At 46.7% G+C, this 144179-nt stretch overlaps 1 protein-coding gene and 1 long non-coding RNA gene across 2 annotated transcripts; both read left to right on the forward strand.

The window, feature by feature from the left end:
• Positions 1-23685: 23685 nt before the first annotated feature.
• On the forward strand, positions 23686-72610 carry MN1 (MN1 proto-oncogene, transcriptional regulator). The gene is made up of 2 exons (XM_067539402.1): positions 23686-27243; positions 67399-72610. The coding sequence occupies exons 1-2, from the start codon at positions 23814-23816 to the stop codon at positions 67581-67583; spliced, it is 3615 nt and encodes a 1204-aa protein (XP_067395503.1). The 5' UTR covers positions 23686-23813; the 3' UTR covers positions 67584-72610.
• A 64583-nt stretch (positions 72611-137193) lies between these two features.
• LOC137147338 (uncharacterized) lies at positions 137194-141341 on the forward strand. Its single transcript, XR_010918181.1, has 3 exons — positions 137194-137374; positions 138570-138786; positions 139615-141341. It is a non-coding gene; the product is annotated as an uncharacterized lncRNA (long non-coding RNA).
• The last annotated feature ends 2838 nt before the right edge of the window (positions 141342-144179 follow it).

Genomic DNA, 144179 nt, shown 5'->3' on the forward strand with positions numbered 1-144179 from the left:
TGCTGTACGTCTGGGCAGAGGGTGTACCCGGTATCCCCAAGTCGTGCTGCAGCCAAGGTTAGCTAGAGCTCCACCACTTTCCTAGTCCCTCCCTCCCGACAGGGTGTGGGGATGTGGGTGTTGTGGAGGGCTCCTCGCTACGGCTATGCCTGCACAACACAGCGCTTGTGGCAGTGTGTAGTGTGTGTGTCGCCACATGCCGCAATGGCTGCATAGCTGCATATGTCAGTGGAAGGCTCTGGAAGCAGGGAGACAGTGGGGAAAAGCTTCAGCAGCTCCCTTCTGCCGGAGCCTTCCACCGTGGCAAGGCAAGGCTCTGGAAGCAGCTGGGAAAGGCTTTACCCCCTGCCAGAGTCTTTCCCTGCGGTGACAGCGCACTGCCAAGCGTTGCAGTGTAGCTATGGAGGCAGGTTCGGGCAAGGGCTGTGTGTGTGTGTGTGGAGTCTCACATGTATGCACACCTTTCAGGCATGTTGTTACTTGCCTCAGGTGTGCCTCACCTGCTGCAATGCTATTTATACCTGTGCTGGGGGCGTTATGTGGGTAAGTCCACTACATGCCGCAGAAAGTGTGTTGTGTAGACCCAGCCTACGACCCCGCCTCTCTTGCACTCGTGCAGGTGCTGCCCATGAGCTGCAGGGCTGTGCTGTGTGGAGCCCTAGCTGGGGCATTGTGTGACTGTCCAGTGGAAGGAGTGCGAAGCGGTGTGTGTATGCCACCGTGTGGAGCAGAGTGTTCTTATTTTACAGGTAAGGTCTCCTTGAGCCATAGTCAAGTCATCCCGCTCTTTCTTCTGCTGCCGGTTGAGGGAAAAAACCCACACCTTCCAGTGTAATGGCACCGCTGTGCCTCCCAACACAGCTGCTTTTGTTTTATTTGTGGGATGCTTTACAAAGTCACCGATGGGGTGTAGGAACCTGTGCCTGATTTGTGGTTGGAGTGGTTGACGTTTCTATGTATCACTAAATCATAATTGCTAGGTCAGGAGTAATTGGGCATTAAAAATAAAATAACCATGTTGGTTACTTCCATAAACATCTTTATTTGCATGGCTCTTGGCCTCCCCTGAGACGGATGTGATGTGAATGCTGGGTTCCGGGGATGCATCAAAAGGTCAGATCATGTTAACATTGTTTATCAGGCAATTGCTTATTGGTGTTCCAGGGTTTAATAGCTAGTCTTTAATCTCCGGTCCCAGGAATTTGGTATGCGACTATTAATATCTTGCATGGAAATGCTGAGGTGAGAGCTACTGCCTCCCTTCTTATGTGCAAAGCTCCTGGAAGCAGAGCAGCCATCCTTATCAAGGAATAGCTTCGATAACCGCATCCATATTACTGGCTATCAGTTAACGTGAAGATACGGAAACCCTGGATGCCTCCTGTACAAAGTGATTGGTTAAGATGTCCACAGTGGGGTGAATGGAAAAAAGGTCTGTCTCACAAAGAGACAATAGAGTGGCAAGAATACTAATGACACTGTTCCTAGTCAATTGTGCTGTATTTGTGTGTCTTGCAAATATCAAAATTTAGACACTTGGAACATTCTCTACTATTTTAAATCAAGCCTTGGTTCTGAACTACAGCAGTCTCATAAAGAGGGAAAGAAAATGATTTATTGCACCAAATATCTATTGATCTAGATAATACTTGGTCCTGCTATAAGTGCAAGGGACTGGTCTCGATGACCTTTTGAGGTCCCTTCCAGGCCTATGATTCTAGGGTGCAATGTATTTGTATTTCTATTTGGGGCCTATGGCACTTGTAATACACAAGCCAACGTGTTCTCAAATAATAGAATATTAACACTAGAATAGTGCACTGAACAGGAAAAGCTAAGTATATGGTTCTGATCACCATAATTACCTCGTCATAACTTTTCTCATTAGATCATTGGTGAATTGCCAACTTCTTGAATAGATGTAACCTACTCTAATGGGAATGAAATATCTCCTAATTGCTTGTGTTTAAAATAAATAGCAATATGGCTGGTGAGGTAAAGGAGAACCTGCATGGTTCATTTGGATTAAATGCATTTTGTTAATTAAGCTAAGAGTTGGATACTTGTAACTGACAGAGCATCTATCTCACCCACTTCTCATTGGTCATACCAGTGGTTCACAGCCAAGCTGGAAGGGCATATCAACTGGGGCCCATCAGGGATCGCGTCTGGGTCTGGTTCTGTTCTAGATCTCTTCGATAATGATTTAGATAATGGCAAAGAAAGTACACCTATAAAATTTGTGGATGATACCAAGATAGGATTAAAATTCAGAATGATCTGGAGAAATGGCCTGAAGTAAACAAGATGAAATTCAATAAGGACAAATTCAAAGTGCAGCACTTAGGAACAATCAGTTGCACACGTACAAAATGGGAAGTGACTTCGTAGGAAGAAGTAGTGCAGAAAGGCATCAGGAGGTCACAGTGGAGCACAAGATAAATGAGTCGACGGTGTCACACTTGCAAAAAAAAAAAAAAAAAAAGACGCAAACATCGTTCTGGGGTGTGTTAGCAGGAGTGTTGTAAGCAAGACACAAGAGGTCATTCTTCCGCTCTACTCTGTGCTGATTAGACCGCAACGGGAGCATGGGCTAGTTCTGGGTGCCACGTTTGAGGAGAGATGTGGGTAAACTGGGGAAAGTCCAGAGAAGAGCAACAAAAGGATGAAAGGTCTAGACAACATGAGCTATGAGGGAAGGTTGACAAAATTGGATTTGTTTAGTCTGCAGAAGAGGAGACCATGAGGGAGCACGTGATAAAAGGTTGTTACAAGGAGGAGGGAGAAAAATTGTTCTCGTTAACCGTTCAGGATAGGGCAAGGAGCAATGGGCTGAAACTGCAGCCAGGGCGGTTGAGGTTGGATGTTAGGAAAAACTTCTTCACTGTCAATGTGGTTAAGCACTGGACCAAATTGCCTAAGGAAGTTGTGGAATCTCCATCATTGGAGATTTTTAAGAGCAGGTTAGACAAACACTTGATATTACTTAGTCCTGTCTTGAGTACAGGGGACTGGACTAGAAGACCTCTTGAAGTCAGTTTCAGTCTTGCACTCCTACGATACGTCAACAGATTTACATAAATGCACGTTTTGTTCACTTTCATTTTTCTAAGACCTCACAATATCAGTGTTCCTGACCTACTGCACACCCCATCTATCTAGGAAATGAAAACGATGCTTTAGTACCTGAGATGTTGATACGTGAGAGAGACGTGCCAAGACGGGTGCGGTTTACAGCTAATGTTAAAAAAAACAAACAAACAAAAAACAAACTTCAGCCATGTAAGAACCCTGAGGCTGAAGAATGTGTTTGAAACTCTGTGTCTCGGGGAGAATGTCCGTATCTCCCTGGTTGCCAGTCCTGACTTAATATGATCTTTTTATGTGATGTGCTATCCCCAGTGGTTTTGCTGCCGCTGTCTGTTGTTTGCATCCCTGTAGCACCTTTAGGCTACAAACCAGGTCAAGGCCCTTTTGTGCTGGGACTGTGTATGCACTTAGTAAGCGATGGTGCCTGTTCCAAAGAGTTGACAATCTTGCTAGACAGGGCAGGGATGGGAGTATTATCCCAATTCTACACATGGGACCTGGAGCACAGGGATTAAGGCCCAGATCCCCAAAGGCGGTTTTAGGCGCCCAAGTCACCTTGCAATCAGTGGGTGTTAGGTACCTAAATACCTTTGAGGATCTGGGTGTAAGTGGCTTGTCGCGGGTCATGTAGGCATCTGGCAGAGTCAGGGCTTGAACCCAGACATCTGGAGTCCCACAAGAACATCCTTTCATTGGATGACCTTTCATATTCACTATGAAAAAGGGAATCGTGAAAACACAAATTCAGAAAGATTGAAAGATTTACTGGTACCTCGAAACCACACTGGTGGCTGCGTTTGAAATGCCTTAAGAATGGTCTAATGTTCTGGTTTTACACAATGCCCATTACCAAATCCTTCTGGGGCCAGACTGACTGTGAGCTGAAACAGCAGGAGCGTGAAGAAGACCGAGTGAGTTGAAGGACGAGCCATTCAGTGTCAGGTGCATGGACCGTTCAGGTGCAACGTATGGGGCCCATTTACCTGAGACCCTGTGCATGTCAGCATGCCACAACATCAGGAACAAGCTGTAGTGCATTGAGACGAAGTGGAAGCCCTCAGCATGTACCTGAGAAGCAAGACTTGCCTGTTGTGTTCCGTGACAGTGGGTCTAACCTCGTCTTCGAGGAATATCATGATTAAAAGTGACAAGGGATGGGGAGCAGGAAGCTGATGAGTTCCCACAACTGGCTGTTGTCTAATATATTTCAGAGAGGCGGGGGAGAAGGAGAATATTTGTGTTGCTCCTGCTGTCAAAGTAACACAAATTACAAAAATGTAGGTGGGAAAAAACTTGTGTTACGGTTTATCTTTAACATTTCTGATTGTGAGTATTGATAAAACAGGAGATGAGACTGGGATTCAAAGTGCTTTCCAGTTAAAAATGGTCTTCTCTGTTCTTACAGTGGATACAGTGCGTTCTTAGCAAACATCGAACAGAACCACCACACAAAACAGGAGACGTGAATGTCCAAACGGTGCCGAGACAAGTTCATCCAAGGTGGAGCCCAGTGAAGTTTCTGGTTCCAACACACAAAGGTAATAAGCTGCAGTGATCACATTTCATGGCTGGTAATATCTTGGATTTTAGCTACGGGAAGTGGCTCCCTACGGTAGGTTTTTCTTTTAAATCAATTTTTTTCACTGCTACTTTATTTCTTCAGTCCCTGTCTATTCTTTCTGCAAAGAGGGAAATACTTAGTCTGCTACTACTCTGGTGGCCAGCAGGGGTCACTGAATATTGAGCATTTGCAGAAAACCAGGGTTCCTGTGTCGGAAGGGAGGTATAACACTTACTGAACTGCCGGGGGGGAGCCGTTTAGTTCAGCACAGAAAGGGAAACCCGTCTTTTTCCTGGCTTAAGTAAACATGAACGCCAAACGTGTAATACAAGGATCTGAATGCATTAACCGTGTCTTACCTAGTGTGGACCCGTTAACTAGACAAGATGATTTCACAGCACTCTTAGAACGTTTCGTTCCTATTCATACAAAGCTGAATTACGTTGAGTGTGAAAATAAAACTGCTGTAGCTTCACTGACTTGTTGGTCAGTGACTTTACTCCCACAGATCTAACCCTGGGTGTTTTTAAACGCCGGCTCGTTTAACATCTGGGGTGCCTATTTTGAGCTTTTGGCTGACAGTGAGTGTGTAATATTTTTATAAACCCCCAAACACAAGAATGTAAAAATTCTGTCCTGGCATTCAGGATTTGACCCCAAATGTTTCTGAGTTAGGCATGCTTTCCTCACTAGCCTTTTCTGAAACATAAAGATACGGTCTAACTGCAAAGCAAATATCTCAGTGGGACTTTATTTTACTATGTCTAGAATCAGTGCTGGTCTTAGAACAAACTCTGGGTGCATCTGACCCCAGCATCACACACACGTCCCACCCCCATTATTACAAGTTTCGTATTTCAGTGTGTGCCATCCATCTCCAGCTCTGGGCACCCAGGACAAGGTCTTTAAAAGTATACAAAGACTAACGGTTCGGTATAATGCTCATCTGCGTGCCGGATTCTCAGACCTGTTCTGGGATCTGTGCAATGGCAGTGCTTCTTTGACCTCCTAAACTATTGTAAGCTTAGGCCTAAACCATTTTATCCTTAGCTTAGGCAAAATTATTACCTTCCTTCCTTTATACTGTTACCTCACAGGCATTCACAGAGAATATCCCCTACTGCTTCGTCACCCTTTTGTGCAGGGGACTGGACTAGAAGATCTCTCAAAGCCCCTTCCAGTCCTGTGATTCTAAATTCTAATACGATCATTGATAATCCCAACCCCTTTGTCACCCAAGTTCTATACAAAGTGGCCGACACTGTTAACCTATTTACAGCCAGAAATTGGAAGACTTTGTAGGAAGCTGGTCCCCCTCTGGAAGCACACTTGACAAAATATGCCGAAAACCAGAGACGGAAGCACATGTACAGATCTCAGTTTTCTCTTGTTTATGCAAGGTGTCCTGTCCAGCCTTTGCCAGGGCTGCAGAATGAGTGAGTGAGTTATAACGCCAACAGATGCTCTTTACGTGCAGAGCAGTGGCTAGGGTGACCATCCGTCCTGGTTTGGCAGCGACAGTCCCTTTTTAAAGCCCTCTCCCGGCTGTCCTGCTGTTTTGGAATAGTGGGATGCGGAGGAACATGTGGGTGGAGGACACGGGGGATGAGCAGTGATGCCAGCCTGGTGCAGGGGGGGGCAGGCAAGGCTCAGGTGAGCAGCAACGCCAGCCCTGCATGGGGAGAAGGGGTCAGGCAGGGCTCGGGCTAGCCCCATGCAGCGTCCCATTTTTCCTTTGGGAAATATGGTCACCCGAAGCAGTGCAGCTGGCTTTGTACGTCAGCTGGAAAAACCCGTTCCAGATCACAGCACCCTCCTTCGCAGGCCTTCCGAACGCTCTTTCCCAAAAGGCTTTTCATGTGCCTGGGTGCCGGTGGGAGTCAGGCCTCAGATGACTGGAGGACATTGGTTATTCCTTGCTGGCACCCTTCTTGCTCGGGACACTCTGCAGCGGGGAAGCTCTCAGTGCATTGGACCAAGAACAGGTCTGGCATTTGCAATGATTTCACTGGCCAGTTTGTCAGAAGCGGTATTTGGAGCCCTGCCTCCAGCAACTCACATCTGAGGCCTTGGACCTCACTGGGACCCTTCATTCTCCTCCAGTTGTAGCAACTGTGGAAGCCCTTCTGTAGACCGAATGCTGTCACTTTACTGCCTTTCTGACATGCGGAATTATAGGTCTGAATTTTCCTAAGGTAGATGCACCTGAAGCTGTTGTTTGAATACATCTAGAACAGGCTGTAGGTGTAAGAGCACTGGCTTTGTGTATTTCAGTAGCAGTGCATAGGCCATGCATGATTTGCTTTGTAATGAATTTTTTGCATATAGAAACCAGGATTTGCTCCTAAATTTGTTCTTCTACCTTATCCTCCACTCCTTGTGTTCTGTTCTGTTGCTGTTCTTTACATTTTTTTCTAGATATTCTACATCTTTTCTGAAGAAAGAGCAGAACACACAACTGCAGGTTTATGGGGGGCTATGGAGTAACACTATTACACGCCTGAGACCAGAAAACTTTTCACTAGCAGTGTCCTTTGGTCCATGTGTACGTCCTCCTCCTTCTTGTGCTCCAAACCAAGGGCATATGGGGCAATGCCTCTCCAGTTCCTTCTCTACCACGAATAACCTTAGGATAACAATCTGAAGCACAGAAGGGGAAGGAGGGTGGGTCGTGGAATACACATTGTGAAGAACTTCAGTTATTGTGCAAGGTAAATCCTTTTTTCCTTCTTCAAGTGATGGTCCCTATGTGTATTCCATTGTGGGTGACTCACAAGCAGTACTAATTGAGGAGGCAGGTATGAGGACCCAGGCTGTACCACGGATTGGAGAATTGGTCTGCTGAAGGATGGGTCCACTGTAGACACTTGTACCAGGGCATGATGTCTTACCAAGGTATGCCCAGAGTACCACGTGGCTGCCCTACAAATCTCCAGGTGAGGGACGCCTCGAAGTGAAGTACCAGTGTAGCCTGGGCTCTGGTTGAGTGGGGAGGAGTCGCTGCCAACTCAGGAGGCAGCCTGAAATCCATTTAGAAAGTCTCTGAGGTGATTGCTTTTCCTCTCATATGTTCGGGGAAGGAGACCCATCGCTTAGGAGATTTCCTAAAGGATTTTGTCCTCTAGTTAGGAGGCCAAGGTTTGACAAACATCTGGAGCTGGAGCTTCCTGTCCTTGCTGGTGGCACAGGGCTTTGGACAGAAGACAGGTGAGTGGATGTCCTGGTTCAGATGGAATTCTGAGATGACTTTTGGAATGAATTTAGGATGTAACCTCCAGGAAGCCTTGTCCTTATGGAAGACCACATACAGTGGGTCTCCATAAGGGTCCCCAACTCACCTACTCCTCTGGCTGAAGTGACTAACTAGAAAGTCAACCGTTATAGACAGATGAGCCAAAGAATATAAAGCTAAAGGTTCAAATGTGGGGAACTTTTTAATGCTGATAGGAACAGATTAGGGTCCCATATCAGGGTAGGTTTCAGCACTGGAGGAAAGGTTCTGACATGTCCCTTCTGACACCTTACTGTAGTCAGATGGGTGAAGACTAAATAATTGTCCACCAGAGGGTAAAAGGTGCTAATAGGTGCCCAGGGCTTTTACCCAGCTGAGACAACCCCGTGTTTTCAGAGAGAGGAGGTAGTCTAGGAAAGGTTTCTGAACCCTCTGGAGGTGGTTGATGATGCTGACACCATATAGAGAATCTCTTCCATTTTACTGCATAGCATTTTCTTGTGGAGTCTTTGATGCTATTGCTAAGGATGGATTGTACAGCCTCCAAGCATGATCTCTGTACGTTTGTCATCCATCCACATGCCCAAGGTGCTAGATGGAGAGATACTGGACTGGGTCAACAGGTCTGGTAAAAGCTGAATGCAGATGTGCAGACATGAGGCTGAAGAATGCCACCTCAATTTCATGGGGATCATGGATGCTTTGTCTGGCCTGAGCTTCCTCAGGACTTGAGGTAAGAGAGAGAGGGGCAGGAACGTGTACATTAGCCATTCCAACCATTGTCCTGGAAATGTGTCCCCTCTGGAGCTGTGGCCTCGTCCCACTTGGGAACAGTAGACTGGGCACTTCTTGTTCTCATGAGACACGAAGATCCTACAATGGGAACTGCCATCGTTGAAAGATGCTCCATATCGCTAAGTCACGCAGCTCCCACTCATGGTCGGTCTCTGGAGACATGTTGGCTGAAGCATCCGCCAATGTTCTCCAGCCAGGAAGGTGCATGACTGAGGGGGTGATCTGATGGTGAATGCACCACTAGCAGAGATGGACAGTGTCTATGCAAAGAAGGGGAGGCCTTGCCCATCTCTGTTTGTGATAACAAGCTGTTGTTGTGCTCTCTACCATGACTTGAACATGCAGGGTGTGGATCAATGGTAGGGACTATTTGCAAACTTTATGCACTGCATGCAGTTCTAGTAGGCATAGGTGTAACTTGGATTCCTGAGGCTCCAAGTGCCTGGGCTATGGGATTGTCCAGATGGCTCCCCAGTCTAACAGGGAAGCGCCTGTGACTAGTGTTTTGTGGATGGGTGGATGAAAGGAAAGGACCTCCCCCCACAGTCTTCCTGTCTTCCCATTAGAGGAGTGAAGCCAGAACTCTTTGAAGGCGAGACTAGCTTGTCCACATTGCACTTGTGTGGTGCATACCGTCCACACTCGTGTCTGTAGACATCGCAGAGAGAGTTTGGAGAAGGGCATCACATGTTCAGTGATGCCGTGTGGTCTACGGAGGATGAGACATGATCGCACGGTCATCTGAGGACTCTGCCGAAGCCGAGTGATGAGATCATTCATCACTTGGAACCAACCGGTCCTGTGGTAGGTTCTCTTGGGCCATGGCAAGTGGGCTCCAACACAGTCTCTAGTCTGTGTGGGTGCTAAGTGGACATGTTTGTGTTTACTTGGAATCATAATTATTGTAGGAGTAGGGGTAGGACTCCTAGCTGCACTGCTGGGTCCGACTTCCCCAGGAGCACACGTGACTGCCTGTCCCTGAGGCAGGGGAACACATGCCCTGAAGATGCAGGTGAGCTGCCACTGCCAGTAACACCTGCATACCCTCAGCACTGCCGCGTGGCCACAGGGGAACACTGTGTATGGGTGACGGTCTAGACCTACAGCAAACCACATCAACCTACTGGCGGGGGTGGCGGGGACGATAGCGATATGGAAATAAACATCCTTGAAACAGAGCGCTGTGACCAGTCACCTTTGTTTAACAAGTGGGTTATAGAGGCCAGGCGTTCATTCTGAAATGCAAGCGGTGGATAAAGGCTGTTAGTTGCTGTTAGCTGTCTGAGACCCAGTATGGGTGCCCCAGATCTACTCTACAATTAACACTACCTTCGAATAAATTTATCGGAGGAGAGGTATAACTATTTACAATTGCTGGCACTAAACGAAGGGTGGCGAAAGCTGCGGACAGTCGAGAGGTTCCGGCTCAGACCACAAGCAGCAGAACGGAATTGGAGGGGCAGTCTGTCTGCACTGCCCTTTACACCATTGGTTGGAGCATAAGGAGGAGAAGGGTGCAGGGAAAAATCTGCCAGTCTCAGGCATAGAGTGCATGCCCACCCTCAAGCGACGTACACATGGGCCATCACACGAAGAATTAGTCCCTCTCTGTGTGGGCCTGAGCGCAGCAGTGACTGTTTTCATCCCAGTAAGCTCTAACAACGCATCCTTAATTTGCAGTCGTCTTGCAGGTTTCTTGTGTACAGCTGTCCTCAGTGGCTCTCTGATTTTCCTTAGCAGATGTGTCTGAGTTTGTTTCAGAACTGACTCTTTAAGTCGTGCTTGATGAGTTCCATGTACGCCACGTAGGGCTTGTCTACACAGAGCAGCAATATGCACTAAAGGCAGGGCCGTTTTAAGACCTTCGTAGGCCCTAGGCACACTTGCCTTCGTAGGCCCCCCCGACCGAAATAACTAATTTGATTTTAAGCTATTAATAAATAGTTTTTTAAATAAAAATAAAAATACATATATACAAATTTTTTTTGTAGGCCCTGAGAGTTTTGTAGGCCCTAGGCACTGTGCCTATTGTGCCTAGTGGATAATACGGCCCTGACTAAAGGGGTCTCGTTTCTGAAGTGCACCAGCGTGTCTCTCAGTAACTGGCCTGTACAGACCCTGCTGGTGTGAACTCAAAGTTCCCTGGTGCACATAACTGTGGTGCCGTTTCAAACCGCACTACATTAATGTGCACTAGAGAACTTTGAGTTCAGGCCAGTAGGGTCTGTACAGGCCAGTCAGTGTGTGACGCACTGGTGCGCTTCAGAACCAACACCCCTTTAGGGTGCATTGCTGCTCTTTGTAGACAAGCCCTAAATCTGAACTCCACAATGCTCCATATGGCCCAGGTACAACCTGGGCACATGAATTGGTTTGACTTTAAAAAAAAACAAAAACAAATACAAAACCCTAATGTTAAAAGCTCTGGTCTTTATACCACTAGAGAGAAGTAGTTAATACTGCTACTTTTAGCAGTGGGCTGTCCACCTCACGTGTCTTATATGGACAGACAGTGTAGTCTGAGACAAGTTAGGGAATGTGATTAAAAGGTTTCTGGAAAACCCAGTAGTCACGGACTAAATTCTCTTTTAAAAAAAAAAAAAAAAAGAGAGAGAGAGGCACTGACCTGTACCAACAGGGGGACCCTTGCAAAAGCCTAGAAGGAAAATGGCTATAATTAAAACCTGAAAACCACGACTTCCTAAAGAAGTAAACGAAGAGGCGGATTCTTTGTAAATGGTGATCTAGAAGTGTTCTGGGCTGTAAGACCTCATTTCAAATAAGTTCATTAAATAATATTTGAATCATTTAACAGTTTGAACTTTACTGCACTGTTAATATCTTCAGGGAATTATTTTTCTGTAACAAAGTCATCTTTGTTCCTAGTCTCTGCTGGGGCTGTGCTTTGGATGTTAGTGGGAAACCTGATAGCCTAACATTGCTAGAAGTCCATGAGCAAACTGTGAGTCGCCTGCACCTGGGATTGAAGCAGGCCTTTTCTACCAGGCTGGGGTAGGCTCATGTGATCTTGGAACAGTAATGGGTGGGGAGGGTGAGGGGTTTTTAACCCTTAGTGGTTGTGGCAGGGAGCCAAGGAGGTTTGATGCTGGAAAGCAGAAACACGGAGTGTCCTTGTCGGAGCGGGTGGTGAGTGCTGTAATCCCGACACAGCAGGCTGCAGGGGTCCGTGGGCACCGGGACATGCCGGTGCCGCTCTGCAGAGGCTTACACTAAAGATGGCATTTGAATTTTCAAAAATGAAAACTGCAAAGACTAAGAGCAGCCCCTCCCCCATGTCTCCTTCTGGCCCCTCCCCCAGCTTTTCTCACTCTGAGTCAGCAAAGCCGTAGGACTTTGGATCCAGGGAGGACTTTGGCGAGGTCCCTGCCCCTGCCAGGCTGCAGGAGGGATCGTCTGTGCAGGGCGAACGAACAGCACAAGGCCCCTGGCAGCTCTGCCTCGGGTTCCAGGGGAGGAGCCACGGCCACAATCAGTCTCCCCTCCCCGCTGAGAGCAGGGACTAGCCGCCCCTGGGCAGGGCAGGGGCGAGGGATAGAGCGGGGAGGCCCACTGTGGCGTACGAGGGGGATAGCGTGCCCAGAAGGATTGTGTGTTGCCTGAGAGCCTCCCCCCCAGCAGCTCGGTACCTGGGGATCCAACCCCAGCCCTTGTTCCTAGGGAGGAGGGTGAGGTCAACAGTGCTAACATGAGCAGAACAGTAAAACGTTGGGGGGATGCGTTCCTCATGGCTGCACCTGTGGCTCATAGTCAGGTAGGAGAGCCCCCAGAAAAAGAGCATCAACGTATGGTTAGACGTACCCTGGGACCGGAGTGACCAACAGCATGCGGGTGCTAGACAGGAGAGAGTTGCCAGCCACATCCATGGGGAGGTGCTCCAGTGGGGAGTCCACACTTCTACATGTGGTGTCGTCTTTCACACACAACCTATCCTAAAATACTTCGGAGAGTTAAATAATGACATGCATCATGTAAGAGAAATATTAAAAATAAGGAAATGTAAGGCTCATGCAACGACGTTAACTCTTCCATGTCACACATTTTAATATCTAATCCTATTTTTATGGTTAATTGTAATTGTTTGCTGTATATTTTATAAAGACAGGAATATATAAAGTGCCCAAGATGTGTGTTATGGCCAGAGTGTCAGTGCTGAGAAACTTTTGCTCTTACATTCTCCAACTTTAAATGTTAACAGTTCAAACTTTGCACTGCATTAACATAGTTACTTCCATTTAATTTCTTGTGTTTTAAACTGGTTTGCATTCAATGTTGTGACTACTCAAGAACCTCCTAAAGCCAGCTGGCACACGATGCAGAACTGTTCCGGGAATCGCCTGCGCTTGATACGTATGTTCTAGTTCACCAACAAATGTCATGCGAGGTCTTAAATGAAAGCTGGAGTCACGCTGGCCATCAATATCATTACAACATGCACGTCTGGATCTTGGGTAAGGAGTTATGTATATACACTGAAAATATGTTCTTGAAGTCTGTATCAAGGCACTGATCCACCAGCAAACAGATTTTCTGTTCGACTGTCTGTTTACCGAGTATTGTCTCACTAGTCTGAACTGAATGCAAATGAAGGCAGAAAGAAATGAACAGGAACGAAAAACAGTAGGAGGAGAGAACTTTATCTTGAGGTGCTCTTCAAAGGTGTGCTTGAGTATACTTGGAGAGAGACAGGTCCTTGGGCATCGCTCACATAGGAAGTAAATGGACAGTGGAAGTGCTTCATGACAGTGGGAGCTCAACCAAGGTTGGTTAAAAACACAGGAGAAAACTCTGGGCACTTTTTGTATGAGTCACGAGTCATGGTGTCCTGAGCAAATTTCAGTGTGTCTATCTTATGATTTGCAGTTATTGAAAAGAAATCCCTCTACAGTTTTAACCAGTGAACTTATTTTTCTCATCTCCTTAAGCTGTTCTGAAATGTTGTTGTATAGTGTGTCATGCCCTGCCCTAAAGGGGGCTGCATTTCCCAGTAGATTAACCTGTTAGTTTAGTCTCTAGAAAGCTTGCTATGATTTTGTTTTCTATGTAACCATTGGTTTCCATTGGTCTTACTATCACTTGAATCTCTTTTCTTTGATGATAACCTTATTCTTGTTTTCACTATAAATATCTCTCAGTGCTGTGGTGTTAAGCAACATGCTGGTCCTGAGTTGAATCTTACAAGCTGGGATGTCCTGTTCCGTTGGGAACAGCAGGCCAGGTAATTCTGTGAGCATTCAGTGGCTAAGGGGCTGGACGCTACAGGGAATGCTCAGCGGATTCGGGGGTTGGTGCGTGCCTATCACTAACCTGTGGGGGCCTGGGAGACAATGCTTGTGCTGCAAGAGACTGTTGATTTTTTGGGAGCCGATCCACAGCAGGCACAGACAAGAACGCTTCATGTAAGGGCAGGTGGTGGCAAGGTGCCTCCCAACCCTGCTACCCCTGGGGGGCGTCACACACACGTACATAAAATAAGCCAATTAGGCTTTGAAGTCTACCTCTGCCTGAGATGAATGGGGCAGAACGCCTATTTAACTGGGGCAAATCAGCCTTTTGCTGTGTAGATTTCCATGGGACATTTACAATCTTTCTTGTGAAAATTGTTCTAATAGTAACATCCTTAGTGCCTGTCAGGACCGTAGACATGCCAAATGTATATTGTGGTGTCACAAAAGTTGTAGACTTGTATTAGGGTTTGTTTAAAATCTTTGCAGGTCCCTACTGAGAATGGTCAGTACTTTCAGTCACTTAATTTTATTATCCAACCAGTTTTTCCATGTTTGATTAGGAATACTTACGAGCCAAGTTTCAAAGTTCAGCTGCTTCATCTAGCTATGTGTGTGTGGGGGGGAAATGTGGCAACTTGTTTGGTTTAAATGAGTTTTTTTTCAACCTTACAGAGCTCAAATGACTGAAGGATTTTGCACAAATTCTCAAAAATTATTGTAATTGGCTAAGACTAATCACGGAGTAGTTCAGTCTCTTAAAGGTGAAATTTTCAGAAAATTAGTACAAAATATGGGTTTAAAACCAAAATTATTTCAACCTCAGCTATAAAGCAGTCACTCCTCCCACCTGCTGAAACATGGAGACACAAAAACTAAAAAGAGTATTTGGGGGAGGGGTGTTCAGGTGAAACTTGCGGGGAAAAGGGATGAGTGCTATCTGTTGAGTGACATCCAAAGCTAAGGTCCTGAACACCTGTTCTGCTTCAGAAGTCCCAGGGCACTTTTTGTATGAGTCACAAGTCATGGTGTCCTGAGCAAATTTCAGTGTGTCTATCTTATGATTTGCAGTTATTGAAAAGAAATCCCTCTACAGTTTTAACCAGTGAACTTATTTTTCTCATCTCCTTAAGCTGTTCTGAAATGTTGTTGTATAGTGTGTCATGCCCTGCCCTAAAGGGGGCTGCATTTCCCTATAGTTTCACCTGAACCCCCGTCTGAGTACCCTTTTAGAGAGAGAGAGTCGTCTTGCTAATTCCACTGCCCTGTCAGCATTCTCTACTGATTCAGCACGTTTGCAGTAGATTTAAAAGGTCCATCCACCCAACATACGGGCTTTCATGTAAAGTGGGCTGGCTAATGCTGTCTTGGTTGAGGTGGAGGAGTTGTAACAGGTCCAGATTCCACCAGACAGAAATGCTAAAATTTTTCCTGCTACTCTTAATGTCAGCCACCAAACTTAGAAACCTCTTCTCAGAAGCATTCGTGTTTCTATTGCTTTGCAGGTTTACTAAAAGTGCAGACCATTGCCAGGAAAAATCCGTTTTTCAATGGGCACCTTTTATGGGGCCATGTTCTGACCCTTTGGCCAGTACAAGATGGGAAACACTAATTAAGTGGGTTTCTTTATGCTTTCAGATAGACAAATAATCAAAACTTTGTACTGGTGACGTAACAGTAAAAGATCTACGTGAGGCCCTGAGACATCTCCCTGAAATGGCATCTCTATAGAGAGTTGGAGGTATAAAAAGCAAGCAAAAGTAAGACTCTTTTGTTTGATGGAGTGATTTAAAAGGTGTTTTGCTTATGACTAGCCCAGCTGCGTGCTTGTTTTGTGCAGGTGATGTGGTAGCTTTTAGTCAGATTTTCAGTGGTAAGGACACCACAGAGCAGATTGCTGCAGGGAGGAAAGATCATTATGAATAAATTTGCTGAGTAATTATGAACTGAGCTGAACTCTTGCGTTTGCTCACTAATTGTACCAGTCATGATGTTTATATGTGATACACTCATTTTGCTAAAAAGGATGTTTTGTTTTTGTTTTTGTTTTTTGCTGAGCAGCGACTTTTCTTACTGCAAGCTGAATTGTCTCTTTCTAGTCCCCATTTATTGAGCCTGGTCATCTGAAGTGGTTTGAATTATTTTTAAAATAGTAACTCCTTCATTGGTTTTAATCCAATTTAGAGCTTGTAACCTGGAACCTTACCTCACAATATTGTCTTGAGAGTAAAAATAAATCAGTCCTCCAAACTTTAGATTTGGCAGCAGCAATTAACAGTCATTTTCAAAGAAAACAAAACAAATGAACACAAGGAACTCTATTTCTACTTTCAATCTTTGGATACAATATTCTATTCAGTACTGAGCACAGCTTAAGAGAAGCCTCCTCTGTACTTGCATGGGCAATCACTATGACCCTCTGACTGATTTGCTCCTGACTGGGTGGGTAATAGAGTGGACCTCCATCATTTGTGCAGTGGCAGTCTTCTATTGATGCTTTGAATTCATGTTGAGATGTACTTGTTACAGACCTCAACGCTCTGGGTGTATTATGGCCACAATACTCTGCCTATCAAGCACTGGAGCTGAGCCTGGTGATGGTGTTTAATTAATAATAATAAATGTATTGGTACTGGCCAGGAGCAGACAATTGCTTGATCATAAATTACTTTGCAATTCCAGTCACCTAAATCCTCTTCACAGTCGACACATTTAGGATCCTGTCAGTTGGCTCGTTGTCATTGTTTTGCATAGTCACTTCTGTCATTGTCACGGATTCTGAAACTCTGGCTGGAGCCATGGAACCTGCCCAGGTGCTCTGCAGATGTAAGCACTCTGAGACTTGTGGTGGGAGTTTGGGGTGTTGTAGCAAGAGGTGGATCCATGTATGGTCCAAAACATTAAAAAGCTGCAGAACCCTGGCTAGTGGGGTGTGTTGCTGAGCTCCCTGTAGTGTGCTGGCCCTGTCACATGGCGCCAGCTACCGACAGAGCCACACCCGACTAGTACTGAAACCATCCTGCTCCTCAGGTAGGAGCTCTTCCAGCTTGCCAGAAGGAAGCCTCCTGTTGGTCACACTGGTAGACATTTCTCATCAGGAAGTAACTGTCCATATATCATGTGCTTCCTACTTAACCAGTTATCTGAGGCTGACAACGCCTTCCCCTCTGGAAAAGAGAGATTACATTAAATGGAAGTGAGAATCTGCTAGACGCTGTTGTGCCTTTGCCATGCAAGTGCAGCTGACTGCTACTGTGAATGGGAGTTGGGTGTGTGCATGGTAGAGAAAAAGACAAATATTGATTCTACAGCAATGCATTTGAGATTTCCTGCCTAAGAATCGAGGAAATGTTCAGTTGCTTGATTTTATTCTTTCCATGTAATTCTGCATCTCAAGCAATATGGCTTTCACATCCACGTGGAGAATGAGTCTATGTTTTGATTCATCCAAGTAATTTGAGTGAGTGTTCCCTCTGCGTAGATGTCTGTCTCTCTGTAACATGTGGTTCCTAATTACCCTTCCTTGGAAGCTAGCTTGCATATTTTTCTTCAAGAGACAAATCTGAGAACATTAAAATATAAGCTGATTGTGATTCCATTTGTAGTTTGTGGGTTTTTTAATGAAATGACAAATAGTATTTAACATTTTTATATGTATAAAAAAAGATTTTTTTAAAGTAACCTTTGGATACTTTATACAGTAGAGACAGGAAAGAAATTGTAAAAGGCAACAGACGTACTAGCATTCTGCAATGAAGAATTTCTGAATCAGTCTTACTGAAGGTAAGTAGCCTCTTCACCCTGTTTATCAGAGAGGTGTCATCACTACCACCCGTGCAGAGAAGATACAGCATTCTCTCTCGGAACAATCTACAAACAGGATAATGGAAGGACAGTATGAAAGTAAAATGGGTTCCAGCTAATAACAAAAACTAAAGTATTGATGTTTTACAAGCAGGATAGAGTCCAACTATCTGAACTTTCCCTTCTCTGATTTAGCTTAAACTTGGCTACATAACCTTCCCCCCCACCCACCTGGGGGGCTCAGTTCAACAACCTCAGCCCTGTATGACCCCTGCCAAGATTGATATTGAGAATCTAGTATTGGTCTGGTTTGTGTTGATGTTTTTATTTACTTTATTGTAAGTGCACTTACAGTTTAGGCACATTTTTAAAAACGTACACAGCTAACTAACTAGATGGCCTTTTGGTCACTTGTATCACCAATAAGTACATTAGTAAAGATCAAACAACATCCATAACATATCCATACCAACCCAGTTCAGCAGTCTTACTGTTGGTAAAGGTAAAGGTGTCTTCAAAAGAGCAGAAAACAAAATATAGTGGGCCTGAGCTTTGTGGGGAATATAACCAGGAAGCTTAATCTTCATCTCTTGGAACAGTTGCTTGGTAGTAACAAATGTCTTTCTCTTGGACACCAGTACTGAGATCTGGCCAAGGCTTTGTGGTCTCGTTGATGAAAGTGGAATTTTCTTCTAGAGTTAAGAAAACAGAACATGTCCACACCTGACTTAGTATTAACAAATGCAGATCGCTTCCTTTTAGAAACCATTACCGAAGACTGCCTGGGAACGCAGAGCTGCCATGTACAGTACAATTTCTAACGACGTTTTAAGAAGTTCCCTGGCTTGGTTATAGAACTCGCGTAGACAGAGCCATAGTGATGGTACACACCAATTGGCCTTCCTGTGAGAATAATGTAGCAGGAGACCTTGCTTGCTGCAAGATATAGTTTCTCAGCTGGGCCATGATCCAAGTCCCACTGGTGTCAACAGGAGCCACTCCCATGTAAAAAGAATCGTTCTGGGAGAGATTTGAGCTCGCAGCTGGAGTAAAGCGGCGGCCTGGTTCTCCCAGCCGCCGCTGGGGCAGTGGCGTTGCTTTGGAGCAGAGGGACTGCTGGGAACTAGCACTCAGCCCGTGAGTCCAGTGAGATTTCGATGCCCTGGAAGGGGGACACAACATAGCCAAGCCCTGAAAAGGGAGCTCTCCACATCACAAAGAGGAGGCACTGAAACTGCTGGAGCACGAGAGGAGCTGCAGCCCGATTGAGAGATGGAAAGGGGTATCAGACCATGCAGAGCTATTCCCCAGATGCAGCCACAAAGAGGAACCCCAGGGGTGAGTAGAGAACCTCATGACACCAGTCAAGAAAGAGATCGTAGAGTCAATGGGGACAGTTCCCTGACAGTATCCACGGGGTGGGAACCTTTAGGAAAAGGATGGGTAACCAGACAGGCCAGCCCATAATGCCTCTGTGTCAACCATGGTATGCCCCTCTTGAATACTGCATGAAATACTCACAAGAGTGTATTGGAATTGGGAGAGGTGCAAAGAAGGGCAATAACAATGACTCCGAGTGTAGAACAGCTTCCATGCAAGGAGAACTTAACACGATTGGGACTGTTCAGCCTGTAAGGAGATGACGGAGGGAATATTATAGAGCTCTAGAAGATGATGAATGGTGTGGAAAAAGTGAAGGGGCAGCAGTATTAACTCTGTCACATGACAAAAGAACTGTCACCTGATGAAATGAATCGGCAACAGGTTTAAAATAAAAGGAAATAAGTATTTCATGCAAGGCCCAGTCAGCCTGGGGAACGTGGTGCCAGGGGATGGTGTGAAAGCCAAAACTCTACCTGAGTTTAAAAAAGGTTTCGTTAAGTTCATAGCCGAGATTGTCAGGGATACACCCCTCTGCGCTGAGTGTGCCTGAACCTCTCACTAGCAGTGGGGCAGGGGCTGGATCACTCCCCAGTGCCCTGTTCTGGCCCTTGTCCGCCAGGCTCCTGCCTCCATGGACCATGGGTTTGACGCAGGGTGGCTGGTCTCAGATTCTTAGCAGGATCTTTCACTAATATTTTGGTTCAATATTTTGGCTTCAGCTTGTACCGCTAACTCCGACCTCCTGCTGCCCCCTCGGTGCAGTGACGTGCAAATACCCGGGGCTGCAGAGGGGGACAACTCTGCCCTGTGACAACCCGGCTCCTCGGGCCAGGGAAGAGCTGGTCCGGCGGGTCGCTGCTGAGAGAACCGGGCCGGGCGCGGTAAGAGCTGGGCCCGGATCGGCCTCTGCCGCTGAGCGCAGGTGGGGTACAGGAGGCGGGGCGGACACGGCAGCAGACACGGGGCCGGTTCTCGCCTGGGCCCGAGTCCTAAAGCTGCGCCCATCGGCACGGGGGGCGGGCGGGGAGCCCCGGCCTGTGCGCACCGCCCCGCCCCGCCCCGCGCATCCGGCCGGCCGCTCCCTCCCCCGCCTGTGGCGCATCGCTTATTTCGGAGCAGCGCCGTTCCCACTGTAACCGCCCCCCGCAGCTGCGCCCTGATCCCGTGTAAACGGCGGCGCCAGCCGGGAAGTGGCGCCGGGACGGGACCCGCTGCTCGTGCGTCAGAGCAGGGCAGGAGACCGGGACCGGACCGGCCCGCCCAGAAGCCGCCGCTTGTTGCCGGACAGATTCGGGCCGCTGCCCGCGGGGCAGGCCCGGCCCGGCCCGGCCCGGCTCTGAGCCGGGCTGTAATCCTGCGGCCGCGGGGCCTGGACCCCCCGCGCCGGCGACAGTCCCGGGTGCTGGCGTCTAATCGCCGCGCCGCGCCGCAGGCCGGGCGGGGGGAACCCCCCGGGGTCCGCTGGCATTTCTTGCAACGTATTACAAAACGGTGCATGGGGTGCCGTGTAAACGGAGCCCGCTGCCGCTCCGAAGTGGCCGCGGGCGAGGACGAGGGTTGGGCGGCGGGGCGCCCCACTCGCAGGTGAATAGCGGCCGAGCACCCCGCGGTCGGCAGCGGCCCGGGCCCGCCTGCGAGGCTGAGACCGAGACCGCCGGGCTCGGCGCAGCGGCTTGGAGCGTCCCCGCGCCTGGCCGAGCTGCCGGACCTGCCCCGGGGCGGGGCGGGGCGGGGCGGGCGTCACCAGAGCCGCCCCCGCCGGGCTGTGTGTGTGTGTGTGAGTGAGTGTGCGCTGTGGGTGTGCGTGCACGAGCGGGCAGTGTGTGTGCGCGTGCACCAGGGGGCGCTGTGTCTGTTCCCAAGAACCCATCCCCGCCCCGCGTGCGAAGCCAGGCTCGCCCAGACCGGCGTTAGCGCTGCACGGCCCCGCTTCCACACTCACTCACACTCACCACACACACGCTGCCCTGCACTGCGTGTGCGCAGGAGCCCAGCCCCGCGGCCGTGCCTGCCCCAAACCCGGTGAGCAGCGGGCGGTTGTGGGGAAGTTTAAAAAGCGGCCGACGCCGGCCGTGCGCTGAGCTCTGTTGGGCTGTATCCGCTCCCGTGTAAACGGGAATGCGAACCAGGCAAGCGCCGCGCCGTGTAAAACAGCGCCGCCCTCGGACACTCCGGGGGCGGCTCCGGGGCCCTGCTGAAGATCAGAATCGCACCCTTGATTCAGATAGAAACGCTGGGTCTGGTGCGGTGTAAACGGGGTCAAGTGGTGCCGGGGCTGGGAGCTGCGCTTGCTGCTCTCACCGCTCCCCTGGACCCGGCTCAGCACCACCGTCTGCCGTTCCTCGGTCTGCCCGTGCCCTGCCTGGCTGTGTTTTCTGCCCGGCGCCTGGGATAACCGCGCGCCCGGCCCGGCCCGGCCCAGTCATAATTTCCATCTCCAATTCCATTTCTGCTCCGCTGCAATCTCGGCGCCATCAGCCAGGAGGATGGTTCGCATGAAAACTAATTACACAAAATCAATATTTAATCACAGCCCAGCATCCTGATCCTGCAGAAAACCTTCCCCGCTCCAGGGCCCTGGACACACACTGCGGCGGGCGGGGCGCTGCGTTACAGACCGCACCGCTCTGCTCGCTGGTTTTAGTCTGTGACAGCCCGAGCGGTGCACACCTGCCCTGCCTGCACCGTGCACTGTCTGTAAATCCCCGGGTGTTTACAGCGCTGCCCTGCCTGCACCGTGCACTGTCTGTAAATCCCCGGCTGTTTACAGCGCTGTCCCTCGCCCGCGGCGCAGCCGTGCAGCAGGGCGCAGTTTCTCCCGCTATTTTCAAGCCTTTGGCTGCGGCGCAGGGTGCGAGGGGAGGCCTGGCTCACGGCACGATCCCGCCCGGCTGTCGGCGCAGGCCCCTGGGGAGCAATGGCGGGTGTGCGGCTCCTTCTGCAGCGCGGTCACGGGCTGGATCCGGCCTGCGCCGCCCCTGCGCGCAGCAGCCGCGCAGCGGTTTATGGCTATTTTAATGGGATTGTCCATGGCTGCTAGCCCGTGCCAAGGTCTCCTTGGCCGAGCCGCTTCCCAGCAGCTCCGGGTTGGACCCGGCGACGTGCAGGGCAGGTTCCGCCCCGCGCAGAGCGGACCGCGCGCAAGGCTGTCACTCGGGCACTGGATGAACATTGCACAGGGCGCCCGGCCGCTGTTAACCTGCACGTGTGGGGGGCGGTGTCCGCCCCTCCGCTCCGTGCCCGCGGGGCTAGCCGGGCCGGGCCGGGCCTGCACACGAGTGACCGTCACCCAACACCGCCAGCCTTGCACGGGGCGCAGCGCGGCGCAGCGCTCCCCGCGGGGGACAGACAGACAGACGGGCCGGGACCACGCCGCGCTGCGCCCTGGGGGCTGCAGAGCCGAGCGCGGGTCTGCCCGGCCCGGCCCGGCCCCGCACGCACAACAGCCCGCACCCTGCCGGGCTCTCGCTGCCCCGTGCGCGCCGCACGGCCGGGAGACGGGCGGGAGACAGGCGGGCGGGCGCGGCTCTGCAGCGGGGCTAAGCCGGGCGCTGCGAGCGGCTGTCCAGGCGCAGCCGGGAACGTACCCGGAGCAGCGCTCGGGGCGGCGGGGCCGGCTGCGGCCAGCCCGGCTCAGAGCCGGGAGCTGCCCGAGCGCCCCGGCGGGCACGGTTCCGCCCCGGCCGGCAGCCGGGGTTCGCGGCTAGCGCCGGCCCGCACAGCTCAGGCCCGCCCCGCCCCGCTCCCCGCACGGCTGACCCGGGCCCGGGCGCACACGGCGGCCCGAGGGGCGGCGGGCGGAGGCGGGGGTGGCCCGCGGCCGGGCCGGGCCGGGCCGGGCCGGGCAGCGCAGGCGGAGCGCGGCGGCGGGAGCGGGCCGGAGCCACCTTAAGTGCGAGCCCCGCCCCGGGCCGCAGCGGCGCCGCTGATTGGCGCAGCGCTGACGGCTGGCCGCGGTCGCTGAAATGCAAAACTTGTTGCTGTTGCTCCAGCGCCGGGTGAGAGCGCGAGCGGAGCGAGGGGAGCGGAGACCTGCGCCGCCCGCACCGGCACCGGGACCCGCACCGGGACCGGCACCGGCACCGGGACCCGCGCCCGCCGGCAGGGGGGAGCCGCGACCTGCAGCGCCCCGAGCCGGGGCCGACCGCAGCCGCCGCCCGGGCAGAGACTAGCAGCGCCCGGTCCCGAGCCGGCCGCTGCCGGAGGCGGCCGAGCCGCGAAGCAGAGACTGAGCCGCCATGCGGAGCCGCGCTCCCGGGGACTGGGGCCGATGAGCGGCGCCGCCCAGCCCCGCCAGGTGTGAGGAGCGGAGCGGAGCGGAGCGGAGCGCTGCGCCGGGAGAGCCCCGGGCTGCGGGGGCGGCGAGCGGCGGCTCGGAGCGCGCCGGACTCGGGGGAGCGGCTGCATTTCCGTGAACTTTGCTGGCGGCCCGGGGCCGACGCCGCCTGCTGCTCCGTGCGGGGCGGCTCCATGCCCGGCCCCCCGCCGCGCATCGCCGCTAGGCGCCCCCACCGCCCGGCCACCTGCCCCTGCAGGATGTGAGCGCGGGGACAGCTCCCTGGGGACCCCGGCCCGGCCCGGCCCGGCCCGCCGCTGCTGCTCGCCTGTGCCCACCTCCGTGCCGCCGCGGGAGCGCAGGCAGGGTGCCCGGCCGCAGGGTGCCCCGCCGCCGCGGGCCATGCCCCAGTGAGCGCCGGCCGGCAGCATGTTCGGGCTGGAGCAGTTCGAGTCTCCGCTCGGCAGCAGGAACGCCGGCCCGGCAGAGAGGAACTTCAGCCAGCCCGGCCTGACCATGAGCTCGCACTTCAAGTCGCCGGCCTTCCACGCCGGGGGCGCGGCCGATCCGGCCCTGGGCGCGCTGAGCGAGCCGCCGCTGCTGGGCATGAACATGAGCCTGGCCGGGGAGGCGTACGGCTTCCACGCGCGGGGCCACGCCGAGCTGCAGGCGGGCGGCATGCAGGCGCAGCCGGTGCACGGCTTCTTCGGCACGCAGCCGCCGCACCACGGCCACGCCGGCAGCCACCACCCGCACCAGCACCACCCGCACTTCGGCGGCAACTTCGGCGCCGAGCCCGGCGCCTCCTGCCTGCACGGCGGGCGGCTGATGGGCTACGGCGGCAGCATGGGCGGCCCGCAGGCCTTCGCGGAGGGCTACGAACACATGGCCGAGAGCGCCGGGCCCGAGGGCTTCGCGCAGCAGCGGGCGGGGACCATGCCCGACTTCCAGCACCACAACGCCGGCGCCGCCACCCACGCCGTGCCCGCGCCCTGCCTGCCGCTCGACCAGTCCCCCAACCGCGCCGCCTCCTTCCACGGGCTGCCCGCCGCCGGCTCCTCCGAGTCCCACGGCCTGGAGCAGCGGCGGCTCCCCCCGCAGGGCGGCGTGGACTCCTTGGAATACAATTACCCCAGCGAGGGCCCGGCCGGACACTTCGACCTGCCCGTCTTCTCTCCCTCCGAGGCGGACGGGCAGCTGCCGCACTACGCGGCCGGCCGGCCGGCGCCTGCGGGGGGCAGTTTCCCGGGCCCGTCCGTCTTGCCCAGAGCCCCAGGCCTGGTGGCGATGTCCAAAGTCCAGCCGCCGCCGCCCCAGCCGCAGCACGGCGTGTTCTTCGAGCGGTTCGGCGGGGCCCGTAAGATGCCCGTGGGCATGGAGCCGGCGGTGAACGCCAGACACCCGCTCATGCAGCCGCAGCAGCCGCCGCCGCCGGCTCTGCTGGGCAGACAGAACTCCTGCCCGCCGGCCATGCCTCGGCAGCAGCCGCCCGAGGCCAGCGCTGCCGCCGCCAGCCTGCCGGACAGCGGGCCGCTGCTGCCGCCGCAGCACGCGCAGTTCGAGTACCCCATCCACCGGCTGGAGAACCGGAGCATGCAGCCCTACCCCGAGCCGGTCTTCAGCATGCAGCCCCCGCCGCAGCCCCAGCCGCAGCCCCCGCCGCAGCCGCCCAACCAGAGACTGCAGCACTTCGACGCGCCCTACATGAACGTGGCCAAGCGGCCCCGCTTCGACTTCCCCGGCGCCGACAGGTGCGCCTCCTGGGGCACCGCCGTGCACGGCGCCGGCCTGGACAACCACCTCTCGCCCTCGGCCTACCCGGGCCTGCCCGGCGACTTCACGCCGCCCGGCCCCGAGAGCTTCGCCGCCGGGCCGCCGCTGCAGCACCCGGGCCCGGGCCCCGACCCGCAGGCCCTGCAGCAGCAGCAGCGGCAGAACGCGGCGCTGATGATCAAGCAGATGGCCTCCCGCAGCCAGCAGCAGCAGCAGCAGCAGAGACTCAGGCCGCCCGGCCTGCAGCCGCTGGCCCACCACGGCGACGTCGGCCAGAGCGGCCTGGGGCACGGCGGCAACATGGCGCAGGCCGGCTTCGAGCGCGAGAGCGGCGGCCGGGGGCCCAGCTTCGAGCCGCAGACCCCGCACCTGGCCCCGGACAGCGGCTGGTTCCCGGGCCCCGGCCCGCACCCGCACCCGCCGGGGGAGCTGCTGCCGCGGCGGCTGGGCGGGCCCGGGCTGCCGGCCGAGAGCAGCCCGCACGACATGAGCCTGCCGCAGACCGGGCCCGGCCTGCTCTTCCGGCCGGCCGTGGGCGGGCTGGGGCTGGCGGCCGACGGGCACGGCCCGGCCCTGCACTCCCCGGGCGTGCACCCGCCCTTCGGCGCCGGCCTGGCCCCGCTGCCTTCCCCCGGCGGCGCCGGCGGCGGTGGTGGGGGCGGCCTGGGGGCGGCCGCGCGCCGGCCGCCGGCCGACTTCGCCGCGCCCCCGCTGGGCGGCCAGGCGGGCTTCGCCTTCGGCGCCTCAGGCCGGCCGCCCCTCCCCCACCCGCACCCGCACGGCGCGAGCGCCTCGCCCGGCGCCTTCCCGCCGCCGCCGCCCGACTTCCCGCCCGCGCCGCGCGCCGCCGCCAGCAAGCTGGGCGGCCTGTCGCTGGGCTCCTTCGCCAAGCCGGCCAAGGAGAACGTGTTCGGGCAGAGCTGCCTGGCCGCGCTCTCCACCGCCTGCCAGAACATGATCGCCAGCCTGGGCGCGCCCAACCTGCACGTCACCTTCGCCAAGAAGAGCCCGCCCGAGGGCAAGCGCAAGCTGGGCCCGCCCGAGCCCGACGGCGGCGGCGCCCCGCCCGGCGGCCCGGACTTCTTCCCCGGCGGGGCCGCCTCAGCCGCCGCCGCCAAGGCCGCGCCCGGCCCGGCCGAGACCAGCCTGTCGCCCGGCTACCCGCCCGAGGCCGCGCCGGGCGGCGAGGGCAAGGCGGCGCCGGGCGGGCGGGGGCGGGGCCGGCGGAAGCGGGACAGCGGGCACGTCAGCCCGGGCGGCTTCTTCGACAAGTTCCCGCCGGCCGAGGGCGGCGGCGGCGCGGGCAGCCCGGCCCCAGGCCCGCCCCCAGGCCCGCTCCCGCTCCCAGGCCCCGGCCCCGCCGCGCACGACAAGCCGCTGACCTCGCCCTCCTGGGCCAAGGGCGGCGAGCTGCTGCTGGCCGAGCAGCCCGACCTCCTGGCCTCGCTGGACAGCGGCATCCAGAGCGCCGGCAAGTCGGACGGCGGCTCCCCGCGCGCGGACTTCCCAGACGAGCCCAGCCCCGCCTACGGCCACGAGGACGAGGTCTCCTCCAGCTCCGACGGCGCCCCGGCCAAGCCCACGCGCAGCCCGCTGCTGGGCGGCTCCCCCAAGCTGCCGCGGGCCGAGCACCCGCTGCTGGGCGGCCAGAAGCCGCTGGCCCTGGGCCTGCTCGGCCCCTCGACCTCGGGCCCGGACAGCTACGGCGCCCACCCGGGCACGCCGGGCCTGGAGCAGGTGCGCACCCCCACCAGCAGCTCGGCCCAGGAGGAGATCCACCCGCTGGAGATCCTGCAGGCGCAGATCCAGCTCCAGCGGCAGCAGTTCAGCATCTCGGAAGACCAGCCGCTGGGCATGAAGAGCAAAAAGGCCGAGTGCCCCGGCCAGAACGGGGACAGCGAGTTGAACGGTTGTTGCTCGGAGAGCATCAAAGGGGCGATGAGCACGATAGACCTGGACTCTCTGATGGCAGAGCACAACTCTACCTGGTACATGCCCAGCGAGAAGGCCTTGCTGGAGGGGCAGGACGAGGACAAAGCCGTGGCACCGTGGGAGAAGTCAAAGCCTCAGAATCCCAGCAAAGAAGGTATCTCTTTCCAATCCCTTTATGAGCATGCATTTAGGCGGGTGGCACGCACGCGTTCCTGGCTTACAAAGTTTGCATCACCGCGGCGCCCGGTGCGAACCTCCCTCCCAGCACAGGCCGCTCAGGTTGCATGACTCGGTGTCATGCCAGGTGAAGGGGTGCCTGGGGGTTCCCTGCTCCCGGTAGAATTCCTTAGGTGGTGCGTTTAAGGGTGAGTCAGATGGGCCATCTGTCCTTTTGTTCTGCGGTTTTTAACCCTCCCGAGCAGAGATCAGTGTCTAATTAAAACAAACAGGCTTTAGGCACCCATCGTTTCCCGAGGCCCTGTTGAATATGGAAATGTAATTACTTAATTGGGGTTGGTAAAAGGAGGCGTTAGGATTGTCACCTCTCTATGCCTACAACGCCCTATGCAAACTTCCTCTCTTGCACAGAGACCTGCTAATAGGAAATGTGTTGCTAACAGCAGTCTGCTTGGATTGTTGGTTTCCAAGACGAAGTTGGCATCTCTTCATACACAAAGGCACAGTTGTCCCTCCCTGAACTCAAAAGAGGACAGTATGACCAGTTGGGAGTTTAACAGGGGAGTTACCTGTAGATTAGGTAGCTGATCAATGATTTAGGAGCCTTTGCAGGTTTGTGTGAAAAGAATCCACAGCTCAGGTTAGGAACAAAACACCATCCTTCCTCTATCGAACCTACACAGGTAGAACTTCATTTGCTAAATGAATAGTGGCTCTTTTGCTACTTAAACCAAACCAAACCAAATCAAACTCTTACTGTAGAAGAAGCAGAAAATCGGTTTCTTTCCAGCTTTTAGGATGATGACTTTAAAATCATAACTTATTTGTGCCCATAAAACATTAATTCTAATTCCAATTACTCCGTATTCTAAACCATGTAATTTCTGTATTAACATAGGTGAACTAGACTAAGTTTATCATATTGGGTTAATTAAGTAGGGAAAACTGAAAAAGACATGGCAGGTGTTCAGATGGGGGCTCTCTGAGTTCAGTTTACAGAAGAGAGTAAGAGCTTCCTGCTGTGGAAATGTTTACTTTTGAATATATATCTTTTCTGTGTTATACAGGTATTGGTGAATCCAACAAAAATGTGTGTGGTGTCAATTTGCATAGTCTCTGTTTTTCCAAGTATTTTCCTGTTTATCTTTTAAAGATGTGATGCTGAGCTCAGATGCTTCTACCATTGTTAACCCAAAGAAAATATAGAATCAGACTCGGTGTTTGTCACTATAAAACATGCTTAGTTGACAGATGCTTAATTTCAACATTAGTTTTTCTTTTTGGTTTTATTATCTAGAGGGCATTATAATTCGAAGATGAGAAAAATACATGGGAGGAAAACAGTTTTAGTTATAAAAGGTCTTGAACAAAGATGATTTCAGATCTAATAGATTTCCATTTTATCAAAGTCATTTTTTCTAAACTCATTGATTTAAGGTGTGTGTTTACACGCTTCTCCCACATACCACAGATGTAAAATGGTCTATGTATGCACATGTGTGTATTTTATATCATGTACACACATACATGTATTGTGTTATGTTGATAAATTGATGTTTCATTTTCCTCATCTTAGGCTGTTTCACATCTATTTTCACTGGCTCCTTCTAAGAGCTACTTCTTGTTGTACCCTTTATTGACTTTGGGATTTAGGTAAAAAGAGGTGTTATGAAAATGGAGTTTGGGTGGTTTGAAAACTCCATAACTTCCTAATCCCAGTTCTGGTTGGCTTTCCAGCTTTCGTTTTCTGAAGCGTGAACGCTAGCTCCCACTGTTTGTCTCTTTGTTCATGTTTAATGCCCAGCTCCGGAGACCCTCATTTGAAGCCGGAGTGCTTAGCATGCACAGCAGACTCTAGGAAGCCCATCAGCATTCTCCATGCTTCACCCAGGCAAGGACATAAATTGGTTTGTTTGGGGCCCTTCTTTTCCATTTTTAAATGGAGTTGCACACAGCATCCTTCCTGGCCCCTTCTCTTTTATTGTTTCTTGTACACAACATCTAGATCTGACTGGATCAATAGCTAGTTAGCACAAATCACAGTTCCTGTCAGTTCTACCTTGTCAGACATACACACACGCATGCACACTCTAATTAAAAGCAGATTGGGAAAAAAATTAAACCAAGTTTTTTAGATTTTAATTTATTGGATTAAAAAAACCCCTAAGTGAAATATTTTTGGACTTTTTGTTGCAGCTTGGCTTGATATTATAAGTTTTTCTTATGAACATGTGAGTTTGTGGCAGTGGGTTTTTTGTTTGTTTTAGACAAGTCCCCTACACACAGTTTGATGTTTGAAAAAAAAATTGTCCAGTTTGATAGTCCCCAGTACTTTTAAGGAAATAACTCTTTCTTCTCGTATAGTGATAATCATAAATATTATTAGAAGAATAGTTCATTATTCATGTGCTGGCGTTCCTGGAAGGAAAGCTAGATATCTTGTATTCCTATATAAGGATAAGTTTTAGAACTTAAACCTCTTAACATAAAATAAGATATTGATCTAACTCTGTAACCGTGGATAGATACATTCATTTTGCTTTCCACTTCTACCACTTGGAAGGTTTAAATGGACCAATTCTTCAAATGAGACAAGTAATGTAGAAAATTCCCTTTAATTGTTGTTTGAAATAATAGGAGACAAAGTAGAGAAGTTCTTTTTCCTAAATGTCACAAAATAAGAAGTATTACATTTTTAATTAAGCCATATCCTGAAGTGTTGAAGTTGCGTTTAAGAAAGGGATTTTGTTTATCATGTGCCTGAAGTTCAAACCATTTTTAGTCAACTGGAATTTGCCTAAAACGATGTAGATTTCTAAGAATTTCCAGTTGTGCATATATAGAAAATATATTTAGGTTTCAAACATCACTACTCTAGATTTAAGCATTAATAATGCTTAATACAGTACAGTGTGAAAGGATATAAGTTTATGAAAGCATTTAATTTTGTTATACTATTAAAATACTCATATTTCTGAAGTATAACTTAACCTCCTTACAAATATTTTGAATTTTTTAAAATTATACTCAGTGGAGTCAGAAAGAATCTCTTCTGTTCTGTACATAACACACAACTACTGGGACCTGCATTGATTCTTCTCTGGACTTCTTCTGAAGGCTATAAATTGGGTGAATGGAGAAGTTCTAACTCATGGAGTTTTGAAGTCAGCATTCCATGTTCTTGTGGCCGTTATCTGACGTGTGTTTTGTGTTTTTAAAGCTAGTTAGTTTTACTGAGATTACAGGAGCTTTGTAATTGAGATATTTTCTAACTGTCCGTAGAAGGGTAACTCTTTACATATTTAGTTAATACTCCACATTAATGGAAGAAACAACTTGTGTGAATAATTGTTACAAGGGCTATACAGACTCTTCCTTGCTGATGCGCTGTAGTGTTTTGGTAGTGGTACTAGAATGAGTGTTTGTCATGTCTATTCGTGTTTGTGTGAGCAGTGAATATAAGGGTACATGACAATAGGTAGTATATGCATGCATGCATGCATACACACACACACACGCGGCCTGTTTGACATTCGGTGTATATGTATTTTTGAAAGTTTAATATATTTGAATGTTTCATCCTATTAAGATATTATCTTTATTAAAACTGTCCCCTTCAGTTAGGAAATTTCCACTATTAAGTTCTTTATACTAAAATAACCTTTGTGAGGTGAATAGTAGGATTTTCCAAAAAGCTTAATAGGATTTATACCTTTTCTGTGCTATCCACCAACGGCCTAGTATTGAGGAACATTAAAACTGTGTCTGTAAAAATACTGACGATTCTTAAAACGATAGACAACTGTAATTAGGAAGAGCCAGACCAAGGTCACTTGTAAAGCCCATGATGAATTGAGTATGTTTTAATTTTATCGACTTTGACTAAAGTAGGAAAAGCTTTTACTCCAACCGAGTTTTGATTAGTGCATTCTGGGAAGCCAATAGTTAAGTTCTTGGTTTTTGTGTTTTCCCCTCCCATTGAAATTTCTAAGGTCCATATTGATGCCTTCACTTGACATTTGCACCACAGGAATATGTAACCTAAAACCACACCGGTGTTAATCAGGGAAAATGAAAATAGATGTGGTTACCCTTTGTGGCTATTACATTGGTGTTTGCCCATTTTCATTTCCAAGTCCAGCTCAGTATGTTTAAGTTCTGATCTTTGGTTCTTTAATATTTCATAGCAGTAATAAACCTGTCTTTGGAATAAGCCCACAGACATAAAATGCTAACCAGGCAAACTATTAAAACTGTACATTTATACCAAACATTAACAGAGGACTTAGATTCTCTCTAGATACGGCTGTTAGTCCTAGTCAAATTTTCTTTCATCTCCCAATACATTCTTTTGTGGGTTTTATTTTAATAAGCTGCTGAATCATTTGAGAGGTTTTACCAAGGGAATAGATTTGTTTTCTAAGACCGAATTTGTCAAATTTCCTGTGAGGTATTTCAGCATTTGAAATACCATTAAAAGCAATATATGATTTGAAATTGATTTATGCTGTAATCAGGACTATAGGAATTGAAATGAGTTAATACTGACTTAAACTTACTTTACAGCAGTGAAACTGTGAATCCTGTTGCTGTGTTGTTTGCTTGATAGAGGCATTTTAACTTCCACAATGAATTTTAAGTTACCAGAAATGCAATTACCCTTGCCAAAAAGTTATGTGATATACTCTGCAGATATGAAATATACATCTTTAATAAATGATCTAGGTTAACAGGCTGATTTATGAGGAGAATACTCCCACTGCAGATTGCAATGTGAAGATTTCATTGTGCATTTAGATTTGGATTTAATATGATCTCTTAAACTCTTCTGACCTGTAAAAATATAGCAAGGTTGCTCCTGACTGATTTGGCTTCATTTGAATGACAGTGGCACCATTTCATATACTCTGACCAACCATTGGCTTTTCAGTATCATTTTATAGAAAAATGTTCCTTTTCAGAAACATTTGCTTCTATTTCACATACTGTTAGAGAGAAAGTATTTGCAGCTTTATATGCCAAATATCAAACAACAGACAGGGAATAAGGGTACAATTTTCAGAATCAATTGCTATAACTATTATAAAATATTGAAATATTTAATATGGGAAGTATGTGGATTTATTGGCCTTTCAGTAACTGTTGTACTTGTCTGTATTTTTTCTTAGTCTTGCATTTCTTTTTCTTTACATTTTTCTGTCCAGGGTAATAGATGAATTCAGATTTGGCTTGCAGTATTAGTAGGCTAATTTTTTGATAACAGATGCTGTTATTTTCTAGTGACCTGTTTGGTTGTGGGGTTATTTTAGCAGGAATAGTGTGTGTGTGTGTGTGTGTGTGTGTGTGTGTGTGTGTGTGTGTGTGTGTGTAATCAATATATTTAGAATACCCTTGGCCTGTTCAAATTGTCAGATACAGTGTTAAAGGAACTAAGTGAAACTAGATGTATACGGCAAAGTAGAGATTTATTCTGATCTGTGATTCTGTTGCACTATTGTCCTTTTTAATTTTGTATGTGCACTGCGTGTCTGTCTAACAAATGATCTAGTAGTGTTTGAACAATTTATTATAAAATAGTAATTCAGTTTTTTTGTAAGACTCAAGATATTCTTGCTCTGTTACTCCCAGCCAACAAATTCTGATTTTTATAAAGCATTGAACAAAGGAGTGATTAAAAATAAACAGACTTCTGATGATTGTAACTATTAAATCCCAGCCTCTGCAGTCTTCTGGACCAATGTGAGGGTTTTGATACAACAAAATGCTTTTTAAAAAAAAATTCATATATAATTCTAGTGCTAGGCAAATGACTGTACATTATTTCATGTGTATTTTATATATATAATATGAAGTGTGTATGTGCATTTGTATGTGTGTATGAAACATGTATGTATATAAAGCTTAGTCAGAACCTGATTATATCAAAGAACCTGATTTATATGAATTTCTGCATATCCTGTAGGCTGGCTTTATTGTTTTTTAAAAAGAAGCTTCACGTTGTTCAGTATTTTCTTTTTTTAATGCAAAATTTATTTGAAATCCCCAAAACAGTTGTTACTTGATTCTAACATTTAAAATATCTAAAGTAAGAGGTTAATTCTTGGGCGGTGGAATTGTTGTCGGTCTTATAACTACTGTAAAGTTATATCCTCTTTTCCATATTTTCTGGCTGGAATGCTTTGAATGCATAATGACATAGATTATCTATGTCAATTTCACAATACCAATCTGTAGTGGGCCTTTAATGCAACCAGTAGCAATCATTCCATCAGTTTGTTCTGGCTTTTTTTCTTTTTAAAGGAAACCCTTGAAAAGCCTTCACTGTGTATTTGAAAGAGAGGGAATGCCTTACGTAAGATTTTTTTTGTTTTTGTTTTTGTTTTAAAAGTAACATAGGTTGAGATTCACTTACTTCAGGGAGACTTTTAAACGATACACCTTTGATTAGGGATTTACTTAGAACATCATGACTTGGTAGCCCCCCTTTTCTTAGTGTGTATTTTTTACTGAGACTCTTAATTTGGAGATAAATGGCTCAGAAGAGGATATCTTATCAGACATACACTTGAAGATGCTATCACTTTATCTAAGAAATATGAAATTCAAGATGACTCTTTTTGCCATAGTAATATAGTCCAATTCTTAGTTTTGATTTAAAATGGATGTTAAACAGGATTTTCCTCAATATCTTGTAGCTGGATCCCACATTTGGACCATAGTGATAATACTAATAATTTAGACAAAAACATTAATGTCTTTTCTAGTTGGCTGCTTTATCTTTCAGAAACATTTAAGCCACCTTTTCTGTTAAAATGTTGATAACTAATAATGTTATAACAACTGTTTTCTTTATTTTTGCGGAAGAACACCACAAAGAGAAGTTTCTTACAATGTGACGTATGTTTAAGGATTATATACCAGAGATTTAAAGTTAAATACATTTTAAATTTAAGGCGGTGAATTTAACAGCTGGAGGGCTAATCCATTAATTTTAACAAGATGACTTTCTTAATACTTCAAAGAGAACATCTTAGATGATATTGGATTGCCCCCCCCCCCCCCCCCCAAAATCCACAAAATGTTCCGTCTTTTTTCACTCTTCTGCTTTCAAATGACAAAAGCCCACATATGCGAGGAAGGCATTAAGTTTTCCTTAACTGGTGTAATCAGTTGTGTGACTTTTTTAACCACACTTGGTCAGTATTGCACTAAGTGTATATATTTTTTAAAAGGAAGCCATTTGTTTTATTAGTGTTTTTCTGACACTTATTTCATTTATCTGTAATAGTGCAGGGGTTGTTGGCTAAGGAGACCTAGAATTTGTGTGGTGTTCAACAGCAAAGGGTAATAAGTTTGTATCTCTTCAGGACACCCTGAAATGTAGTCCTTTTAAATCGGAGCTGTGCTATCATTTCCAAAGAAAGTTTTCTCTTGACTATATTAATAACAGGTTTAGTATAAACGGATCTTCTTTAAAAATATTTCATTACCAAAGGTGCATACATGCATCAGTCATTAGCAGTTACTGAAAATCCTGAAAACAAAACATGTCTTGTCTTTGCGTTTTTAACTTTTACTGGAAGCATCATTCATGTATGCTAATAACATTTTTGCAAATTTGTATTTATTTCTGTATAGTATTTTAATGTAAAAAATGCAGTGCAGGAAGTTGCAGTGTCTAGATTTCTATTAGATTTTGAGGTTTGTCTGAAGAAGCCTACTCTGGCTGGGTATGCAGAAATCTGGTCATGTTTAAGTGCTTCAGTGATAGATTTTGCATTAAAGTAAACAGAGTTCATTTGAGATTAAATGCAAAAATAACAACTGTACAAGCCCTAAAGAATTCTGCTAGTACCTCACTGCAGAATGCTTTATTAGACATTGCACTTACCATCTTTCCCCTAGAAGCTAGTTTACTTGAACTTCCGTGCATGTGATGGATTTTATCTTGCTTATGTACAGTGTTTGGAGCACCTGAAGAATTAGATGATGTGAAATGAGTTACAAGCTAATTCCCCCCCTTGTTTTGATACTGGTATGGTAGGCCTTTGGTCATGCTCACAGGAAAGCATTTCATCATTCGGTTGTTATGAAATGGCATTTTTATATGGTAAAATACATGTTTAAAAATTAAGGCCGGTAGTCATGAAATATTTTAGCGAGTTTGTATTGCTAATGAAAAGATTATCCTAAGGTTGAGGAAGGACAGATAACTGAAAAAGCAGCAGCCGCACGCAGCATGTTTTTTGGTAAAAATGAAACAAATGTAAAACAACTTTTTAGAATCCAGATGTTTAATTCACTGAATGAAGCAAGTGCCCTCCTCCCCCCCCAAAAACATGTGATTGGGGAGGATTTAATACCTTTTACTACTTTATATTTTCTCTTGCAACAAGTTTATTTGGTGAAAGTGCAACACGAGGAAGTTGATCCATTAACTCATGTAAATGGGAAGTGAACTACGGATTATAATTATCTGGCTAGAATCTTAGGGGTTTGCATTTTTTCCCTAGAAATGCTCTCATTCGCATTTTTACATAATCTCCTATTCAGTGACATTTTTGTGCCTTTTGCTCTTGTATGTGAGAAATGACAGAAAGGGGAAGGAAAGGAATAGTTTGAAGGAAATTCTAAAAAGTAAAATGAAAATGCACTATAACCACTTAACTGTTGCTGGAGAGACTATGCTGCATGTGTTCTGCTATGCACTGTTACGGATACAGCTTTCAATTGTAACAGCCAGAGAGAACAGAAAATATGTATGTGAGTAGTCAGTCTCTTGGCTAGGTGGCACAGTTGGTCAATTCATTACCATTTGGCTTGTGGTGACTTAGGTTTATATTTGCTTTTGATCACAGTGGAATTTATTTTTAAAAGGTTTCCACTCTATTATTATTATTTAAAGTAATTTTTATAGTGCTATAAATTGACATGGCACTTGATAATGCTCTTTACATACTTAAGAGCTGTTCCCTGCCCTGAATGCTGTACAGCCCAAGTAAAAGAAGATAGTTAAACCCAACACTAGAGAAGATACTGGGCAGTACTTTTTGTCACATGTCTGCATGCACAATATGACCACAGCATTGAGCACAACCAGTTAAGAGTTGGCAGTCTCTGTTGAGGAGAAGCTTAGGCCTGGAAGAGCAGGGCATGCTTGCAGATCGGGATTGAGGTGCGCTGGCAAATGTGTGTGTGGGATCCGGGGTTGGAATAGCAGAAGATTAGAATTGAGGTGCTTTTGTAGAGTTGCATCTTTGTAAACTTGCGAACTGTATTCTCACACCATTCCTAGTTCGGATCCATTAGGCAGAGTCTTTAACTTTCATGATGACAAAATACAGTTAAACCTCTCTGCAATCACAGAGAGGGACTGTGAAAAGGCTGAGGATCTTGTCTCACTTTAATTTAATTTCTGTCAATTACCTTTCCTTTTATTGTGTTTAGTGGGGAAAAAGTAGTCACACACTGCCCTCCTTAAAGGACTCTCTCAGTTTCTATAGAAAAAGGGAAAGCAAACAACTGCCAGCAGTTTGGAAACAGAGTATCCTACATCCCTTTGTCAAACCTGAGTAATACACAAGGAAACTGAAATTAAGTGAAAACTCTTTGGCATGAGGTGTCCCGCACATCCCTCACCCTTAGGATCCCGAGTGGGGGAGCTATGGTTTTTCTTTTTTATGGTTTTTCTTGAGCTGACTTTCAAATAGCAATTGTAAGTTTAAACATCTTGTATAGTTTTTTATTAACATAGTATATTAGCACCAAGATATTGCAGTGGTGAGAACATTATAAAGGAGGAAGATAGATGGGTAACTTAATATATTAATGCAAACCAAAGTTACCTATTAATTTATCTGTTTCGTTAAACCATTTTTTGTTAGTTCCAGTATGACTTTTTAAAAAAGTTTCTCAATGTATCTGAAGAATGAGAGACTTTAACTCAATTACTGGTTTTAAAAGCAGGGCCGATTCAGATGATCCTTTTATGTTGTGGAATATTGTATAGTATCTGCACTAATCTTATTTTTGATTAATCCTGACAAAAATAATCAGTATAAACTAGACAATCCTTAGAAGCTTGCAGAATAGTAAAAACACCGAAAGTGCATGGTGGCTGGTGTACAGAACCAATTTAATTATTGCAGGGTACGAGCCAAACATCTTTCACTTGGGTGAAACATTACCAGCCTTGTACTCCCATTTTAAAAACAAAACGAAAGCAATTTTCTGGAGAGCAAAATAGTTCCAATCAGTATGATTTCTTCCACGCTGTAATTCCCCTCCCCACCCTTAAATATAGACACATGATGCTCTTTTTATGATCACTGGAGCAGCCAGCACACCATCTTTCTGCACTCTGCTTTTATAATTCCTTAGCTTTAGCAGTACAGGAAAAATAGGACCACTTCAAATACAGTTAAGTCTGCTATGGCTGTTTTGAGATAGTAAAGATTACAGAAGAACATGCAGAAACAAAATCCTTCATTTTTTTTTTGTTCCAGTCAAGAGAGAGCGTTTCAGAGCATCATTTTTTAGTTAATTCTAGCTGTTTACAAAATGCGTATGAGTTTAGCCAGATCTCTGACTGTGCTGGGGGAAGGAGGCAATGGGTATGTAAAAAGTTACAAAATTGAACCCTAAAGTAACCCCCCAAACCTTGGAGGGGAGTTAATAACAGTTTTAACTTCTGTGTGTACATAATTGTACCAAATGTTCTAGATAAAGAAAAGTGTCTAGTGGACACATCATTCTAATACACTTCATTGGTTTTACTTGCTTGGACTGATGCACATCCAAGAAATGACACATGCACGTTTTCAGAAATGAAGAGTGTAGCATGCTGCTCTTATTTGCACTGGGTCTCAGATATCCACTACTGGAGGAAAGATTTGTTGTTGTTCTAGTTCTGAATTCTTTGTCATTGGCAAATGAAAATAGTTTGACCTTGACTAGTTACCAGTATAGTGCTGTGAATCTTTGCTTCTATCTGCTGACAGATCTGTTGCTTTTAAAATTTGTTTGTGTTTTTTGGAGAGAGTGATTACTTGGTTCAAGTAATGACCCAAAGCCTCTCGCATTTGGGTAATTTATTTTAAACCTCTTTATACAAATGCCTTCTAAATATTTTCCATCACAGGAAAAGTAGGCTGAAAATCACTTCCTTGAATCAGACAGATATGAACTTCAAGAGCTGGAAAAACATGCCATTGGAGACAGGGTGATACAATGACATTTTTATGTCTACCTATTAAGCGTAATGGAGGGTTGGTTGCTGGCCCTAAATTTGGAACAGTCTTTATCTAAACCCCTAAAACAGAAGTAGTTTCCTGTAATTACTGCATTGCAGGGAGGACTACAGCTAGGTGAAAGGGATAAAAACTGTTACCTGTCCAATTGTATCATCCATAATTACTGTATTTCTGAATTCCTGTTTTCAGAGAGAAAATTTATTTCTATGATGATTGTCAAAAATAAGTAGATTAAAAGAACACACAGAAGAAAATCAGAGATGAGGAATATAAAATGAATAATGCTTAGAAAATGGGTTAGTCTTAACCTCTTTTTGGTGGTTATTAATATTTTATCTCAAACGTTTATGAACAGAATGTGGTGATATTTAAACACGTGCTCACTGAATTGTTTTTATGTTGCTCAAATTTAGGATACTGAATTATAAAATGTAGAACGGAGGATATTTTGTCAGTTTTATATTAATATCCAATCCTGCCTAATTAAACAGACCTGTTCTGTTCTGGGTTCTGTTTTTATTTTTTGATGGAGCATATTTCAGCTGCTTGTTGTAAGCGGATAAGGCTGCAACATCTGAAAAGTGTCATTTGTTTGAATTTATTGTTTAGATTATATTCAATTTCAGATTGAAGGAAAGTAATTTTAATGGGAGAGGAGCAATTGTTTATAATTAAAATAGTTTTTCATATCCTCTATTTTGTTTTGTCTTTGTACCTAGTGGTAACTTTGGATTTCTAACCTACCACAGCAAGAAAAATTATTGTATAATTTTCAACGTTGTAGTGGCACTAGATTGTGGTATTTGATCATATTGGGCCCATATCTTCAATCAAACAATAACTGTGTCTACTTCAGGTCTGAAAAAAGAACCAGAAAAAATTGCTGAAAAAATTTGTAAAAACCGGTTTGGCTTATTTCTCCTTTCCCCTCCCTGCCACCTTTCAAAATGTACTTTGCTTTCTCCCCCATTTAGTGTGAAGCTTCTCTTGGAATAGATTTTAAAGGGTTATTTTTTAATGGTTTTTGATGACTTCTCCTGCTTTCAGTAGTGATCTGGCCCAAATAATAATGGCAAAGAGTGCCCATTACTGAGCTGTAAAAGAATGGGTTATGCAGAAAAACCATTTAGATAAAAATGCAATTTTCCCTTTCACATACGGTGCTAAGAATTAATAGTACATTTTTCCTAAATGGGCACTTTTATATTATATTTTTACTTTAATGCAATTCTTCCCTAAACTGGAGTGTTTCATTTAAAACTTTAGAACAAAATTGATCTGTCTTTATCCCTTCAGAACTGGTGCCCCAGTTTTCAGCAGTTTTTTCTCTAGTTAAATCTTGCTGAAAAGGCTGTTACTGTAGCATATCCTGGAATTTTGTTGAAACTCTTTTTACGTTGGGTCCAAAGATGTATGATTCAAATATTAGTTTGATTCTCCCTTGCTTCCTCAGGAACGAAGTTACTGTGCGTTTCTTGTATATGAAATTTCACATCTTCATTTGTGCATTTTGATTGATCTCAATGTCAGTTTTATTCTTAGTAGCTTTGTTATGAGCACTCAGTGCATCGTTAGAAAGCAATGAAGACACCAATATGTCACTTAGTCATTTTTGCAAGAAATACTACAAAAGAGGGAACTACCAAAGTCCAAGGTTAGATGGTTACTTTGTGGTCACTACCTAGCTTATCCCTGTGTGTGTGTGCTGGGTAATAATAATCCATCATTCTAATAAACGTTGAGCACAGATGGTTCACTTAAATGCATTATTATACGATGAGTGCGTTGTTTTATGAAAACAATACCCAGAACAATTTCTTTAAATGTCTTCAGCATCTTCAAAATTATTTTAACAAACAACTTTTCTCTTGAAATAAAGAAACTCTTAATGGAAAAAAAGGAAATAATTGGCTACAGTAATGGGAGAAACAGTGTGGAAAGCCGTATTGAAAGAATCCCTCTGACAAAGAAGGCTTCTAAGGAGTTTGTCTGTCTCTGCTTTTATATTGGTTACTGTTTGGCTATTCTGTTGTTGCTCTTGTTTTCTCATTATTACAGTAGCACAAGGCCAGTGTTCCCCATGAAGGATTGTTGTAGTGACTTTTGTGCCAAGTATATCAGTGCAACACATCCCTCCCACTAGTATTTTTGGTCACTAGCCTGAGAGGCATGGCTGAGAGCAGTAAATCTGTTCTGGATTAGTCTCAGTGGGACCCGATGATGGGAGATTTTACGCAGTTTGGAGATGCACATGTGCGCTAGCGTGCGTGCGCACACCCACACCAATTTTGGGTGACAGTAATTTTTTTTCCTCTGCTAGCATTATCTTGATGATTTCTTTTTAGGGCATTTATGCCACAACCAGACCCTGATGTGCTGATGTCATTGACTCTGACTTCATGTGGTCATGGGTCATTAGCCAGTGTATGTGAAAGCCAAGGTATTTTTTCTTCCCTGTGACAGCTTTTCCTTGGATTAGAAGGAACAGTTCCCTGATATGAGTGAGTAATGGTCATTCTTCCATTGATGTAGGTATGCATAAGACAAGCAAGCACATTTGGGTTATAATAGCCTTACCGGCAACCATAAATAACCAGTCTCAGGCAATAGAAAATTAAACCTTCTATTAATGTTTTGAACATTTGCTTTTTTAAATAAAGGGGTTTGAATATAACAATAGAGAACAAAATTATATTTTAGGAGTGGAACTAATGGAAAAAGCTCCCTGCTTCAAGCAGATTTTCACTGCTTATGCTTATAGAGAAAAAGGTATTTCATTAAAAACTTGTTTGGCCATGTTCTGATGAGTATTATTTACACACGGTCTATATTTAACGTACATTCTTGATGATTAAAAATGAACAGGAGTAAATATACCTCAAAGCCCCAGACTTCTCACAAAATAAAAATCTACATAAGTAATATCCTTTAGGCAGTCTCTCGGAATATCTGTTGGGAGACGCTTGTCTTCAGGTGTCTTTTTCTTTACTGCAAATTGTTTTTCTTATGATACATTAAATACAGCAAAAGAGACATCCTTATTTTTCAAAGCACTGCCCTTTGAAATATTTCAGTTCAAGGCTTATAAACCAACAGGGGACTTAATGCCCATAATACTGCTTAGAAAATACGTCTGTCTGTAACTGTTACAAGAACTAGCAGCTCTGTTGCAGAGGCCCTGCCATCGGGGTCTGTATTACCTTCCCAGCCCTTGCTCAGAAGTGGGCCTCAATTGAGTTTTTGCTCCTCCAATGGTCTGATCCTGTTCCCATTTAGGTCAATGGAAGAATTCCCACTGCCTCGAATATTCTATTATTATAGGATCAGATGTGAAGAGAAGAGGAGGTGGGGGTCCTGTTTGTTCAAATGTATTAGTCTCTTACACTTTTTATGTTAATTTACAGTTATTCCCCAATTACTTAAACGTATTCAGAATATTCTTAGTCTTGAGCATTTGTTCTCTGATTAATTTCAGTGCCTTAATAGTAAAAGTGTGTATAGTCTCCAGCTGGGCACATCACACAGACGAAAGAATAAAATGGCACAGTTTGGGGACAACTGAAGAGCCCTATGCAGAAGCAACTGCCAAAGCTTGACAAAATGTAATGTTTCTTTCTCAAGGTGACAACAGTGCTTTATTCAAACCTTATATCTGTCTTCAGACCCTGTGGGGAAGGAAATTGTACATTCACTAAACATAAATAAATTTAAAAAAACCCCTCCCTGTTATAGAACAGTATATTCCAACGGTCTCCTCCCCAGCAAGACCCTTGCTTCACCAGCTGAAAAAGGTAGACATGGGAATACTGTGGGTTCATCTCTTTGACAGAGTACTATTTGGTAGAGCTGATTTGCAAAGAATAAACTATTTGATAAATAGTTCCCTCCCTCCCCCCCACTTGCAAATTACTGATAAAAAGAGAAATCTCTTGAATTAAATATTAAAAATTCCTTCACAAATTTCTTCAGTAAATAAGTATTGACTTGCAGATTGTGAACCGGCAAATATTTGTGATTTTTAATTAGTGTTCTGTCTTGGTTTGTTACGTAAATCACTTAGCATTTGTTCTCTGACTGGAGACTTAGGTACCTAACTGACACCACGCTGGTTGCAAATTATATTTTAGTGTGTAATATATGCAGCTTGCAAATCGTGCTGTTGACTAATTAGATAAGTCTTCCAATCAGTGAAAAGAAAAATACACATAACTTAGGTAATTTACCAATACAACTTGAGGTACAGATTGTATGTTAGATTGTATAATTTCCAGTTTCATTCACTTTGTGTGATTCATGTAGCCAGTACAGCGCAAATGGCAAATCATGGATTTTACAATCAAATATACAATTCACTAAAAGCAAAATTTTAAGAATTTAAGCATTTTAGTTTAACATTTGCTCTTTGCAAGTATTGTGACAATGAAGCATGAGCTCTTCTGTGCAGTGGGGAATGAAAAAAAAAAAAAAAAGTCTGAGGTATTGGTATGGGAATCCCATTGCGCTAGCTAGCATATAAACAAACACGAATACACAGTTCCTTAGTATGCAGACTCTCAACATGCAGTAAATATCATTGCACAGCTTTGTTCTTCCCCTTCCATTCCCAAAACCAGTGGTTCTAGAACTTTTGCAGTCACCTTGCTCTTTGGAAATCTAAAACATGACATTTGGCAAGAAAAGCCAAACAGCACTTATCTTCTGGAATGCAGTCAAACTATTGGGCTGTCATTGGACTTGCATTGGCTCATAATAGATGGACCCCCATCACAGGAAATGTTCCTTACTCTTATCTAGGAGGAGTAAGCTGAAGAGCCGTTTGGAAGCTGAATAACCACATTCTACAACTGTTCATCTTCAAAGGCTTGTGTGTCTGTAACCAGGCTTTAATATTATTGCAGGTTGTACCTAGTGGGGATACCAAACTGTAAGTTGTTCAATTGAATATCAGTTGTTAGGGTAAAAATCTTTTCAATCCCTTACTACTCTTAAAAATATTCTTACTTTCAAAACTGGTAGTTCTACAGTAGCTTTCTTTTTGTACACATCAGACACTGTGTCTCAAAGAGACAGAAGAGGCCTGTCTTTTGTCCCAGATGCCCTATTCTTAAGTCCCTTATTTCTCTTCATTCCCACCCACCAGGAAAATATTGCATTTTTTACCAGTTTTTTTCATTGGAATTTTTGAAACAATTTGTTTTGGTTTTTGGACACAGAAAATGTTTCCAAATTTTGGATTTTTATTTCACCCCCTTTTTTTTTGCTACTGATCGCAGCAAAAAAATATATCTACGGTCCTTCCCTACTTTTTCCATTCTGTTACTTTTCAAAACTTCTCTAACTTTGGAAACACACAGTGGCAGAATTAGAGGTTCATTTTGCCTTTTGCTACACTGTAATCTTTTCCAAATTTGGAGAAGTTTTGAAAATTTGCATTGGAAAAAGGAAAAATAAAAGTGATATAAAACACAAACAACCACAGCTAAACCCTGGAGATACTTATTCTATTGCACTCAATTAACAAAAGGAAAAAAGAGAGATGAAAAACAAAAATTTCCCAAAATTATGAAAAAATATTTTGTGAAAAATAAAAAATTTCAAATTTCAAAACTTTTTGTGAATTTCCCCCCCACTTTTTGCCCATCTCTGATTCTTAGAACTGATGTGCTTTGGAGTCCTGTGAGTCATCTGCTTGCCATTTGAGAACAGTGCGTGGACGCGCACACCTTCCAGGAATTATAGTCTGTGTTCAAATTAGATTTTTTTTTTTTTTAAAGGGTAACTGTATGGCTCAAAGGATGGGGTATGAGATATAGGACCTTTCCCCTTTAGATCACCAGTTCAAATCCAGCCCTGGTCAGTAGTGACCAAAGTCATTTCCATTTGAATCACGTTTGTTGACTTATGTGAAATGTGTTGGTGGTCTGTCCACTTCTTGATGGACAAATGTGCACATCACAAAGCCACTACTGTGACTGGCATTCATTGATACTCTTGTTGGCAGTCTCAGCAGAGACACCAAAGACTGCGTGAGCCAAGGAGCCTGAACTCCCTTCTCCCCCCTACTAGCTGCCCCTCCAGGTCAGAGGTGAGGGAAACTAGTGGGGGATGGTTTCGAGAAGTTTGTCTATTGTGTGATGTCCCCTGTTCCATGGCTTGAAATCTGGCCTCCTGTACCAGCATGAAATTTATATTAAAAATAAACAGCAATGCTTTAAAGTTAGGGTTGGAAAGATTACATTTTTACCATAAATCTTGATAAATATCAATTTCAACACACACACTGAAAAATTTCTGTCGATGACCATCCAAAATTTACAGATAAGCAAAGTAAAAAAACTGCTGCTTGAGAAATTCAGAGTTTGATTTAAGGCTATTTGCTCTGTGTGTTTTGGCACATGAGGACATTTTGTATTTTAATGGTTATAAAGCTAACATTTTGAATCTCCAATATCATCCGTCATTAATTACTTTGACCCTCTCATTGTTTGATTCCCCATAATTTCCTGCAAATGGGAAATTTTAAAAAATAAAAGTAGAAAAAACTCTTAAAACTCATAACTTTGAACAACTGTGAAAAATCACATCACTTGAAAATAAAGCTTAAAAATAAACATTGATATTATATGTTGAAATTATAAATAAATAAATAGGTCAAAATCAAATTCTGTCAAGCCTATTTAAAGTCAAGGTAGGGGCAACAAATGATCTGAAGCCATAAGAAAACTCTAAGAATATTCTGTTAAGATTAAAAGAAAAACAAAAACCATCAGGCAGGAACTGGTGTATGAAGTTTCAGCTTAATGTAAATGAAAATTGCCAGGGACTGTGATTGCTCCACGTCTGTGGGCTCCATGAATGAGGGTGGAGCCACTTGGGTGATGGTATGGGTAACCAGAGCAGTGAAAACTGGAAGGTACTGGGAGTGCATTAGGGCTAGATCCACTAGTGCCTGAACTATAAATTCTTTAGAAACAGGTTTTCTTATAAAAATGGCAAGGGACCCAGAGCCTGAGTGACGCCTGTGGCACCATAACATGTCTGATGACAATTCTGTATTTGCATATTTTTATTAAGTCAGAGTAAAAATGCATCTGCTTAATATGAATATTTCTGCAGTGGTTTAAATACAATTACATCTGAAAATAATCCTTTAATTAGGGTTTGCCCATTAAATCTCATTCGATAAATTCTTTATCTTATAGTCTCTAAATCCTGGTAAGGTTTTTGAGCAGGGATTTTTCTTCCCGGGGGTTCGCTAAGCGAAACACTAAAAAAGAACCCACTGTGTCTTTAAACTCGTATATCGTCAAAACCTCCCTTACGAAGGAGAACAGGGAAAGGGGCCCTTTCAGGATTAATTAAACAAACGTCTAGCCAGGCAGACTTCAGGTTTTTACTGCTAAACGTCTGCCCCTCACCCAAGTCAGTTACTGATTATTATTATTATTTAATCACAGCCATTAAAGGAAATTTGAGAGAGATCCCTGTTCTCCTCCTCCTGTTCTCCTCTATCTATCTTCCCAGCCTGTTTGTTTGTATATGGTTAAGGTTTGTATGCCAGTGAGAAGCAGAGTGAAAATGTCAGGGGTCAGGCTGCAGGCAGGCAGGGGAGCATTCAGGGCGGCTTCAACTGCAGTCTCCGACTTTCTGAGAAATCCGAGATGTGTTCCAGAGAAGGTTAACTCTTTCCAGCACAGTTGCCTTTCTACTGAAGGAGAACTGAAGAAAGTGTATAGGAGCAATAATCTGACTCAAACTAGGTTATCATCAGATTCTGAGTTGGTTTTATGTCTTTCATTGATATCAACACAGGATAAACAAACGTTTTTACCGACTTGCCATCTAATTGATGCTGGGTACATCAGCTTTTTTTCAGGCCTCTTGCCTCAGTCAGTAGGCCTAAGAATTCGCCTACCTTGACAGCATTGTATCTGGAGGATATGACTGCATGGATCCTGGCATTTAAGAGGAAACTGCAAAAAACTTCACTGTGCTGTCCTTCTAAATGAGAGCCAATGGACATGCAACTTACTGCACAAATCCGGCAGTAAACAAAGCAGTATAGGTGCCATAAAAGACATAATTGCCTTTTTAAAAGTTTTTTTTGAGAAGAAGCATGGTTCACTCACAACGTACCCTTCAGAAAGACCACTGTCCAGTGCCAATTTAACAGGCTACCAGCCTTCTTTCCCACTAACGTTGTCTTGGAGTTGTGTATATTGCACTGGCTTTAGCAGTACAGTGATTAGTAAATAGCTGACAGTTACTCAGTGGGGTCCTTCAAACATTCTGAATGGATGAGCCAGTGTCCCGCCTTTGCACCATCCCGCTTGCAGGGAAAGGAATATTTTGGCACCACTATGCTCTTGTTATGCTGAGTCAACATCATGTTTTACACAGCACAGGTTGTCTATAAATTCCCTTGAGTGAAATCCTAGCTGTACTGAAGTCAGTGGGAGTTCTGCCTTAGATTAGTGGGGGCAGGATTTTGCCCCCATATTTAATAGCCTTCCCAATTTCATTTAGACCCATGTGATGGTCTTGTAGTGGCTTGGCTGTAATAATATTGGCAGCCCTGGGTGACCAGATAGTCATAGAATATTAGGGTTGGAAGGGACCTCAGGAGATCATCTAGTCCAACACCAACTAGATCTATAAGATCAACTGGGTCTATTAGATCTTTCTTCTTACGCTGCTCTGATGAAGTGAGAAGCCATAAACAATAAACTGCAAGAGCAACTCAAAATGGTGGCACGGTGGGGTTTGACATGCTCCTCCTAGTGGATTTTAGGCAGAGAGCTCTTTATATATAGGTTTCTTTTCTGAGAGTTATTTTGGCACATAGCAGGTCAATAGCTGTTTTAAAAACGGAAGTGAAGTAACCTACGAATCTGTTGAGGCCTAAGCGTTGGAGGCACATTTGTCAATTAGGGTCCTTTGCAAAGGCTAGGAATCTCCTTCATATAACCATTTCTCTACTGATTTTGATGATGTTGGCCCTAGGCTTTGAACTTCGTGTACACGTGGTTGAGTGCGCTTGTTTGCACGTGCATATTTTGCTGACCAGGAAGGCTGTTAAGCTGTTGTCAAATGTTAGCATAGAACTACAAATTGCATTCACAAGGGTAGGCTGTTTCCTGTACTCTAAAATACACAATTATTCTTAAAAGTGGTTATGAATATGCCAAAACAATACACTCCACTGTAGCTTTTCAGAGTTAATTGCAGCATTCAGACCCACAACAGCTAGGACAGTCATGCGACAGCTCCACTGCTAATGGCTCCCTGCTATGCCTAGACTGGGTGTGATGAATTGGGAATATGTTTGTACAACTTGTGAATTTTATGTGAGTTATGAACTCCGTGTGCCTGCCAGGCTGCACATTCCATTTTGAATGTGCAGCCTGTTGCCTTCTCTGTGTCTGTTTGCCTCTGTGTCGGGCTGGAACTCCAAAGGCTGGTGGCAAAATTGTGATTGAGGATGATGGTTGATGCACTGTACCCCGTTATAGGAAATCTGTTCACTCAAGACAAAAGCCTGGTCCTTGTCCAGAAGAACTGGTTTAGCAGGGGGGGAGGTCGCCTTGGCAACAGTCACCTGACAGGGATCTGTGCTCAAAGGGGAAGCTGGCAAGAGTGCACATCACTTGACACAGGCTGGTTTTAAAAGTGCAGAGTCTGCTCGGGGCCTTCTCTCTGGGCACTCACCACGTGCCAGCCTTCATGAGGTAGGGAGTTGCTGACTGCTGGGATTGAGGGGGTCCCTGCGGACTTGCACGGCAAGGGTGAGCGAGTGAGCCGCATTATTGTGTGAGGTTGGTTTTGTATGGTCCGTACTCTCCTGTGATTTTACATGAGTTCGACTCTGTGCCAAGCGTGCTGACTGCATCACAGCGACTGCATGCCCTGGAAGAGTTAAAACCGCAAACCAGCCGCTTCTGACCTTTGGGGTGCTTGACTAACTGGAGTATTGTGGGGGTCATTGCTGGTCTGGGGGGCTAGGGCAGGTGGCTGAGGAGCTCCATGTCTCAGAAGAGGTGACAGACTGAGGGTCAGTGCCCAGGGAAGGGGCTGGAGAGGCCCAGGGAGGACTCAGGGCTGCAGCCTGCTGAGGCTCCAGAAGGTTAACGCATCCCAGGGGAATAGAGCGCAGTGTCTTGGATTCTCCTCACCGCCATCCTAGTGGGTGGCCAGCTGGGACCCCTCCCTAGGATCTGTGGCACTGGGGCGTAGCAGCTGTGGGGATGCGGTACCCTTCCCCAGGCTGTGTTTGGAGGCCTGGGCATGCTGAGGTGGGTTGAAAAAGTGATCTCTGCTCTCTGTATTTCCAGCCTTCTCTGCCTCGGTCTTTTAATGTTATTTACATAGTATTTGCCTTAAAATTTCCCCTCCCCTTTTGTTGTTTTGTTTAAAGAAAGTTGTGCCGCTCGGCTAAGCCTTGGGGAATGCATATCAGAAGAGTGCAGGAAATGAGGTGGGGTTCAACCCTTGGAAGCAGGGTGCTCATAGCAGAAACCCAAACCTTCAGTTGCCGTGGCGTGGTCTGTGTAGGGTTATTATTGCAGATTCCCAAAAAGAGGACACTGCATCAGGAGGGGCACTCACTAGAGGTGGGGGGCGGTGTTGCTCCCTGTCATGGTGGCGGGGCAGCTGGTGCAAGCCAGGGATGCAGCGACAGCCGTCAGTCAGCGTCTCCATTTGGGACTTCCTCTCCAGGGCTGAGAGCGGGGGCTTGCTGGCAGCTGCAGCGGGAATGGACCCACCAATCAGCTGTGGATGCAGGGGAGGGACCCATTGGGGATCCTTTTTGAGCTGCAGCCTCTGTTCTGCAAACACCCTGGGCTCCCCCCAGACAGAGGACGGAGGCTCAAAAAGGCAATGTCTGGGAAAACCTGGATGTAAGCAAATGTCTGCAGCCCTTCTAATGCGTGGGCTGAGTAGCTGGGTAGATCTGCTTCCTAAATATAGGCATTTAATGCCTACGTAGATTGAGGAGACTGAATCCCGCACATTACATATTGAAATCTCTACTTTCCTTAAGTGAATTGAAGTGAAAGGTGAGAGACTCCTTTCAAAAGGGACTTCTTTGTGGCTGCCTAGTTTTAGGGTACAAATTAAATGAGCTCATGTTAACTTAGTGTAAAAATTATTCACATTATTACCCAATCTTCTTTTTCTGTGGTACTGCACGTCTCTCAGGCCTGGATGGGTTGGACACAATGTCTATTCTAATCACTACAGCAGGTGTCTCTAGAGTTCACGGGCTACTGAAGAAAAGTTTTCCGTGTATATCTGGGTTTCCTTTCAGGCCTTCCCACACCTCTCAATGTTTCCCCCAATTCTGCCTGCAAATCCTGTAGGTGCCTCTGCAATCCCGATAATTCACAGTTACAAGAGACTGCAGTACACGACTGCCATAGGCCAAGTCACTCTATCGCTCCCATGGGCCTTCACAACTCAGGACTTCTCGCGTGCCAGGAGGTGGTGGTGATGTGTGTGAAGGCTCTGGGTTAAGCTGCACAGGCACAAGAGTATTTGTGAAAATATACCTATAGTTCACAACAGGCTTACAAACAAACTAAAGAAAAGTGTCCAGTATCTTCAGCTATTTTAGTCCCATTTATTTTTTAGTATTACCTTGAAATATCTCCCAATCCTCTTTAGGGGGCTTCACTGTAATTTGTTTTCTCAGAAGAAGCAGGTTATACAATGAGTCCCTAGCAAAACAGTCTGCCCTAAAATCAAAAGGAGTTCTGTCAATTTCACCACTCAACACTGCAGTGGAAAAAAAACCAGACCAGACACATAAATAGAAAGGCTAGGAATCTCCCACAACACAGATTGCATGGATGTATTGTACTGATATACACCCTTCAAGCAGGTGGAACGTGATAGGATGGCAGAGCACAGAGCTGGTCTTTGTTGTAAGACATGTTTTTAGGTGTGTTATTGTTAGTAATTTTCCAGCTTTTAAGTAGCTAAAAATCCCAAATTCAACATGCACAGCTTGACTGCAACACAGGAAAGGAGATGGAGACGACATCACCAAGCACTGGTCAGTCTAGTCCATCTGGAAATAGCTAGGTGAAATAGATAGGAAGGTCTGGTGGGCCAGGTAGCCGGAGCTCTGAAACTGATGTGGTTGAAGGTTTGTTTGTATTACACATTTTTATATGAAATCTCTTCATCTCTTCATCAATTAATACGAAGGGAGAATGAAAAATGATCAGACAGAGGTATGCAGTTATGTGAAGGAGCACGGGTGACAGAAATTAACCATTTAAAAAAAAAGGAATTTGGTAACCAGGTATGAGGGTTTCACTGCTGAGTAAGGTGAAGAACATAAGCCTGTTTTTTCTCCAATAGCCATATCACTGAGGAGTCCACATGTTTAGCTCTCAGAGTAGTAACAGGGCTGGAGCAGGCAGCTGTTAAAGAGAGCAAGCTCAGCAAATACAAACTCAGAGATTTATTATGGTTTTTTCTCCTCGTCAAGCACTCACCACTTGAACCAAAATCAACCATGTACAAGGTTTCCAGGGCCAGCAAATCAGGGAATTTTACCAGTAGATTGTAGCTGGGACACAGTCCCATCTACCTGCAAATCAGAAAGTAAGACGATCCAGCTCTCCTTCCATTCCTTCCAACCATGTGGCCTTTGACTTCTGTGAAAACATCCCCAAAATAATTGCAAATATTTTTTAGGGTTTCTTTAATCAGTGATAACTAAATGCAACTAATTTGGCATTTCCCTGGCAGCACTACAGATTTCTGCTTTAAAGTAATCGGGTGACATGGATCCCTAGAATTGCAATGTCAGCTGTTAAACATACGTATGCCAGGTTGAACCAAGCATAAATGGAATGCCATAGCATTGAAACATCAGATCACACAGTATTTCTGGCAGTCTCGCATGTGATGGGTATTAAGATTTCCTTTATGACCCAGGTGCAATTTTGGCTCTCACAGATGAGTTCCTTTTTATCATGACTCTTCCAGGGCTTGAATTTGGATACAGTCCCTGCTTTTCTTAGTCTGGCTCTGACCATTCCACACACAGCTGAGATTTGGGGAGCTCTGTAATATGCACAGCCTACTCCGCAAGACAGAAAGATGTAGAACTGTTTGGGTTAAGTGTAGTTTGATAATTTAAATACTGAAATCAAACAAGCGTTGCCATTTCTGTGCATTTCCAGCTATTAGAAGCTGCTGTATGACTCTGGAGAGAGAATAAGCTGGAATTTACGCGTTTCACTCTGTGCATAATGACCATCTATTTGTTGCCGTTACAAACTCCATTGATACACTCACTTCCCTTGCCAGTGTGAGTGGGCATTTCAGTGCTGTTTTTGGAAGCTAGTTCTGTATGCTGAAGCCCACATTAGACTGAAGGTAATGTTAGTACTTTTGACCTGTGTGTCCTCAAGATGAAATGAGCTGCAGCAAAGCTTCCCAAAATGATGTGGCTGGTTATAGAATGAACTGACTGTTAATGTAAATATTGCACTTTCAGTTACCATGTTCTGGCTAATGCTAATGTTTACAGCCACGCGCTAGCCTGCAGACCAGCATTCACAAGCCAGGACTGGGCCTATTTTTAATTTCACACACATTCAAGTAATTTAATAAAAAAAGCACATGAATTGATAAAATCTGTTTTCAGGGCGTTTCATTCACAGGACGCCCTCTTAGAGTTGTTTAAAGCTTTCCGTGACTAATAACTTGCTTTTAGAAATGTTGTGCTATTGGTGGCCGGTTGGTAGGTGGCTCCTGGGGGAGTGCAGGGGGCTGTGAAGTAGAGTCAAGTGCATGGAAATTGCATGCATTAGTCATCATTAATAGGCTTAGCTTCTTGTTAAATGTCAAGGTGGCAATTTCAAGCAGTAAGTTTAAGCATAGTTTCTCTCAATTTCAGTCTGTCCTGAAATAATGCTAAACAGAAACTGGGAACTGGTTTCAGTTAAATGAACCAATATTGAACAATTTTTTTATGGCTTTGGTGGGGTCTGAAAATTCCACCTTGAATTTTATGAAAATCTGTTGATTGGTTCTGAGTTCTGGGATATCATGAGATGGAATTCACTGGGTTTGGAGTTGGTGTGGAAAGTTGCTATGTGATGATTTTTTGGAAGCCATCCAGGAATACAAGGCAAAGTTTAAAAATATTGGGTGCAAAAGTCAGCAGCCCATCCATTCTGGATACGCAGGTGGTTGGTTGCAGTATCAAAATTAGGCTCAAAATACTTAAATGAAGTAAACTAACAGCATGGGAAACATCTTTCCAGACAGCCAATATTCATTCTAACCGTGGTTCTCCTGTGTGCCTTGAATATAGGGGGGATAGGTTACAGACTCCCCATAAACATAGTTGTCCTGATCTGCGTGCGCAGCCAATAACCCCAGGTCAGGATTCAAGCACAACAGGGTTGGGAACTGTGTGATGGATTTCCTGCCAAGCTGATGTAAGACGCTGGGTTTAATTTCCTTTTCTCTGTCCCTAAATGAGAATATTTGGAGAACTTGAAATGTGAGAGAATGAATTAGAGAGAATTTTTTCTTCACTCTTGTCCAATCCTGGTCCCCTTTCAGAACAGAAGCAGTTTTGGAGCTCCTTCCAGGGCAGCATGGGGAGTAGTGCTTTGTGTGAAAGATTGCTTCCCAAAACTTGGAGCTATTAGGGAAGGTGGCAGTGTTTCACCAGAGGGGCTGTGCAACTCATAAACACCCATGTATTCTTTAAAAATGGCACCAGCCTCTTCTGTGACTTGCAGAAATGTTATTGGCGTAGACAGTGACATCCATTCTCATCAATAACACGTTTGCACAATGTATTTCATATCTCCCCAAAGTGAGTCGTAAAAAGGTCTTTATTATCTGATCTTTGGCACTTTCAGTTCTGTGGTGAAGAGAGGTGTTGGGAAATAACTCAGAGCTCCTTATGGATTTAGTGCTTCCAGTTGGTACGACATAAATGGCAGTGTACAATTGAATCAACTGTAATGGGGCATATTCTAATTTCTAGACTGTCGCTTTCTGCTAGAACTGTACAGAAGTGATTTGGTCTCTGTGGGTGTTCTTTTGAGCAGGATGTCATAACTTGGGCCCGCAGGAAGATTCTGACTCTCTATGAAATTCTTTTCCAAATTCAAGCCTGTATTGATGAAATGTGTGGAATGTCTCCAAGGGTCTGGTCTGTTAGCGTGTGGGAGCGGATAAATGCTTGGCCTCTTGTTCAGGAAACCTACAGTGAGGGTCTGACTAGATCAAGTGAAATGAATTTTTTCTAAGTTGCTCAGATTTTAGTGAACATTAGTTAGCCACAATTTGCTGGTTCAGGAGAAGGCCAGGACTAGAAACAGTGTATGTTAGCAGAGGTGTATTGTCAGAGCTGTGAAGCAGGTTTGTCTGAATTCTCTCTGGCTTTGCCAGTATAAACTTCTATTCCATTAGCACTAAAATCCTCCAAATCATCCCTAAAAAGAGAGCAGAAAGAGCTTTTCTGTGTGAGTTGCATATGATGCAGTAAAACCCTGCCTGAAAGTTTGTGTTAAGTTGAAAAGAGGAACTGGAGGCAGTCAGAAAAGAGGAAGGATATCAGTTAAAAACTGTCCATTGTCCCCTGCCATTGCAGAAGCTCATCCTGTCAGAAGGAATAAAACTGAATTTTCTCCAGAATTTCAGACCTTTCAAACCTGACATAGTGGATGTGCTGCTTCTCAGAGAGCCATGTAATTGCGGGAGAAATAATGTAAGAATTTCCATGGAAATAAATAGGTGGAAGCTTTCACCCTTATCTGCCAGCACCCTTCCCCTCCTGGCGGTAGGGAGTGTGGTGGGATGACGAGGAGCCTTTCACTCCACCACACCCTTCTCTCTGCAAACTCAAGGTCATGCTGCCCTGTAAGCTTACTGCCACCTCCATCACTAACAGCGTAAGTCATTTTCCACTTTAGGCATTCACTACCAGGCATTGCAAACATTGTATCTGAGCATAACATGAGTGAACTAAGCTTACAACCAAGAGACATGCACCCTTACCTGAACATTGGGGCTTTAAAGCGGGAGATTGTGAAATGACTTCAGACCGTGGCCAGGGAGGTAATGACTTGCTGTTAATCCTACCACACCCGCGCAGGGTGTCTGTCTTCTTCTGCACTCCTCCTCCTGCCATTCCTTGTGTAAGGACAAACAAAAGGAGTTAAGAATAAAATGAAAACCCATATTTGCACCAGGCGTTTCAGTGTCGTCTATTACCTAGCTTCTGGGCAGGCAGCAAGGATTAGCAGAGCCACTTGCCAGCTCTGACCACTTAAAGCAAAATAAACATCTTTTCAACATGGCCTGATACTTGCTCCCTTTAGAACTGCGGGCACCTCCAGTTAATCATCCTGCCCACAGAGGGAGAAGTTGGTAAAGATTAGAGGATGCTTGCCAGACTTGAGGAGCTGACGAGGAAGTGGGGCACTGAGACAGCATTAAGGGTAAAGACTGGGGAGCAGTGGTGACTCCTGCTTTTTTCTCTCTCCTAGGTAAGCAATGTCTCTTGGGTGAGGCAAAGTCTAGTGTTTAATGAGCAAAGCTTTTAGTTCTGTGTTGTGGGATATATTAGTAGTCTAGGACAATGGTCTGTTTTAAGCACACAACTTTGTCTAAAGATCCTTGCTTAGTTTGTGAGAAAAGGCTTCTATAGTGTCACTCAGCTGGTTATTAAAATTCTTAGGTTAGATCTCTAATAACCCCATAGGCCGGCCAAGCCAAACGAGTTCTTGAAAAGTTAATGAGGAAGGTATGGCCCATACCCTGCAGTTGAGGAGTTCTGTCCATGTCATTCCTGGTCAACAAAAAGGGAAATCTCCTAATACTTATTTAAAGTGGGCAAATAACTGTGAGTCATAGGCTTTTTATCTGCTCATCTGAGCAACCACATAAACCTCATCGTTTTCTTTAATTGTATTCATATGTAGATTAAGTAGTAAGTAAAAAGAATGTTCCACATATAAGTGTCTTATTGGCTTTAAATAAGAAGCATAGATTGCACAAATTACAAAAAAGAAAGGAAGGAAAAAACCGCAGCAGGAGGAATAGGTCAGTGATGGAACAGATTACATTTTTTATTAGGTTCCAGCAGAGTGCTTGGTGCTGTACAGAGTCCAGAGCAAAACACATTTCCTGCTCCAAGGTATTGACAGTCAAAATAGACAGACAGTCCAATACATGAACACAGTGTGGTGGGAGACAGGAAGATGGAGTTATCACAGTAGTGTAGGTTTTCTAAAATATCTGATGATATATTTCATTGTATTTATAGATGAGAGTGAAAAAATAGCAGGTACTTCTACTCTTAAGTCTCGACTTGTCCAGCACTTTATAAGCATGCAAGTAGCGAGGAGTGAAGGAGCTCGTCTGTTTACAAACATGAACATACTGATTCTGTTTTACATTTCAGTTCTACGGGTAAATTGATCTAGAGAGACTAAATCCAATGTGTAGATAAACATGAAATGTTTTCAGATGTTGTTTTTCTTGAAAACTGAAGAAGATTATTCTGTGTTGTGCACAGATGCAGAGCCATGTGCCCGAACCAATATGTCAAACTGTCATGTGGGAGATTTGGTGAAAAATATCTTGTCCTAAGGAAATATTTTAAACACTATGTGTAGGTTTGTAGCCTATAAGAGATGATTACTCAAATCTGTTCCCTCTTCTGGTAGTTTGGTCCTTACTTAACAGGCTAAAAATTAACAGAAGCTGTTAATGCAGCCTTTACGAGTTACGGAATAGTGAGCGGAAACGGATCTCTGGTCAGGGAGTACAGGATTTACACCTGAGTACCTTGAAAGATCAGTAGCAATATGAGAGCTGCATGCTTAGCTAGTCATTGAGGGCGTGCTGCCGTACACTGGGCCCGCACTGTGCGTGTAGACGGACTCGGGGGCAGCCAAGAAGCAGTCTCAGAGGCTTTGTCACAGCCTTTGAAGCAGTGTAAGGGACAAGCCCTGAGGCAAGTAGCCATTCCAGGGATCATCACCTCCTGTTTGTCACTTTAATCTTATGGAGCTGCTGCAGTGTAGAGTGGAACCCATTCCAAACCAGACCCTTACCAGACTGACTTTACGCTCTCACTCCCTCCTTGTCTGCATCTCTCTTCCCCTCCTTTTTGTTGTTAGCAAAATTAGAGAAATGACACAGGCCAGGCACCATAACCTGAGGAGCATACATGCTCACTGCTTTCATGCAGCCCCTCATATTGCTTTAGCCATCCTCTCCCCTAATGAATCTCACCCCTAGTGTGGTGACATGTAATATGCATGCTACTAGAACAGAGGAAGATGTGTTTTAATGGGATTAGAGTGTCTGGAAATGAAGCCAGGGCACAACTTGGCTGGAGTGGTACCATCCAACTGAATAAAAAAGGTTTTTATTTTTTAAATGTCTTATGAAGCATCTTCATGTGGAGAAGGCTTCAGGGTGAAGTTAGTTGTGGGTTAAAGGGAAGAGGGAAGCTTTAAAGAAAGGATGTGGTTCAGTGCTTCAAAGAGATGGGGGAATACTATGTTCAGTCTTCATTAGGAAAAAAGGTGTGTTTTTTCCTAAGTGTGGACGAGGCAGTTTGTCATTTTCACACCAGGCGTGTGTAGTGAGTTCGCTGGTTGAGATGAACCCTAGGCTTCTCCATAATATATGCATTAACTTGACCTGCTCACACATGTGAAAGTTACTGCCTTGTCCACACTAGGATTTTACCATGCGTTAGTAATGCGTGGTTTAAAAAAAAAAATCACCTCCTTTTTTTAGTATGGATGCAACGCTAGACAGTGCAGCAGAAGCAAAAGAGCAATCTCCTAAATGGGTAGGGTCCTGGGGAGTGGGTGTATCTGCAGTGTGAGAGAGGCTGCATGAAGTGAGCCATTGTGAACCCGGGTTTTTTGAGACTTTATAACTTGGCCATGAAGAGTCAGTCTGGGCTGAAGCTTGGTGGATAGTAGCACGTTTTTTGATACAAAGTGAAGTCTCTCTCAGCCCTTGGCTGGCGATGCTGTGTGTATACATTCTTTTCTGCATTCATTTGGTTGTCTGTTCTGAAAATGCCGTTTTGTTAGTTGGAGAATAAAAACGTGGGAAAGGATGGGAGAGAGAGACGTGGCATTTCTGTTCCCTCATTGATTGAGCATAATTTTTAAGCTATGCCTTTGCTGCACCGCAGTGCAGACTACGGGGGCATGAACTGCAGCGCGCGCCAAAGAGTTGCGCTCTAAGTGCTCTGTATTGACACTGCTAACACAAACTAAAAGGTACCTACTTCGCATTAATGCAGTCCTTTTTCCGACAGTGTAGACAAGCCCTTAGAATGTGTGTAAATACTCATGACTTCATAAAAAGAGTCTCTTCAGTGAATGTTCTGAAATATTTGCTTAAAATTTGCAGTTGGGACAAATATCCCTTTCAGTAACAAGTTAACTAGAATGTTTGTTGAAAACAAGCACGCGGGGGTGTGAACATGGTCAGGCTTCATTCACTTAAACGATTGCAAATAAATTTTTGTAGTGTTCATCCAGCTCTTCCAGATGTTGTGGCTGGCTTTTAAAAAGACCTCTGTGCAAGTTGAGGGTCATAATTGTAATCATGCCTCTTGTTAGCTTTCAGGGCATTTAATAATTGGTGTGGGAATTTTCTCCGTCGTGGTCTGGCACTGTTGGCCAGGGTACATGTTTTTGTTTTCATTTTCCTCTGAAGCAGCAGGTGCTCAGTGCTGTTATGTGGGATAATGGGTTTGATGGGACACTTCTCAGGGATCGTTTGGGACAAATATTTTCCAGTGTTAGAAACTTTTAAACTTGGGATTTGCAATAACTCAGCACATTAGGTTGAATTGTCAGAGCTTTTCCCCATTCCCCCCTCAGGGGAGAGCCAGAGGAACCTAGCGGCAGCCAGAGGCAAACGATCACCTCACCGTAGCCCTGCAGTTGTCTCTCCCAGACTTACAGGGGTAGAGATGTGGTGAATATGCTTGGAAGTGCTTGTTTGAAAGGGTGAATGCAAGCTGAGATTCAGCCAGCGGTTAGGAAGCAGGTAGCTCTTAGGTTCAGGCTGAATGCCCACTGTGGATCGGGATGGAAGAGAGCTAGACATTTCTAGAAAGGGAGTTTGTGTGCTATTGACTTGAGCTTTTCTTTTGTTTTGCTATGATGTTATGCTGATGCAGAACATATCCAGATGCCTTTTGGACACACATTGCTCCATTTGCATGAGAGATACCACCTTGCTCTGTACACACTATTTATCTCAAACATTTCATCTGTTGTTGGCTGATGTTCACTTACAGGTAGAGATGACCATTTTCAAGTGGCATGTCTGACAAACCAAATATTTTTCTTTCGTACCCATCCCTAGGTCTGATACACTAAACATTTTGCTTTTGAACAGGGATCCAACAGGCAGCACAGCTCTGTTACTGCCAGGGTAATTGCTTTCACTAATAACTTTAATAGCTTTCTTGCACTAGTTACTCATATGAGCAGTTTTATATTTTAAATATGACTCCTGTCTGAAAAGCATTTTTAAAATTCTTTGCTTACCAAAAGTTAGGTGTACAGTGTAATTGACGAGTGTTTATTCTAAAATTGGCTGCTCTGAGGCAGTGAAAGGCTGATGACGCCATATTGCTTTATCTGATTAATTTTAACCTGCTGAGTCCCATCAGTCTCTGCTAACAGTACCCCTCAGGACTGAGCGTGTTTTGCATAAAGCAGGTGGAGGGGCATTGTTAGTTTTAGTGAGGCAATGAAATGCTGAGGCAGGCCTAGTGAAACAGATCTGCTGAGACTGCATTATTGTTTTTGGACAAGTGTCATAGCAGAGTTTGTGATGTTGCTCATCAAGTGGAACAGAATCCCTTCCATTTTAAACACAGAGCAGGATTCCCCCAGGAAAATGTTTGTTTGTTGACTTTTTGTTTGTTTGCTGCTTTGTCAAGGCAAAAATCTATATTAAGAAACCCCCAAACACACAGAAAACCCCATGCGTGAACTCACCCCCTTAAAGTTGCTGTTGAACTGGTTGTTGCTACCTGAGGCCTCCTGCAGCACTCATCGTCTTCCCTGCCAACCCCAGTATACGATCCATAACATGTTCTTTGTCTAACAAAAGAGCAGCCATTGCCAGCTAGTGCTTCCTGCAGCTGAGATTACTGCCCATCCAGGTGATGCCTGGAAATGATACTTCACCAGTTTAGGGCCAAATCCTGCTTTACTTCCTTAAATAGCCACACTGCGGTCAATGGGTTGTGTGTCCCTGATGTAACTCCATTGAAGTTAATGGGACTGCTCACGTGAGGGAGGGGAGCAGGATTTTGCTTGGATTGCTTTGTCGGGCTGACTTTGACACACTCAAAGTGAAAAAGTATATTTGTTTCCTTCGAAATCAAGATAGAACTTTGTATTTTTGAAAACACTTCTGATACAGAAACATGCTCCACTGATGATTAATTACATCACCAGCTTTGCACTGGAAAAGCGGTGCCTCTTTTTATGATTTGTATGATGGTGGTACCAGCATGAGACTTAATTGCTGCCTGCACACCGAGGGCCCATCTACACTGAACATGTTCTAGTGGTGCAGTTAAACCAGCACAGCTTTGCTGCTGTAGGGCGCTTCAGAGGAGACGCTAATACACTGACGGGAGAGCTTCTCCTATGGGTGTAGTTAACCCACCTCCACAAGGAGTGGTAGCTGTGTCGATGTGAGAAGCTCTCCCATCGACATAGAGCTGTCTACACCGGGGTTAGGTTGGTATAAGTGGGTTGCTCAGGGGGTGTGGATTTTTCACACCCTTGAGCAACGTAGTTGTGCCGATGTAAGTTTATAGTGTAGACCTGGCCTAAGCAAAGCACACGCCCAGCCCTGAAAGGCCACAGGCTTGCACAGCCCTCAAGCAGGTTATTTTTTAAAGCCAACATTGCAGAAGTGTTTATAATTAGGGCAAATCATTAAATAATAAAATTTCATTTTTTTATGTCACTGAAAGAAACCTGAGTCCTTGCCTTGCAGTTTTCTTGGAGAGCTGACATGTTAGTAACGTGGCTTCCAGCTGGTAGGCTTTGCTATTGGTGTAGTTAATGATAAATCTTGAAGCTGCTGTTTGCTATTCCTCGGCTTGGACAGAGCGTGGCTCTGGTGTGGCTCATGCTGCAGGATGACTGAGGTGGGCCAACTTGACGACAGATGACGAGGGGCAGGGGTGGAATGCCCAGCATGAGGTAACACATCTTGTAGTAATTCTTCAGGGAAGCAATGTTTTGGGAGAGGGTTGGAGAAGTCTAGAAATGGGGTGATGAGGCAGTATTCAAACCAGGAGGGATGTGATAGTTTAATCTTTGCTCGCTGCAATTGTGCATTTGGTCATCTGGAAAATCCTGCTCTGTGCGTTTGGCTCTGCTGATCCAAACTGTTACTCGTAGTTGCATTTATCTAAGCAATACAAAATGCCAACCAACTGGGGAAAAACCCTAAGTTGGCTCTCCCGGTCTTCTGGCCTTGAAAGGAGGGTGGTATGCTTTGTCTCTCTTCTTTTAACCAAATTGACTCCAGGGTGATTTCGGTATAAAAGTTTCTATTGGGGCGGAGAAGCAGGGGGTACATCAATGAAAGGAGGTGATGTAAAACACCGGTCAGTGACCATTGTTTAAAAACAGCGTTGGTCTTCCAATGCCCTTTATGCCCTGTTTATCTCCTGCTCTCAGCAGTCCCTGCTATTTCCCTATACTTTTCCCTCTTTGTAGCCATTCATCCCTCATTCAGCTCCTCGTAAGACTTGTCTTTACTGTGACACCTACAAATCAACCAAACATATAGTTTCCCTGGTCACAGTCACTTTACCTGCACCTTCACTTCCCCGGCTTGATGCCAGTTTGAATTTTATGCCATTTAGATTTTAAAATCTGTGGGGCGGACCATGTCTCTTATGATGGGGAAGGGGGAGGGGAGAACCGGCACAACTCGGGGTGCTCAGTGAATAAATAATTTTCACAGCTCTGAGTTACCAGGCACTCTCACACACATTGGTGTTTAGAAAACCTCAGCATCTTTGGCCTCATGATACTTTCGGTTTATCATCACAGCAGTGAGTGAGCATGTCTCATCTCAGTTTAGAAATTCAAACTGAAAACAGCAATATGGTAGGCAGGCAGGCAGGCAGGTCTGTAATATTGTTTTATATTGCCTTTACAAATGATCTTACTGATATAGCATGTTGCTAAGTAGATATTTAAGTCACTAATCCAAAACAGAGCTTGCATTCTTTTCTTTATAAGGGCGCTGTGTAGCGTCACCGTTTCCAGTTCTGACCTAATTCTGCATGCTGTGTAGTGATCCTGTAAGAATTAAAACATTTCTGACATCCTGAAATCATCCAGCATTAAAAGCATTTTCAGTTTTAAACCAAGTACTGTCAGATTGTTTGGGGATTTTTTTTATGAGTAATGTAAAATGGATATCATCATGATTTCGTAACAATTCAGGGCCTTTTTGTATTTGATTTAGCAACAGGTTAAATGAGGCAAATATAACTTGCTTCATGAAGTGTAATAAGCTAACACTACTTAAGTTTATGTAATACTAGTGAGATATAGTGGGGAAGAGTCTTAACAGGGTTGAACATTCACACCAGCTTTCTGACAGTGTCATCACTACTCCTGCAGAGAGGATAGCGTGGGATTTCATCTGGGAATTTGCTCTGAGTTCTATGCAAAGGTTTTATAGAGCCCTACTTCCTAAAGGAAGAGGCTTTCCTGTCTGCTGTTGATATTTATGCTTTGTTTTGGAGAATGGGTGCAGAGTGGACATTGATTCAATCTGTGTGGTTGACCCTGAGTGATTGGTTGGCCTTGGGTAGTGAGTGGGTTGTTGTGGGTAGGACAAAAAACCAGAGAGAGTTCTTGCTGTAACTAATGTAAAGGATAATGAAAGCAGTGAAATTCCATGTTGATGCTGAAGGTCCAGCGATCTCTGCTGGCACTCTGTTCGTGTGTGTTAACTCGTGTTGCTGTATGCATGTGTAAAAGTTGGGTGAAATTGTGAAGTGTGAGAGAAAATGAAGACTGCCTGCCTAGATTTGTTTTTTAGCCAGCATTTACAATGTTAATGTAAAGTACAGGGTGCGGCAAGGCATCCTTGCAGGGGCTGGAAAGGACCCTCAGGTCAACTAGTTCATTTTTCCATTCTTAGCTCTCAAGTAAATGTAATGCTGCGGTGATGCCAGGACTGACCTTTTCTTAAGGACCTGGTATGCCTGTGAGGGAAGGTGAAACTGAATGAAATTAGCCTGACCTCTTCCCACTCCCCAGGTCTGGCTGGCAATTGAATTTTAACCTAGGTGTGAATATGTAATTTATTTTCTTTTCAACGAGTGTCTGTTGAATTTTAGAAAGTTTGTCATTTAATAGGTGTGCTGGGATATCTCCAGGTAGGATCAAATGAATAAACCACTCTTCCATTTCTGCACCCCTGAGACCACATTCATTATAAACTCTGTCTGCTGGGTCAGCCTGGCTGTTGTAGTCTAAATCTCAGAGTTAGTGCTTTGTTTCTTTGATGGCAGGGCTCAGCAAATAAGGATACGAGGCAGTGCAGTCTGGCTGTTGGGCACCTTGTGTTACTCTGAGTCAGCCTCATATGGTGCTTTCTGGGGGCTGCCTTCAGGGGAGAGTTAAAGGGGCTAGTATCTTGGGATGGGAATAAAAAAGTGGATTGCAGGATTATCTGTGATTTTTTTCCAGAAAACAGAATCTTTGGCTTTCACGCTTCAGACCCCACATAAGCTGGGGAAGTTTTGGAAGGGATGGAAGTCTAAGTGCAACTGAATCTTCTAAATTAAAGTGTAACTGATAGTGTGCAGTGTCCTGGGTTTTGCAGGCCAGTGATCTGAATTTCCCTACGAGGCACATTGTTTTAAATAATAGAGAGTTCAAAGATACCTGACTGAACATAATATGGGGGGGAGAGGGGTGTGAACCAGCATGGCTTTTCTAAAGGAAAATTGTGCCTGTTAGTATTCACTGAACATTTCAACACAATAAAGGATTATTGGTTACATAATTGGCTGAATTAAATGAGACCAAACACAGGTCCAGTATTGCCCTCTTGGTAATGTGATAACTTTTGGAGACCATATGCAATCTGTTCCAGAACTTCAGGGAATGGTCCTGGCATCAGCGGAAGGAATCTTTTACTGATTTTTGGTGACGATCAGAAAACTAGAAAAGCCTGATTTCACCTAAAAGCAGGTGTAATTGTGACCTCAAAAGCAAATCAGCCAATCACACTCGTGAGCTAGGTGCTGAGAAGAGGGGAAATGGGGGCGGGGAGCTAGAGCATTAGGGGGATAGAAGGGTGTGACACAAAGCTAGGGGCTGAGCTGGTTGGAAACTTTCCTATAGAGTGTTTTCTGTCAGAAAAAAATCGACACGTTCTTCAACATCTTCATTAATGATCTGGACGATGGAGTGGATTGTACCCTCAGAAAGTTTGTGGATGACACTAAGCTGTGGGGAATGGCAGATACGCTGGAGGGTAGGGAGAGGATACAGTGTGACCTAGACAAATTGGAGGATTGGGCCAAAAGAAATCTGATGAGGTTCAACAAGGACAAGTGCAGAGTCCTGCACCTAGGATGGAAGAATCCCATGCACAGCTACAGACTGGGGACCGACGAGCTAGGCAGCAGTTTTGCAGAAAAGGACCTGGGGGTTACAGTGGATAAAAAGATGGATATGAGTCAGCAGTGTGCCCTGGTTGTCAAGAAGGCTAACAGCATATTGGGCTGCATTGGTGGGAGCATTGCCAGCAGATGGAGGGAAGTGATTATTCCCCTCTATTCAGCACTGGTGAGGCTGCATTTGGAGTATTGTGTCCAGTTTTGGGCCCCCCCACTACAAAAAGGATGTGGACAAGATGGAGAGAGTCCAGCGGAGGGCAACAAAAATTATTAGGGGGCTGGAGCACATTACTTATGAGGAGAGGCTGAGGGAACTGGGCTTGTTTAGTCTGCAGAAGAGAAGAATGAGGGGGGATTTGATAGCAGCCTTTAACTACCTGAAAGGGGGTTTCAGGGAGGATGGAGCTAGGCTGTTCTCAGTGGTGGCAGATGACAGAACAAGGAGCAATAGTCTCAAATTGCAGTGGGGGACGTCTAGGTTGGATATTAGGAAAAACTTTTTCATTAGGAGGGTGGTGAAGCACTGGAATGGGTTACCTAGGGAGGTGGTGGAATCTCCATCCTTAGAGGTTTTTAAGGCCTCGCTTGACAAAGCCCTGGCTGGGATGGTTTAGTTGGGGTTGGTCCTGCTTTGAGCAGAGGGTTAGACTAGATACCTCCTGAGGTCCCTTCTAACCCTAATCTTCTATGATTCTATATGCCGATTTCAACAACATTTCACTTGGAAAACTGTAGGTTGGCTGGTCCTGCCTGTCAGCCAACCCGGCAGCCAGGTACTGTTGATATGTGCCATTGGTTTGGCTTACAGAAGCAGCGAAGTGTGTAATCCTCTAGTTTATTTAGACTTTCAAAAAGTGTTTGACAGAGTCCTGGGCAAATGGCTACTAAGGAAACTAAGTAGTCACAGGGTCAGAGAGAAAAGTCTGTTGTGAATTGACTAAGAAACAAAGAGTAGAAATAATTGGCTAGATTTCAGCATGGAAAAAGGTTAACGGGCCAGAAATATCCACATTTAATGTAAGTATCAATGGTCTATAACAGCGGGAGGTGCAAGCAATGAGGAGGCAAAATGTGAAGAGGTCATAAAATTATTTAGAATAGCCAATGCTAGAGAAGGTCCAAGACCAAAGCTTGGTAAATTGAAAGCACAATGGCAGATGAAATGCATTCATGACAAATGCAAGGTAACATGCATTGGAAAGAATAATTTGTACTATCATATTACTGGGAGCTAAATTAGCAGTAAGATCTCAGGAGGAAAAAGATGTGGGCAGCATTGTGGACAGCTCTTTAAAATTCTCTTTCTTGTGTAGTGGTGATTAAAAAGAGAACAGACTTACAGTGAATAAAGCATAGGATAGAAAATATTATAATGCCATTATAATATATGCAAACCTATTTATTAAAAAATCTAGAGGGTGCACTCACCTGCAATACCAGAGACAGGTGGTGAAAAAGATTCAAGGACTCTGGTATGAGGAAAGATCCTGAAAAGATAAAGACTGTTTTTTTGCTGGAGAGGATGAGATAGAGGTATTTAAAATAATGAATGGTGCAGAGGAGATGCATCGGGCACCTCTAGTCACCATTCTTATACAAGAGCAAAAGGTTATTCAGTCAAATTGAAAATCAACACATTTAAAACCAATAAATGGAAATACCTTTTTGAACAATGTACAATTAACCAAAGGAACGCACTGCCACAAGATATTAAGTCCAAAAAGTAGCAGGATTTAATAAATCCATTAAATGAATAAATAACACGAACCTTTACAATCATAGAAATGTAGATCTGGAAGGGACCTCAAGAGGTCATCTATCCATTCCCCCACACTGAGGCAGGGCCAGGTGTACTGAGGCTGGTTCACACTGACCGCGCCATTCGGCGGCAGTCGATGGGAGTTACGCAAACTACGCAGAGTAGTTTGCATAACTAACGGTGACTGTTCAGCTTCCCTTCTGCGCGCTGTTCTCAATGCGCTGAGCTGACGGGAACAGCGTTCCCCTCGACGCAGCGCTACGCTACTTGGGGGGGTGGACTTACTCAGTCGACTGACTTCCTGATCAATTGAGCGGGTCTCACTGACTGCTGAATTAATCCTGAAAGATCGATCTGGTGGCGGTGGTTTTGCCGCCATCAGTCTGAACATAGCCTTAGACGATTTCTGACGGTGTATGTCTAACCTGTTCTTAAAAGCCTCCACTGTTGGAGATTCCATCGCCTCTCTTTGTAGCCTGTTCCAGTGCTTAACTATACTTACCATTTGAGAGTTTTTCCTGATATCTAACCAAAATCTCCTTTGGTGCAAACTGAACCAATTACTACTTGCCCTACCTTCTGTTCACATGGAGGACAGCTGATCACCATCCTCATTATATACAGCCCTTAATGTCTTTGAAGACTGTTACCATCTCTGCCTTCAGTCTTCTCTAGTCTAAACATGCCCAATTCTTTCACCCTTTCCTCCAAGGTCAGGTTTTCTAAATCTTGGAGCATTTTTGTAGCTCTCCTCGGGACTCTCTCCAGTGTCATGATTTCCTTTCTTAAAATGTGCTGCCTGAAACTGGACACAGTACTCCAGCTGAGGCCCCATTAGTGCTGTGTAGAACAAGAACAATTACCTCCTGTGTCTGACACTGGACACGCCTGTTAATACACAACGTGACATACAGGTACGTCCGATAAGACAAATAATACAAGGGTTATAAACCCTCATGACCGAAGGGCGTAAGTCAAACGTTGATGAAAGTTAGAAAGAAACGTCCTTTGTGGGCAGCTTATTATGTAAGTATCCATGATGGGGTTGCTAGCTCCTTCCCAGCTGGCTGCTGCTGCTGGCCGTATATGCGACTAGCAGTGTGTATCTTTCCTTTGGGCAGAGCTCCAATGTAAAGTCCTACAAACAGAGCACTCCTGAGTAATGGAGCTTCTGTGGAGTTACTGGGAGAAGCAACATTTTCATCTTCAGTAGGCGAGGCATGTCCCCTCCTTTCATGGTCAATGCTGCTTTTGATTCCAGGTCTCTCTGTCTCCTTACTTCAGATGGTCACAGAAGTATTCATTGAACTGTGCTCCTTTTCCTTTGCTGCTGTTTTAAGTTTGTAAGTGGTTATGTTGCACACACCTTATAATAATAATAATCATCATCTCTCTGTTAACCCTTTCCAGCCCACGACCTTCCTCAGAACAAGACCTCAGCTGCGGCGCAGACTGGCAGCCATTTGCAATGCCTCTCAGTCCACTGCACGGATGACATGGGCGAGTCGAAGGGCCGGACTGCGGTGCCGACATGGAGATCCCTGCACTCGGACATCTCCAACAGATTTGGGACTTTTGTGGCTGCCCTGACTTGAACAAAAGGAAATTATTTTTTTTCTCTTTTTAATTTTAAAGGGCCGCTATTGCTAGGTGGACTATTTTTCTAGGTTGGTACCTGCTTAGTGGCATATGGACTGGAAAGGGTTAATTTAAAGTAAACCTCAATTTTTTTAATCTTCTGCCACAGTATGTTACCAGTGTTAACCCTTCTGCAGTTAGCACACCTTTGCTTAAGATTTTCCTGCTAGATCATTTCCCCCATTATTCTGTAATCTTGGCATACATTTATAGATGAGGCCTTTTCCTTTTTCATCTTAACGTATGTCCAAGTTTTGTATGTCGTAATAAGACAAAGATACTACTTCTTTCTCTCTTTTTCTTTCTTTGCTTTGTTCAGTGTTTATTAAAATGGAAATCCTGAAGAATAGCAGTTCAGGAATAAATGCCGGTTGAAGTGAAATTGTCATCATAATATTATATATTGACACTAAGCTTTCGTCAGTCACATACAAACCAAACAATTAATGCTCTATTAAGTATTCAGCCTGTGATTTTTGTTTTTCCTGAGAGAATTTTTTTGTTATCAAGAATACATTCAGCCTTCATTTCTCGCTGTTCGGTGGAAACAACTTTTCAGTTTATTTGCTGACTTGAAGCCCAGTTGTAGAGTGCTGTCCGGAACAGTAGGGCCTAGGTCAGACACAGCACTGTAGTACTAAAGGCTGGTTGACCAAACACATTTAACTGGCAGTTTCAATTTTTTTAAAGCATTTTAATCCCTTCTCCACTGAGGGCCACGGTTCTAGTGGAATTTCTCATCCCTTCTCTTTCTCACTGGGAAGGAAGGGGGAGTGCAGACAGCCTCTAGGACTCAATATGTATCTAAAGTCTCCCACATCTTTAATTTTGCTGCCAGAAGAAGGGAAGTTGAAATTTCACTTTATCTCTATAACTGTTAAAGCAGCGGCTTCTTTTAAGGAAAATCAAATACCAAAGCCCCTTTGTACTGTGCTTATCCTGTGAAACAACTTCTTGGTTATGTGAATGTAAGAACGCTCTGATTCCTTTATCTGAGGTCTGTGCTAGGCCATTTAAATCAGCCATCCAGCTATTACTTAAAATTACCAAAGTAGTCACAAGTCAGCACTGAAGCAAAGGCCTTTTTTGGGGGGGGGGGCTTAAGAAAAAGGTTCCTCTGATTGCAGGTAAAGTTTTTAGTATAGCTGCGTGTGTTCTTTCTCCACAGCAGGGCTTTGGTGCCATTGCCAGAAGTGGCGCTGGATGTCACTGAGAACGCCGAATGGGTGAAATCAGGCCTTTTCAGGAGTGGTACCAAAGCATGAAACTAGGAAATTTTGCACCTTTCAGAACATGCTGGGGGGTATCGTGTTCATTCTAGCCAGTTCCCACGTGTGTGTATGTCAGAGATGAGCGTTCTCTAAACTGCCAGGGTGGTGTGGGGCCTAAGGTTGATCCCACAATTCCTGCTGGTAAAGACAGTTTCTATTTGCCATTTGTGTCATGTGTTTGAAGGACAGTATTATTAGACACACACAATACAAGGAAACTATTCTTTACTGCCCTTCACAGATAATACTCATCGGGGCAGAAAGCTGGAAACAAATGAGCTAAAAACAAAAATGAAAGGATGATCTGACACTGATGTGGTTTTACATAACGCTGTCTCTAATTTGTGTAGCCTTGGTCTAGGGTCAGACTAAACGGTCCCACCCTTGTTCAGACTAGCCCAGTCTCCTCCACTCCCTTGAGGTTACTCAGAGCACTGGAGGATTAGATAGTAGCTGCGAAATAAGGGACTGAAACGCCATAGTTATTTATCCCTTGTTCCATGGAGTCACAAAATGTGTCCCTTTTTGAGAGCTGGCGTGTACAGGGCTATCTTGGATGGTCGCATTGAACCGTTGGTTTTTAAGCAGAGTTCTGAACTGACGCCAGTGAGGAGGGAATATGGGCTTAAACCCTCATGGCACAATGTGGTCCTGAAATTCTCACTTTCAAACTCTCACCATTTGAATGAGGTTACCGATGGGATTTAGCTGGGCAGATTCTCCCCCCTTTCTTATTTGGAACAAGCTCTCATTCGCCTGGCGTGGATTTGTTTTCTTGTTGTCTGACTGCTCACTGACTTGACTTGGGTTAATTTTTTTTTTAAATCAGGAAATTATGATAAGGATCATTGACTTTTAGTTGCTCTTTTGATGCAGAATTTAAAAAACACCCCTGATTTTGAGAAGGTTTTAATATTTTTTTAAAGATGATTTTATGGAAGCTGGAATTTTTACTGGAATATGGAGTTTGCCCCTTTCTGTAATTGGTGAATATGGAGTTAGGTTGTACGCATGAGTCTGGAACAAAGAGGCACGACACTTGGCTGCCTCCTGATGGAAAGGCTCAAAGCTTCCTCCCTTCACCTACTATAAATAACATTGTCTGTCTGAGGTAAATATCTCCTGAGGTAACAATCATTAGCCAGCCTCACTTTGGAGAACACACCCCTACTCAAGAAAGCGGGTTTCTTAGGTCCCAGTTTAGCAGAGCACTTACGCATGTGCTTAATTTTAAATCTAAGTAATCCCATCTCTAGTCGTCATAGCATTTGCACATGTGCTTTCCTTGAGGCACGTGTTTCTCCCATTAGCTTTTAATGGAATTAAATCCAAGGTTTTAAATTTGATCCAAGTTTAAAAAAAAAAAAATAGTTTGAGGAGGGGAGGAAACTTGGCTTCATCTCTGGAACTGCCTGTTTATCACAACTATTTGGAAAATGCTACAGATCTCTTTAACCCGTTTGCCAGCTTTGTTCCATTCACCGGGTATCCCCAATTTGTAAATGGCTTTATTCTCACCTTAACTGAGGGAGAGAATGCCGGTTGCATAAATAATAATTACTGAGGTGATACCAACACATTGCAGTGGGATTTCAGGGTATTTACTTGCAAAATTCTGATGAGATAAAGTGTATGCAATGACTGATCAGGTCAGTGTAGCTTTGGCTGGTCGTGGTGCTTTTTGGTGCTGAGGACATATACAGTGGCTATATGTTTATTACCAAGCTTTTGTTACCTGTGATACATTTTCCTGCCCAAGTTCTCCATTGATTTGATGATAAATGCACTGATTTTTTAAAACATATATGAAATATCAGCAAAGCACTAGCTTGTAAAAAAGATTTAATTTCTGGAATAACGATATTTGTCTTCGTTTGCAGAATGCTTTGAGCGCTATAGAGGAAAATGTTGTGTAAGAGCTAAGTATTGCTATGTTCCCATTTTACAGCTCGGGAAATGAAGTGACTTGAGATGGGTCACAGAGATGGGGATATAACACTGTTCTCCTGACTCTAGTGGCCTACCCATTGGACCATCCGTTTCCTCAGTATAGTTTTAAAACTCCTGCCTTTGAGGACAGTCTAGTCTAATAAGTAATGAAATTCAGAGCATTAAAAATGCTGCAAAAGTGACTGCATGCATAAAGCCAAAATAAGTTTAAAGTGCAGTTGCATATCTTACAGGACTTCATGGCAGTGAAAACACAGCACTAAAAAAGCCAGTCATTTTATGGTAAATACGCATTTGACGTGTACGAGATTCATTTTCTGTTGCAAACAGCAGCTTAAAATAATATAGCTTCATACTTGTACTGCAGAGTCCACTTTGACCTGCCTGACATTTTCAGTTGCTGTACACAGGCACACAGTCTAGGCAGCAGTTTAGGAAGCATTTTAGAAATTAAATCTTTTAGTTCCTATCCCTTGAGAGTAAATTTCTTCCTGCCCGGTGCTTGCTGATTTTTTTTGGTATGTGTTACACGAAATTTCATACTTATACTTTGAGTTTAAGCATACTAGCATATTGAGCAAAATATCTTTTTTTTTGTTTTTGTTTAAGTTATGGGGAGTGATGAGTCATCTTTGTTGAGAGAGAATGAATAGGCCTTATTTATTAAATGCTCTTTGGGAGTTTTCCCTAGGTCACGTTCTCATCGGGTTAATATTTCTCCATTTCTGTAGTTCAATTGTCAGATGATCAGTGACACAAGTTTAGATTCATTTTAATTTAATTATGGAGAATTTAAGCAAATGTGCAATGATTTCAGGATTAATGTGGCATGGTGGGTGGAAGGAAATAAAACGAAAATTACATCATCTACTTCATGTAGAGAACTCCTTTTGATACCGTATTTAGAGATGGCCATTCTAAGATTAGTTAACCTTGCCAACCAGGAAATCCGTTTGAAGGCTTTCTGGCACAACTGTAAGGCTAAATGTTGATTAAACTCCTTAATGAGGAGCTGTATAATATGACCACACGTCTTCTAAATGTTGTAGAGCAAGTCAGGTTTGCTCTAATACGAAGAAGAAATAGAATTGGTACATTTGATTTTTTTTTTTTTTCCCTTTTAAAGCTGCAGTGTGCCCTTTCTTGAATTCTAGATTCACAGCTGTTCAGTGGATGGGATATAAGAGCTTAATCCATTTTTATAGAATTGTTTCTCCTTTATTGCTTAAGGCTAATGGAGGAAATAGTCTAATTTTGTCTTAGAATTTCTCTATTAAAATTGTTGGTTTGAGACCATCCGTTCATAGATTCTGACTGATGAAACTGCAGGCTGTGAATTCCGGCAGTTACAACTTTATCACTATTCACTACCCAAGAATATTACAGCTTTAAAACAGCCCTAAGCAAAAGGATGTTATTTCTTTGTACTCAATTTGGTTCATGAAAAAGAAAAAAAGATCGTAACACTGGTAATCCGTACTGCATAGCAAACTCTTCTGAAAAATGTTATTGCACATGTAAAATATGAAAACTTGACTCTGCTGTGTGTTAGGCAATCCTGTAATCTTTTTTTTTCCTCTCTTGTTAAATTCATTTCTTAAATGCTTGGTTGGAAGACTGTGACAATAGCTCATGAAATTGAGTGTTATTTTTCTTTCTTTTTTAAATATGTAAAGTGCAGTCTTCTGTATTCATGCATATTGTATATATCTGTATATGTTTTACTGAGCAACTAAATAACAATAAATATGATGTTAATGGTGGCTATTGTATATTTCATGCTATGTTTTAAAATTATTTTAAGAGTCTTTCTTGAGATTCTTAGGAAATGATGCGGTTCAGACACTGAGTGAGTGAAATCTTGGCCTCGTTGAAGTCAGTACTAGTTTTGCCATTGACTTCATTAGAGGTAGGATCTCACCCTGCCTGCCTGATACCTCTTTGCTTTTCTAGGGTGAGAATTGCTCCTAAAAGGAGGCAGGACCAGATGGTGCTGAGGCCAGGTGCTGCTCCCTGTACAGGGGTGAATTTCACCCTTGTTGAGTCTTGCTGCACGTTACAAAATGCACTGCAAGGTTCCTTTTGTTCACATACTAAAGTTACCTTCTTTTATTCTTCAGCAAGATGTCAGTGCAATCAATGTTTGTTACAGTTCCTTAGCCAAACCTTGTGCTTCTACTGCGGTTCTTAAGATCTTTAATTCTTTTTTTTCCCCTGATCTATGTCATACTGGACTTACAGTTTAGCACAGGTTAGGACTAAATTGGAAGATTATATCTTAGGAAAGTGTTTTAACCTTTCCTGATGTCTCAGAGAGCACATTTTTGGCTGGAGCACACTGACAGACATGGCCTAGACTGCAAAATCCATGGGTAAGGTGGCTTGCACAAGAAAAAATATAAATTCTAGTAATATCAGGATGATTAAGCCTTCCCTGTTTTCCAAGGACATCCTTGGAGCACCAAAGAACTGAAGCTTTGCTAGTCCTCATTAGGAAGGCAGGAGTGTTGAATCTTTCAGAAAGAACTTTTTTTCCCAAGTGTTTGTCATGATTTTGAGTGAAATTGCTGTAAACAAAAAGCAAGACAGACCAAAATTGTAAACATATGATTACAAATCTCTTCCCCTCTCAGTTGTTCAGGTTTCAAACTCTTTTATGCTACCACATTCCTATTTATTTTCCCAAAAAACCTCCAGCAAAAACAGAGAAATGAATACCTGCTATGTTCTAATGTGGAAAAACAAGCAAAAACCCAAGCAACCCCCATATACATATATTTGGGGTGGGTAACAACTTTTCACATCCGTTTTATACTCTAAGCAAAGCAAAAAAAGATCATGGCCAAATTTTTTCGCTTTGGAAGTACCTTTAAGAGTGAACTTTGGATGATGGTGGAGACAACTCCACAATTTTCCCCAGTTAGCAGCTTCAAAACTCAGAATTGCATTTTTCGATGAGCAAGTGTGATAGGAGGAACCATTGCAGCTCCTACATTGTTAGTGAGCTACTATGCCTATGTCTTACCAGCATCTCTATGTTTCATTACGTAACTAGTAACTCATAATGCATCAAGTATAAGTAAACTACCAATATAGTGTGTCCCATGGGAGGCCCTCTGTATTTTTCATGATCATCTCTGTAGGATTTTCTTTAAATCAAAGTCCAGTTGAAAGTGCAAGACCTCAGCTCAAGTAAAATAGAAAAATCAAAAATTGTTTTGAGACCCTCTTCAAGCCAGGATCGTGCTTGAGTCGCTAAGTAGGTGAAGAACAGTGTATCATAAATAAACGTAATTTACCTGCACAGAGAGGAGATCTCTCATTAAATTGGTTAGCTACAGGGAGGGCAGTTTTTTAATCTGATCTGTGAAGACCGCACAACACTGTGTCTTGTTAAATCTGGTAATTGTGCTTGAGATTGTTTATAACTCTGATCTCTTAAAAATCTTGTTACTTTTTATTTTTTTGAAACTCTTTTGAAGTGTGAATTTTTATACTCTTCATGATTCCATGCAATCATACTTCTTGCCATGAAAAGTACAGTCTGGTGCAAATGATAAGACAAAAAATGCACCTTTTTATTTTCATGGTTTTATTAAAATTTCAATTAACATGGCTTTAAATTTCTGGTTAGCTTGCAATCTTGAGAGAACTCTAGGCAAAGTTCCTGGATTCCCAGGAGTTCTTCCCTTAAAGATGAAATGAACGTAGAATGAAATACATCTTCTTGTTCTACCTACGTTTTCTCCACAGAACCAGATTAAAAACGTGGAGCTGCCGAGCTGCTCCTACAAGCTTGTCTGCTCCTTTTTTCTCTGCGAAGTCCTTGCTCTACATAGTCATAGGTTTTAAGACGGTCTAAGAAGGGTTTTGTCTGTATGGGGGGTTTAATCTGCAGCTTTTCGGGTTAATCTGCTTTGAAAACGTTTGCTTACACTTGAGGCAGTTCTTCGTAGTGCTGACTGCACTTATCGCAAATTCCGAAGTCCTCTTTCAGGTGAGCTACCTGCTGTGAAGTGAGTGACTTCGGTCTAATTGTGTCCTTAATGCTACTGCGCGCCGCTTTGGCAGTCTTCCAGAGGCTATCCCGCACTGCTTTGTGGGCAACTGTTATGGACCTGTCTTTTCACCTGGGTGACCTCACCTGCTCTGGGGTCCAGTTGACTGGATGGCCTCTCCCCATTTATAAGCTGGCGCACACCCAGATTTTGTCCATATGCTCCTGGATTCCAGTTTCTCGCTGTACCTGTGATAATACTCCAGAAGCCCTGCAACATGCCTCGATCAGCTACGCAGAGACCCTGCATCTCATTGCCATCTGGGGAGGAGAAGCATCATTGTAGGAGGCTCTTGTGATCAGCTACACGCACAAAGGCTTTGTGTGGCCCCTACTCGGCAGATGTCTGACCGGTGCCAGGTAAAGAGCAAACCGCTCAAGAGTTAAAATGAGGGGTGGTAAAAACAATTTGGCGAGGGCCATGTAACCTGCTCATTTCCTCAGGAGCTGGCCAAGATTTTACAAACTACGTGACCACCAACCCCAGGTAGCTTGTAGCGCTTGCTGGCTGCGGAGCAGGGGCTGGCGCCAGGAGGCCAATGAAGAGATCTCGGAAAGCCGGGACTTCTGATCCTGATGCCAGTCAGGCTGAAGGCAAGCCGGATTCCCAGGCAGCAACACAGGCCAGGACGGGGGAGACTGAGCCTCTGGAGTTTAACTTACTCCACTCCACGGTCACGCTAGCTTCTCTTCCGGGTGCCCATGGCCAAAGCCAGAGTAGTCGGATGTCAGCTAGAAGCATGTCCAAGTCTGAGGGGCTTGCCTCCATCTGTCAGCCCATGCTATCTGTGTGCTGCTCCCCTCCCCTCCCCTGGGCATCTTTCCAAAATGGTGGCTACTGCAGCCGGGCAAATGGCCTCCACCTCACGCTAGAGGCCTGGCCACTGACTCTTTTCAAGCCCACGCTGCAGAAGTAGGCGAGCCGTCCATCCGGTTTTAAGCTGGACACTCTAGTTTTTGCATGGTTTGTCCCCTGTCCGATATGGAGAGAACGCCAGACGTGGTTTTGTCTGGGACCGTGCATGGAGGGCACCATTTTGCCGAGTGCTCTGCTCGCCCCCCCTCCCCCCCCAGTGTCACCTCACACACTCAAAGTCATGCTGGCTGGGGTCGGATAGCACACGCTGCAAAATGGTGTCCTGCGTGCGGCATGACCACAGCCCGGATCACACCTGTGGGAGGTGGGGCCATGCAGGCGGGGGCAGGAACAAGCAAGGGGGGGATGTTCTGGCTTCTGGGGATGTCAGTGGCCACCCTACACAGAAGGCAGGTAGGTGCCCATCTACCTATTTGCCTTTCCTCTCCCCTCAGCTATCCTGCCTGGTGAATGGACCATCCTGCCGTAAACTCACAACGCCCTGCCACTCCTGCAGCACTTCTGGAGACCGTCTTGGTGAATGACTTCACAGCATAGCTCCCTGCTCTGCCTTTTACCTTTTTCAATAAGGGCCACCCTCAACCTCCTAGTCCTGTCTCACTGTAAACCTCATCTGGATTCAGGCTGGCCTAAAGGGGAGATGGACAGGATAGTAATCCTGTCTATCTCCAATTCACTCAGCCAACCCTTGCAACACCATGTAAGCACCTCCAAGGCACAGGAAAACACTGCAGAGCCAGACCAGGAAAGGTAATTCCCAACCCCTTCCCTCCACAGCCACCGGTGCCAACAGCAAAGCCAGCCGGCATGTACCCTGAAGTCAGAAACCCCAACGTGCACACCACTTACCATCTCCAGGTTCCCCCAAGATGGGAAAAATCCCATGCAGGTAAAGCCGGAAATTCACATTTAAAAAAATGGCTATTGCAGACTCCTGGGCATATGAACAAGCAGCACCTGTCGTTTTTCGAATACGCCCCAGTTATGGCGCTTGCACTGGTCAGTTCCTGAAGGACGGGGCCCTTAACAGCTGAGCACGTGGAACACCCGCAAGAGAGAAAATGGAAAAATCCCGCTGAAATGTTCATGGCCATCGTTAGTGCCAACCCCCCGGCCTTGCCCTCCAAGAAAAAAATACCGCGAGGTGGAGGAAGTATCTGGGGTCTGAGAAGGAAATCTGAGAAGGTGCTTCGTAGGGAGATTGCTGCTGTGGCTGAAGACGTCCTGGCAGTTGCCAGGGTCAGTATTGCCAGGGCCAAGGACAATATGGAAAAAGACTGGGAGATGCAGAGGCAGCTACTGGAGGCAATATAAAGCCAAAATGCCCTTCTGCAGCGCATGCTGCTTCTACGGCATCAGGCAGTGCCGTGGTGCGAACCCGCACCATCATGTTCTGCAGCCTCTGGCCAATTCAGGCTACTAGGAACTCTTCTTCCTCGTAGTAGCCCTGCAGCACGGCAGATAGAGACAACTCCCTTCCCAGGGCTCAGCTCAGAGAACTGAGAACAGTGATACCAGGCACCCCAGCTCTTGGGCACCTGCTATTGCCCCAGTAACATAGAGCCTCGGTACTCCTCACCAGAAGTCCTGTGAACCAGAAGAGGCAGAGCCAAGACATATACTCATCTGTGACTTTAAGCCCCCCTCCCCTGGTGTCATGCCCTTCATGGAACTGTTGAACATCACTGTTTTGTTTCACTGCTGGTTAGAGGCTCCATGTAGTTTGTTTGTTTAATATATTGTGTCATAATTAAAAGCCATTTCTTCATTTCTGTTTCAGTGGAAGGTCCATTTCTGGTGATTACATAATAGATTGTTTAATAATAAAATCCTTTTAAAATTTCATTCGTAAGGAGCCCACAGTTCATTTTACACAGAAAATAATTGTGCTAGTTCCTGAGGTTTTTTACAAACACAGGTGGGCAAAGACATGGTGCACCAGGGATGACTGCAACATTACGTTTTCGCCCCCAGTAATGCTGAACTGCACGGAAATCTTCCAACCCCCTGTAGGGGTTAACAACGGGATGTGTATCTGCACCAGTTCAGGCCTGAGACGCAAAATGTTGCCCGGCTGTTCGCATTTTGTGTTGGATGCCTTGCTGGCTGCTGAAACTGCTGAGCAAGTCTCTGCACCCCCTTCCCGCCTCCCCCAAGACTTTCTCATGCTCAAAAATATTGTGCAAAATACAACATGCTGCTATAATTTGCCATTGTTTTCTCACTACTTCCAACCTAGTCTACAGCCAGCGCCGCCTCCATTTTCAAATGGCCAAACGCACACTCCGCTCTCACTGTGCCTCTACTGGGGCAGTCGTTACAGTTCCTGTCCTCTGTGAATGGCTTCATTAGCCAGGGAAGCAGAGGGTCAGGCAGGTCTCCCAGGAGAACTGCCGTGATGTCCATGCCATTCATGGCCATAGTATTCCTGGGTACAAACAGTCCTTTCTTCCTTCATTTAAATGCAGCCGAGTGCTGAAAGATCCTAACATCAGAGGCCCTTCCAAACCACCCAGCACGTGCGTCTGTAACCCTGCCATGATGGTCTCGGCCAGGCCTTGGAGCACATGGAGAAATACCTCACTCTGAGCCCGGATTGGAGGAGGGGGGCAAATAACAGGCACATGGGTCCCATCAATTGCCTCAGCATTGTTTATGAATCCAATGGGTGCAAAATCATCAACTTGACCGGACTTGGTAATGTGGAGCAATTGTACCTTTTCCCATAGCGTCACACACCTGCATGACGACAGCCCCAGAGCTCTCGCAATTCACTGTGCACCTGTAGCATTTGGGGGTGGCCAACTTCCAGATGGCCCTTGCAGCCTGCTTGTGCATGGGTATAGGCACCACGTGCTGCTGTAGGTCTGGAGCTCAGCATGCATTTCCAGACAGATTGCCTTCCTTGTGCTGAAATTCTTTTGCCACTGCTGGTCATCCCTGTCTGCAGAACAAGCCTTTCCCACGTCTCTGCGCTGGTTTCCTGAGCGCAGAAACAAGCCCCTTTGCATGCTGTGAAGCGGCTCCAGGCACTGATCCTCTCCTGTAACTTGCTCAGTGTCTTCTGCTTCTGCCATGTCCTGGTTCCACTGCTGCTGGAGGAGCTGCTGCCGCCACATCGTCTGCTTAGTGGTGCGGCAGGTGATGTCTCAAGCTAAATCCATCCCGGTTTGGTGCTGAAATACAGTCCAAGCAGCCTCTGTGCATTCACAGCTGCCAGCATGGTGTCCCGGAGCGCTGCTGGGTTCAGACTGGCTGACAGCAACTAGAAAATGGTGCTTGCATGCCCATGAAAGGGGTATGATGTGGAGATGTGTGACTCATTGGAGTTTGAATTAGCTTGGCTTCAGCATCTGCAATACACAGTAAGAAAAAAAAGCCAGCAGCAAAGCAAAGGAGTTTGGGGCATCCTCCAAGACGGCCACGCCCTTAGTTTGCAACGAACTGCTGCTGTGTGCACATGGTGCACATCATCCTGTACACAGGCTGTTATTGCAGCTTGTTTAATGTGTGTTACCTGATGTCCAGGTTACCTCCCCCCAAGGATTTTACACTGCTGCCCAGCACTACAGTATCTGAGTGCCTGCCACACACTGGAAATCAGTAGCAATAGTAAAGTCCCCAGCGGGTTTCAGTAAGTCTGCAACTTCTGCCTTAGACTGAACAGATCCGCTCTGGTAGAGTGGTTGGTAGCGTTTCTGCATCTCGCTAATCTGGTGAGATCCTACTTTTGAGACTGCATCTAAAAATCCATAACTTCAAGTAATGGCCAGTGATTTCTGAAAGGTTCCTGAGTCCGTGTTTCTAAGGCCATTTTCTCGAGTTCTGCATAGTGGGAAAGACAACCCAGTTAACATCAGGCCTCGGTCACGTTTGAGTGTTTGTCAGCTCAGCTGAGGAAAAGCAGAATCTCACTAACATCAGATGCTGTAGCTTAAACTTAGTTGTCCTGAGTGAATAAATTGCAGCAGGATTCTAGCCCACAGGTGCCCTCCGGAACAGTTCAGGGAGAACACCCCACAGCAGCTCTCTAAGCTTTAAGAGCTTCTCTTTTAGTCCCTGAATTAGGTTTGCATACATTTTTGGTATGTTTTATAATGTGGGAAACAACTGCTCTCTGTGTGGTACTTCCATTTTGTATTGGGATATTTGTTGGAATCGGACTGGCCATGAGTCTGGCAATAGCCCATTCAAAATAAACTCTGTGTTTTGTAGCTGACAAATCCCAGCTTCCCTCATTTCAACTGGTAGCTTCCAGCTCCTTTCCAGTCCTCCGTTTCTGGGGCAGATGTCTGCATGATGGCAACTGATTGCCACCAGGTTCGTTCTTACTTTGCCAGTCATACGGATATCTGAGAGTTACTGGTCTAGATTTTTAACATGGGCTACCTCAGTCCGTGCCCTGCCATCTGTCTTCGTGATTTGCTGCAGCTTTCAGCGGGAAAGGGGCATCTCTTCATTCTTACTGGGTCTTTCTACTGCGTTTGTTACCAAGGCGGTGGCGCTCCTGTGCGGAATGTTGACGTCTTTACGGCTCCATCTAGTGCCGCGGTTGACTGGCTAGGCAGCAAATACAACCTCCTCCTTGCCAAGAGGGTGGATTTAGGGTGCTGTGGGCTCAGTCACATTTATCTTCTTCCTCTTTGTCTAGACCATGCTCTTTATATTCTGTGCTGAGACAGACCCAGATTCACACGACTCCTCCAGCAGGCCCCTGCAATGGCTGGTGCAGGGTAGCTAGAGCTGCTTGTATCCAAAGGCTTCTTTTTTACTGGTTCCAAATATAAACTCTCAACAGCTGCTCCTCTGCCTCTAATTGTTCAGGGTGATCGTCTCCTTCCTATTCTGGGGCTGAGAAGCTGGGAGTTGCGTTTCCTCCCAAGGCAAAGTTAACAGTTGAAAATGAGCTGACAAGATCTCCGTGATTCACTAGCCTTTATGCTGGATGTACCTGCAGCTTCTGATAGATTCATTTTTCCCCAGTTATTGCTGTGCTTAGCCAGCTCCCTAGACATGTGCCTGCCCATTCTGCCATGCTGCAGTGTGATCTGTGGGTCCTTGTTTCCACTTTGGCTGGAGTTTAATGAATAAATCATATCCCTGTTTAGGAAAAGCCAAGAGCTCGGGTTCTAGAGCTTTTGTCAGTCTTGCCTCCTGCTTATTGTTCCCTCTGGTTTGATTCTGTGCTGAGGTTTGAAATCTGGCTGTAGACATGCCTGTTTTCCCAAGCCATTTAACTGATTTAATTACGTCCTTTGAATTACTTTCTGCACAAGGCTTTGGAATGCTTGTCACGAAAGGGACTCTATAAATATGTATTGCACATCTAACACTCAGAGAGCCATCCACATCACAGTGGGGTCCACTGCAGAGCATCTGCAGGGCCCCTCCGTAGTCACCTGATGGTGCACTAACAGCCTGTAAAATGGGGGTAGCAGTTTACATAACACACGCCCCTTGGCAGAGGCTACAGTGAGCATGGCAAACAACCTTGGTATTGTTAATGTTATTCTGGGGTAGTAGGAGTTTTGGTCTGATATTCCAGGGGACCCTTAATGTCTTTGAGCTTTGAAACATGCACATCTGAGCCAGCACAGCAGAAGGAAGAACAGTCGAGTCTAATACTGTTTATTACCCCGTCACACATGACTTCTCAAAGGGTCTTTTCAGTTTCCCAGGCTCCTGTGCGTGGTGGTGGATATTTGAGACTAGTACGGATGGTAGGTATCAGTGTGGATGTCACTAGCAAATTAAAGAAAATAAACACAGGAATGGAAAGGCACCAGTCTGGCAGCGCTACTTGTAAACGTGTTAGACGCTGGAATCGTGGGTATAGTCCATTATTTTTAATAAAAGAGCAGGTGTTTCAGATTCTTCAGGGGTGTCGCTTGGACGCAGCCAGCTCTTCACTGAGAGAACATGGCTCATGGTCTCCAGCGATCATTGCTGTATGGCTAATGCACATGGCATATGTTTTGTTTTGTTTATGAAGTGTGTGAGCACTGTGATGTGTCTGCTAGGCCTCCAGGTGCAGGGTAACTTTGCGGTGTCTGATCGATCTATTCTGCACCTTGCTTGTGTTGACGGGATGGTGCCAGAGTTAACTAGTTATGTTGTAGAAATTAGAGATGGAAAAGACCCAAAGCAATGGATTTAGTCCATCCCCTGGTGACTAGTGCAGGATCGTTCCCTGTAGTCGCATTCTCCATCACTCTGTCCAGCATAGTTAAAAACTACTCTGAGCCCGTGGGGTTCCACCACTTCGCTGCTAGACGCTCTGTCACCACAGTACATTTAGGCACAATTTTTAAACATGAGGAATGTGAAAAGGTTTTATATTCTCATCAGCTTTCATGGCGCATCCTGGCCAGATTAGCCTCTGTGGAGTTCGGCAGCATTTTTCCTAACTCTGACTGTGACATACATATTTAAGACAGCGTTAGTTTGGCTATCTGAAGGGGCCGTGTTCGGTAACCCTAAGGGACTCCTCCTTTTCCTGAGGGCAGTAGAACAATTTTGTGGGGGAAAATATCCCCGGATCCTCGCTTTGCCTTGGGAGTCAGTGTGTTCTACTGACCTGAAGGTAGGATTGGGACTCAAGAATTCCTGAGTTATAAACCCTCCTTTGACACGTACTTGCTACCTGGTTGGTAGCCAACCATTTAACCTGTGTGTCTCTTAGTGTGTGCAACTATAAAGCAGGGATGTTGTGAGACTTAGCTAATGTTTGCAAAGCACTTTACTACATGGCAAATATTGTTATTAACCCCTAGACAAAGATTCTATTTAAACCTGATGTAAAGATTTCAAACAATAAAACCTGCATTTTTCTTTCTGAGTAAGGGTAGACTCAGTTTCCTGAAGTGTAACTCTGCTGATAGAGGGACCCCTTCTTCTGGTGAAAAGTCCTTGGAGTTTTTTAATACATTGGCGTTAACTGGCAGGGAGGTGGGAACTTTTCTCAATTTCCTTTTATCTTCTGTAAAATGCCCCCCATCCACTCCCCTTTTCTCAGTATAAAGCTGGAATTCTTCCAGACTCTTGCAAGAAAACTTTACTGTGTAAATTTGCTCTTTGTGTTGGGAGTCCTTTGTTTAAACAGCATTGTGAGTTTGCTGGGGAGGGATGGAAAGAGGGGGAGCTGGCAGGGAAGAATTTGAAAAGCCCTGACCCCTGATGAATAAAATCCAGCACATTAACACATTCTTCAATAAATTCATGATTGCAGATAAGGTGGGAGTCCCCAGGGTTGGGCTTTTCATTAACCCCCTGCTGACTAACCCAAACACATGGCAGTGTTTTGTTAGTTCACTAGGACAAGCAGAGCCCTTTTGTGGCTGAGGGGGTTGAGTGTGCATGGAGAGATCTCCTATAGGAAGCCAGGTTACAAAATGGGACTCTCTGCTTCAGAACAAACTCCTTTTGGTTAGTTTGATGAGATTACAAAAGGGAAAAAGCTTTAACAAGGGGCTTATTGAAGCTAAGTAACTGTTTCTGAATACAGTAGGAGCCAGGGTGGGAAAACGTATGACTGAGTCTCTGAAGTATGGCTCAAACACGAAGGCTGGACATGTTCAGATCGGTTACTGTGCTGCTCGCTGGGAAGGTTTGCGATGAAGTGAATGCAATTTGGAGCTTCTGTCAATAACTCAAGGATGGCATTAGGAGAGGATCCCAGATGTGCAATCCTTTGTCACGCAGCTGGGTTCATTTATTTTGTAATGTAATCTTTATCCCTGGTAGGAGGTATCCGAATTCTAGCGTGTGAGAGAGACGCTGTCTGAGGAAGAAGCTGAGATATTTACACTTCGTATTGAATATAATTGAATGTACGAAATGCATCATATCATGTCGTGACGAAATGTCATTTTATTGGTTTGAACTCTTGCTGTTTCTTATTTTGATTAGCTGGTATTCCACGCCACTGCCCGGTTCTCAGAAGAAAGGCTTTTGTTGAACTGTTGTGCTGCTATAGAACTTCCATCTAAATGGCGTCAACCTCATACTATGGCGTTCTGGCTGGGCTTTGTATTCTAGAACCCTTTGAATTGCAAAATGCTCTCAGTGCTCCCTGCTCCTCCTGGGTGCTCTGGGAACACAAATAATAATCAGACAGTGTTTGAATACCCTTTGGCTTAACTGAGAACTGGGAGATCATGAGTTCGTCTCACTTTTTCTAATTCTCTCTCATAGGGCAGAGCCTAGCATTAGCCACGCTATTCCCCCGAATGAGTCTAGTACTTGGCTATGCTCCATGTAAACCGGGTCTACTTATGTGAATACAACCCACTGTTTCAGTGTATCATGAGTCCTTTGCTAGTGGCTGATTCACTGAGGATAACAGCTCATTCCTGCTGCCAGCTATTGTAATTCACATGGCAGAGATCTGTGCTGCAGTGTTGAAGGTCCAAGGTTGCTTGGGTAGCCTTAATTATGGCATTTCCTAACTTTGCAGAGCTTGACTTTCCAACCTTAGCATTTGTTTAACACAGTGTGTAAATCAATGTACATCCAGTATATATAATTCCTCATGATTCCTTGGATGTCCATGATCAACTCTCTGGTGGGTGGCAGAGAACCATCTCCCACTCCGAAGAGGGGACGTGAAAGTTCGATATGGAGACCCTGCCAGGTCATAGACATTCCCCTGTTTGATCAGCCTGGCAGTGAGAAAATACTGCCCATTTTGTTGAGCCTCCTGAGGGGAGGGGCTGTGAAGTGAGCTCCCGGCCTCCTGGGCTCAGTTAACTCTGACCAGGTCCTTCCTCCCCACCATCCATGGCTGGACAGAACCAAAGCTATTTCTCTCTCAGCTCATTGGAGCTAACCCACTCCTAGACAGGAGTGACACGGGATTGTGGGGCAGGAGAACTTGGGGGACATCCTCTGGTTGGGGTCATGAGTACTGAGGGTCTGTATCACAGTAGGGCTCCGGGTGGGGCTTCTCTACAATCATCCCCTTGGCGGAGGGAGGGGGAGAGGTTGCTGAGGGCTTTGCATGGTTTATTTGCTCTGCTTTGCTGGCTGCTCTGTCCTCCTTTCTGGAGAGGGCACAGCGGGAGACTTCAGCTACTGCCCCTTTCAAGGTTTTCCCACCCAGTGATGATCTCTGGGGGCTTCCCTCTCAGAACTGCCTTTGGGCAAGAGCTGTAGAGGTTGTCATTCCCAGTCTGTTTTAAACCAGTTTAAATTTCCAGGGTTAATAAGGATGCAAAGGGGCCCTGCTTATATTTGTAATTAAACCAAAGAGTTTTAAATAAAACCAAAGAGTTTTCATGTCACAGTGCTAGGATCTTTCCATGCATAGTGCATTTCAGGCCTAAATAACCCCAGAGGCTTTATGTGAATAACCTCATAGATGTATTTGCCCTGTAACTCGACAGGCTCTTACCAACTTTTGTTCGTGCAGTCTCTGGTAAAGACACTCCTTTGTGGCGAGAGATTGCTGCTGTCTTAGTGCCATTGAATATTTTACCACTGCCGCATCCTGCCGACATGGAGCCACCTGAAGAGAGCAAACTCAGTGTTTCCTTTGGATAATTAGAAACAATAAAGCCGCATTGTGCCTGTAAGTGGTTGCGTGTTTGTATTGTCCTGTCGGACTGTTTTTTTCCCCTCTCTCCAGAATATGCAAAATCACTTCCCCACTGAAGCGTCACTAGCCTAGCAAATGCAGTGGATTTAATATTTTACAAGCATGGCTCTGAGGAGCTGACACATTTGACTGAAAGGAACAGTCACAGCTCTTGCCCATGGAAAATCCATCTGTTCCCCTTGTATTCAGCAGCACTTTTTTTTCCAGGGGGGCGGGGAAGAGGCGCTGTAGCTCAGTATTGCTAACCATGCACCCTCCTCTGATGGGTAATTCTGTGACGCTCTGGACTCAGCGAGGAAGGGTCAGTCAGACTATGCCTCTCCCTCTTCCCCTTTTTATTTGACTTTTTGCTTTGCAGAAAAGCCCTGTTTTCACATGTTGAGGCCACTGTTGTTTATTCCCCTGGGCTGTGTTCATGCTTGACAGAGAGCTGCAGAGCCCCTTGCAAAGACCCTGAAGTCCAGCCTTGTGTGGGATGCATGGGGCCCAGGTGCGGAGGCCAGTCACGGTGGGGGGTGGAGGCTGGAGAAAGGCCCTTTCAGAGGAGGAGGTTCTCGGATTAAGTGGAAGGGTGGAAGGTTTTATTTAAAAATAATTTCAATGCAGCTCTTTTAAAATCGCTCTCTGGCAGGACTGGAAAATGCCTGGTCAGACAGAGGGGAAATGCAGCCCTGCCTCCAGCTGCCCAGCCAGACGGGAGGGGGGAATCCAAAGGTGAGCAGAGCAGACTGAGTGCTGGCTGGGAAAGCCACTGCAATACTTGGCTAATGTTTGCTTGTTTAGGCCAAGATTTCAGTCTCAGATTGGCCTCCCAGATGAAAACGGAACAAATGCAGCTAGCTGCTGGCAGCTGCGTGGCATGGCAGGTTTGTTTTGTTCTCTGTCTTGAATGGGCTGGTATTGAAAAGTCATTAACTAATGATAATTGGGCTAGTCACTGGCTCTGAAGCAGTGGGGCAGGAAATTGCTCCAGTCTGGTGACCTTACCAGGCCAGCAGTTAACATTTACTGTTCATGCCCAGCCAGACTGACAGGCCCACGTGAAAGTCACCTTCCTCCCTATTCAGGTTTAGAAAGAGTAGCTTGTCTCTGGGCCACACGGTCACAGAGCAAGAGAGCACGGTCAGGCTGAGGCCCAGTCCCTTTAGAAATAATATACGGGCTGGGGACAGCACAGGTAGCTGCTGGCCTGATAATTAAGGCATTTTATCTTAATTTGAGCTGTTAAGAAGTATCCTTTTTCCTGTGATTTATGGTCTAAGAACCAGGCCAAGGGACTTCTCCAGGGTCTAACGCAGCTTACATGGAATGTTCCCAGTTAGACCCCAGTGGGCCTATTACACAGTATATAACGGGCTGGCTCAGTCTTTCAGCACTTTAAAGGCTGTTTGTCTTTGATTGGCTGATGCGTATCAAATGCAATCCAGCTTCCCACTATCTGCTCTGTCGGCCCCCTGATGCTGCCCTTTGACAGATAAAGCACCCCCTCCCCGAATTTCTGATTTCACACTGATGCACAAACATTCTTTGGCAATTTGAGCCTATTGTATTAAAGCTAGTTACATTCCTTCTGCATGTGCCTCTCCCAGAATGCAGAGGCAATATTTATTACAGAAATATCAGTGTGGCAACATTGCCAGATAGTCCATCATCTCAGGAGACTGCATAACAGTAATGGTTCCACTGGACTTAGAGATAGCAGATATGTTCCTTTAATCTGCAAATTCATCAAGGTCACTGATACTGTAATACACTAGATCAAAGAAAATCTCTGTAACTTTAGAAATACTCCAGTGTGCACTGCAGATCTACAATGTGACTGGCTGTGTGGTCTAGCTAGGTATTTATATTGTGCTCATCTGCGTATTTGAGCACCTTAACACAAGTATTAGGATCATATGTTTGATAAGATATTTATTTTTGGGCTACCACTTTATTTTATTTTATTTTTTTAAGGTTAAGAGGAGATTTCTGCTCTCTCCTTTGTATGATAGATCTTGTTGCAATGTTTTGCTGTGTCCCTGGCAGTTCTGTACACAGAGTGAGAGCAGAACTCCAGAATCCAGATCTGCTGCGTGGAACTGGGAATAGAGCATTGCCAAACAGTGGACCTGCTGTCTCGGTAGCCCAAGGAGTTTGGGGTATAGATTAGAACATAGCCACTTTGATGGACAGGTAGTGCAGAGATCTGCAAATGAGGAGGAATTAAAAGGCAGGGTTTTCTTTCAAAAATGTCTCTCTCCACTGTGAACCTGGGCCACAGAGGGCTTTGGCTGGCCTACCAGCAGATAGTGCATAAGACACATCTCTCAATCCTGGTCTCACTGTTTCTCTCTGAACCAGATCAATTGGGAGAAGGGAAAATTTAATCAGAAAGATGTGAATGATAATTGGGAATTATTTAAGAACAGCTTACTAGGTGTCCAAAAAACCCACCATCCCAGAATTGAGGAAAAAGGCCATGCTGGTTAAAAAACCAACCTGATTTACAGGAGAAGTGAAGGCAGCTATAAAAAAAAATAAACTATAAAAGTGAAAGGAAGGAGAAGTTGATAGTAAGAAATATAAAGCAGATGTTAGGAAGAGTAGACAATTGATCAGGGAAGCAAAAGGACACAAGGAGAATTCTATAGCTAGCAGAGTTAAGGACAATAAGAAGGAATTTTTAAAAATATATTACTGATAATGGTACTGGTCCATTACTAGATGGAAATGTAGAATTAATGCAGAAAAGGCAGAAGTGTTCAATGAATATTTCTGTTCTGTGTTTGGGGAAGAATAGATTATATAATTTCATCATATGATGATGATGCTTTTTCCATTCCACTGGTACCCTGGAGGGTGCTAAAAAGAAGCTACTAAAGTTAGACATTTTTAAATCAGCAGATCCAGATAACTTGCATCCAAGATTTTTAAAAGAACTGGCTGAGAAGCTCAATGAAAAATTAATGTTGATTTTTCAATAAGCCTGGAGTGCTGGGTAAGTTTCAGAAGACTGGAAGAAAGCTAATGTTGTACTCATTTTTAAAAAGGGTAAATGGGATGACCAGGGTAATTATAGGCTTGTGAGCCTGACATTGATCCCAAGCAAGATAATGAAGTGGCTGATACAAGAGTTGATTAATAAATAAAGAAGGGTAATGTAATTAATGCAAATCAACATAGGTTTATGGAAAATAGGTCCTGACAAAATAACAATATCTTTTTTTTTTTTTTGGTGAGACTACAAGTTTGGTTGATAAAGGTAATAGTGTTGATGTGATATAATTAGACTACTGTACGGCATTTGACTTGGTACCACACAATATTTTAATTAAAAAAACTAGAATGATAAAAAATTAACTCGAGGTAATATCTTTTATTGGACCAACTTCTGTTGGTGAGAGAGACAAGCTTTTGAGCCACACAGAGCTCTCACCAACAGAAGTTGGTCCAGTAAAAAATATTACCTCACCCACCTTGTCTCTCTCTAATATCCTGGGGCTGACATGGCTATAACTACGCTGCATACATAAAAGTAACATGGCACACATCAGTTGGATTAAAAAGTGGCTAACTGGCTGATAGGTCTCAAAATGTAACTTGTGACAGGGAATCGTCATGAAGTGGGTGTGTTTCTAATGGGACCCCTAGGCTATTTAAAATTTGTATCAAAGACCTGGAAGAAAAGATAAAACCAATACTGATAAAGCTTGCAGATGACACAAAAAGTGGGAGAGTGATAAATAATGAAGAGGACAGGTCACTGATACAGAACTATCTGGATCTGTTGGTAAATTGGATGCACGCAAACAACATGCCCTTGAATACAGCTAAATGTTAATGCATACTTCTAGGAATAAAGAATGTTGATCATACTTACAGGCTGGGGGCTCTATCTTGGGAAGTAGTGACTCAGAAAAAGATTCGGGGTTCCTGGAGGATAATCAGTTTGACATGAGCTCCCTACTCCAATCCTGGAATGCATAAACAGGGGAGTCTCAAGTAGAAGTAGTGATGTTATTTGTATATTTGGCATTGGTGCGACTGTGCTGGAATGACGTGTCCATTCTGGGGCCCACAATTACAGAGGGTTCAGAGAAGAGGCACGAGAATGAATAAAGGATCAGAAAACAGGTCTTATCGTGATAGACTCAAAATGCTCAGTCTATTTATCTGAACAAAGAGGAGGTTAAGGGGTGACTTGGTCACAGTCTGAGAGTGTCTACATGGGAAACACATTTAATAATGGGCTCTTCAATCTAGTGGGAAAGGGCTAACATGATCCAACAGCTGGAAGTTGGAGCTAGATAAATACAGAGTGGAAATAAGGCATAAATTTGTAACCATTTGAACAATTTGCCAACGGTCACGGTGGATTCTCCGTCACTGATCATTTTAAAATCAAGGTTGGATGTTTTTCTAAAAGCTCTGCTCTAGGAATGGGTTCGGGGACATTCCTTGGCCTGTGCTATTCAACAGGTCAGACTAAATGACCACAGTGGTCCCTTCTGGACTTGATATCTTGAGTCCTTCGCCGGAAGGGCTGTAGAGGAGCGGGAGGTCAGCCGTAACCATCTCTGCTCAGAAGGACAGTAGCGCTGATGAATGTGAGCATTTCAGCAGAGGAAGGGAGTTGCTCTTTGCGGGATGGGTTGGTGGTGAGATGCTGGATGATTGAACTGGGCAATGGCATCTGGATCTGTTATGATTCCATATCCGCTGTGTTGGCCCTCGTTACGGAAACTACCACATGTTATGTGGCCACTTGTGAGCTAAGATGCATTTTCTAATGGCGTAAATCACTACTGATGCTTGAAAAGGTTACATCTGCAACTCATTTTCTATATCATTGACATTCTTTTCTGACAAATAATTTCAGAAATATGCAGCAAAATGATTTGGCCTCTGAATGCTGCAGCCCAAAACAAGAGCGGCACAAAGTGAGTGCACAGATCAGCAGCTTTACTTTGTCTCTTACGAGAAAGCTTAACTCTGTGTTTGCTCCAGCTGAGCATGGCACAATCATGCCATTTGCTGCTGCTGCTTGTATTGTGTCTTTCAAACACTGATGGAGCACAGCAGGGTGAAAGGGCAGAGTGCACCAAACCTTGCCCCTGTGATGGGCATTCCTTGTATGGCCACTCAGTGTGCTGTGTCTGTGCTGGGAATGCAGAGAGCACTCTTTCAGGTTCCAGGACCACCAGGCCAGTGACACATGCCCAGTTAAAAACTGAGTTGATGAAGCAGGTAAATGACATGTTCCAATGACAGCTGACACATTTCCCTGTGGGGAAACCTTGCTCAGATGAAGGAATGCCCCAATCTGAGTACAGAAGGCCAGTTCTCTGACCATCCAAAATGCAATAGTTATAACTTGTCCGTGGTCTAGCTTTAAACTCCAATGATTAGAAACATTAGGACTTCTGAGAGCTTGGTTCTTTTGAAAACTGAAGCAACAACCAAACCAGAGAGAGAGAGAGAATCTGGTCATTCTACTGGACTGGCTAGCCCCACATTACCTAGGGTGGTGGCTTGATTCGAGAATAGTTCACACTGCTTGATTTTCCTATCAACATAAATGTGTCTGAAGTGGAGTTGCTGTCTCTTGTAACCCATGATGACTTGTGCAGATGAGCCCTTAAAAGTGGAGTAGGAGAAAGTGGGAGCGGTGTACCCTAGGCATCTGCATCCCGGAGAGCAGAGGGAGTAAGTTTCTTCAGTGTGGCGCTAAGGAGTCTCTGATCTCTCTCCTCTCACTATGGCAGTGAACTTTCCTGACGGACAGTGCTACACAAGGTCCTTCTCTGTGGTGCAAATGATGAAACGCAGAGAAGAGGAGACCGCCCTGTTCGATCATTGTTTTTCCTTTAACCTTGTGCTGGAAGTAAATGTACAACACTGGGTATTGTGCTGGACAATCGAATCCCTGGTGAAGGCCCCAGAGAGGCACTCGCGTGACTGGACACTATTCAGTGGCTGTTCGTCAGATGTATGTCCCTGTCCTGAGGACCTTGTGGAAATCCCTTGTGTTTGGGGATCGTTCCGAGCTGCAAGAGACCCATCCACGTTCCGTGTCTGCGAACTGCAATTTAAAGTGTTGACTTGAGCCCCTTCCTCTCCTGTGCAGCATCCCCCTGCATGGACTCACTGCACTGCACTGGAGCAGTTCAGGTACGGCGGGTCTGGAAAGATTTTTTCTCTTCCTCTAACATCAGAACTGAGACGAGTTCTGTTCCACTGGGATAAGAGATGCTGCCTGTGCTTGATTTCTGCTACGCTCACTGAAGCAAAATGGTTGCCACTTGTTCACTATCCTCAGACCTTCAGCTTCAGTTGCACCCCTTGTAAAGGCCGTTACTGGAAGAAAACTGCAGCTTCCTCCAGTATACCTGCCTTGTGGCTTGCCAGTCTGTGCATGCGTCCTAAAGGCTTGTGGTGCATGGAAATGATCCATTGCACTACGTCTGCTAGTGCCACTCAAGGCATATGCACCACCCTGGTGATTTTCTTCTTACCCTTACGTTTTCCAGGTGAGCCCCAGAGTGTGGCCAGTTGGAGGGTGCGGGAGTGAAGAACAACCAGCAGCAGAGAGGACACAGAGCACTTGTGTGGTCAAAGGAAAGCTTGCAGAAGGAGGCAGCTGCCAGGCAGAGTTCCTTAGCCCTGCTGCAGCTGCATATGTCACGTTGCCCCATTCCTCCAGCCTTGCACAACAGAAGCCTGCATCCAAAAAAATGGCAGTGGCAAATATGAACTTTCTCCCCAGAATCCTCCTAAGAATAGTTCCATTCAGCCCAATGAGGTAGCAACTCTGAAGGTAAGCCTAAGAAATGCTCCATCCACCACCACTCCCCTCATCTCCCTTCACTTCCTCACCAACCGCTGGGTGGACTTTACAGTTTCTAATTCACTGCCCTTACAAAGGCATAAAGCGAGCTGTCTTTAAATTGGCTTTTCACTCTTTTGGAAGGTTTGTCCATTGTGGAAATACGGGGCAGTGCCAATACTACAAGCTCTGTGCTTTCATTTTGTAGTGCATTTTAGACTCAGTTCAATGAAACCAAAGGTTATTGAATGACTTCGTGATCAATTAATATTGCTGACAGTTCCCAGTTTGCCACATAATTCTGTGCTGCTTTGCTCCACGGGGGGAAGAGGGGGTCGGCTGCATAATTTATGTCTCACATGCTGCATAGCAGGAAGTGCCATGCATATGGCTACATCCCAGTATTAGTGCTAAATGTATCCTGTTTTTTCCCCCCTGAAGTTGCATGAATTTGCAGCCTCACCATGAGTCAACATTGTGATAATGTTGCAAAAAAAAAAAAAAAAAAGCAGATGGAATTGTAGGTTGCCCTGACGGAGGCATAGCATGCATATCACGGGAGGTGATCGCACCGCTCTACTCGGGTCTGGTCAGGCCTCGGCTGCAGCAGTGTCCAGTTCTGGTCACCAATGTATAGAAAGGATGTAGAGAAACTGGAAAGGATCCCGAGGTGAGTGACAAAGATGATCAAAGGGATGGAACACAAGCCATGCGAGCAAAGGTTGAAGGAACTGGTGTGTTGAGGTTGGAAAAGAGGAGATTAAGGGGGTACGTGATAGCCATCTGCAAAGCAGTCTGCCACAAAAGATGGGGAAAAGCTGTTCTCTCTTGCAATAGAGGGCAGGACAAGAGGCAAATGGGTTCAAACTACAGTTAGATTAAATCTCAGGACAAACTTCCCAGCTGTAAGACCAGTAGGATAGTAGAACAGACTGCCTAGGGAGGTTGTGGAAGCTCCTTCACTGGAGGTTTTCTTAAAGAGGCTGGATAGCCATCAATCTTGGATGGTTTAGATACAATAAATCCTGCGTCTTGGCCAGGGTTTACACTAGATACCCTCTGCAGTCCCTCCTAACCGTGTGGTTCTATGATTCAAAGAGCTTCAGTCACACAACTTGCATCAGAGTCACTGGGATTCACACGACAAAATCCTTTGCAGATGTTTGGCAAAGGACAGGTTAACCACTGGGGACAACAAGAGCTTCCTCCTCTAAACTGAAAGAGTTTCCCCCAGACTGGGGCTGTGGGGATCTCCTCCAGGCTTTGCAATGGGACCTCCTTTCTTTCCTTGCGCAAGGAATCGCTTTGAACTCCTTTGATCTTGAGCCCAGTTTGGCCTTGTCACTTCTTGTAATTAGGCAGCTTCCTTCCCACTTCAGCTACCGAGGACGACGATGTGTTTTGTCCCCTAATTCATGGCCACGTTAAAGCTGATAATCGTGTGATTCTAGCTTGATGGCTGTGGAGCAAGAACATTTCCAGAGCGCTCCCGACATTAGTGTGCCTTTCTGAGTCTGCTGCTCTGGGCTGTGGCCTGGCCTCTCTCTTGCACTCTGCTCACATGAGCGTGCCCGGCAGCTGTGTAACTGCGGAGTGAAGTGCTTTCACAGGGCTTCCCAGCTGCTGTCACCATGTGGTAATGATTTCAGGGAGACATAATCCAGATTGTTTTGAATGAGAAAGCGATAAATGACCTTGGCTCCCTGGTTAATGCCCAGGTGTGCAGAGGGGAAATAATAGAGAGTTGCCTCATAGGAATCATCATCAAAGCCAAACATCATTGGTGTAATTTTCCTTTGGAAGGTGGGACTTGTCTCTTTATTTACCGAGCATGGCTGATGGCCGAGGTAACGTTTACATCTGAGGACAGCTTCTAACCTGCTGCTTAGACAGGGCTGCTGACCTCCTCTGGCCTTATTAGGCATTCTGCGTTTGACAGAATCTCTTCACTGGCCTGAGTCACAAGCCTTCTTGGCGAAGGGGGCTTCGGTAGCGGGATGGGTGAGGCTGGATGTGCCCTCGCAGGCAGAGCTCTGCTGGAAGTTTGTCTCCTGAGGGGAAAGCAGTAGCTTAACCCACTGGGCGGCTTGAAACGACTGCTTTGTGGAGCTGTCCACAGGCAGCTTTCCCCACTGGGACTCCCCAGGAAACCTCCCCATTGCTGAGCTGGCCTCCCTCGCTGCCGGCCCTGTGACTTTCCTGCAGTGACTGCTCCGAGCTCCATGCTGTCCCATCGAAAGAAGTGCTTCTGAGCCCCCCACTCCTCTTGTGAAGGGCTGGCAAGAGAAAAGCCCCCGCTCCACTCCACGCCAGGCCCCCTCACACCGTGAAGTCGCCTCTTGGGCTTTCTGTCAACATGGCAGCCATGGAAATCCAGCAGAAGCAGCAAGGTGCTCAGTTCACCAGCATGCACCAGCGCTCAGAGCAGGCCACTCCTCCGCCCAGCAAAGTGAACCGCTCCACTCCCTGCAGCCCAGGCAGCACTAGGTCGGTTCCTGGAGCACTAAGAGGAAGTCCAGCTCCAGACCCTTCGGATAAAGCTGGGAGAGTCCAGTGGCTGATAGGAAAGCCTGGAAGATGTAGCTGGAATAACTGCCTGGGACAAAATACAAGAGGCACGGAAACAAACTTTCTACATCAGGTTCACCGGAAGTGTGTGTAAGAGTGGAGAACTCTGCAATAAATTGCCTAAGAAGTACCCTGAGCTTCACAGTCAGGGTGCCCTGGGCCACACTCATCGTCTGCATGCTCTTGACTGGCTGTCTCCTGGCTGCTGAGTTAAAGCCTGGCTCTTTCTGTGCAAAGGGGGATGTTGCGTGCATGCCACACTGAAATTACAGAACCCTGTGTGCATCATTCATTCGTTTTGGGAGAGGCAAAGAGAGAGACCTGGTTTGATGATGATGTCTTTTCTTGGAGTCCATAATAAACTGTGAGCAAGCCTGAAACTGCAGCTTCCTCGGAGTTCCCTAAGCCATTTTTTGCTGAAAGCTTTGGCAAGTTTCCATGAGAGAGACACCATAGCATCAATGCCCTTCCTTACTGTCCGTATGTAAGCCATGCTTGGGAGACAGAGTACCACACAGAGCAGGCATGGCTTACGTGTGCATTTGTGGGATGTAGGAGGAGGCAGGCAGGGAAATCTCGGCCTGATGTATCTCCTGTAATGGTATGAAAGAGGTTCAGATTAGTTGGCTCTTTCTTCTCCAAGAATCCAAGGGCTGAGATTTCAGTGGTGTGGAAGAGAAGACCCCTGTTTTACAAACATTATAGCTAGGAGACCTGTGCTGAAATGAATGTAGCGAGCATTGGACTGTTCTTGGGAACCATGCATTCTCTCTCTGCCACTGAAATTTGGACTAGGCTGTTGATCTGTTGGTTAGTAACTTCACAGTGGGAAGGAATTCTGTGATATTCAAGTGGCTTCTCCTGAAAACCATGGAAAGGGTAGTTACCCATTGCCTTGCTTTCTTCTGCGTCCAATAAAGAGCACGAGGGGCTTGATCCAAAGCGCACTAGAGTCAATGGGAAAGTTTTCATTGTTTTCAGTGGGCTTTGGATCAGTCTGTGTGTAGCTGGGTCCCACACAATCCGCTCATGCTAATGAGACTGGTGTGACTGGACGTGGCATCATGACAGCAGCCATTCAGAATGAGGCCTCTTTGTCTCTCCTCTGCATCTTTTGGCAGCTGCTGGTGCAATGACTCCTGTTTGCAGGCCTAGAGGAGCATGTCTACAAGAGGGAGCCCCTGAAGTAGTTTCTAAAAGCTGGGCAAGTGAACTTTGAAAACTGACAGCAAGGTACAAAATCTTCTCACCCGTTCGTTTCATTTCCTTTCCCACATGGTGCTTGGAGTCACCCACAACAATCTGTCCTGGGGTCTCCCGTGCCACTGTGGAGGGGCACTCAGCCAGAGCGTCTGTGGTGCTGCCAGGTGATCAATACACAAGGTTCCATCTCCATTCCACCCTGGGACGCACTCAGACATGCACTATGAACACTTTGTTAAGGCTATGCTGGGGTGTGTTACCTATTGCATTTGGGGCCAGCTGCACCAACATGGCCACACCACCTCATCCGACCTCCCCCAGTTTGTTCTAAAACCAGCAAGAGATGTCTGTGCTAATCAGCAAGGTCTGAATTATGCATGCTAAAGCAAAGGCCTGGTCCCAGATGGTGAGAGGATCACTAGAGGCTGACTCTTTATTGAAGAGCATGAATGACCTATGGTGATGGAGTAGCATCCCCAGAACAGGAGAAGGCCACCGGGGGTGAAACGTGCCAAGGATTCCTGCAGGTTAACTGTGTGTGCACAGATTCGCTAGCACGTGCCTAATGCTTTGGCTCAGATCGTCACTCTGTAGATAAGGTGTCCCTGTGCTGGGGCATGCATTGTGAATGCATTGTAGGGAATGCAATGGCATTGTGGCAGCTATTAAACTGCTGTTATTAATAGTGTGAATGACTTTTTTTCTTGGAGTTTGGTTCATGAGAGTTGAGTAATTGTATTGTTTATTGCGCTTAATGGGGCATAAATCAACAAGCCTGGAGGCACCAATGCACTCCCAATGGGCTGCATTCTCTGCTTATTATCTTTATCGCAGGTGTGGTGAAAATGATAGTATAAGCTGTAGAAGTAACTCAGTCTGTTTCATCTCCATCCTCGCAAGCTGTGGCCTCACAGGGAGAGGCTGAATTCTAACGTCTCCTCCTCCCCCTGCTTCACTCTTATTTCGTGCCAGTCCCTAGGCCACAGCTGTGGATGAAATGAGCATTACATTAGTGCCCATCGTGAGCTTTCATCTAATGGCCTCCAATTCTTGCCAAACACCAGCTAATCAACCCTCCCTGGGAGGTGGGTAAATAATCTGATCCCCATTTTACGGATGGGGAAAGGCAGGGAGAGAGAGATCAGTTTGTTTACGGCCACACGGCATGTTAGTGGCAGGATGGGAATAGAACACAGGAGCCTTGTTCTTCGACCACAAGATTCTAGAATCTTCCAAAACGAACCTACAAATATTCTAGAGTTTAGTGCAAAAGACTGGGCGTTCCCTTCGGTGGACTCCTGGCCTCTCACCACAGTTTACCAGTAATGCCTGCTGAAGTCTAATTGACTTCTCAGTGCCTTCTTCTAACTCTGGGTCATGTCTCCCACGTTCAAAGAGAAGGTACCGAATGAGGTAAGAGTGTAACTGTCTCACTAAGCAGTGCACTTCCTTATTCAGGGCTCCTGTAAGATGGTGTTAGGATATTTTTTAAAGAACCATAACGCAGAATGTAACACACTGCTTTTGTCTCTGATTGATCTGTATTTTGGGCTCTCTTCTTCGGGGCGATGTGGCACTGGTGACTCAGCGCTGAGAGTGTGACATTATCCCATGCTCTGACAGCCAGCTTCCATTTCTCTGGAATCATGGCTGTGCAGGAAAAATGGACCTCCGCTGTGACGCTCTTTTGGGAGAGGAAAGCAGGTGATGAGTAGCTTTGCATGAGGTCCCTGCCCTCTCAGGGCTCGAAAACATTGGAACTTATTTCGCCGTTTAGGAGTCTGCGGCTTGTGCTGTGGAACCGTCAGAGAATGTTTATGGTTTCCCTCTGTTTGCTGAGGATGTTCTAAGATGGTTTTCCCATGAGCCTAAAGTTTCTTTAGGAAGCACAGCGCAGGGCTCACGCTGCTTAAGGGAATCTGGTTGCGGTGCTGAAGCCTTATTCGTGAACAATGATGAGATGCTGAACGAATTAGTAATGAAAATCCAGCTGGTGGAGGATATGTGGAGGATGGTAACACACAGCAGTTGTGTTACTTATTTTGTATTACAAATATGCTAGCTGCTGTGATTGTGAGGCTTGTTTCATGTTTCTCAGTACTGAGGAGAAAAGTTTATTTTTTGTTGCTAAAAGGAGGCAAACTATCTCCAGTGAAACAAAGACCCTCAGGTTCAAGGTCTGGGATCAGTTCCTTTCAGCTGATGTCAGTTTGGGAGTTTAATATGTGCAGTCAGATATCATGGTGATGAGCACAACTTATATACCTGCATAGGTAGCTGTACTGGCTTGCTGCCTTTTTCCTTGTGAAAGCGTGGGTATATCCGTCTGTCTGTCCAAGCTGTCTTTAAGTACGATTTATAATGGCTTGTTAATAAGACACATTTTCCAGAGAGCAGGAATGTGATTTCTAAAAGCGGCTGTAGTGAGGTTCAATTGCTCTTCCAGGCCATTCTGTTGTCAATCAAAGGTCAATGTTTGCTCACTCAGTCACCCTGGCCATACCGAGATTGCTGCAGTCATCACAGAATCATAGAAATGTCGGGCTGGAAGGGATTTCGAGAAGGCAGCAAGTCCAGCCCCCTGCGCTGAGGCAGGACCAAGTGTACCTAGATCCTCCCTCACAGGTGCTTGGCCAACTTGTTGCCTGTCTCTCTCTCATGCACGCGCGTGCAGGTCGTGTCTGCAGAGCTATGTTCTGTAAATGCAGTTGGAAGTCCAAAAGCCATTTCAAGGCCTGCTCTGTGACATTGTGTATATCATCCACATCATGTGTGAGTCCATATTTGAGGCACTGCATTATGACGGGATCGATGGTTTGGATGTTCTCTTGCACGAAAGGGAGTCTTTGATTTTCCACTTGTGCATCAGGTAGCTACATCTTCCATGGTTTATTCGGGTGTGGTCCAAAGTCTGCAGGGCAGGTTGAAGCCAGAAGGGCAGCTTATTGGTTAGTGATAACGTGCTTGTTTGGAACAGTGGATCAGGGCCAGACACGTTGCTGTTCTGTGGCAGGTTCCAGAGACATTAGGTGATTGCAGCTGGTCCAGGGTGGGTTTGCGATCTCAGGTCTTGCTGGAGTGTGTTGTCCATAACTTGCCGGATGGGGAGTTCCAGGTAGTCTTTGGCAAATTTCAGTTCTGGTGCTTTGGCTTTATTTCGGCAGATAGCTGGAGGTTGATGTTTGCTGATGCAGAAAGCCCTGGCTGAGGCGTTGTTTTAAAGTTCTCATGATGATTTGTGTGATCTGATTCAAGCGGCTTAGTCAGACGTTTGGTATGGCAGCTTCTTGTCCACACTGGTGCAAAGTGCTCTGCAGCGCAGTACCCCAGGGCCCAGTGTGAGCATTGCAGCTCCAGTGGAAACTCAGGCTCACCGCCTACGCTCTGGCCCAGAGGTCTGTGTGGGCTTGAAAGCCTGAGCTGCTGCCTGAGCTGCAAGGTCCGCACTGCTACTTTTAGTGCACTAGTATGAGCCTTGCTAGCGCGTCTGTCTAACCAGGCTGGGAGGCTCACTCGCTGCTGCAGTGTAGACAGACCTCTCATGGCCTCCTCATCCAAGCAGCTGTTTTGATTTCACCCTTTTTCTCTTTGTTTGCAGGATAATTTCCTGTCCCTCATCCGGCTCAGCTTAGAAACGCTAGATACAGTCTCCTTTGAGTGTCACTATATGCCTGTTCAAGAATCCTTGGCAGTCAGATTCTCAAGTTGTTTATCACTGAGCCAAGAAGCCCAGCTCGCTGGCCCAGGTCCTAATTTTTTCCAGTGGGAATTAGTAGAGACCGCTGACTATACACGTATTCCAAAGTGGAGCTTCTGTCGGCTATGGAGTGCACAGAATGTCAGAGTGAAGGCACATATTATCGCTACTTTCTGGGATCTTTCCACAAAAGAACGGCCGCACTGGGTCAGACCAATGGTCCATCCAGCCCAGTATCCTGTCTGCTGACAGTGGCCAATGGCAGGTGCTTCAGAGAGAACGAATAGAACAGGCAACCATCAAGTGATCCATCCCGTCAGCCATTCACAGCCTCTGGCAAACGGCAATCCCTGCCTATCCTGGCTAATAGCCATTATCCTCCGGGAACTTATCTATTTTTTTTTTTTTAATGTATCTAGTTCTTTTTTGAATCCCGCTTTAGTCTTGGCCTTCACAACATCCTCTGGCAAGGAGTTCCACAGGTTGACTGTGCGTTGTGTGAAGAAATACTTCCTTTTGTTCATTTTAAACCTGCTGCCTATTAATTTATTTTGATGACCCCTAGTTTTTGTGTTATGAGAAGGAGTAAATAACACTTCCTTATTTACTTTCTCCACACGAGTTATGACTTTATAGACCTCTATCATATCCCCCCCTTTGTCATCTCTTTTCCAAGCTGAAAAGTCCCAGCCTTATTAATCTCTCCTCACATGGAAGCTTTTTCATACCCCTAATCATTTTAGTTGCCCTTTTCTGTACCTTTTCCAATTCCAATTGACCTTTTTTGAGATGGGGCGACCAGATCTGCACTTGGTTCTGGAGCGTTTGGTGGGTAGATTTAAAGAGAAATGTACAGATGTTAAGTTACTTATAATATAGTTCTCACTATGACCAAACCAGATTGTATCCAAGTTAAAAGTTGATCTATAAATAAGTCCTCAGAGCTTTCTGTTTCTAATTGGGAACACATTGTGGAAACTGGCTGGTACTGCAGAGGTTTTTATTCCAAGCTTTATCTTTTAAAAGAAACCTCTTGAGTAGAAAAATATAAATGTTCCTCTCACTCTGTCTGACTTCAATTTGACTGTTTCTGTAGCCTAATTTCAATCAAATGGACACTGCTGGCTCTTTAACTTGGGAAAGGTTCAGGTATGTCATGGAAAATGATTATTACATCTTGGAAGACCCTCTCTGCTGGGCACAGATGAAGAGGAATCCAGTGACAAACAGCTTTCTTGTTTATTTACTTTAACAAAACCTTTCTCCCCAGTGTGAGGCGATGGATAGATTTGTTAACCAAATACAGGCTGCAAGGAGAAGAGGGGTGCAGAGGGCTGTGGGACTCTGACCCACTGTCCAGCCAAACTGCCTTGTGCAACAAGCTTTTTTGACCCATTTCCTGCCTACCAGACTCCTGGCCTTACACTTCAAGAAAACACACGATGTGATGAAAGATCAAAACTTGCTCGGAGCACTTCAGGCCTCTGCTGAATCCATTTGCCTGGAAATGCCCTGCTGGGACCAGGTTCCTGCATGCAGGTGATTGTGAAGCTGCCTGATTCTCAGCATTAGGGTTGGTTTCAGAGCAGGTTCCATAAGAGGCTCCTGAAGTGTCTGTTTCCAGCATAAAAACTTCAGACTTGAATGAGCTGGCGATGCAAAGAGTCTCTGACGTCTCCCAGGAATGTTTGTGGGAGCTTTCCTCCTCCCCAGTGTTATCTACAGGGGAGTCACCATATAAGAATGAGCCCTCTGCCAGGTACTAAGTAGACCCGTGCAACTGAATTCACATGGGCCACCGAGCTGCCACCAGTCACTATTAACTGGAGCCAGTGATCTAGAGGTGAAGAGCTCTGCGTTGTGACCAGTGCCCAGGGACGAGTGACATGAAAATCCTCTTCCCAGTCTCCTAGCTTTCATTTATTCTCAGGGATCCCACGCTACCCTCCTCATCCTGGCTGCTTGCTCTGCTCTGAGCCAAGAATGTTCCTGTCTTACGTTCGAAACAAAGGACAAGTCACCACGTCCCAAGAAGTCGGTTTTCTACCTTGATGTGGAAAGAACAGCCGTACTGCAAGGAAGATGGACATGGGTGATGGCATCAGCAGCTGTGGCTCCTTACTGCTCCTGGTGTGTGGGAGGAGATGTCAAATACGGTGCTACGCTTACAGCACCAGATGCAAATGTATTTCCAGGAAGAACGCTGTTATTTAACAGACTGGGAGAAACACACGGAGACTTTGTATCCTCCAGCACAGCCCCATGGGACAAGAGCCTGAAAAAGAGACAGTGGAGAACTTCAGCAGCTTACTGGAGTCCTCATTTCCAGTAGTCAAAAGGCAGAGAATAATAACGGGAGAAGAGAAAGGAAAGCTTAGTAACAGTGTAGGAACTGCTATTGGATGGAAATGCAGACACGCAGGAATGCCAGGTTGCACAGTCGCACAACCATTCCCACTGGCACAACGATGGCTAAGAGGGTTGCTCCAGACACCAGTGGGGCAGGACAGAGTTATGCAAGTGTCTGAGTGGCCTTTATTCGCACCTGTCCTGTGACAAAGGGTTTCCTTGGTGTGGAAGTTGATGTGCTATAGAGGAGGCGCTCTCGGGGGAGGAGGAAGAGGCGTGAGAAGAGATGGCATGAGAATCAAACCAAGTACAAAAAGAGCTTTTCTTTGCTAGGTTCAAATCCTTGTGCTTCTGGTAGTTCTGTAGGCAGCGTGAGTCCTTCCCAGCACTGCTCTCCGTGCCCGGGGCTGGCACTTCTCTCAGCCACTGTGGCTTGGCTTTGGCCCTGTGCATCACCCTTAGAAGGGTTTTCTTGTGCAGTGGCAGGGATGGATTAACAGCCATTGGTGAGGGAATCAAAGGGCCCAAACAGGCACCTGTGGCCCACCTTGTGGTTAGATGCAGGGCCAGCAGAATTTGAAGCCTAGTTCAGGGCCCAGTATGGGCTGCGAGTGTGTGGGGCCAGGGGTCCAGGCCTGGGTGTTGGGGCTGTGGACACTGTTCAGAACTCCTAACGTGTGGAAAACATTACAGCGCAGGGGCTCCCCCCGTTATTTTTCAGATTTCTAGCCATGCAATTTAGGGAAAGCAGCTGCCCCTGGAGACACATTTTGGCCACTTGTCAGTAGTGCCACTGGGTGAGGTATCCTGAATGGGGCCATGCATCCTTGGCTCTTTTGGCTCCCATGGGGAGGGTGCGTCTATGTCTGTGTGTGCCTGTCTGAGAAGGGAGATGATGAACCTGGACTGCAGCACTTCGTAAAATGCTAAGGGGAAAAAATAGCCTTAACGCAGCATGAAATCTGGGAATCAGTCACCCAATGAGCAGGAGACCCTATATTCCAGCTGCCCGGGTGAGGGCATTGACTGTGCTTTCCGTGGGCATCTCAGAAACACCAAGAATGACGTGCTGAAGTTTATATTTAGCAGGATAAACGGGAATCGCAAACACTACAAGCCAGGTCCTGCTGTCCTGGCCCTGGGCCCCATGGCGACAGATCCTGCTATCTTGACCCTGGGTCCTGTGGGGTCAATAGGGCTGGCTGAGTGTGGGGGAAGGGGGACGGGGTGGGAGACGCTGGGTGTGCTGGTTGAGGGAGAAGGGAGGATTTAAGATAATGTAATATTATTTTTGGACACAGTTTCTGTTTTACAAACATTGTATCTGCAGCCAGAATATTAGGTAGGAATGTTTTTAAAAATCAGCAGAGATACAGGTAACTAATTTAGGAATCTGAGAGGCGATACCTTCCCTATGGGTGTTGTAGGGAAACCCAGCCTCGTGCCCTCCAGAACCGCTCTGAATCAGTCCTCAGAAGAGAGTCTTTATTGCACTTTGTGCGCCCGTACAGTCTCCGTGCAGAAATGCTGCATTCTTCCCGCCTGCTGCTCTCCATCACTCGCAACCTTGCTAAACCGGAGACTAGTACAATAAGTTCTGCCACGGAGATGCCTTTGACTCAGTAGTCCATGTAGGGCTGTGATGGGAACGGCCCCAATGCCAGCAAACCAGTTCTGGGAGCAAACGGGGAAAGAATTTTTGTGAGTTTGAACTTCCTCAGACTGCCAGATGCAGTGGAAGCTGAGCGCAGGCGTGTGCATCGCTAGACTGGATTTCCTCAGCACTGAATCCCTGGGCGTTCTGCACCACAGTCTGGAGGAGATGTGCTTGTGAGGCCTAGAAATAGCTAAACTAGACAAAAAAGGATGAGCTCTTTCTATCGGGATTACAGCATGCTTTGGTCTAATTGTTCCTGGCACCTTGCCCATCCCAGAACTTCTTCAGTAGAGAGAAATGACAGCTTGACTAGAAAACGCTCTAAAAGACAAACTGCCATGAACACATTTTTGTTAATTCCCTACGGAGGCGCCACGTAGGAGTTTTAAACATGTTGCAGTAGAAGGAATTCAGGCTGGCAGGAACGCGCGTTAGCGTGCAAACAGCATCCTTTGCAAGTGCGCAGACACCAAAGGCGGCAGGTGACATTGGCTCTCAGGTCTGGAGGCCTGAACAGGCAGTGAGCGTTGCTGATTGGGCCCTTGTTTTCCAGGTCCCTTGTCCCCAGACGTGCCCTTCAGGAGACTCGGGTGCTGTCTGACTAACCCGAAGCTGTCAATGTTGGAGCAGAGGCCTGCTGCAGTGGACACCATGGAACAGCCATTCCACTTACCCAAGGCTCCTGCTTGGGGGAAGATACCGATGAGTCTGACTGGAGAGCAAGGTACAGTCACATCTCCGCTTTAAACATAAATACATCAACAATCTGTATGCTCTGTGCCCGGGGGAGAGTCTGCATTGGCTGACTGGCTACGCTGCTGTGAATTCTGCACTCTGTATTACTCTCCAGCAAGACGCCGGCTGCTGGCAATAGGCTGACGAATGGCAAGCGATTGATGTGGCTCTCAAATGCACGGCACTGTTTGTTTTTGGTGAGGAGCACTTTTGATCTCCTGAACTTGGACCGGACCTGACCGAGCGAAGCAGGCAGACATTCCTTGGAATGGACAGGTGAGGATGGGCACCCGCTTTGGCCAGGACTAAGGGAGAATTTGGATTTCTTTTGACTGACAAATACTCGGTTGGGATGATTTTCAGAGAATCCTTAGCTGAAAAGCATAGGGAAATAGCCATCACTTCCTGCTAGAAGGGTGTGACCATTCCAATTGGAATAGCAGAATGTTGGAGCAGAGAAATTCATTAAAATTAATTGATAGATTTAAATTAAATCCAAGTGAGAAACTGGATTTTTCAGAGTGAAAAAAACCTTGATCCACTGGGGAGCTTGGCTCAGAATTGACGTTCGTTTTCCCTTGTGCATGCCAGGTTCTCATGAGATTGAGGTGCAGTGGGCTTTGATGGAGCTAAGCACAACGTGCACCTTTCCCAACCAGAGCACATTGTATGAATAATGGAGGTTAGGCCCAAGGGCTGTCCTCAGACTCCTCCCAGCAGCTCGTAGAGGGCAGAGAACCAGGCTTTTGGGGCACTTGTGTGAGTGCCTCCCTCGGGGAGCCATCACTGCAATCAAGCACAGAGTTCATGTTCCTGCTCTGTGAAACCCGGGTTCTGAAATGCAGTAGAATAAGGGTCCTCCTGTCCCCCCGGTAGCAAGCACAGGCCAGACTCCATTTCTTCAATCCTCGTGGCGGGTCTCGACTTGGGTGTTCTGTACTCTCTGTGTTTTTAGATCTCCCCATTGACACTGCTGGGAGACCCCCTTGTAGGGGTAAGGGATTATTGGGGTTGGGAGGGATTCCCCTTGTTTGGTGGAGGGGGGGTAGGACATTTTTGCCCACAGAATTTTGAATTAAATTTTTTCACTTTCCTAAACGGCTAATTAGAGAGACTTTCCTCGCTGCTCCCGAACTGCCTGTCTGTGTGGTGGATTTCAAGCTGGCCTGTTTTCCTCAGTGTTTTTTTCAATAAGATAATGGAAAATGCCTCTCTTGACTGAGGTTAGCGCAGTGCTTGTGGGAAGATCATTAATTCAAAGCTATAACCACTACTAAAAAATATATTGCTCCTCAGACCTCCGCTTCATTGCCCAAATAAAAAATGGCAAGATGCAGACGTTCTTACAGAGAGACTTATGGCCGGGCTGGCTGTGCTAAAGTGAGACACGAGACCGGCATGGTTAGCTGGGTTTCAGCAATTGGGCAGAGTCTGTGCAAATATAGTTTGTGGTTTGAGAGCTGACATACAGTTACTGTTGTATGCAGTGTTGTCGTCGTCCTAGGATATTACACAGACAAGGTGGGTGATGTGATACCTTCTATTGGACCAACTTCTGTTGGTGAGAGAGAGACGCTTTTGAACCACATAGAGCTCTTCTTTAACTCTGTGTAAGCTCAAAAGCTTTTCTCTCTCACCAACGGTCCAGCAGAAGATATTGCCTCCCCCACCTTGTCTCTCTAATACAGTTACTGTGTTTTTTTCTAACCAGTCCCTTTATTTGAAATGATTGTCTCGACCAGACCTGCCCAGTTTCCTAGCCTACTTGCCCTCAGCTGTCAGGTTGGTAATTCAGCAGGGTGGGCAGGGAGACATTCATGGTTTGTGTTCTTTCCTACAAGCAGGAACCCCAATAAATGCTCTGAGTGCAGGGACCCAGGCAGACTTCTCAATACCAATGAGAAAACTGGGTTTTGTTTTTTATTCTGGTCGTTGCTTTGTAATTGGCAGTGCAGGGCCGGGATCAATAGGGTCTCTTTGTAAATTGGTGAGAGGAAACATAATTAACAGTGTTTGTGATTTAGTTAATGACACTGGTTAGGAATTCTAAGTAACCTAATTTGTGACTTTGCTTTGGAGTGCATTTTTGTCTTAATTGAGCATGTGAAGATAGTAAGCGGGACAGCTGTCATTTATGTATTGAAGGGAGTATGGAATAACCTAAAGCAACAAACAATTCTACAGTGTGTGGTTTTAATAGTCCTGGGTGCATCTAAAGATGAGTAGTTTTAGGAACTTTTGGGTAATATATTTAAATCCTGTGTGGAAACAAACAGAAAGCTGCTATTATGCAGGCAGTGAAATGTTTTTTTTGAGTTGCTGATTATCCTTGTTAGCAACTGGATATCTCCAGAAGGCCTTCTCCCTGTCTCAGGTTTCAAACTGTTAATAATCTATGAGGTTATCAGGCGGACAAATGAAGAATATCCGGAGCCAACAACAGCCTAAGTACAGATGTGTGGGTATGTTGTGAACATGGGGGAGGTCATTTCACTCGTCCTTAGAGGTGCTCGGACTCCAGCCTCCAAGACGAGCCGTCATTTAAATGCAGAATATAAAGGTTTCTGTGTATTCACAAATCTCTCAGGGTTGCACTTACATAACTCACTTAAAACTGTCTTCTGTGAACTGTGGGCTATTTCCTTACTGGTCAAAGAGTTCTGTATAATACAGTTTTTTATGAATTAGACATACATTCCACATATGTTGAAAATTAACTTTCTAATTTAAAAAAAATATCTGTGGTTTTGTTTAATGATTATATAATAAAAGTCACCTAAGCTGATTTGAACACGCAGAACAAGAGAGAGACGAAAAGATACTGGACGGTATTTCTGAGTGTCTGAGATGTGTCCAAACTCCGGAACAAGTATTGCTTCTGAGCTCCCAAAGTGTGTCTTCAAAGCCCAGCAGAAGTGGTGCTACTGAGCTTCTAAAGTGTCATGCTCCATTAGCAATCTTGTCAATTCTCCTGTCCCAGTCCCACTTGTCATGATATAAAGACGCCGTTTCCAAGAAGATTCATACTGATTTTGGGCCTGACTTTGAATTCACTTAGGCTGATGTAAATCAGAAGCAATTCCAGTGCAGTCAGTAGAGTTACATCAGTGTGAAACCAGTGTCAGGACAAGAAGAATCAGGCCGTGTGTCCCTTTAAAATGGGTATTTACAACAGACCATGTAACGTCCCTTCCCAGTTTTATATCCCATCACCTCCGATGGAGAAAGTAAAACTGATTCTCTGCTCAGACATAGAGCGGTCTTTTCCTATGCCGGCGTTTTGCTGGAGTCTTCGTTTGCACTATCACACTGCACATTCGGGTACCTTTAGCATGCTAAGGCTGGAACTAGCTCCGTCCTGCAGCTGGATGTGGCCCTCTTTACTTTCTTCTTCTCTTATGTTACTCTGATCTGTGCAGACCATCTGACATGGCTTTGCAAATCTGATTGACAGAAGAAATGGTGCTGAACGGTCTGTTTGTGTGGGAGGATATTCTGCTGGTCCCCTACCCAGGGATTTATGGAACGAGCAGCAGGAAGGTCCTTGCTGTCCAGTAGTCTCAGAGCAGCTCCACCCCGGAGCGCCCACTTGGTGTATTTGCCGGGTGGGAGGTTGCCTGCGGAACATACGACATGAGGCTGGACACAAGGTATTTAGGTTGGGTGGGAGTCGCGGCCTTAGGCCGCTCCCCACCGTCTGTGTGGAGTGGGAGAGAGTGCAGAAAAGGTACGGTAATTCCATGCAAAATACAGCAACGGGCCTGGTCCATGGGGGCATTGTCCACGGGGCAGGTCCCCCACCTGGGACAGCCTGCAGCGCTCCAGCGCTCTCCACATGTCTGCAGTGCTCGTGGGTGGAAGTTGCTGGGGAAGAACCTTTCCCCTGCTCCTACAATGCGCATCGTGGGTTACTGGCGCTCGGAGCAGCAGGGACGGCTGTTTGCCAGAGGCTGGGTGTGGCCGACAGGGGATGGATCACTGCATGGTTGCCTGTTCTCTTCATTCCTGCTGAAGCACCTGGCATTGGCCACTGTCGGAAGAGAGGGGACTGGGCTGGATGGACCATTGGTCTGACCCAGTACGGCCACCTTATGTTCAGCCCAGTGTCCTACGAACCCCACTGAGGGAGGCACGTGCATGCTGCTGTGGAGATGGAGCCAGTGGCGGTGGGGGTAACATGCCACTTATCGGGGTATCTGCAGCATTTGGCAAATCTCAACCCCACGATGCCCCCACCCCACCTCATGCTGCTGCTGCTGCTTCCTGGTTTCCATGGGGACGGCACAGCACAATGGCAGAGCCCCAGCCTAGTGGCTCTCCCTAGTTCTGACCTGTCCTTTTGCACACAGGAAGGGGAACTGGCCCTGTGGACTCTTCTAATGGTGTCCAGAGGGCCTGGGTGTCAAATTCAGCTGAGGGTGCCAGAGCAGCAGGATTCTAGATTCCTCTCCGGGTGACTGTTTTTTCTGGGGCCCCAAAATCCTCTTTCAGGAAAACCAGAACAAGCTATTTAGCAATGGCTTAAAAGGAGAATGAGAATGTAGTGGGTCCTCAGGGAGTCGGTTTGCACAGGGCAAAAGGAGAAGCTGTTGAAGGCTCTGGATAAGAGCTGCTCACACTGAAAGGCCATTGTCTTTCCTCTCCCAGGCCAGGAACACCAACGCCACCACACTTAGCATTATCTCTGTGTTCATTTCTGACTGATCAAATTTCACACCCAAAGTTCCTTATGCCTGCAGTTCATGATCCTGTAGTAGATCAGGAGGGCAGACCCTGGAGCCTGTGATTTATTTAGGAAGGGAATACACACACTCACACTTTTTTTCTGAGGCGGGATAGGGACTTGGGGGAATAAATAATGTGATGACACCAGGACTTAAACGCTTGTACAGCTGCATTGATTTCATCCAAAGGGTCTCGCAGTTCTATTGATCTGTCTTTCTCTGCTCCCTGCAGTACCTGGGGAATTACAAGGCCAGTCCTAATACATGCAAGTAAATGCGATATTTCACTAGAGCCTCGCTCTGCTTTACAGGCAGCTGCGTGGCAGCATAGGTCAGGCTTCCTGTGCGGGAGAAGGAAGTCTCCAAAAAAGATTATGGAGTTAATTGTTGCCATCTCTTGCTAAGGACGTGGAAGCCAGAACCTCCTTCATTACCTGTTTCAATCACACCACCACAAACAGGGCAAGAGTAGGTTAAAAAAAAAAAACCTAATAAAAGGCATGGTCGTCTTTGAATAACCACTTCTTGGCCAGGAGCATTAGGACTCCTGTTAGGATGGAAGAACTGCCTTCAGGCTCGTTTGCTCTCATTCGCCCCGTTAGGCCTTGTGTCTTCTTATTCCCTACAGCCCCTCCTTGCTAACCTCCTTGTTCTTAACAGGGGGCTTTGCTCTTGTCTTTCAAGGGCTAAACTTGTTAAAATGAATCACATTTGGCATATCTCCCTGTGGTGCCTCTCCAGATAAAAGTGGGTCCCAGCTCACATGCTCTATTTTTGTTTTGTTTCTGTATGTGGCAATTTTCTCTATACAAAACCCTCTTTTGTCAGTTTGCAGAAGAGATTATGGGGAAACAAGAGCCCGCCTTTTTTATATCCATCTCGCATTTTCTCAGGGCTCCACAAATGGCATTGTTCATGGCCAAGGAACAATGACATTCTTCCGTTCCCATATCTGATGTGATTAAAGGAGCTGCAGAGCAGAAGTTACACAGAAGATTATAATTAACAGTGAAGAACCTGCTACTGGATGTGAAATGCAAAGGGAGGTTTTTGCCCAAGACTTAGTTCCTGTGACAGAAAATCCCTTTCTCTGTTCATAAAATGGAGTAAAATTGTGCACCTGAGAGAGACTGCAAAAAGCACCACACGCATCATTCAGACCTTCCCGTCGCAGGGCACCACTGACCGGCAGCCACCTCTGGCGCTTAGCACGCCGCACAGCTATGAGGGGGAAGGCAACTTTCTGGCCAAAACTACAAGGAAAAACTCTAGCTCTTATGCAAAGTGAGTTGGGACCTCTAGAAAGGAACTCAATTTAAAGGTCTTATCTGAAAGGGATCTTTCAAAGATCTTGAGGCAGAGATGATGAAGATGCAGGCACGCCGGAGCAGCCAGTCATGTTGCCCCGGCTCCCTTCCCGTATAGCCCTTGGCAGAGAGCAGGGTTCTGCAGCAGGGAATGTGAGGATTTTTAGCAAGTGGCATGAAAGCCCGTGAGCTAAGCAGTGCTAGAAGAGGAACGGCTGGATTTGGCAGCAGACACAGCGGGTCTGATTCTAAACTCTCATACACTGGCTTAATGCCACTGACTTCCATGGAGTCACTCGTGATTTGCACAAGTTTAAGTGAGAGCAGAATCAGGCCTTCTGTTACCAGGCTCTACATTCCTGCAGCTGAGAGTAACCTGGTGGTAATACAGCGTGTTTGGAGGATGGATAGCAGTGCATTATGGAAGCAGGTTCTGGACAGATGCCCTGTTTTAGGTGTGAAATTCAGGAGGCCATGGAGCCACTGAGGGTGGCCATAAAAGGAGTAGGGGAAGGATCAAGCGAAGGGGTAAACCTGCAGCAATGAACATGCAGGTCTGTCAACAGGTCTGCGTCCAACACAAATGTAGCTGCAGCAGAGATACAGCAAGGGGTCACTTATGCAGAATGTGAAGGAGAAGGTTTGTCTTGCTGTTATTTCAAATGTTGGGATAACAAGGTGGGAAGGGTTAGTTCTTGTTACAGCGTTTGTCACTGCCGTTGTTCAGTATTTCACAGTGCCCACAGGAGAGCTGGGGACTTCAGAGAAAGCAGGTGAAAGGCAGATGGGCGTCTGCTCAGCAGAGCTCACAGTCCCGGCCAGGAACTGGCCGAAAAGCAAGGCTCTGATGGATATCAGGACGGGGGGCAAGGAGAGCATCCGTCATGGAGCTATGATGACATGGTTACTCAGTCCAGGCCGTATGTGTACATGAGTAAAACTCCCCTGTGCTTATGGAGGCAGAGTTGCAGAAGTCGGTCTGCCAGAGTGACTGAGGCAGGGAGGCTGCTGGCGAGCAGGTTTGGGAGCATGTTCCAAGCAGAGCCGGTGCAGGGCTATTGAGGCTGCTGGAGGCGTGGAGTGTATGGGGAAGAATTCTCCTCTAGAAGCTCCTGTTAGCTGCTTCCTTCTGCTCCTTCCCAGGTCTGACTGCTTTGGGTGGCAGATGCTCTGTCCAAGGTTCCCTGGCAGGCCAGCTGGCAGAGACTGCCACATCGAGCAGCATGCCGTTCTCGGCTATGACCGCTAACGCAGAGGAGGAGTATTCCCTCCGCAGTTGCAGCTACCCTGAGTGCCAGAGCCCCCGGGGCTTTGCTGAGAGGCTGTGGATTCAGATGGTCCAGTTCCAACAGAATCTGAATTCCCGACTGCAGGAGGCTGAGAATAATCAGGACCAACTGCGCCTGGTAATGGGAATCCCTGATGTTCTGTTTATGTGAGCTCCGCACAGCATCGCTCTGCGGGCAGCACAATTAGAGCAGCCGTGACAGTGTGTATCCAGGAAGGGCTTTTTTTAGAGCTTCCTAAGTGTGACTGATGAACATTTGGGCACACGCATAAAGTGCCAGGGAAGGGTGCTGGAAAGAGCCCAGGAGACACCTGGGACGTGCCGGCAGCATGGAAGTGACCCAGGGGGCAGATGGGCCAAGGGCAGCATCCACCAGCAAAGAGGAGAGATGCAGAGGGGACTTTCCACAGTGGGTTTCCAGGCATTGTGTATTTTGTTCCAGCCTATTGGCTGATCCCTGGATGCTGGTCCCCTGGCTACTCCCAGGGACACTCTGTCCTATGGGCTCCCGGTCATGCTCTTCTCCCCTGGCACAGCATACCTATAAGTGCTCATCCAGTCCCTGGCCTCTGAGTTGACATCCATCAAAGAGAGCTGTTGTTTACCCACAACACAAAGCTGCCATCCCACTTGGGAAGAGGAGAGAGATCATTTCACACTAGGCACTGAGCAGCCATCTGACTCGGGGTCACCCTTCTCCTGGGACTGAATGGGAGACGCTGACCCAGAGGTGAAAGGCCCCGTCTCTTTTTCCCACTTCCCGGAGCCCTCTACTCCTCCTGACCTGGGCTGGATTGGAAGTGGTGACCTGGGGTGAAAGGCTCTGCATCTCATCACCAGTTCCCTGAAGAGTCCCGGTCTCCTGGCAGTTGGTACATTTGAACCGGCTCCCTGTAGCGCTCGCAGTGTTAAAAGCACCTCCACTCTTTCAGGTACTAAGTCGGTCACACTGACGTCCTTTTGCCTTGAAGCTGTCCGCTCAGTCTCTAGGGGAAGCTGCCTTTGTTACTGAGCGGCACAATGCTGCCTTGAGACAAATGAAAGTTCCGGATGAGAAGGACTCATTCTGCAGACTTCCCAGGCTTTTGCCGCAGCCTCCCCTGTCCCCTAAGAATGTGGCTTCCCTCTGCCCTTGTGTCCCCTCCTCCGCTCTCTGTTTTTCTGTCGTTTACATATCAATAAAATCCATACATGACAATGCAGAATGGCCCCTTTGTAAGGGCTCAGGCTCTTTAGAAATGTTACAAGGACAATGGTTTCAAAATGCAGTTGAGTAAGGGGCCGGCGCTGACTGACAAAACCACTCCCCATCTCTCTAGCTGGCAAGGCCTGTGGAAACAGACCTGCTTTGCAGTGAGATCTGAAGGCCATCGGACGTGGAGTGTGTCAGGCCAATGCGGTATGTGAATGCCACAGGCACACGGGTGGCTAACTCGAAGTCTCTGGGACCCCACCTGAAAGGGCTGTCTGGCTAGAGGAGCAATCTCCCCACCCCACCCTCTGGGGTCTCCCTGAGAGGCTGGGACTGAACTCCTCTAATGCAACCTCTGCACTTGCCACAGAGCCCACAGCCAAGACATCAGAACTTGGAGGTCACAGAAACAAAGATTGCAGATAGGTCTGATAAAATCAACCTGGACGGCTGATCTGTGCCCGTCACTAGGGGTACTCAGATCCCCACACTGCACCCACATACTCGCACTGAAAACCAAACTGATGGGGATGAGGAAATCTGCGGATACCAGATACCCCTTGCTGCCTCCTCTTTAATAAAAGCTTGCTCTGGAGGCAGGCAGTGGTTAGCAAGATCTCCATGTTACAAGATGATCCCTTGAGTAAGGACCTAATGAATGCTGACTTCAGGAAAACTGGCTCCCTGCCCTGCCCTCCCTTAACGAGGCAGTAGCTATCTGCATTAGCAGGGGCCCACTGTTTCTCTGATAGATTCCATTTTCCGTAAGAGACACAGGTCCAGCTAGTAGGTAGCAGATGAAAGCTTCCCAGGACTGCAATAACTCACTGTGTAAAGCCAGCTGAAACGTAAGTGAGCTGATGTTTGTCCCTTCTGGACACCAGTGTGCAGATCCCAGCTATTTTCCGTATGAAGATGTAGAAACTTACCACAGCTCTGTCTGTAGGCAGTGCCAGCCTGGATTAACTAAGATGTCCTCTGCCTGAAGAGTTCACTGGACAGGATTTCACAGATGCTGTCACAGTGCAGAAGACAGACTCCGTTGCTTCCATTACAAAATATTTTAAATGCCTTCTATGCCACAATTGGTTGGCTTTAGAATATCACGTTAGCCTCCATCTCCTGTGTTTTATCTGCTGCAGATCATCTGAATACCATGGTGACCCAGGAGTATTGACATGTGGGTAGAAGATGGTTAGGAGCCATTGTATCAATAGTTGTGGAGAACAGATAGCCATAATGATCCACCAGCCACTGACAGAATGGCTGGCTAGCTGGCTGTACAGACCTATTTTAAAGCGTTGTCTGGAGCGGTCTTGTGTGTCAGTCCCAATGGGCAGAGGTAAGGCTCCACACTGACAGGGGTGATAGTGATGACTTGACAAAGGTAATTCTCACTTCCCCAGTGACCAGTCCCAGTGCAAAAACCAAGAGCCAAAGTATGCCACAAATATGCACTGAGTCAGATGCCATCTGGACGATCTCCGCAAGAGCGTGAGCCACATAGGTCTGGGCAACTCCGAGCCCAGGTGCAGTGAAAACTTTCCCTAGTGTGGGACACATCTTAATGGAGCCACTGTCTCATGGACCTCTCTCCTCCCATTCACTAGTGCACAGACCATTTTGCTTCCCATCAATGATTAAACAACATTCCTGGGGCAGCTGCAGCAGTTACTTGCGTGGAAAAGTAATACAGACGAATGTTTAATGTATTTTTAGCTGTCATTGAGCAGGTCTCACTCACCCTCCTTCTCGGGACTGGTCAAGAAGCTGGAAATGGTTTTGCCAATGATGAAAAGTCAAATTTAAAAAATGTTTGCTCATAAACTGAAAATTCAGGTCAATTGACCCATTGTGTTTGGATAATTGCTCTCAGAAATCAGCAGATGTGCTTTGATCACATTCAGTTGCAGAGATGAAAATAATCTTGGGACAGTTACCATGGAGGAATGGTGGTGTGTCATCGCCGCAAGGAATGACCAGCAAGCAGATGGATCGATGGCGTTTGGCAGATCACTGGGAGGTCAGCTGCTGAGTGTGCGAAGTTAGCAATGGATTGAGAAGGCCTCTGCACATTCTGCTATGATGTCACCAATATTCAGACACAATAAATGGACTTTACTTACATATGTGACGTGAAAGTGATGGGGAGAAGTGACTATGTACCAGGATAGAGGCTGAATGGATTGAGCACATAGGAGTGTCTCTTCCAAGCCAGGACATAACAGCTGAATGTGAACTCAGTGCTGGAGCAAAACAGGTATTGGTCTGAACACAGATGACTATGGGAGTGACTGGCTAGTTACTCCCTCACTTGTATTTCAGTTTTCAAACTGATTTGTTCCCTGTAGAGAAGTGGTGTTAAGGCCTCTGCTAGTGATTGTCATTCGCTCGTCGAGCCAGTCAGTCGCTGTGCAGGATAAAAGGCTGCTGAACGATGTGCTTTGTAACATAGTTGTATTGTGCAGTAAATGTATGTGTCACCGTGTACAATGTCTGCCCTCTTTGCCAATGTCACACCAATGTATGGCGTTTATAAATGCACGTGTGATATGGTTAATAACACTGGGGATGTAACACTGAAATATCCAGCCATTTCCATAACTAGACACAGCACAGCTGAGTATAGCAGAACTGGCCCTTGGACCTTTGATCAGCCCAGCTCTTTGAAGTCTCTGAGTGGCTAATCGCTCCCTGATGGTGAGGGGTGGAGCTGAGCTGAGCTGAGCTAAACAGAGGAGATGGTATAAGAAGTTTCTTGCTCGCGACCAGGCAGCTAACAGAAGCATTTTGAAGGGCGTTTGGAAAGGGAGCGTGAGCGGCTTTCCTTCTAGGTTCAGCCCCACGTGTGGTATCAAGATGGCCAGCGATGGAAGAGTGGTGGTGACCTGCAATGGATGACCCATCTTCTCTTTCCTGCCTCAAGACGAAGGGATTTCTTGTGCATGAAGTACAAGTTGGTGGCTGTGCTAAAGGAAAAGATTCTTGGATTGGAGAGGCAAGTTGAGAGGCTACTAAGAATCAGAGAAGCTGAGGAGTTCCTAGGCAATTAGGTTCAGAGAAGCAGTAGTATTTCAGGTTCAAGGAAGAATGGAGCTGGCCACAAAGGAATCCGTTAGAGAGGGAGTCAGAGAGGAGGCCTGGCAGTTCGTAACCACCCGAGACAAGTGGTCACAGCGGCAGTCTACACAGCTAGAGACAGATGTGGATAGGTGGCTAGAAATGTCACAGTTGGAAGTTTCATATCATATCAGGTCCGAAGCGTGGAAACTATGTAAGAAACCTCTCAAGATCCAGCGGGTCCAAGAGAATGGAGAGATGTATGGGACACACGTGTGGATGGCAGCTCAACTCCGCCTGTAAGGGTTCTCCTGCGAAGGGTTCTCCAATTGTCTAAGGCAGACAGACGATTCCTGCAGGCAATTCATAAAACGTAAGAATGGCCATACTAGGTCCATCTAGCCAAGTATCCTGTCTTCCAACAGCAGCTGGTGACAGGTGCTTCAGTGTGATGAACAGGACAGGGGAATTTAGTGAGGACTCCACCCCCTGTTGTCCAGTTCCAGCTTCTGACAGTCGGAGGTTTAGGTTTAGGGGCACCCAGGGTTGCATCCCTCATTGTCTTGGCTAATAGCCATTGATGGACCTATCTTCTATGAACTTATCTAATTCTTTTTTGAACCCAGTGATACCTTAGGCCTTCACAACATCCCCTGGCAATGAGTTCCGTATGTTGACTGTGTGGGTGTGAAGAAATACTTCTTCATATTTGTTTTAAACCTGCTGTTTATTAATTTCACCGAGTGACCCTTGGTTCTTGTGTTATCTGAAGCGGTAGATAACAATTCTTTTCTAAGCTGAACAGTCCCAGTCTTTTTAATCTTTCCTCATATGGAAGGTGTTCCAGACCCCTAATCATTTTTGTTTTCCTTCTCTGTACCTTTTCCAATTCTAATATATCTTTTTTGAGATGAGGGGACCAGAAAGGTATGCAGTTTTTGAGATGTGTGTGTACCATGGATTTATTCGGCATTGGTGAGGCACATTTGGAGTATTGTGTCCAGTTTTGGACCCCCCACTACAACAAGGATGTGGAGAAGTTGGAGAGAGTCCAGCGGAGGGCAACAAAAATGATGAGGGGGCTGGAGCACAAGACTTATGAGGAGCGGCTGAGGGAACTAGGCTTGTTTAGTCTACAGAAGAGAAGAATGAGGGGGGATTTGATAGCAGCCTTTAACTACCTGAAAGGGGGTTCAGGGAGGATGGGGCTAGGCTGTTCTCAGTGGTGGCAGATGACAGAACAATGAGCAACGGTCTCAAGTTGCAGCGGGGGAGGTCTAGGTTGGATATTAGGAAAAAGTTTTTCTCTAGGAGGGTGGTGTAGCACTGGAATGGGTTACCTAGGGAGGTGGTGGAATCTCCATCTGTAGAGGTTTTTAAGCTGCGGCTTGACAAAGCCCTTGCTGGAATGGTTTAGCGGAGGTTAGTCCTGCTCTGAGCAGGGGGTTGGACTAGATAGCTCCTGAGGTCCCTTCCAACTCTGTGATTCTATGATTATGATTTTCTGATCATAGAACAGGTGATCATCAAGTGATCCATCCCGTCGGCCATATTATTGTTAATCATCTCTATTACAATAGTGCCGAAGGGCCTGAAGAGATCAGGGCCTCATTGTGATAGGCGCTGTACTTAGAACAAAAGGCAGTGCCTTCCTCAAAGAGTGTCTAGTGTAAATAGACCAGACAGTATAAGTAGTGTAGTCTAGTGTAAATAGACCAGACAGATACCGGGTGGGGGAAGGGATGTGACGTACAAGCGGAGTGAACAATGTGATGGTAGCAAATGTCATGTTACCTCCATGACTATTTTGGTTTGGTTTTGTTACTTGATCCTTCCAGTAATGTTATTTCATCAGCAGCTAAACCCCAATTTGCAAAGCAGCTGGGGCTAGTCTGGCAAGCAGCATGGTATAGTGTGTGTTAATAAAGCTCAACGTCTTACAAAAGGGGAGAAAAGCTTTTCTGCCCACAAGGTGAGGCAGAAATAAAATGAATCAAAGACAGGTATTTCATAAAGCATGTGGCAGGAGGCAGCCCTTGGGTTACTAGAAATAATGTGATATATTAGCCCTTGATTTGGCAGAATCTGCTTTATACTAAAGAGGAGGATACTGTAAATTGCGATGATTTGTGTAGACTTTCTGACGTTATCTTGGCAAAAAAGGGCCATCTATACAGATAAATGCACTTGATCGAAAATGTGTGTGAATTTTTAGGTACGTTGTTTTTCCATAATTACACAGTCTGGGGATGGGTATGAGCAGATCTGTACAAAATGATACTTCGTAGAAAACATCATCTGCAGTCTTGGGAGAGAGGCTTCAATATGTTTTTACTCCTTGTTCAGAATCTCAACAGATCAGGTGCATTTGACCTCTAAGGAGGTGGTTTTACCATAGCTAGTGTCCTCAGGATTTTAATTATAGGGAGAATTCTGGGCGAGGGGCTGCGGCTGTGGTGGTATGAGGTCTCCTGCATGCTTGTAGAGAGGATGGGAACTGCTGAATAAAAATAGGAGCTGGAGAAGGAGAAAGTGTGAAAAATGTAGGTTTTGACCTGAAAATATAAAAAGGGGATTTGCAAACAGACCAATTCTTCCTTGTAGAAGCTGAAGGACAAGGGACAGGAGTGTAGCATTGTCCACTTTGGAGAGAGTTTCTGGAGTTCTCGTGGAAGGAGATTTTGAAGAGAACCTTGCTCCCAAAGTCAAACAGAATTGAAGCTTCCTTCCAGCAGCCAGCACTGCCGAGAACCCACCTAATGAATCAGGCAAGGTCCTGGAGATGAACAAGACGCCAATTAAAAGCCAGCACGTTTGCCAGCGCGAGGTTTGATGGCACATGTCTCACTAGCAGGTGGGTTATTTACTTTTCCCCACAAAGCTTCCCAGTATAGCTTTGAGAGTAAAATAAACTCACTTAGAAATAAATGAGGCTCCTGGTCCTCTTTCCCCTGCGTTGTAATGCAGTGGCGTAGTGCTGCTCATACCACCATGTCTGTGATTGTGAAAATGAGCAAGAACCTTTGGGTTCCCAACTCCTTCTCTGACAGACCCTTCCCCTGCTGCGGGCGGGTTCTGAACACTCCATCTGCCCCCAAACCCACATTTGTCACATTCTTTTTAACCTCAGATTAGAAATCCAGAGACCCTGAAACACAGCCGATTGTCAGCAGAGGACTCATTCCACCGTGTTCAAATCAGGGTGTCTTAACGCTGTTGTTTTTGTTAAGAAGATATTCTCTAGTTTAAACAGGCATTAATTCAGGAAGTCCTACGGCCTGTGTTCTATCAGGGGGTAGGGGGTCACAATGGTCCCTTCTGGCTTTGTAATCTATGAATCTATATTGAGGCACCTAAATCAAAAGCTTTTGATTTAGGTGCCTACCACTAAAACCCCTGAAGTTTGACAGTTTTGGTGTCAATTTGTAATAATTCAGGCTTGTAAATAATTCAAGCTACCTTTCCACAGCTTGGGGCGTCAGCAGACATTCATGATGGAGTTATGCTATGTTGTTGTTGAGTACTTTGATATTACAGCATGGGAGGTTGTTTGGGGTTGTGGGATACGAGCAACAGAGGAATGATTTTGCTAAAGTAACCATCAGTGAAAAAGCGAGTGATGTTGATATTTTAATTGCCACCATTGGGGTTCAGAGTTAACATGCCATGTACATGAATGGGGACGGTTCACAGCTCTCAGAGCCACTGTTTCTGGGTATCCAGGGTGAGTACTGCCTCTTGTATGTTAATCCCCTGGAGCTATGCACAAATTCTGGAGCACCATCTACTGGCACCTGGTGCGTTAACTATTTACATATCTATAGATATGGAGCACTCCTGTAACAGTGTGTACTCAGTTGCATTTGGAAGGTTTTTCTTTGCAAACACAAGACCTAGGGGCATAATATTTAAAAAAAAAAAAAAAAAAGAAAAGAAAATTTACATTCTGGAGCTAAATTCTGCAGCCAGGTGGTGGATTCTGCTTCCTGTTTTGTGCCCATGGGATAGCAGACAACATGGAGCTCTGCCTATGCCAGGTATTGCGGTGGTGTCTGCTACAGTGCAATCCAGCAGAGGAAGGGCATTCACTGCTTTGTATTTAACAGCACGAGTGCTCCTTGCTGAGCTCAGCCTGGTTTGTTTATTAGACCAAAGCGTGCCACGCTTGGGCAGATGTGGCAGTCAAGGAGACTGGCCTGTAGCAGTAGGTGGGTGCTACCAGCACACAAATGGGCTTCCCAGGACACTTCAGACAGCTAATGTGGCTTTTGTGGCTATAATTCTTTCTCATCCATTATTTCATTGGCTCTAAGTGTTCCTGCTTCATAGAACCCAGCAAAATCAACAGTTGAATTTAATATGACTGAGTAATTCATATGGAGCAGGTACTGACAGTGGTAATTCAGCCTCTAAATTATTATAATAAATTTCCACTGCATGATGCGGGGGGGGGGGGGGGGGGGTGATGATTTTACTGTGCAAAGCACAGTCTCTCAATTAAACAAACAGGGTGAGACTCTTGCAGCTGATGTTGAGTGCAGCCAGCCCACTTAGCGTGCGTGCAGTGGGCACACAGCATGAGGGCCTGCTAAGGTGTGCTCGCCTGGCGGGTCACAAACCAGCTTGGCTGTGTGCAAGTGCATGGTCAGAAATTTCTGCACTTCACAGTGAGGCGTTAACTCCCGAAGAGCTGCTGATCCGATGATGAGCTCTGAGCTCTCTTATTTCGTGTCCTTGCTCAGCTGGGGCCAGAGTCACCGGAAATCACATGGCAAGCAAAGCAGGGAACACGGACAGCTGACTCAGCCTCAGGAGTGCAAGTGACAGAGAGAACAGCGGGGCGAGGGGTGACCGGAAATGGAACACGCCGAATTGCTGCCATTTCTGACTCCCTGCACGATAACTCTGGGGTGCTTGTACCTCTGGGAAGCACAGTGCGAACGGCTGAGATTTATAGGTCTGGCTTGGTGTGGAGTAAGATAGAGCGCTGAGCTCCAGGACATGGCTCAGCACCTGCAGTGCCACACCTCTGGATGTAGAAAAAGCAATGTTTGACAGGCAGGATATAATTAGGAATGAAAACACATTTAACCCTTCACCTGCTATGTGAGAAAACAGCAGCGCGTTGTGGCATTTGTGATATGGTGAAGGCAAAAGGCAATAGAAGAGTGCTTTTTTTTTTTTTTTTCCCCGGGGACTAGGAGGCTTTACATTCTTAGACACCACAAAAATCATGCTGCTCAAAGGGCCGGGGCCGGCTAGATGCTATAATGAACCACAGATTCCACGTGCATGTTACAAGGACAATTTCTCAGTCAGCATTGGAAGGGGAAATTCACTGCAGTTTAGACTTTTAGGGTTGGGCTCGTGGCCATAGAACAGATCCAATCTTAAAGCATCGTTAACTAGGACAGACTGCTGTCTGCTCATCTCTGCGCAGTTACAGATCGCCTGGGTTCACTAGTTCCACTAATCCAGCGAGCAAAACACCAGAAATAGGAAGATAGCATCGCCTAACTTGTGGTCCCCATAGAACTAATAGCCATGACAATGGACAAAGTGTGCTGAGTAAGAGCTGAATCGGAGGACAGGATAAAATTAGGGAAATGGGGCTCTTCCCCCCCAGAGCCTGAAAGCTTCTCTGTAGTTTACACCAACAGGTCTGGGGAGAAAAGCTTAACACTTTCAATATTTAAGCTTTTTGGGTACTTCCCATGGGAAACTGTCCCTACCAAAGTGGCCATAGGCTGCGGTCCTCTGATAAATGGGCTTCTTCAGATCCAGATCCCTGACAATGACCCCCGGGCGCAGGTCAAAGTTCTTCTTCACAATCTCGAGCAGCTCCCGCTCACTCTTTGGAGAAGTGCCATAATGGAAAATGGAGATGGACAGCGGGTGGGACACGCCAATGGCATAGGAGACCTGGACAAGCACTCTCCTGCAGAGACCGGCCTTGATAAGGGACTTGGCTACCCAACGAGCAGCATAAGCAGCAGAACGATCGACTTTGGTTGGGTCCTTTCCAGAGAAAGCACCTCCTCCATGAGCCCCCCAGCCGCCATAGGTGTCGACAATGAGTGCTGGATGGGAGATATGTGAGCCCCAGAATGCTCCGGGCTTTGTTCCCTGCCGACTAACTCAGAGCCCTGGGGGCAATTAGGAGCAGCTGAGGCTGATTAAGGATCAGCCAGGTGCTCCATAAAAGGGCTCCACCCCAAACACCCAGGGCACAAGTTGGAGGAAGCAGAGGTGTTGTGCTGGGTGGAGCGGAGCAGCAGCAGCAGCAGCAGATTGGAGAAGCGAAGTGGGGGAGAGCAGAAGAACCCCAGAGGAAGTACTGAGCCCAGGAAGGGGCAGCAAGGACATAGGGCCGGAGAGGCCAGAAAGACTGAGGGGGGAAAAGTAGCCCAGGGGAAGAGGCTGCAGCTCAAACAATACAGAGCCAGCAGTATACCGCTGTGGTTCATAGGGCCCCTGGGCTGGGACCCGGAGGAGCGGGTGGGCCCGGGTCCCTACCCCTCTCCCCCAGGGAAGACGGGGTGACGGGCAACTTCCTGGCCCACTACAAGCAGGAAGGTGCGAGACCCACTGAGGGAAGCCGGCCATCAGCCACACATTGCACAGATCAATAAATACGGTAAATAGCGAGAACAACAGGAACGTGTGAGAACCAGACAGTGAAAGTGACACATCTCATTTCCTTGTGCAAGCTGAGTGCAAGGAAGAAACAGCACAGATGATAGCAGGAGCACTGGGTTGTTAACAATATTTCGGTGTGATCTGTCAGAGATATTGTTAGTTACACAGGAAACTGTCTTAATCTCTTACTTCCATCCAGAGCATACCAGTTTACCAGTTTAAAATGCACCCAGGGCCCTGAGTGGTTTGGGCATCTCCTTACCGCTCCCAGGAAGTGTACATCTGGCAGGAAATGGCCTGATGCTCCGAAAGTGGAGATTCTCCTTCCTTTTGCTGGTATTACACTGATGCTCCAGTTAGCGAGCTCATTCCTCTCGGGTTGTGGGGTGTTGGGCCTTATCAGAATCTCAGCAGATAAACTCCCCACTAGTGTGACGTGAGCTGAGCACTCCCCAACTGCACCCTTGGGGTGGGGGGGGGAGGACTTGACTCTTCCAGGGGGCTGCATTGTCTCAATATCTGGTAAAGCTGCAGCATGAAGAGAAGAAAATAACTGCAATGCTCAGTTCTGGTCCAGAGATGCCGCTTTAGTAGGGTTTGGGCAGTGCTTAATTTATAGCAGGCTGTGTCCCAGCACCTCTGGGCTCGGCAGGTCATAGCCCCGGCTCCTCTGGGCTTGCTGCATCAGTTATGAATGTTTAAAAATTGCTTGAGCCCTGGCACCTCATTCATTGCAAATTAAACACTGGGTGTGGGCCAGTTCCTCACTGTGTGTGCATGGAGAGACCAGCCTGGCAGGTCCCTGTATTTGTAGGATTGTCCTGTTTTTAGTTCATGGTTTATTCCCTTCTGGGTTCCTTCCTGGACTGATAAATATAGATAGACAATAAGTTACTGAACCATGGCAGGGGTTTATGAGCCAGACATGCAAGAATGGTTGAAAGTTAGAGAAAATGTATTTATTACAACACTTTTCATGGGCAAGTTATCATTTTGTCAAACTTTATTAGAGAAAGTAATTAATGGGCTGTAAAAGGTGCTAGTGCGTAGCCAGTAAAAGAGCTAGTCCTGTGCAAATTGGCAGGTTATAGATTTATAGCTCCTTCTTTCCCCATTTATTAATATGGCGAATGCGCAGGAAGTATGTTATGTTATATATGGGCTTGTGAGCCACTACGCATCTGCACAGGGGCCACGACTCCGGCAGCCCAGCAATGGAAGCGGGAGGATGAGCGCCCGATGGTGGTGGGTTGGTGCAGTGTGATCCCCAGGCTTCTCTTTTGTTCACCCTCAGCTTCTGGCTTTCTGTGGCTGACGGTCAGAAAGATACATGGGAATCAAATAAATAACCCCCCTTCCCGTCGGGGGTGAAATCCCGGCTCCGCTGACGTAGGTGGGAGTTTGCCAGTGACTGCGGTGGGGCCAGCCTTTCACAGCCTGACACTCGTTTCTCTCAGACTTCCCAGGCAAGTCTTGAGTCCAGGATTCAGTGTTTCCCCTGCGAGACTCACCCAAAGGGGCACCGAGCTCTCCTGCAGAGACCACCCATTCCCATGTGGTGCCCTGGGGCCAGCGTGCAGTCCTGAGACGTGTCCGGCAGGCAGCGGGCCTGTCTAGCGGTTGGGGTGTTGGCTGGGATGTTGGGGCCCACCGGCTCCCTGGCAGTTGGGGGTGAGGGTGAGAATTCAGGTCACTGTGGTGAAGGGGCCCAGCCCCAAGGCTGCGCAGCGAATGTGCCAGGAGAGATGATGTCCCCAGGTGCCCCCTCAGACCGAGGCCTGGAACCTGCCATCTCACTGGGGCAGGAGAGGCTTTTCCCACCAAGCATCTCCAGTCAGAGCAGAGCAGAGCAGCCTGCCGTGGAGAGGCCTGTGCAAGCACCAAGCTGGGAGCTGTGGGGACCGGCGGTGCACCCGAGTGATGGTCCTGCAAGGGTCAAGGAGGCAGCTGGTCCATCGGCTCGGGAGACCTGAGAGGGGGAGAATGGTGCGGTTACTCAAGAATGCTGGGCTGGACACACTGGTTTGTTCTAGGATTGTACGTGTGCGTACATTGCTTTGCTGTTGTAGGAGCTTATTTAGTTCTCTTATTTTGAAAATAAAAAGCACTGATTGATTGTTTAAAGTAAGGCTCTTCGTAAACGCTGCAGGGACTTTGCAACCAGAGATGAGGAAAAAACCTAAAGAAGGTGCTGTATGTTGGAGAGCTGTCCTTCTGACCCCACAGGGACTCTTTTAGTTAGGTCTGCATCCTAGAAATATCAGACCTGTGGGCTTTGCCTCTCAGGCACAGCTTCTAGCATGTCAGCCTGCTTCCTGCATTTCTCTCTTGGTGGGCTGATTGTCATTTCACTTGGTTTGATGCTGTTGGTAAATTCTGCAGGATGTTTTTCTATGTTCGTCAGACTAGGTGATATTCAAACTGGCCACAGCAGCAAAACGAAACCCTTTTGCTTCAGATTGCTTTGTGAAGATGCTCCTTACAGATGGGACTCTATACATCGATTCAGTGCCCAGCTCATCCCGTTCCTGAGAGCAGTTAGGACAAGATGCTTGTCCCGGTCCAGAGTAAAGAAAAGAATGCACATGGCCATGTCTTCAGCAGTGATTTCTGAGCTGTAGATCAGGGTCCAGGTGCCTTCTCCTCAATGTTTACAAGTTGAACTCTTTCCCTTCTCACCAAGTGGCATAACCTCAGTGTTAGCTGCAGCACCGCAGAGTTTCCTCTCCTCTCCTCACTGCCCCAGAATGACTTTGAATCCCTAGGTGGGACTTGCTCTGCGTACATAGAGTAGAGCGTTAATGTAATGAAATAGGAAGCAATCATGTGTGCTGGTCTGATCTATGGAATTCTCTCTCTCTTCCGCTCAGATAGTTAAGGGAATCCCCAGTGTCACTTATCTGTGATCAAGTGGAGTAAAAGTTGCTGAAAAGGATAGTGAGTTCCTAGCTATTATTCATCTTTACTTAGATGGCAGATATGAGGCAAGTACCAGTTCCAATGTTTAACTGCAAGGAAATGTTAGGGATGCCTGTGGCAGTCAGAGCGGTGATGAATTTTCTTAGCCTCGGCTTTCTAACTTCTGAAAAGACATTGTCAGGGCCTTGAACTTGCATGCCCCAGCATGCTGGGTTCTGTTTCTGTCACTGCCACATGCTTTCTATCGGTCCTTCACGTCACAGGATCTTTCTGTGCCCTGGGTCCCCTCTGTGAAATGGGGGTGATGACGCTGACCCCCTTGTAGGACCCTTGTGAGGATAAATCCCTGAGTGTGTGTGTTACTTGAGGTTTAGTCATTGTCAGACCCTGTACATCTCTCTCCGAGTTTTATGCTGCCACCCATCAGTGTAGTACCTGAGATCCTTCCATGTAAATTGAGTTGAAATGCCCAAGCCCCTAGTGAACTCCATGGAGTCGCCAGCAAAATGTGGTGTGGATAGATTCCCATTGGCTGCCCGTGGGCTGGAACCTGTTTACAGAAGGGTTCTCTAGATCGTCAATGTTTTGTGCATCAGTCTGGGTGTTCCTGGAGCCGGGCAGACACATAGGGATATTATTTCTGGGTGCAAGAGGTGCCGCATCTCTTCACTGATGCGGGCCCCGAGGATGCTGCTCTCCTCTCTTGAAATAATGGAAATGTTTAAAATCAGTTTTGAAATGAAGGTAGACCTCTGCCCCTTGGTGTTGAAATGTGTTTCTCACAACACCAAGCCCGCGATGGAGATATTCATCCTGTTCAAGTATATCTGCCATTGCCGGCTCTTTAACGTGACCTTGGATACAAATGCTGCTGGTTTTCTGCAGCAGGAGAATTACTGCTCTGCTTACCTCTTCCGATATCCTGGGTGTCGACTTCATTTAAACGAAGCCATTCATTTTTTTCTGCAGCTGTCAGACTCTAGATCTCAAAGCCCCCCAAGACTCCACATGGTTCATTTCTATTTTGATAGCATTGGCGTCTGATAAACTCCCTGGATATAGAGGGTGTCTTTGCAGGAGGTTGTGGTTATTAGAACAGTGTTTGGAAGATGTGCAATAAACAAAGCCATGAACTTGAACAACTCTTTCAGCAAGGGGATAGGAGATAGTTTCAGCTTAAAAAAGGCTTACCTTTTTACAGCCAAAGTAGCCATCACTGCCCACTGCAGAAGGCCCTTTATGCTTCTCTCACCAAGACAGATGGTTTGAGAAGTTGTGGGACATAACCTTGGTGCCCAGGTCAGCTGAGCACCCTCGCAAAAAGCTTGTGGTTGAACCATTGCGGTTAAAATAACAAGAAGAGCTTTCTGGAAACCGAGTGACCCCAGGCAGCCCCGGCTCTCCTAACTATGTTAGGCTCTATGCACAGCGACTGGCGTTGGGCGTAGTGGCCCCTCTGGCTACCAGAATGATTCCTGGGTTTGGGGTTCTGCTTCCACAAGTGCCTGCTTCCTCCAGGCAGTCTGACAGTTAGATGAGAGAGAGGAGTTGCCATGGAGGATCAGGCTAATTGTCTCTGTAGCCTGGGTCCTGCCCCTGGCGAGCCTTGGCCAGCTGTGGCTGTGATGCGGCTGGGGCGTTGGAACGGCAGGATGCTCTACACCAGCTTAGACCTGAGCGCAGGAGGTCTGAGCCTTGCAACAGGGGGACCCTTCCCACTGTCTCTCTTGGCTGTTCCCAGTGCAGTCTGCTAGCCAAAGGACCCGCTCTCCTTGGCCGGCCCCGAGGACTAGCTCTGTGTGTGGTGGCTTGTTTTCTCCTGGGGATTACGTTATACAATTGATTGGTTTGTTTTAAATAGCTCTGGCTGCTGGGTCGTTATTACTAGATGCTGCTGCACAATTTATTGATAGAAATATTGGCTGCCTGGCAGAGGGGGGGCATTGACTCTCACCTGTTAACCCTGTGCCTGCCCGCACAGCCGCTTGTCGGTTGTACAGTGCCACAAATATCCTGGCTGCTTTCTACCCAACAGGAATCAGGCGGTGGGCTCGTAGTTGCTGCTCTAAGACCCAGTGGGTGGGTGGGCTGGCGAAGCAGAGTGTGTGTCTGCCCTGGTTCTGTGGGGAGCCGGGAATGTGGCAGCACCCCCAGGTGCTGCACGGCAGCAGTCTGCTCCAGGGATCCCCATGCACAGAGATGTGCTGGAAGGAGCAGCCGTTGGGGTTCCGGCCAGGATTGGGGAGCCCCTTTCACTCTGAATGACACTGGTGATTGACGTGGAGGGGGATAGCTCCCTGCGCCTTGCCTGGAACTGCCAGTGTCAGGCACACCGAGCCACGCAGCTCAGCTGCCTGGCAGCCGAGTAACTCAAGCCACTTCTGGCAGCTCCTGGCCGGGTTCTGCTGAGCACCTGCTGTTTAAATGATCAGAAACATGAGACCAGAACTTGCCAGTGAAAACAGGGCTTTTCGCTCAGAACTGTAGGCTGCCAAGGAGCCAGTTAGAGAATCTGCAATTGCTGCCTGCTGCTCCTGGTTCTGCTATTATTGCTCCTCTTGCTAAACCGAGACCTGGCCAACATGCCACAGCTTGACAGACCTCCCTCAGCGCAGGGTGAGAGACCTGCTGAGACTGCAGCCAGCATGTAGCTGCTGATATGGACCCCTCTTCACTAGAACCTAGACGGAACCGCTCGCTGGTTTCAGGTAGGCCACTGAATAGGCCCCGATCTGAGCCAGGGACCCAGTGGTTAAGGTCCCTGTTTGAGTGAAGTCATTGCTGGAGACCAGCAGATAGCTCACAGCAAGACTGTTGGGTCTGCATTCGTCTGTGGAAGATGGCCTAAAATGTCTTCCAGCTCTCGTTATCTCTGTGTTCTCGTTCTGCAATGCTGACATTCCTGTGGATGTTAATTTCCATCTCCCGAGCCTGTGAGGCCAGCACGGAGAAAAATGTTCCAGGTAGCTTTCCAGTCATTTCCTTCATCTTTTTTTATCTGCCTCTTCTCCGTTGATCACTAGACCACTCGGCATGTTTCCAGCGGAAGTTTTACTGCTGACACCAACAGAGATCCAGCTAGGTGTTAGAAGCCAAAAAGCTACAGCAGAGGGAAGGCAACCCGACATTGTAGAATCATAGGGCTGGAAGGGACCTCGAGAGGTCTTCTGGTCCAGTCCCCGACACTCAAGGCAGGACTAAGTACTATCTAGACCATCCCTGACAGGCATTTGTCTAACCCGCTCTTTAAAACCTCCAAGGATGGAGATTCCACAGCCTCCCTAGGCGATTTATTCCGATGCCTAATTACCCTGACAGTGAGGAAGTTTTTCCTAATGTCCAACCTAAATCTCGCCTTGCTGCAGTTTAAGCCCATTGCTTCTTGTCCTATCCTCAGAGGTCAAGGAGAACAATTTTTCTCCTTCCTCCTTGTTACAACCATTCTTCTCATGGGCCCAGGAGTAGGAAATGAAAACAACGCTTGGCCAGCGCTCAGTGTGGTTCTCGTTTCATATTGTCACGGTGCTGCACTGGGCTGTTGGACAGCCCCGGTAACACAACACAGGCTATGGCCTCCTCACGCTGCTGTGAAAGGAGGCTAACGCATCCGGGGGGAGGGTGTCCAGATTCAGCTTCCTGTAGTTTCAGTGGGAGCTCAGTGCATGCCAGTTTGGCTCTTGCTAGACAAGTTTGCAAGGCAGCACTGGGTGAACTTTAGGGCTTTCGTAATGTTGGTGTGGGTGCATTTTGAACTTCGCCTGAACCTCAGACCTCTGGAGTTTGCAAATGGGGACAGGTTCCATGTGAAATTACTGGAGCTGCATTTGGACCAGATGTGCCACAAGAAATGCTGTTTGCATGGTGTCCTGGTGGTTCCAGGCTCCCACACAACTGGGAAGGGCAGGAAGATGTGATAACGAACGAATAATTTCTTGCAAAGCTCTTGGGGTTTACTTGGGCTACCACAAGACCTTGTATTGCTCTTCACTGTCCAGCCCACGCTCACAGGCTCTTAAAGCCACAGAGAAAGTGGTTTGGGATGAACCTTTGCAGATGGACAACCTCCTCCCCAGAAACACGAGTAGCTTAAGTAGCAGAGGACAGTTAACTTCAATGTCTGGCCCTGTTTCTGCCTATGGTGGCATTTGGGTGACAAATTGCTATGCACCAGAAACGTGGCATGCCTCACAAGAGGCCCCCGAGGGAGGCAGCTTTAACCCATTCACCAGTACTGAATGGGATGCATGCAGTGTGCTGAGATCCTGACAGTCACTCCCGGCCTTAACACAAGTGTGTTTATGGACTTTGGTTTTCACTGCTCCAGTGCCCCTGGAAAGTGCATTTTAAACTCCACCGGGGTTGTTTTTCAGTAACTTGTATTGCTTGCTAGGCTTTGATTGCAGTTTGTTTGGAAGTTCACTTCTCCACCGTTGCAATGAATGGGGCAGCCCTGCCACTTGCCCGTTGTTGTCTGTAGCACTGTCCTTTCATAAGTCGTTTCACCCTGTAGTATTCTCTGTTTATGGTCGGTGACTTGGATGGCCCTCCCCGGCTGCCCATGCCTGTGTTGTGTTGTTCTTCAGACTTGTTGCTGTTAGTGGGTAAATTCCTCGTTTGGTGAACGGATGTGGGGAACACATTGTAGGAGGCAGTTCAGAGTTCATAGCTATATACATGATATTTAGAGGATTTCTGGTGAGTTATGGCATGTGATAGGTTCCTGGCCCTTGGAAGATCCTTATCCAGTGATGACAGCAGCTATTTGACTTTTCATCTCAGCCCCCATTACTATGAAAGGGTCAGAATTACAGCTCAGGTGCCATTGTCACCAGCTTCTGCAGCCAGGCTCTGCATATCAGCCCACTGTTTTCTTTAGCGACAGTAAAGGGAGAAATCCGCTTTGGCCAGCTCTGGTCTTTCGTCTCTTGCTGCTCATCCTGCCTGGGGGTTAGTGCTCCGTGTCAGACAAGGAATTCCTTAATTCACAACATCCTTTTCAGTGAAACTTCCAGCAGCTCTGTTGTTCTTGGACACGTTCCGAGCTCTAAGATCAGCAAGTGCTCACTCAAGAGATCCATTTAGTGAAGGGGTCAAGAGCTGGTTTGCTCATTTACTGGCACTAAAGCAAGAGGGAATAGGTATGGATACTTCGTGGTTTGAGTAAGATACCTTATGGGTCAAATTGTGCTCTCAGGTGCACCCATGCAACTCCGCTGACTTCACTTCAGTGACTGCAGAATTTGGCTCCAAACACACACACGTCCTCACGCCCACACCTCGCGATCCACCTCCTCACAGAGTATTGCAGACTGGCAGCTCACGATTAATTTGCCAAAGAGGCTCATGGTCTGTTCTCTGACTGAAGTGGCATTGATCCCCTGGACACTAGAAGCCCCTCTGCGGTTTTAAGCGGAAAGTTTTTATACATCATTTATAAAGATTTTGTCCCCACTACTGTGTTTATTGCTATATTATTTTGCCATTGTGTATTTATTACCACCAGTTATAAAATCCCTCTATAGACATGGAAATTGAAAAAAACAGGCAGTATATTTAGGGATAATACTGTTTTCCTTATTCTAACAAAGTTCCTTGTTCAGTGTTCAAAGAAAGAGACTCTTTCTGTGATTCTTTACCATTGTCACATGACAGTTTTTATTACTTCTCTTGGGAGACTATTCCAGAGCCTTTTGTATATTTTGTACTTACTGCATATAGTGCCATAGGTGTGTAGGGTTCTTTAGAAACAGAAAGATACAGCTCCTTGCTCCAAGGAACTTAAAGCCTTAATTTGTACAGTTTGCTGTGTGAAAGAGCCCTGTAAACAACAGAGGGAATTGACTGACTGACTAAACAGGGAAAGAGTGTGAGTGCCTGCGTATAAACTGAAAGAGCAGGGAAAAATATTTTTCTCTTTTTTCATTTGAGTGATTTTGAGTTAATTTGAAATAACAGGAGATTTAAAAAATGTAGAGGGAAGTGTGATTTATTAGCTGATACTGTCCCTTTAAAGGACGATGTGTGAAACTCACATCTCCATTGTGTAAGGGACAGGATGGAATAGAGCCTGGAGTTTGGAAGATCAGTATTGAAGGAGATCCAAATGTGGAATTGTGGATGATGATGATGATGATGATTACAACATACCTTTAAGAGTGCCTTCCTCTAGAAGGATCCCAAAGATCTTTATAAACTGTATAGTGCATGCTACCTGTCAAGACGAACAGAGCCATTAGGGGATAGCCCAGTGAGGGCATGGATAAGGCATAACCACCTATTGGCAGGATGTTGCAGATGAGAGAATGTTGCCTTCAGTGATTTTAATAGCATCTGGTATTTTTTAATTTTAAAAAATAGACCATACGGAGGAAGATCAGAGTTCTGGAAACCTCAGAAAGGCAACCTGGGCTATTTACCCTGAACTTCTAGGCTTAGCAGGAAATTTTGAGGCATTTAGAAAATACAAAATCATCTATTGATGGGACACCTGAGATCACAGCTTTATTCAGCACCACCAATGGCTCCTTTTGGCCATCCTAGTGCATCATACAAAAAACCCCACAGTATTAACCAGGAGCCCATTCGGGGGGTGAAGTGGGGGAGTTCTCAGTAGAGATGTCGCATTTCATTCATGCTTCACTCTCTGACCAATACCCACTGAGCCAAACCACAAACTTCCAGCTGCGGAGAAGAAAGCCCTGGAAGTATGAACCCACTTCAAAGCTGCTTGATGCAGGATCAGAATGAAGGTGTTTGGTAGCTGCAGTTGGAGGTGCCATGAAGGGCTCACCATCCCGCTTTCTACTGAGATACGACGTCATTTCTGCCTGACCCCATCTGAACACTATGATCTGTGATTGACAGTTAAATCAATTCAAACCAACCCCTTGTACCATAGAGAAGAGGGGAGCAAATTCAGCTGTGAAAGAGAAGAGAAGCGAGACTCTGCCACGTAGCTTCACACAAAAGAAAACGTAAAACATAACAGAAGCTGGAGAATTCTGGGCAAGAAGGTGCTGTACATTCGGTGGGAAATTAAGCATCCTCTAAATGACAGAGGAACACTTGGAGCTCTGGCCTCTGGAAACACAAATGCAAATTGCAAGGTACAATTTTAAAGCTGTGCACAGGAGATTCTCGTACAGAAAATCCAGCTCCAGGAGTTGGTAAAAAGATTTGTGCCTTAATACCCACACGCTGCTTTGTAAATGTACCCGCACAAATAGCCGTCGAGCAAACATCCCATCCCACAGGATTGGAGCTCAGTCGTGCACTGCTTGGGCTTTCTGGGTGCTTAATAACAGAAATCAAACTCTGTTGAAGCAGTAGAGATGTACAAAGTAGACTTGAACAAAGACAGTCCTCCCAGTGTGTTGTTAGTGAGGGAAGAGTAACCCATAAACCAAAATATTACAAGGCTATTTAATGATTCTTTCACTGTTAGACATACATCAACAACACATAAACGAAGCATTTGATAGCCTTTCTCCATGTGCCAGGAAATCCTCCTGCTTCGTTTCCTTACCTAAAGAAAGGCCAGACCTGAGGCTATTTGGGTTAGCGCAGCGTGCTGTGACAGTGGGTCCTTTCCAAAGCACTGCCAAGAATGTCCTTGTCAAAGAGATGTGTAATATGACTGCAGCAGAAAATACATGTAAATGTTTTGCTGCCTCCTTTTTTTCTAGAGGGGAAGATATCTTGATTAAACAGTAATTCAGTGTTTTGGCAAAAGCCGTTTCCCTCGTAGATGCTTAACAGGTGCCAAGACTGTCAAATGAAGTGTTTTATTTAGTAGAGTAGCAGGAGCCAGTTACTGCCAAGTTTACCTAAAATCATCTCTCTCTTCTCCCGTGTAAGCGAATACGCCTCGTGCCATTCACATTTAACGTCAGTGCATGGTTGGATTGGAGCATCTCTCTCTGGTTCAGCCCAAGTCAGCATTACTGCTTCCTCTACTGACAGTGCAGGTTTCTTGACCCTGTCTTGGTGCTAGCAATGCTATGCCACCACTAAATTCTTTTCTGGGTCTCATCTTCCCCAAGTGCATCAGGTCTGCTCCTTGTGCATAGAAATGGTTATCTGACCTCAGTGCTAACTGCCCTGATAACATGGCAAACAGCAGTCCCTGCCTAATAACTATTCATGGCCCTATCCTGCATGAACTCATCTAGTTCTTTTTCAAACCCCATTATAGTCTTAGCCTTCACAACATCCTCTGGCAAGGAGTTCCACAGGTTGACTGTGCACTGTGTGAAGAAATACTTCCTTTTGTTCATTTTAAACCCACTGCCTATTCATTTCATTTGGTGAGCACTGGTTTTTGTGTTATGAGAAGGGGTAAAGAACATTTCCTTATTACTTTCTCCACACCAGTCGTGATTTTATAGACCTCTATCATATCCCCTCTTAGTCATCTCTCTTCCAAGATGAAAAGTCATTAATCTCTCCTCATAGGGAAGCTTTTTCCTAATCACTTTAGTTGCCCTTTTCTGTACCTTTTCCAATTCCAATGCATCTTTGTTGAGATGGGGCGACCAGATCTGCACACAGTGTTCAAGATATGGTCTGAGCATAGATTTAGAAAGAGGCAATATGATATTTTCTGTCTTATTATCTATCCCTTTCCTAATGATTCCCAACATTGTGTTCACTTTTTGACAGCTGCTGCACGTTGAGCGGATTTTTGCAGAGAACTATCCACAATGACTCCAAGATCTCTTTCCTGAATGGTAACAGCTAATTTACACCCATCAATTTATATGTATAGCTGGGATTATGCATTACTTTGCATTTATCAACACTGAATTTCATCTGCCATTTTGTTGCCCAGTCACCCCGTTTCATGAGACATTGTGACTGCTCCCTTTCCAGTCTCTCACACCCCGAAGCCTCCCTATAGCTGGTATGTGGTGTGTGATCTTATTCTGATACAAAGGCCAGTGTTAGAATTTGGATTCATAGTTGCTCTGCTGCTCCAGAACATTGGTCTGTCTCATCGGTTATTCCGTCTCCTGCTATGCTGAGTTAGACCACTGGCCCATCTGGCCCCATAGCCTGTTTATATAGCACCATAAGTGTGCTTAATGCTTTACAGATGGCAAGAACACAAGGTCCCTGCCTGAACATCTCAAGCCTAAATTCGATACCATTTCATGCAGACAAAAGGGGTGGGAGGGGCTGGGCCATGCAAGCAGAACGGTGGAGCTGTGGGCATGGCAGTGCCAGTTACCAGTTTTGTGTTTGTGAATGAGAGGCCCCAGCAGCTCAGCTCCTGGTGTTCCAGGCAGTGGGGGAAGCCTGGCACCCGAAGGGAAGGGCAGCCCTTCCCCAGTAGAACGGGTCTGTCTGTGTCAGCGCCATCCTGATTGAGTGGGGCACCAGCTTGCATTCTGATTCTCAAGAGGGTACGTCCTGCTTCCAAAAGGGGCATTCTGAGCTCTGGGCCAGGAATAGCAGCACCCACTTTCTGGCCACAAGGCAGCAGGCTCCCAATGGAGAGGAGAGGGGTGGGGCAGGGCATAGTACTTGAGATTTCCATGACGTGCTCGATGGGGTGGGAAATGGTGGAGAAGATGGCTGAATCTCTCTTACTGTTCCCCTTTTGACCCGAGCAGCTAGTTAAAGTTTGGGCCCTGTGGTGGTTCCAGCTGCGAGTAGAAATCTGTGGTCGTCCGGTATTTCTTTGGTGCAGTTTTATTTTACAAAGAATGTCCGAACCCTGCTGTCTCCAAACGCAGAAAGAATCAGATAACACGAAACAGCTTCTTTTGCGTGCAGCACCCGAAGCACTTTCTGCAGCCTGCACCTTGGCCCAAAAACCTCTCTCCAGCATTTTTCCAGGGTCAGCCATATGTTTTTAGCTGCTCCTTCAGGCTGCCTTGCTTCCTCAGTCTGTTATTGGCTGATCTCTGGGTCTGAGACCTCTTTCTCTCTCTCTTTTTGTCTTAGGTGGGGCTCATGATTACAGGTTTGTTAACTGAAGGGTGAGTTCACACCTACTAATTTCAACAGGGTTTTAACTCTGCCCATAACAAGGTTTCACTCAGCTCATAGCATTAATTTCTGGCATCTATTGCCTTTGCTGTCCAGGGCTCCCAACGTAAACCAAGACTTTAAACCCCAGATCAGACCACTCAGTAGCTAGCACACAGCACACGCTCAGTCACCTGGTGCACAGAGGGTGTGGGGACAATGCCAGTGGAACACAAATTCTAGGCTGGCTTTGTGGGACTGCAGCGTGTAAGAAGCACTGGGTTGGCCCAAGGATGTGAGTGAAAGTCACCAGCATGCCGTGTCGTCGTGAGGGGTAGCAGGGGAGGCCAAGAAATTTCCATCCAGTCACTGGCCACAGGTGCTGAGCAATGGCTGCTCTGAGCCATGCAGCCCGGAGCAGTGACATTCCGGCTGCCTGGGGCGTAGTGGGGAGTGCAATGGGAAGGGTGGCGTGGTAATGGGAGCTATATTCTATCAGAGAGCTGTGCAGAGACCAGCGCGTTCATTGTGCTGTCCTCTTGCAGTTGGTGTGTTACAAAGGACACGTTGTCATGCCAGTGTAAACAACCTAGCGAAAGCATCAGGCTGGCGATTCCGTGTTCGCTGGAGTCAGTGCATGTGTGTGAATCTGTCCCCGCAGTGCTAGTGCCCAGTGGCAGCCGTACAGTCCATCACACCCACAGCCTGCAGGCAGGCGGGAAGCATCTCGCTCTGAACACGCGCTTCGGTGGGCTTTGTTCCGATTGCCCGGGGCGGGGAGGCTGGAGTCTTTTGAGCCCCTGAATGTTGTTTTCTTGCCATTGTGGTCTGTGAGGAGCCGTGAGCCAGTGACCTGCCCATCCCGACAGGGCGGCGGCACCTTGCTGCTCTCAGCCACATCCGATGGGAGACTTCTCTGCCTCGGCCGTGCCCGCAGCCCTGCTGGTGGACGGTCCCTCTCCGATTGGGTATCTACATTAAATCAATAGAGGGCAGCACCATGGGCCCAGTCTCAGCAATATGCTCACGGTGTGCACTTACACAGGCCTCCTCGTCTAGCCCCGCTGGGCTCGTGAGCTGGTGGGAGGGCCTGGTTGTTCGGGGGGCTGGATACCCCAGGGATGGGCTGGTTACCCTGGGCATGGGCCCATTGTCCCTGTGGGGCTGGTTGCCCTGGGGAGGGCCTGGCTCAGCTCTGCTAGTATTAAAGGGGGAAGAAAGCAGCTCATCTTAGCTTGCTGGTATTTTTTCAAAGATGCTGTTTGTATTGATAGATTTTTGGATGATGCTCTAGCAGAAAAAAAATCAATGTTCCACTGATTGTACCAGGACGGGCAGTCGATTGGTGAAAAAGCTGCAGCAGGCGTATTGGGAAATAGATTTTTCTGCCCTCCAGACATTAGCTTGAAATTCTTTGAAATGAGGGGAAAACAATCTGTGTCAGAAATGAAAGAGGAAGGAGGTTAATATGTGGCTCCTTTTCCGCTTTTTATTTTTGTTTTCCAGGCTGTCCTTGGACTTGTACCTTGGGCCTTGGCCAGCGAGCGGCATTCACAGGCGCTGCTTTGCCACTCCCGCTGCTGCTCTCACCCCCTCAGTCAGGGAGGGCAGAATTTCAGTGTATTTAACTGCAGATGTGTCGCATGCGGAAATACAAATTCCCCAGTGTCCCCCAGCCGGAGCGCTGAGGCCCTAGCTGTGCTGTGTCCCCATGACTACACTCCGCAGATACCGCTGCATGAGAACATTGTTCTCAGCATTTTGTTGAGGTTGGAGGTGGGGTAAACGGTTCTCTGAGTTTGTTGCTGAAAGCTGCGATAACCTGGTGTCTTCAGAGGGCGGCTGCTTGACTGAGGTCATTCCCTCTGCAGCATTAACAAGTAAGTATTTAGGGCCATCATGGGGGAAAAGCTGCGTAAAGTGTTTGTGAGCTCCTCGGCCCTTAAAAAAAATGTTGATACTCAACTGAGACACATGCACACACTTTCACAAACCCCAGCCTTTCACCCACGGCAGTTTGCTCAACTTTGAAACACGGAGTGCCCAGAGAGCCTGGTGAACTCTCTCTTGGTTGTCAGCTCTCAGAGGGAAAAGAAGAGCAGGAAATTTCATGCTGTTTTTCTGCTTTGGGTAATTGTCTGGGCCTCAGCCTTTCCAAACAAAATGCCTTTCTCTGTCTTTCTTTCCTGTGGGATCACTTTCCCACTCCCTTGGGTGGTCTTTTTATGCAGGTTTTTATCCACTCTGTGGTAGGCTGTAGGCATGTCTTCAGAGAGCTGGAAAAACCTCTGCTTGCTCGACCCTATTGCAGAGAGAAAAACAAATTCCCAGAGCTTCATCCAGGTGAAATTAAAAAGAGGGAAGAAAACGAAGAGAGCTTAAATAATGGGCGGGTTTTTCATCCCCACAGTGCTGGGGCTTTGAGTTCTACCAGCTGCTGGGCTCTGACTGGAGGAGAGCCCTACAAACATTTGCATCCTGCAGAGCCGTGCATTGCAAGCATGTTGTTGTCTCTGCAGAATTACCAGTCGAGGCCCCCTGAACCTGCTACCGGGGTCACATGCCCATCTTTCCTGGGCAGGGCTGTATGAACAGGGCTTTCCACTTTCTAATGCACAATTAACACAGAGTCTCAGGAGGCAGAGGTGGAAAAGGCGTGTTGGGTCCCACCTAGAGAAGAGACTGCTATCCCTGCTGGAGAATTTATCCCGAAGACTCCAGAGGAACCTAGTTCAGCCCAGGGGCTGTTTGCAGACTTTGGCCAGGGTGTACCCAACAAAGCTTTGCCAGCGTAAAAATGCTGGCTCGGAGTGTGAAAAATATCACCCCCCAACTCACAGAGCTATGCCAGCGAAATCCGTGCTGCAGACACAGTTTACACCAGCACGGGACTCCTTTTGCCAGTGTAGTTTATGTTGTTTGGGGGGTGGCGTGAGTATACCAGCAAAAGACCCCCTTGTGCCAGTATAAGCTGTGACTGCACTGGGAAGCTTTGCTGGTGTAGCTGTACTGGCATAGACTGGCCCTAGGTCACTAATGCTGGGATTGTGTGTGCTATTCACTGTTCCTGTGCAGCTGTGTCTGACCCGTCATTTAAGTGACGTGGTATTTATTCTGCTCCCCGAATGGAAGAGTGAAACTTCTGTGGCCAGGAGGAAGGAAATCAGAGATTTGAAGATGGCCATATCTGCCATGAACCTCTGTCCCATGAGTGTCCCACGGTTCTCCTCGCCTCAGAGGGTCCTCTGACCTTGCCCAGTGATTGATGTGGCAGACCCTCCCATCACCAGCTGTGAGTCCCCTTTTTTACATTTTTGGGCTTTCCAGGGCATGGTGCAGAGACTTGTGCTTTTTTAGTTCTGGCCCTCCTCTAAGGACCCCAGACACAGAGGCCTGACCACATGGGATTGGAATCGTAGCACCTGTCTTCTTTCAGGCAGGAAGCAGAGGCCTCACACCACGCAAAGCAACCCTCACTGCTGCTAGGGAAGTTTAACTGGTTCCCAGACTGGAGTCACCAGAATCCATTTGGCGACAATTGGAGCCTTCCATGCTGACACCTACCGCCTGAGTGGCTCTTGACTTGTGTCTTCAGCTTTCAGGAGGGTGGCATGGGTGGAGGTTGGGAAATGCAGTGACATTCGGGTTTGAATGTGCACACTTGGGTTTTGTTGGTGCGAGCACTCAATCTCTCTGTGCAGTGGCCATGGTGCTCCCTCCCCGGTGTGGGCATGGCCAGGGCATGCTTCTCCATGCAGAGTTGCCATTGCACCTTGCATCTGATCGGCCCCACCCAGTCAGTTCCCCTCCCTCATTCAGCCATGCACCTCAGTCTTGACCACATCCCCTCCCCCCACTCCAGGTTGGGACCCCTATGTATTGCAGGAGCAGCCAAAGGCCCCCCAGGAAGGGTCCTGGCCCATTCCGCTGGGCCCGGCACAGACACACACAAAGATGTGGCCCCTGCCCCAAAGACCAGGGACTGCTACCCATGCAGGCCAGCAAAGGTTGAGTGCTGTGTGTGAGCTGCGTGGAGTGGGGTGGTCAGGTCAGTTCTTGTCCCTGCAGCCCACGGATTTCTTGGACTGTGTGTTTTAATAAACACTCTTGTTACCATTAGACTCACCGAGCCCCGGGGCAGGTCCCTCGTCAGCCACCGGGCTGAGTTCATGGGCTGTGCAGCAGCGAACCCCTCCGTATCTGCAGAGAACGAAGCAGAGAACCAGCCATCCGGCTTGCAGCCTGACTGGCTGTAAAATGAGTGCTGGCACATCTTCATCAGCATTACAGCCTGAGCCAGATTTATTAATAGGGCCCCTTAGGAGCGAGATGGTGGTGAGGATGTCCTGGTTTTATTGTTGTGGTTAATATCTCCTGTTGCATTTATTTGGAAGTGTGCTGATTAATGACATAATAGAACTGAACCCATTATTCTTACATGTAATGAAGAGTTGTGACTAAAAGTTAACGGACCATTTACCACCTTCTGGAGACTCTGCAGCTGCATTTCCACAGCTGCATCCATTTCAGTAAATACACAGAGCAAAGTCACGCTAAATATTGGCTTTTTGCTGCAGCTCCCTAATGCCCTGAGAGCATCGGGCCGTGGGATCCCAGAGGCAACCGGACTGCCTGTCCTGTGACTCCCCGGCCCCGCCCAGAGAGGAGTTGGAGCGCGTCTGTGTCAGACCTTTGGGGCAGCCTGGGTAGAGTGTGGCCCGGTAGTGGTACTACCTTTGGCTGGGGTGCTTTGCAGGGGGGGCCTCCCTCCACCATGTGTCAGAGAGCAGCCTGTGTAGGCAGCAGCTACACCGATAACCCCAGAGCAAGGGCAGGCATCAGCGCCAGCAGACCATGCAGTCTCTGGGAATCCAGGAGCAGCAGGGTGACTCCTCTGGCTGAGGGGAGAAATAAACCTCCTGGGTCCCAGAGAGACCGTCACTATGCTATGCAAGTGGCATTTTAAAGCGTGGGAGACCACTCCTCCCCATGCAGATCCTCCTGTTCATCTTGTCTGTGGGCTGGAGCCAGGCTTGATTTCTCTGCTCACTGGCGCTCTTGAAATGGGAGCTGCAGGCGCCTTGGTTGGAAGGCCTGGCGGTTTCACTGCCTCTGCTGTAAGCACCTCCATAGCCTCTACTGAAATGCTGCTCTGCACCTTGCCACAGCAAACACCTCTCACCGCGTTGCCGCAGCTATGCCTGCGTCTCCATGCAGTGCAGACACGGAACTGTTTTCTCTTTCTCTGGAGGTGCAGGCACACCCCAGCCCCCAAAGCCGTGCTCTCTAAGGGGGATGAGAACATGTCACTGCAGATGCTCTGGTTCACAGGTAGTTGTTGCTTCGTTTTGTTCCATGGACGTTCCTGCTGCTGCTCCAGACAGTGACATTTCCATCAGGGACAGTCTTCGTTTCCTCCAGGCCCACGCACTTACCCGCAGCATCTCCCTAGTCTGTACCACTCGCCCAAGAGGTTTCAGAAACACCTGAAAGCTGCAGAGAGCTGGGATGTGGCAGGGTGCAGGAGTCAGACAGGCTCTGCCCTGTGCCAGGGGATAGGCCCAAGAGCTGCGCTGTCTTGGGTTCATTACACTTTCTCATGCGACTTCCCCTGGGTAATGTAGCAGGTGCCGGTGGTTTGATCAAGGAGGCATGGGCTTGCAGTACCAGTGCACACAACCGGGGATGGGACTTCAATACTCGACCCTGGGGAAGGCCCTTTCTTTGCCACTTTCACTTTTTATACCTGAGGTGCCTGCATTCAAGTAACAGAGCCCCGTCTGTTTGTGCTGCCTTGCATCCACAGCTGCACGCACAATTACTGTAACTGAACATGCGGGTCTGGCAGTGGCTTGTGCAGTCAGACCTGTAAGTACACATGTAGGCACATTAACTGGCAAAAGTTTGTCCTCCAGCCTTTAAAATCAGGACCCAAGCGCACAGTGCGCTGCATGATTGGGATAACTGTACTGAAGGGCCTGTCCACTCCTCCTCTGGATGTCCGGGAGTCGGCATGAATAACCCAGAGGGAGACCTAGCATTCTGTTCCTTCACCTGAGTCAGTTGAATTGCACAGATGTGAGTGAAGGTAGGATCTGGCCCATTAACTTTATAAGATGGATCTAATTAAGAGAAGGATTTCACCATGGTTATTTATTGCATTAACTAGAAGACGCAGGCAGTGGCCACTTCACTTGTTCCCATCTGCATCTGCATGAAACTTTCCATCTATGAAGCTAAAATAAAGAGAATGAATCAAATGATAAGAAGGAAATCACTGAAGGTAAGTGTTAGGTAGTAGGGGACAGCAAAGGACATATGGGTATGTAAGGGAAGCAGATGGTCTATCTGACTAAACCACATCATATAAGTTTATGAGTTAGGCAGGTGCTCTTTCCTGCTGTTTTATAGTGATGTCTTAAGGATTTCCCTTTTGATATACGAGGAGGAATCGTCAGCTGAGCCCTTCTCTATCAGAGGCTAATCCAAAAGTAAATCACTCCAGAGCAGCAGGAGAGAGGGCCAGCACAGCACCCACTGGACAGATATTCTTTTGCTATAAATCATCAGTCATGTTCTTAAGAGATTATGCTGGAAAAAGCAAACAATATAAAAAGGTCAAATACAAATAGTAAAAATGAAATAGTTTGTTACCTCCCTTTTTCCTCCCGCAGAGGAGAGACTGCTTGGCCCTGGAGCCAGAGAACAGGCGGTTCTTCCATCACGGCAGAGCCCAGGCCGGGGTCAGTGGAGGGAGATTTTCACTCTGGACTGAACCGCTTAAGGGGTGGCTCCCTTTACTGAAAGTGCAGGTGTGTGTGTGTTGGGAGAGGAGCTTTCGCCCTCTTAGCCGGACCTCTCCTGCCACCCGGCCCTGTACATCTGACATCCCAGCTGATAGGAACGTCGGAGCAGCTGGCTTGAGGCAGGTGTCCAGAGCAACCCTTATTGGGAGAGATTGGTGCACCATGAGGAGCACACGCAGGAGTGTCTCATACAAGTTTGTGGCCACAAAGTAAGGATAGTTGTGTGGCTGAGACACTGGACAGGGTGCTGGAGATCTGGCTTCAGTTCCCACACTAGAATGTGCAGTTCCCTGCCTTGGGTGGACTGTTAATCCATTAACGTTTGTGGGGCACTGAGACGGGCCACAGAAGAGAGACAGAGACGTGTTTGCTGTCAAGGGGTGGGGGTTCCTACTGTGGGGCAGCACAAAGGGGAGTAGCTGCCCCGAGCAGCCTTGTGTGTATGCGTGTATGCGTTAACGTCTGAGGTGCTGGCTGCTTTTCTCTCTCCTCCCTGATTACACCGAGGTGCTGCTGGAGGGGCTGCTAAAGTAGCCTCCACATGTGATCTGCTGTCAGACTTTAAAGGGCCCTGCGAGGCAGCGGGGTCTTGTCTGCTCTGGCCCAAAAGCCAAGGAGAAAGTCAGCCCCAGGGAGTGCAGGCAGCCGTGCTCGGTGCCTCTCTGGGCAATAGAAACACCTCCAGGTTAGAGGTGAGATCATGTGGACGTGATGGCCTGCCATCTGAGACACTGGTGGTGATGCGTCAGCCCATGGGTGTCGTGCTGTGCTAAGCACAGAGCTTCCTTCTGTAGGAAAGATGTACTCCTTCCGTGTTAGAACGTCAGCCTGTACTTTGCTGGGCCCCCCATTCTCCTGCGAGGAAAGAGAGCGATTTCCTTCTGGCACGGGTCTGTCTCCCAGCACCTATCGCTTCCCTTCTGCGACGCTCCCGCTCTTCCGGCATCCATTGGTCTGATCTGCAGCCTTGTGCCAGAGTGGTTTGTTCCCGTCAAACCCTTCTGCCTTCCCTCTCCTTCCCCGGCCTTTGCTGCTCTGAAATGTACTGTCCCTAATGCGCTCTCAGATCCTGCACCGTGATAGCCAGGGGAAGCTGGGTTTGAGGAGGACTTCCACCTACACCAGCCTCCAACTGACGCATCTCCTGTACAGTTGCTGTTTACCCAGTGGCTAGGAGCTGTATTCTGCACCCAATCCCAGGGTATCTGGGCTTTCAGAGGTCTCTGAGTTCCTCTCCTTTCCTCACTCTAGCAGGAGATCTGCCTCTTGCTTTCGAAATCAGGTTTTCACTCGATCGCTGGAGAGGGGCAGTGGATGGGAAGTGCTTTAGAGCGGTTCACTCTCTGCTACAGAAACACCTGATTTCTCTCCCCCTTGCCCTGGTACTGGCTGCTGGGGCATTATGGTGCTAACACAGTGTTGGGCTGTCCTGGGTTGCAGAGCAATGTTGTGCCAGAGCCCCGGGGAACTACAGCTGCCTGGCCCACCCGTGCAGGGCTCTGTCGATCCTCTGGCCCACCTGACTGTCTGGCTCGGATTACTCTGCAAGGAAGCAATGAGGTTTGTAAAACTCTACTTTTGGTTCTTTATGGCACTAGCTATCCCAGTGACCTTGTGCAACCGCCAGGCTGCCGTGTTGTGACTGAATTCTGCTTTCTTAGCTCCCCCTGCACTTTCAGGTGGGTGTGGTATTTACCTGCACTTCCTGGCCGAACTTGTTGGGGAGACAAGCTGGGGGAGAAGATCTTTTATTGGAGCAGCTTCTGTTCGTGACAGAAACAAGATTTCCTGTCTTCTACGAGCTCTTCTTCAGCTCTGTGTAGCTCGGAAGCTTCTCTCTCCTCAGCAGAAGTTGGTCCATCACCTCGCCCCCCTCGCC

This window comes from Emydura macquarii, unplaced genomic scaffold (genome assembly GCF_026122565.2).
Source record: "Emydura macquarii macquarii isolate MOO-44397 ecotype Brisbane River unplaced genomic scaffold, CSIRO-AGI_Emac_v2 contig_554, whole genome shotgun sequence".
NCBI classification, from domain to species: domain Eukaryota; kingdom Metazoa; phylum Chordata; order Testudines; family Chelidae; genus Emydura; species Emydura macquarii.

Excerpts from the sequence above, each read along its gene's own strand:
- MN1 (XM_067539402.1), top strand. The coding sequence starts at position 23,814 with ATGTTCGGGCTGGAGCAGTTCGAGTCTCCGCTCGGCAGCAGGAACGCC. Across the intron at positions 27,244-67,398 it reads TCAGAATCCCAGCAAAGAAG|CCCACGACCTTCCTCAGAAC; the intron begins GTATCTCTTTCC and ends AACCCTTTCCAG.